Here is a 112,346-nt window from a genome sequence, read left to right as displayed (position 1 = left end):
TGACAGTGACAGTTAATCATTTGAGCACTGAAGTCCCCAATGATCATTCTGAAACGTTAATTAATACAGCTAACCCCTTATAGTCTCCCTTTCATGGAATCCACAAAGATATCCACGTTCTGCTAATTTTGTGCAGTAGATCGATAGTATATAATTCGATCGACATTTCGAATAGCCTCTGCCTTCTTTAGTTTTCATACCCTTGAGGTATCGCTTGCTTATAATAACAACAGAAAAATTAATTTTTAGCAATTTTATTGTAAAGTCATCGTATAAATATGTTAAGGTTATTAATCATCAAGAATTTCCGACGACGTGACCGCGAGATCAATTCCTCGGGGCGGCATTCTTCGAGGGTCCTTCCCTAAGAACAATGGGCGCACCTTTCCCTCGGACTTATGCTACGAAAATTGGCGAAAAGCACGATCCACCGTGGCGAAAAAATTCCTCAAGCTTATTTGTCAGAGACTCCGTCCTGTTCTTTCTTTTCCGGGAGCCGGTTCTCACCCTAAGTCCTGTTAAACCCCTGAGAGACCCAGCAGTACCTCGCCCCGGTACGATACCATCGACATCCTCGTTTTTCCTGGCAATTTACGGCCCTTTTGTCTCAAGGATCTACCCTGGACTGGCACAACCCTCCACCGACAGATACTGCAACCTACAACCTAACCTGACCTTCCAATCTTCCTAACCTGGGGAAAATAAAATCTCCACTGATTTTGGATGAAACTTTGCTGAAACGCGCATCCCCGCGAAACCGTTCTTCGCGTTTTGTTTTCGGCGATCGTTGTTCGCGCGCAAGAGTTGAAATCGAATCGCAAAGTTTAGGCTTACCTTCTTAAAACGTAATACACAAGAAATCGTAATGTTACTATGAATTGACAATAATATCGTATCTTGTTTCTCGCAGTAAGGAAAATGCGACTTACGCCGCTACGATTCTAATCTTCTCAAACAGCAACATCGTGATTCGAGACGTATTGCGTACTTTTCAACGCGCTGTTTACCCGCGCGAATGTATTTGCGAAAACGTGGATCTGCTTAAAAAAGAATGTGACCGTTGTTATAAGCGTAATATTCTAGATTCATAATCGAGTGATCTGGCGATGAAAAACAACCGATTGGAGAAGGACAAATCGTATCGACCCATAGATTGGTCGTCCAATCTGCCTTATCTTATTTGCGGGTGACTTTGTTAAATTGCGACGAGTCACCGAGCTTCTTGTCTAGATTCGTGGCTCGATAACGGCAGCCAACGGCCACGGTTGTTTAAAAAATATGCCGATGCGCGAGTTCGATTTCGTTAAAGCGCATACGAGAACGATGAAAATCGTACCGGGTAGACGCGGCGTTGTTTATAGGGCTCCGAAGGATCACGTGACGCCTCCTCACCCACCCTCGACCGCCATCTTTCCTTTTCCCATCCTCGGAGAGAGGACCATCTTTGCCCGGCCGCTTCGCAGATGGTCCGACGAAGACAAAGACCCCCATAAGGTTGCAGCTGCACCCGACGGTGCCCGAAAAAATGTCGTTTTTCCTGGAACTACCTGCCTGGCAGACGAGCATGAGACAGTCGGACCCTTTGCCAGTGATCTCCTTGCGCCAGGCACTAGCGATTTTCGAAAGTTGATCACGCCTTTTGACAGGGCGCAATCGTCGGGCACAATAGGAGCAACAAACAAGTCGGACGCGCGATAATTGATATCGCGTTACCGTTGCCATTTTATCGCGGCACGTGGGTGCAATTGTTTTCCATTCACTGGCTTTCTTCTGCCGCGGCGGATGTTGTGCAAAATTACTGCATAATGCATGTTCACGCGAGTGATTAATGCTTATTGGACCGACGCGTTGCCCAAGAGTGACTTACGTTTCCAGTTAACGCGAAACTTTCCGTGCAAATTAAACGGCCGATTTACGTTCCAAATTATACGCGTTCCCGCCCAAAGTTCGAAGCCATCGTGCAATATTTGTCGCGCGCTCGCGAGAGAGAAAGAGAGAGAGAGAGAGAGAGAGAGAGAGAGAGAGAGAGAGAGAGAGAGAGAGAGAGAGATGGCAGAGGGTGTCGGAGGAAGAAAAGCAGATGAGGCAAGGTGAAAGACGAGATTGGTTCGGCCGTCCAACGAGTAAAAAGCATGAATGGACGCCATCACGGCGCCGTACATTATCTTGCTTCCTTGTCTCTTTATTATTATTCTCTTGGCTCCCTTTATCATGGACGTTCTCCGTCCCGCAGCCGCGGCGCTCCCATAGCTCGCTCCTCGTCCGGGTCGGTTTCCCGCTCCCTCGGATCATGCTGCCAGGTTATCTCGTTGTCCTTTGCTCTCCTTCGCTCTACCTTCTCTCCCCACTACGCCGGTTTCTGTGTCCGAACCTGTTGTTCTTTCCCTCCGATACCTTGTTCGCGGCGGAGGGAGATCAGGTTCACTGGGTACTGACAAGATCATGTAACCTGCTTCCACAGGATTGGACCGAGGACCTGTTGATACTCTCTAAACGCGGCCGCTGCCATTGCCTAACCCCTTTCCCGGCAATTTTATCGCCGCGCCGTGTGCGCCGTTTCAGCGGTCTAGGGGCGGATTGTATAATTCAGTCGCTAGACCCTGGACAAGCAGGGTCTGGAAGACTCGCCGGTCTCTTGGGTTCCGCCAGCTCTTACGATACCTAACCCTCGAGGATGTACGGCAAGTTTAACGGGCCCCGTGAATAATGTAAAAATACTGTAGAACTTGTCCGACGGTTTTTCTTTTGTCGGATTCGTCCTGCGGTCGCGCCATATGCAGCGGCATCGCATGTGGATATATCAATGGGACTCCGCGCATCCTCCGCCTTTGGAATTACGAGAGCCGGATGATGACTTAACTTCAACTAGACTTCCTCAGACTAGTCTCGTACCGGTTGCCGATCCAGTCTGCTCACCAAACATGGTGATTCATTGTGCAAACTGTGCGAAGCGCATGCCGCGCAGTGTCCGCGCGAAATAATATTGCAGTGATTCCGAGCATTTTTCGTAGTTATGCAACCCGTCCTTATCGGTGCATACACGGTGTTCGAATGAAAAGGAATTTGTTCGTACGGAACGGCAGCGTTGAACTTGTTTACATAACGAAATCACAATTGCAAATCGACGACTGATTAATGCCGCAGCTCTTCCCGCAATTTTTCACCTGGCTCGATCTCGACAACGGGTCGATCAGCGATAGTTATCGTCGCGCGGAGATCCATGAGGTAATCGTTGCCTTGAAGCTGCTAACGGTTCGCCGGCGTTCACGGGTGCGTAATGCCTTGAAACGCGACGATAAATAGCTTAATTGTTAAAGAAAACTATAAAGACCGCCGGACCGGTGGCACCGCACCGCCCGCGGACGTCAACCGGAATCTTCGAGGGCCGACCCTCACCAAGATTTCCGATTCCTCGAAGGCTTTTTAATTGCGGTTCAAGCAGCTGTGCGCGCGTAAAACGAATTGCCGACGATGATTGGCTGGGCAGGTGAGGAGAAAACAATCTTGCTTTATGCCCCTAAATATAGGCGGAGCTCCGCGAGGATCCGCCGAAATCAAATCGATGTGGAAAGGGGTGGAATACGCCAATGGGAGAGCCCCCCACTCTGCCCGTACGGTTCCACATTACGTGAACATAAAAGGCAGGCGAACCACCTCTCTGACACATTGACACAGCCTCGGAGAACTGCTTTGCACCGGATCCTCTTTTTTCCTCTGTATCGTCGCCGCGTTTTCGCTCGGTCGCGATCGCACTACCTGTTATCCGAGAGCATCGCCGCGCTTTCGTCTTCGGCGATCGCGAGAAACTTTTTCAAAGAGATAGAACCCTTTCAAATAGTCCGCCTGTTTTGGAAGTAATGGTAAATGCATCCGGGGTACGTTCCCAAAACTGATCTTCTGTTTTCTTCGCACTTTTCAGACCGATGCCTCGGAATCGCTGCTCGACCGCGAAGGATTAACAAGTCCAACTGAACGATGAATCTTGCAACAATGTTGCGAAACGTCGTGGAAATGAATGAAGATTCAGCGTAACGACTGTGATAACTGAGGGGCGCAGGAGCAAAGATTTACCATGAAAAAAGGCTACGACGTAGTTTTGGGAGGAGCGAGGCTCGCTGATCGTATTGGGCCGACTGGTCCCCGAGCCGGCACCGGGGAGACCCATGACTTTCTTTTAGCATTATCAACGTTTCAAGAGGAACTGGATCGGCGCGGCAGCGGAATATCAAGGAGTTTCTTGGTAGGCAATCGAAGGATGCCAGCGGCGCAAGAACGTTTGAATGGGGAACCAGTATTCCGAGCTGCGGTCTCCTTCGGGACCGGGAGCACGGGGCACCCTGCCCCTCAGGGTTTCAAGGAAGCGGCCGGTCGTTTGGAAACCCGTGGCCGCGGCCTGTTGAATGGAGGCGAATGCGAGGCGAGCGAGATCTCGAAGCGAGGCGAAACGCGAGAGAGGAGAGATTCCCTTTGCTCTATTTCTCTCTCCTCGGCCGCCCTCTTTCTCTCGTTTCAGGTGCGGCGGACGCGTGCGATTCATGCGGCACGCATGCCTTCCCCGTTCGACGTCCTCCGTTCCTTTTTTTTCTCCGCCCGAAGAAGCCCCCGGTCTAATCAACTCCACATTTTTTCCGCCGACCTAGGCAACCGCGGCAGCAGCCGGTAAGCCGGTTCTCCGATTTTCGATCGAAGCCGTCGCGATTCGAATTTTCGTTGCGAGGCTGAAAAATGTTGGGGAAAATCGACGGGGTATACTAGAAAGCAGTTTCCCGAGTAACGTCGCCAGCGGCGTCCTCTAAAAACGTGCATCTACACCTAATATATTAAGATTCCGATCGTTTTCTACTAAAAAAGACAATCCCCGATATTCGACCGAAAGAAAGAGCGTCAAAGCACCGCCAGAAGACGGCGAAGCAGCCGTGTTCCTCCTGTGCCCTGTCCGGGGGCATTCTTTTCGCAGAATCCTCTTCGGATTGCACGATTTTGTCTCCATGAATTACCGAACGGAATTCCTGAGCAAATGGTGACGCGCGGGGAATATCTTGCTTCTTCTCCCCCAGAAAGGAGTCCGTTTTACTTTCGATTTGCTCGTCGGCGATCGCCTTTGCGCGGATTCCGTCGACCGGCCCGGGAATTCCTATAATTTCCGCGAAACGTAGAACCACCGCGCGGAGCTCCGTGTTCCACCTGGTTTCTATCCTACCGATCGATTATTATTATACCGATCGGCATCGTTTGGTAAGCGTTATGGAGGATCTGTACAAGACTGGTCGAAGCCAATCCGTCGTGGAATGTCGTTACCTACAGGTGAGAAATCGCACGAAGGTTGACGCGCTATCACTTCCTGCCTACGTGGCCTGCCACTGCCGGCTCCGTCTCTTGGTGGCGTTCACGTGTTGCAACGATCGCTATCGGCACCGTTAGCTATTCATGTATTCAATCGCAGCATCTACTACACGACGTTAGACACCATCGATTCTCTATCGAATCGAACAACGAGATTCTCCTGGTCGATGGTAAAAATATTATTCCCGGAGCAAATTAAACTGTGCCGGGCTAACTCGCGCAATCGACGACAGAGGGCCAAAGAATCGACGCTTTTCTCTGCAGTTGCTTCAATCGTTTTTGCATTGTCGCCGCGTCTAGATAAATAGATATTTATTTTTAAAACGGTGCTCGGAATTCACGGATTTCGTTCCTCTAGACCAAGTCTATGCATTGGTCTTTGTTTCTTGTGATTTATATAGCATTTATAATCTAACTTTAAATCATTATATACAGTCTAAACGCTACTGACGCACGCTTATCAATGTTATATTTATAAAATTGAAAAAATGGTAATAAAAAGGAACAAACCACGTCTGAAACAGGAGCGAGGCGATGGCACGATTTGCAAACAGGGTTGGATCAGATGAAAATCGAATAAACCGTGGAGGTGGACTCGCCGAAAATCGATAGGTCATTTGATAGCGCATCGAGAGCCGTGCGAAATTCAATGCGGCACCGTCGAGGATCGTTCAGATCGGAAAAGCAGAGCTCGGAAAAACAGCTCGCTCTGTTCGGATGCAGGGGAAAGTCCTGAGAAAAGTCTGGCGTGTATCCCGTGTGTACACACGAGCAAACATACGAGAGCGTAGAAAATAAAAATATTCCAGAGAAATGGAGGCGAACCAGGGGGAAAGGTGGCTACGAACGCGTGGGCGGACCGGTTTCCGAGAATCGCCCGGTGAATTCGGCTGAGTTGGAGCCAGAGCAACGACGGTGAAAAAAAATGGGCCACCGCTCCAAATTTGTAAGTCCTGCTTCCGGGCGGTTGAACCAGCCGCTCCCAAAATAAGGCTCGCGAGAATCAGGGAATTCCACTCCCACGCTCTTTCGGCGGCTAGCTGCCGCGAGAGTGTGTGGCACTCTGCCAGAGCCCCGGCTTCGAAATCTCTGCTTTCGTTGTCTTGCCCTTATTTCGCGTTTCGTTCACACCACTTTCCTGCAACCGCGTCTAACCTAGTCGAGAATGCCGGGGACCCGCGGCCGAGGGTCGCCGGGAATTTTCTGCAAGCGAACGCGCGCGGACCTCGCCTCGCCGACCTTGCTCGATCCTTTAAAGAACTCGCCGAAGAATCACTCGTAATAATCTTTTCCGAAAAAATCACCGGAGTATGTAGGAGTGATTCGGTGGTCGTATGCGATCGAAATTTGAACCGGAAGTGACGGTTCGGAACGACAGGAAAACGAGAGAATCCAGGCGACAGGGAATACCGCCGCGATTTCCCGAAAGTGCTTGGCCTGCGGTCAACTGACGTTAATCTTTGTTTACCTCGTATCGACCGTCCACCAAAATATTTTTCCAGATCTATTTTCGCCGGTGGTCCACGGTTATATCGGTCCGGCGTGGCCCGTGGCTACCGCGCGGAATCTGAAACAAATCACGATGAACTTTAGACGCGGAGTGACTTCATTAGGCGGCGACTGGCTCTTCCTGGAAGAGGCGCATCATGCGACGCGGGCCATAATTCTTGTAATTTCACATCTTTCACATTCTATCGCGATTGATCACGATCACCGCGCCTACGTTGCGTCAGGTTTCCGTTGTCTTTCGTTATGCGTCGAACACGCGTGTCGAAAGGAATAAAAAGAATGATCTATCCAGCTGCCACCGGATCCTCGCCGACTGCGATTCTCGTTCGAACGTCATTATTTCCCGAAGCGCCGTTTGTTACACCTCGACTTGGCACGATCGTTCACTCTGGTTTCGATTTATGCTCGTGGCGAGCACGCCAGAAACCGGGTACGTAACGTTTACCGTATTAAAAGACGTCAAATATTTGGCAGACCGACAACCGTGCAATCGTTGGTAGACCATATCAGTGCGTGCACTCCGTTTCTTCGAATCGAAGCCTTAGAACACCGCCGGATGTATTATTACGACAGCCGAGAAAAAGAAAATCTTCCGTCGCGCCGGCCACCGCCGCGCGAAACGAAACAGCGAATCGTTCCGTGGCTTCGTTCGTTAACGCGTCCTGCCGATTCCGTCCGGCTCCGGTGCCGGCAGGAGTCTTTAACGCGCGAGAAACCCCTAATTAACAGCCACATTCCTCCCCAATGATTTTCGTAGATGCACAAGGCCTTTCGTTGCCCACGCAGACCGTGACAACATTTTGGCAGGCATCCAAATCACGATTTCGCTCACGCATCACCCAGAAATCCTGTCCTCGGCGTCTATTTTAATCGACCTACAGAGATATCGATTAATCATTCTCAATTCCGAGCCGTAGGGATCGCGAAAGAGTCGAAGGAAATGAACGGCGATCATTTTATTTTATCCGTTGACAGATTGCTGTTAAATTTCAACGATTTCCCGTCGTTACCCTTGTTCTATCCTCGTCATTCTATCATTGTTCCGCTATATTCGAGCTTCATATTTTATTTACAGGCACACCTCAACTCTCCGATTGGCCGTGGCGGGGACAAACCGGCAAAGGGGCGGTGTTTAATCCTTCGAGAGGCGGGATTTATGCTTCGGCGCTCGGTATAAAAACATAGGGCGCATTTTGAGAAATGATTTTGCTGTCGTATCGTTTTTCACTGTGCGTACAAAGATTATTTACACTGATATCAACGTGCCGTTTTTTACAGGTGTTGGAAATGGCTATCAAACCCCGAAGAGTCAACGGCCAAAAATTGGAATCGATGTCAGAATGGCAGGAGCGGCGGGAACAGGGAATAAAAAATCGAGGGGAGCAACGGAGAAAAAGAGAAGCAAGAAAGGACAAGCACGGTGTTCTCGAAGAGGATGTTCCTGGAACTGCTCCGGCGTTGTGGCCCTCTTCAGACTCGACTTCACGGTTCAGTTAACTTTCTGCCAGCTCTTATTACGGGCCTGACGCTTTATCGGTCTCGTTTATGGCAGCTTTACCTCGAACCTCCTGCAACTGTTCCTCTTCCCTCGCCCTTCCGCCTTTACCTTCTTTTTACGGCCCTGCTTGGTGGTTTAGGGCAGCCCCCGTACGATCCCGTCGTTTTTCTTTTTGATTATCCACCGTTAATCTGCTCCCGCGAATTATTAATGCAGCCGTTAGATTTCGTTTTGTCACTCGAACGATATTTTATTGGAAAAATCGTGCTTTGCCGGAAAATCGTTATTATTTTAATGAAACGTCGGCGCGTGTTCGTTTTGGAAAATTGTAAAAATCGGCGAAAATATTCGCTGAAATCGACGGGATTTATGTTCGTTATGGTGTTCGGAGCACCGTACAGCTCACGTGCACCGACCAAACGCCGCGATATCAGGTTCGCCGTGAGGCCTGTAATTTCTAAATGGCAAGCGCCACGGTGCGCTACCCGCAAATTATCATTTCTGTAGTTACAATTAGGCGCAGCGCATCGCGGAAGGCATGGAAGCAGGTGTTCCGCGATTTCGAAGCAACGGTGAATTAATACGAGCCCGTGAGCTACGGGAAAAAAATGACGGCTTACAGTGTCGATCCTGATGCTGATACCACTGAACTGATTCTACACAGCGAGATCGTCGTTTTCCCGATACGCGGTCGTAGTTCCTTCACAGTTTATTTCCTGCGACAAAAATGCTCCGAAATTTATAGTCCAAAATTTCGCGGAGACTTTGAATTACGCTCCGGTGCCTCGTCCGCGAATTTTTATTCGCAAAACTTGCAGCGGCACGGGCACGGACCTTTCCCGCGGAGGAAATATGACGATTGTGTTCAGACAGCGGTTAGAAGAAAACCGTGCGAGTTATTTTCACCGTTACAACACAGATAAGGACCCATCGACTGCTTTAAATCTGTCAGGTCCGAAGGAAAACAGGTTCTTGTGTTCGCTATGTCGCCGGTAAATTGCACATTCTATTTAAATCATGCTGCGCGGACCTATCCAGTAACTACCTTGCCTGGAATGCGCTGAGGTTGTTCTATTCCCCCCCTACTACTCCGCGAAAATTATTTCATACTTTCGTCTCATTCAGTAAATATCTCTCCCGGTATAACTGTCCACAACGAGCTGACACGCTCTAATTGCGTCAGAGAAATTCCGCGAACTTTTATTAGCGGGCTCGGCTGAAATAAAATATATATATATATATATATACATATAATAACATATATCGTTTGGAAAATTCGACCGATTCGCGGGGGTGGCTCGATACGCGTACGTCGGAGCTATAATCCTCGGCACCCTGGATCATCGTTTGCCAACGGACCACTAGATTACGTTACCCGTTCGCACGTCCTGCGGGTCCCGCAACGGCTCGAATTCCGCAACAGCGGGAAATTCGAAGCTGCCTCGATTCTAATTGAACGAGAGTTTTCTGGCAGATTGATGGGATCGTATACGGCGACGTGTAGAGCGGCTAGGGCGACTCCTCGCAGCAGCTTCGGATGAATCGTCGGCGTGGTTCGAGGTCGAGCCGACTGAAACCGAGTCCCTGCAGACGGAACGTCACGGAAATAGTATAGACTGCGTCGACAGCCGTTCGTCGAGATATTACGCAAGCGATCGCTCAGACTGGGGTTCGGTTCAGGTGTACGTGGGGATTCCTTGTGGCGCCGGTCGTCTGGCGCGCTATTCACACTCACACGCTCCCCCGGCAGCGAGCTCGCCCGCGCGCCTCCACGACGAAAGACGCGGGATCTGGCACACGAGAAGCCTCCTACTGCATCCGGGGCATTCGTCGGGCATGCATAGCTTGCCACCGAGCAAATGCGTCTATTAGTGTGATACCATTCTCAAACTGCGTCGAAGAAACTCGACCAGGGAAAATATTAAAGTTCTCCTACCGCCTCGAAACTTGACTGTTTCGATTTTAAAGCAGACGAAGATTGCCAAACTTCCGATAGAATTGGGTTTGGCTTGGATTTTCGGTGCGAAGAGCCTTCAGCGAGAGTGGCTTTGTTCATTCCGATAATACAGAGTGTTTCAGTAGGCGAGCCACTCCCTCTAAACTACTACAACGGGCGTGGTTACGTTGTTTCTACCTGTAGACTGCCTTAGTGGGCGTGCTTACGTTGTCTCCCTCTCTCCGGACTGCCTCAATAGCCGTGGTCTAGCTGCTCCACTCTCGCTTAATTGTCTCAATGGGCGTGCCTACGTTGCTCTTCATTGTAGACTGTCCAAATGGGTGTGGTTACATTGCTCAGTCTCGAAGGGCGTGTAAAATGCTCGCAGTGGGCGTTCCAAAGTGAAGAGCACATATTTTCGACCGAGGGACGTTTTCAGTGTCGATTTTTCCGGGTGCTGCTTGTACACATTGTCGTTACACGGTTGCAATGAGTTTATCGCGACGCCAACTGACGCGCTGCCATAAATTACGCTCGTAAAACCGTAGTAGGTCTGCTCGGGCGAGCTTGAAGCGGCTGCTGCGGCGGCGAGCCGGGCACCCTGGAATTGGGTTTTCTGTGCGTGCGAGCCTAACCGGAAGTCGGGGGCTCGGACTTCCGACGGTCGAAGGAGCACCGTCTCCTTTTTATCCTCGGCGTTCGGCGGGGTCGTCTAATCGAGCTGCATCGATCGCGGCGTCGCGGCCCTCCCGCGCGGACTTAAAAGTCCGTTGAATAATTCCCGGTACAGCTGATGGCAGTTTCCCCGCTAGTCATTATGCCGGAAGGAGGGCCGCGCGAATCCTTGGCCGGCTGCAGCCTCTAAAAATTTTATGCAGTTCGGCGAGATTAGGCGAAGGGACGGTAAAGGACCTTTACGATCGAGCGAACCGAGCTTTGCGCTCGCATTTAATTAGCGCCTTGGCTGGCGTCGTTTCCTCGATGTATTCGGGTCTCCGTGTATTTAGCATCGTTGGTCCGTGATAGTAAACCCGTGGTAGCGGCCTGCTAATAATAATCTACGGTGATATAAACATTCTTGTACATACGACGATGCGAATAAAATGTTGCACAGCGTTTTCGGTCGACGCGCGTCTCTTTCCACCGGCCATCCACGCCGGCGGATGAACAAGGATTTTCCGAACGGCGCCTGTGCGCGGGCAATGTGCACGCAGCTCGTCGAACATTGTTGTTGTCGTTTGAGATGCTACATCGTTATCTCGCCCTAATGCAGCAACGCAAGGAGGGTCGCGGAGCTGTTGGGGCACCGGTGCGCTGAACGCAATACTCGCGCGCTGCGCGCGAATACTTCCTACTTTCGTGGAGAATTTTATTCATTCCGTCGCCCACGGAACACGCGTAAATAAATTGATTCGTTCGTATATCCAGAAGCGACACCGGAGAATTCTAAAATTTTCGACGGTACTGTATCTATCTCGGTCTTTAAACCCGCGCTGCACATATAACCGCTGTACGAGATCAATGTACCCTTACGTTTTATGAGAACCGCGTTACGTAGCCGCCTCCGTGTGTACGCGTCCGTGCAATACCGAATACGGGCGCAAACCGTACGTGAATGCCTCGCAAAAAGTACTGTAAGCTCGTTTTTATGGCTCTCTGCTTTGAAACTATTGTTTATACCGCATCAGTAAAATGCGCTTCGATGGTAATACTGATAACGCGTTGTCGAATAAATTAATATAATATAATTTCTGGAAGATTGTTGTTAAAGAGGATCGCGAGGGTAGCGATACGTTTGTCGGTAATGAATTGACATGAGAAACGAGACACAAGAACGAAGGGTCTTCCATGGGTATCATCCTCAAAGTCTCTGACGCTCCTCTAGGGTGCGTTAACCCCAAGGACACAGCCCGTTATCCCTAGGACCATCTTCACAGAGGGGCCATAGAGCGGCGGTTCAAGGAGCCGCTCTCAAAAGGTCAAAAGTTCGTCCTCTTCGCGTGGCCCCTCTAAAGCATCTTCGAGAGTGGCCTGCGCTCCTGTCGCCTGGCAACGCTCGGTTCGACCAGAGGACGAAGATAAAAAGGGAGGGGAAAAGAGAAAGATAAAGCGAAAGAAGAGAGAAACGAGGTCCGATCTTAGCTCTCGCACCCTTCGTTCGGCTTTATTTCTGCACGCTACTCGACTCATTGCCGAGCGCTAGGCGCCACCTTAATTGGACCGAGCAATCGTCGAGTTTCCCTCCTTTCTTTGAAGGGTGCCAGTCTTGTGTCCTGACAAACCACCCTCTCTCCCGCCTTTGAAAACTCTCCTGCCTCCCCCGCGGAAGGCCCTTTTTCATCCTTTGAGCCCCTGAAACTTTCAAATGCCCCTCCAGAACGCAGAACGATGAACTCTGTTATCCGAGGCCGGACTCGAAGCTGTTCCACGTCGGATACACCGAGAAATGTTGTCAAAGCCGAACACGTATCCGAAAGAGATCCAACTAGGAGCATATAGGTTTCAAATATTCCCGTGAATCGTTGTAGCGTATCCGCAGATTTCTCGAGACGCTTCGGGGCTCGGAGATCGCCGATTCAGAACAAGCGAAAGATTAGGTCCGCAACGTCTCGTTTCTATTTCAGCATTAGCCCGATGATCTCAGCGCAAGCTTTTCCAATAGAGCTCGTGACTACCCGTGTGTAACGGCCTTTAACTTCTACCGTCCCGGGCATAAAAGCCGAATATCCTTACTCGCAATACATTCTAATACCGCTATTCTACTCCAGGGAAACTTTATACGGGTACACCGATAGCCGCATACACGCCTGCCGCGCGATACTCTTCGTACCCGATGGTATTCTACCGGCGCAAGCTTTTACGATTTACGTGCTACGCTCCGCACTTTACCTGCACACACTGTACCGAACGTTATGCCCTCGTAACTTCTGCCAGGCGTGTTGATTGTACCAGCGAAAAGGGGACAGTTCGGCATTGTCGAAATCTGAGAGGACTCGCCTGTTTACGTGGAACCATTCCAGACGGTAAACTATAGAAGCGTCATTGTTAATTGCGAGCTTGACGGGAAAGCTGTGAATACATGAAATAATGTTTTATTTCATTTTTAGCATTGTTCTAGGTTGATCGTTTCGCACGAATTCCACTTCTTGTCATCTATACCGCCATGCTCACCCCTAGTACTCGTTGTCCACCCTCTATTCTGTTCTCGAGCACCGCCACCATCGTCAGCCTTTGTGGTTTATTGAAGCCTGCGCGTTGCCATTCTCGTGCGAAATTCGCATGAGCTCCTGGTAGGTTACCCGCCTGTTCCTTTTCCTCGTTCAATGGTGTCCACTGAGAAATACACAATTCAAACGTGACCTACAAATTGAATCGTCCGGAAGGAGATATATACCCTGTACATCTGACTTAATTGACAATTCTAAGAATGGAACAGCTTCGTTCGAGCCACGGACATGTTTATAAAGATAATGATTTTCTGTAGTGAATTAAAAGCTACGCCATTGGTGGTGCATGAACATTGCATAAATTGTTCCATTCAACGTTCCATCCATTATTTATTGTTTCGTATCTTCGATATCAGTTACAAAACATTTAAACCATTGTCGCCGTTTCCTAACTTAATTCTTGTATATGTACAATATAAAATAATTTAAACATTTTGAAACGTTTTCCTATCGAGTACGCTGAGAAGGGAATTCGCTACGACGATGAACCTCCATCGAGCTTACTATCCTGTGAAACAGGCGCGTATTTCAGTATTACTCTCCTCGTCGGGGGTGTTCCACAAACACAATTCCTGTAGCTTTTCGCGAACCTCGAACATGTTCCTGACCGCCTGGTACTACAATCCCGGGTTTTCGAGCAGATTGACAGTTTTTTTTCGCTGACGGTCTTGCCAATATCTCGACAGACGGATTTTCTAATATTCCCGATAACGTCTGGGTTCTAAGGCATGGAAATTACTCGAATTAATTGACAACAATGAACCCTTTGTCTGAGAACGATTTGATTAAAATATAGAGGAGGTATGAATGTACGGTATCGGCCACATATGGACGTCCATGGTTGCTCATTTAGATCGAGAATATTCCTATTGTGTTCTTTCTTGTTCATCAATCTTAGACGTCCAATGTTTTTCGTTTTTAGACGTCGATTGAACCCGATCGATGTGTCAAAAGCACTTTCATCGTCCTTCGTACGCCCACACGCAAACAGGAGTACATGCTGTGAATGGAGGACCCCTGTGCGGCTGCGCCTATGCGCTCACGCAGTTGACAACCCTACTGACACCACGGTTGACATATACATATGTAGAATGTAGCACGGGAAACAGCATTAAATATTTTTTTAAACTGTCTTCTTGGTACAGAAATAACATGAGTTTACATATAATATATATTGTATGAACAAACAATTAATAATTTTTAAATTGTTATTACGCTGTCGCAATTCTTTTCAAATTATAATCTCCCTAGATGAAGGTACATACTTTGTTTTTCCAGAAGACGCAGTGTATAATCCGGCACGATTTTTCTGCTGCTTTTCATAAAAAATTTACTATTCTTCGTTTATCTTTGTGCGTCTTAATTTTGTTGTAATTAATCTTTTTAGGCGACTCTGCGTAGAACAAAAATGGCGCCTCTTTCGGTGAAACAATGAAGCTCCTTCCGGTGCGACTGTCGGTCATTTTGTCTAACAGTTTGGGCGTTTTTAGGGTATTGTACCTACATCGAACGAAACTTCATCGTTTCTCGAAAAGAGGCAGCACTGACTTGTAATCGTGTATAAACTTCCGGCAATTGTCTACAGATGGCGTTCGAAATTCGAATATGAAACTGCGAACCTCCGGACACGCCATTTTGAAGTGCTCTGTCATCATCGCACGGTACAGGAAAAATTAACTGCCTATTGAGGTTCAATTATATTTATCAAAACGGAACACGTATAGTCAAAAAGATCAATCATGTCGGGAGCAGCGCTTTTTGGTAACAGTGTGTCCCGCAGCAGTTCAAAAAATCTGGTTGAATTCAAAGCTGGAAAAATGACTATGAAGGGGAAGATGGTTTATCCAGACACACGAAAGGGACAGCTTTACGTTTATCAATCTGATGATTCCTTGATGCATTTCTGTTGGAAGGATCGTACTACAGGTTTCGTTGAAGATGTAAGAATATTTTACAATTTATTTCCAATCTCCATCAGATTTCTTAATCATACAGAATTGTATCGTCCGTTAACTTCATATTTTTCTGTTCACATTTGTAATTATTAATGCAGCGTTTATTTTCTACTCCTACAGGATTTAATTATTTTTCCTGATGACTGTGAGTTTAAACATGTTCCCCAGTGCAAAACTGGACGAGTATATCTCTTAAAATTTAAATCAACCAACAAAAAGTTTTTCGTTTGGCTCCAGGTGAGTTTCCATCTATATAATAGATTTGTTTTTTCGAATGTAGTACAAAGTTGTTATCCTAGATGATTCTTGATACAATACCGAACAAGCTGCATATTAAACTAGGTCACATTACATATTTTTTAACGAAATTTCTTATTAGTTTGTCAGTGTGTTCAATTTTATTTGATATATACTTATTACTTATTATTTTACCTTATAGAGCTTGAAAACGGACAAAGATGAGGAACACTGTAGAAAGATCAACGAAGTCCTGAACTACCCACCAACTCCAGGCTCTCAAAGGAGTGGCAATCCAAATACAGAAGGAGATATCCAAAATTTACTAAACAACATGTCCCAGCAACAGTTAATTCAATTATTTGGAGGGGTAGGCCAAATGGGAGGAATAAACAATTTATTGGGAACAATGACCAGACCACAGGTTGTCCAGAGTGCCAGGGCTTCTACAACAACATCGACCAGCGATAGTACAAGGAATACTACTACCAGGCCTGCAACTCAAACGATTTCTTCTCCATCAACAACTAATGATACACCTAAGCCAAATAGTGAGTAAACTGGTACAAAAGTATAGGTGTGTTTATATATATAAAGTTTTCTTTAGGTGAAAGTAAACCTGCAGCTAAGACACCTGCTCCATCAACACCAGGAACTACTGCTACCACTGGTAACAACAAAATACAGCTGAGCGATCTTCAAAACTTTTTGTCCGATATTCCGCCACCTGTTGGAGCTGAAATTGTTGTTCAGGTAATATCTTGTATTCTTTGAATTATTTATGTTTAGTATATGTGATGTTACTATGTGAATTCAGTTTGCACACTTGTTTTATTGTTACTAACAACTGGTAACAGATGTAATTATTTTTTGGCTTTATTTATACCTTCAATTCTATTTGTTCTTACTAATATTAGATTAATTTATATGTTCAGAATTAAAGATAAAATAAAGCGAAGAAATGAAATTCTATGAATAATGAAGCATGAATTAGTTTATCGTCTTTGTTTTTGCTTTCTGCATTGTATGTCATTGCCTAAATGTACATATACTGAAATTTTGAAAATTTAGCATAAACTATTGTAATGAAGCACGGTTATAATAATTTGTGTGAAATCTTAAATATATTTGAGTCATGTTAACAATTTATTTATCCTGGAAACAGAACTAAGAATTTCACAATATTTGTGTTAATTTTTTTGTATAAACAAATATTTTATTTAATGATACAGTTTACTGTAATCTAGTAATTCCTTTAGTGCAATATATTGTCTTCTATAGATATCATTATCAAGATTAGAATGTGCTCTTGATAGTATACATGGAATAATACTTAATCTTGTTGATTGCTGTGATAGTCTTGTAATCTTCTTAAATAAGTGCATATGTACAGTTAGTGATCATCTTTCTGGTTAACAAGTATGGCAAAACGAAGTGTAACATAGACGAATATTTTGTACAATACTGTTTTAACATTCTCATTAACACTGGTATTTTATGCTTCTATAGTAAGTATTTAAATATGACTTCTAGTATTTGAAAACTTTGCTAATAACACTAACAAATTTGAAGTGATTGTTATAAATTTTGACGTGTTGAATACAATCTTGTAAGTTATTTACTTGTGCCATGCTCAATTCTCGCGAAATTTAAATCAATATATATATATATGTAAAATTAAATATTATATTTTTCGTCTAAACTATATTTCAATGCATCAAAATTTATAAAAATCACTGTAAATTTATTAAAATGACATATTGGATACAAGAAGACTTCAAAATTTCACCATTGTAACATTCTGTAAATTTGTTTCATGTCCCAGAGCGTATGATAAAATCTGTATTACTAAAAATTACACAGTATAGACTGTGGGAAATTATAATATCAATGTTATAAAACCAATGGACAGAGGCATGGTTTTATTCTCGTTTAATATATTTCTACGCATTAACTTTTCCTGGCTGTCGGAGACTCTAGCTCTGCTGGGCAGTTGGGGAAGTTCCTCTGGGATTGTCTGTTGTTTTCGGCCAGCTACAGCGCAGCTTATTGTCCGGCAGAGGGGCGTTGCAACCGAGTTGACCAATGCCATCCGTGCGGCGATCTCTGCTTCTGAAAGCCTGGAGCGTGAAATGAGACCGCACTTACCGCCAGGGGACCAACTGTGTACCACGCTATTGTCTCCCCAGTTCTCCCAGGCGCTATCAATGTTCTGGTCTGCTTTGCAGTCAGGCCAGGCGGGACCTGTCATCCAGCAATTCGGCTTGGGACCAGATGCAGTCAATGCGGCGGCCAGTGGCAATATCGAAGAATTCGTCACTGCTCTCGAAACCGAATCAAAGACAGGCCAAGAGCAAACACAGCAAGAACAGGAGGAGACTAGTGCTAAGCAAGCCTCGCCAACAACTAGTCCTGATAAGAAAGACGATGACGAAGGAATGGCATTAGAATAAGAAATTTATTGAGTCTGATTTCCATCTATATTTTCGTTCAGAAGGTATGGACAGTGTACTACATTATAATCCATTATGTATAATAAATATTTCTTCGAACAATAGCATATTTTATTGGTATTTATGCTTGGTTTGATATTGTCCTATAAATATGTGCAATAAAAAAAAATTAACCTTTAGTTGCGGTACACAAAAAACACTGTTGCTAGTGGTAGAGACGATGAGAAGATTCTGCAAGGGACAGATCCAAGACTACAATGGTAATTTTTTGACTTACTGTATATAAGTATGATGAAATGTAACGTTTCAAACGAGAATATAGTTAATTCGTGAAATTTATATAGTAAATATGTATATATGAAATGATCTAAAACAAATAAAATTCAAAACAATAATAGTTTAATGATCAACAAACCGATGGAAAGTATTTTTGTACCATATTATATCACAAATCATAAAAAACATAATAAGATGACGAGAAAAATATTTATAATTTCACAAGAATTACATGTATATTTATTGTAAACAGTGTGGTTAATATATAACAAAATTGTTTTTTGATTACCGTTGACTTTTCTGTACCAAATAAGAAATTTATAATATTATCAAAAAGTATATCATTGTATTCAGCAGGATCTGTAAGATCGTTGTATGGGAGAACATTTGCATAGGTTTCATGGATGGTGCAATCGCAAATTTTCAAAGTTCAAATGAAGCGTTTATATTTTCGAGAAGAATATATATTTCTTATTTTGAATCTATAAACGAATTGTGATAATTGCAGTAAAATCGACCATAAAAAATTTGATTTAATCCGATACGCTGTGTATACATGCTACGTACTGTATATGCCTTTGTTTGTAAACAAGGGCCCCATAATATTTACTAGCTACAATCCTGGCCTGCTCCGCATGCGCACTATCAAGCGAATCGAACAAGTAGGGGGGAAGGGGCACTTTTTTACGGATGCCGATCACTGGTTTAGTGAATGTTAAAGATTTCCCGGTAAATTTCGTCAAACACTTGCCGTACTCCTAATACATTAAACGTGAAAGTGTGCTGGAAAATTTTCCCAACGAAATCCATCATTTGCAACAATCGGTGTCATCATAAAATAAGCGCGGGTATCCAGACAATGATATTGTTGTAATTGCTGTTAAGAAGGGGTTTGTGTCGTCAATTTCTCTCTTTCCATCGATACATTACCGTATCATTTACAATACTGCAATATTGCTGAAACTTTTGCTGTCAAAATTTTTCCGAATGTTTTGTTCTGTATATATTCGGTACTTAGTTATTTATAATGTAATATTGAAGAAGTGACGCAGTGAAAGCAAACACAACTGGTTGTGCCAGGCTTCTTGTTGTGGCTTAATTGTTTTCATTCAGTTTCTACCATATTCGTAATAAAATATTTCTTTACTATTTGCAATTATTGAAATATTAAAAAAATATGTAGAAATATATTATATAAATATTTAGGAAGAGTTTTTTTAATCGTATAAAAAGAGAAATAATCGCTGTAACAATTTTTAACGGTTGTTTGTGAGGCCGAGTTATTGTTTTTATTATTTAATCGATTGGAAGCTACTATAAACTGTTTCGAACTAAAAAGCTGTTATATTATCAATAAAATCTTCAATTGTTATCGTATAAATGGATAAATTTATGTTTTTTGCGTCCATATGGATTGAAGGAAGAACAATTCAGTCACGTACTACATAATATAAGAAAGAAAAACATCGGACGATAAAACAGCATTTATACGCATATTTACATGTTCGCTTGGGTAGACAAAAGTGTAAACATTCGGTTTTGTTAATATTTTGACTAGCACGACAATGTTTACATATTGCAGTCAATAAAAACAAATCTAGAGAATGTTGTATTCGATTAACAAATAGCAATTTGATAGTCTGATCAATTTTATTACAATATGTCGCAGTAAATGTTTGACATAACCTATAAAACGACTCGCTTGGAATCCATTTTAGATGTCAGATGAATAAATTACAAAATAAACTTACTGTATTTTTGCATGCAGTTGTACAATGCATAAACTACTATTTTCTATATAGCTTAGAATATTCTTCTTCAATATGTTAATCGTCAAATGCAACGAATGATATGAAAATTGCAGTAGTCGACTATGATACATTAAAATTATCATTCCAGTATACACATATTTTTCGTAACAAAAGTTAGTAATTAAGCAAAAGAAATTGTTTGACTTATCTAAATTATATCATCATGCAGTATATTTATACGCATAATATAATATTTTTTCGATGCTCAAAAATGCAGAGAGTATTCCAGAAATATAGCAAAAAATTGGATAACTTTCAAAATATTTTAATAAATTTTTTCGTGTTATCTAAATAATGTTTGAACAAAAATGAAACAAATGAATATGATCTATCTGAAAAGAAACTGCATTCATTCGTTTCAAGGTCATTCACGTTTTTCTTAGTAACCAAAATTATTATATATCATATAAAATAATAGTTGTTATTATTATTAGTTATATATCCTACAATTGTAATTGTTAAATAAATTTGAAAATTAAAAGTCATCTTGAAACTTAGAAATCATTCATGTTAAAGAAAAAGTTATTAAAAATTACTGTGCTACCATCTATTGCTATTATTTACATACATAAACCCTTTCACAAGAAACACATTTATATACTAAATATTATTTTCAATGCAATTTCTTGTCTATTTTAGATCTCCAAAGAAACACAATTACAATAAATAAATAAAGATATGAGCTTTACAAACTTAGATGCTGAAATGGATAAACACAATTATTGACACTTGTAAAAATTTCCCCATAGAAAATGTACAGTCCTATTTAAAGTGGTAGATCAAAGATTACTTACGTGGAACTGTAGCTTTGTAGTGAAGTTCTTGTGCTAAAAACTTAAAAAAACTATATCAGAATAATGTTTGTGTGAAAATAAGTACAGTGCAGTTATTGTCATAATCTAACTTAGCAACTACAAAAGAAGGTGAGTTTGTTTAATAATTACTATGTTATGTTTACAGGAAGCTAGGCAAGTATGTATGGGAATTATTATTGTGTTGAATTATAATTGAATTACTTCATGAATTATACTTACACAGTAGTTTAATTATAATGCAACTGATCCTTCTTATTGATGCACAATGTCAAAATGTAGTCGAATCAGGTCAAAAGTATGAGTTACACTGTAATTTAATTACATTCTAAATCATTTTAACTCACATGATTACAATCCAATTAATTGAAACTTTCAATTATTTTATGAAATTGGATTTTTATGTAATTGAAGTAAATTTAGCTACAGTGTAATTCAATAACTAATAACTTACTATTTATAAATGCAACTAAAATTAATGAATAGTTTTAATGAAAAGTTTTAGTCTAATTTTGTAACCACAATATATCACACATCATAATATTTCTGTTTATTATTTATTCATTCTTAATTTCTTATATAATTCTGATTACATCAAAGATATAAATTCTGTAATGATTATGAAAATTGTGTAAATTTAATGAATTGTGTAAATATAATGAATAATATGGAGTCCAATTATGACTAGTCTGCAATATAAAAGCCAATTTGCATGACTTCATATTCATGGTATAAATAATTTTGGTATGTACAGTTTTATTATTAATTACTGTTGGAGACAGTACAATGAAGTGCATAAGGCACTTGAAATTATCCCTATAAGGTTTCCATATATTTTCACATATTCTATAGATATTTTTGCATTGAAGTTATTAAGATGTGCACAAACAGATCTATCATATTATCTATATAGTTATAGCAATACAACATAAATATAATTTATTAAATGTAATTAATGAGTGATCCATACAAATGAAAGATACATTTCCGAAAAAACAATTTATAGCTATTCTATAGGTGTTAACGTTATAAATCTTGAAAGAATAAATGTGACTAAAAAGGTGCCTGCTACAAAGCAGGCAACAAAAATATACCACGTTTCCTCATCAAAGACGTCTGTAAATGCTGGAACGTGATTATAGAGAGTGTCTATAAGTTTCATATTGTAGTTTTTACTGTTGGTAGTATAGCTAGCCATTTTATAGGCAGGTCTTTTGTAATAGCGGATTAAGGAACAGAAAAGTAATCGAAGAATGAAATTTTATTATAAAAAGGAAAAATGTCAGTTCTTCAGTCTCAACAAAAATAATTTTATATCCTTGTCAATTTTCTATTTTTCCTCTTTTTTATATTTAAAATGCACCTTTCAATGACAATGCACTTTCAGTGTAAATTAACAATGTCGATTTTCTGTGGTATTTTATGAGTAAAGAGGAAAGAAGAAAATTGAGCTAAAGTTTCAAATTAATGATATTTTATTCTGTTATCTATATTTTTATATCCAATCAAACTGTTAACTTGCCAATTAACTCATGAGTTATTAAGTTGCCAATTAACTTATAAAAATACTCCTCTATGTTTAGATTCTGGTATAATTCTACCTCCCTTCTTTCGCTTCTTCTCTTTCTTCTTACTTGTAGCTGTCTTTTGACTTCCAGTTTCAGGCTCACGTGGCGATAATGGTGTGATGTGTTTGTTGTAAAGTTCCAAAATATTCAGAGACGTCAAGTTTGCACTTTTGACTACCACATTATTACCTGATACTGGAAGATAGAAACGAAAAAGACACATCAATTTTTAAAAAGAAAATCCATCTGTATAAATTTTGAATGATCTTACTTAACATAAAATAATTATTTCCTTTATGTCTCTCTCTTTAATTGTTACTATACCTTGTTACTGAAGCTTTTTCAAATCAGTTTTGTGTGTAAAAATATTAAATAGATAATTATTCATAAAGAAAATTGTAATACTCACATAACTTGAATGTAACTACTGGGTCAGACAAATCTGAAACTATTTCTGGTTTCACAACACAACGTGGGTTTGTTGCAATGATCTTTGGTGTTGTAATGTGAAAGAAAAAATCTCTGCAAATATAATTCAGAACATATATGTTAATACATTTAATTTACTACATAACTTATTTATAAAAACAAATTTTTTTCATATTCAAAATTTGCTTAATGATTTCTGTATTTTCTGTTTTTATTGTTATAGATAAAATGGCGCAAATGGAGCAACTACCACTTCAGATGCCAGATTTGAGTACTCTGCGCATCAGTACAGCTGTGTCTATGCTAGGCAAAGCTTATGGAACTGGACAACCCAGTGGTAAGTATAATTTACAAAGTTGATTCTTAACACATTTGCATTGGGAAAAGAGAATTCTCGTTTTAAAAAGAAAAACGTTGGTGTCGGGAAACGAGACTTCTCGTTTACCTATATGTTGAAATATCTTTACATTGCTAAAATGTCCCAATTTATATGAAAATTTAAGGGAAAATATCTCGATGAGAATGTGTTAAAAAATTAATAATTTTTAGTACAAGCTCAGTTATTAATGTATGCTTTCAAATAAGCAGCAGCAAAGTACAATCATGTAATGATTACATTTATAATTAAATATAAAATTGACAAAAACATTTCAAAGGGTAGAGAAATTATTAATTACTCATGAACTGAGCTAATACACACAGATAAAATATAATTGAAGGGACTGTGTTATGCTCAGTTATTTAAAGTAACAATTATAAAATAAATGTAGAGCCTACAAAAATCGATTCGAAATTTTTTTGAAATTTTCTTAATATAAAAAGTGGACTGTACCTTCTCAGTTGTTTATTAATTACACGTATATCACAACGAATCAATTTATGCTGTATAACGATTTTTCCTCCTTGTTATTACGAGACTATGAACGACTACTATACTTTCCGTGAATTACTCCGTAGCTTCTCTGACTTTCGAATCTAATGGTTAATTATATGTGTCCTATGCAAATACAATGCGACACATAGGGGGAGATAAAGCCGCGTGAAGGGCTCCACCCATGAACAACGTTAGTTCAAACGATTCAAAAGCTTCTAAAAATATGAACGTGCATATCGTCTGCTGGCTAACGAAACTAATACACTGCGCATGCGCGTGGTATTGACGTCATTGAATACTAACGAAACCTCTCGGGAAGCAAATTATTATTTCAAAACATGATCCCGAAAGCAACCGATGTGTAACTTCTTGATATGCAATATATTCTGCTAACCTAACTAATACAGTGTCCAATAAATTTTCTCTAAAACGATTTAAATATGCTGAGACCGTTTTTTTAAGCATAATCAATCGTGAATTATGTAACATCGATTAAAATATCAAAATGCAAATTTAATTGTCTACATTTGAGAAAGACTCTGGGTTGAATAAAAATTAAGATGAACTAACCTCGTTTCTAAAGCCTTCGGATTGAAGGCATCGAATTTTACGTTGATTGATTTTACCGGTTTTAACGTGAGATGCCTTAAATGCTTCGCGATCGCACTTATGATTCCTTTTGAACGCGAACGCACACCAGAAAAAGGCAACGACATTTCGAAAATCTTTCACGCAATCGCGTGTTGTAGCTATAGGCGGAACATATTCATGAGGGTGTAACTACTGCATTGTATCTGCTACGCATGCGCACGCAAGTGGATCTCTGAACATCGCGAAAGAATGCTCTATTTGGGCGCGTATGCGCACAAGTTTTATTGAGTTTAATTTTCAAATCACTAGCGATGCCTAGCGTGAATATTTCTATGTATTTTGCGGTTCTAACATATAATATCGATACAAAATCGACATCAAGGTCGTAAACGTTTAACGTTTAGTTACACATATGAATACAATAAATATAATTTTTTTAGGGTGGGGGGATATTCAATTAATGAAATCGCGTGTTTTTATTGCAGAATGTATTATTACTAAATATCTCGCGGTTTGTATTTTAATGTTCTTGAGACTTGCTGTTACATTAGAGAAAAATTGCAAAAGAACACTGATTAAGATCATGGAATCTAGATTACAATCATTGTCGGTAATGTAGAAATTTATCGAAACTGCTACTAAAATATTATCGATAACGTAGAGAGTTATTTCATACGTATTTGTTTATCTTTCAATACGTAGGTTCTTTAAAAATTGAAAAGTGTAGAACATAAATTCGATAACAGCGTCAAATATCTCTAACGCCAGTTTTATTGTTCACGTGTTGATTGGTCGAGCCAGGACTAATCAGAGCCGAGATGGTAGCAGCCATTGCAGAAGATAGTCTCGTTTGCAGTGTGTCGTGTGGTCAGTGGGTTTTGTGTTAAATTTTTTACTTATTTATTAGTGGTTATCTGGTATTTTTCATCGTCAACAGTAAAAATGCATCCTGTAGGACGGCGTGAGTATTATAATTAATCAATTTTCTCTCGTGATACCTAAATGTATCGCATAATGCAATCTCGTGTACTTGTCTAAGCCAGAAAAAGTATCTGAGGTAGTTCTGGCCCGTTGTTCCTATTTCATTACTGTAGAGCAATGAAAATTCATTCGAATTATGCACCTATTAATAACTCTTACATTTAATCAATTGAAAATAAAAAATTTAAAAAGAAATATTGGGAAGGTCTCGTCCGATTCTCGATTAGTAGGCTCGTTATTTCGTCACGTTTGATCCGTCAGAACATGGATAACTTGTAATTTAAAATTAACTAGATGTTAGAAAATTAAAGCTGAGTCTAACGCTAAGACAATTTTTTATAAGCTAATTTTCATGTATTTTTAATATCATTAAGAAATTGTACTTTGCTTATTTGCTGCAGGCATAAAGCCTTAATTCCACAGTAAATTAGATTTTTTTGAAGTGTAACAAATTCGATGTATTATTTTTCCTCTTACATCGTTGCTGCTTGCCAATTGTTATATTTTCTTTCTCAATTTTCCGTATATGTTGGGATAACTTTAAATGGATTCAACTGTTTGTATATTGACAAGTAATTTTTATTTCTTTTTGCACTATTTAAATAATATTGAATTTTGTAAAAACATATACATTATCTTGTTTGATTGTATAAAGTAGCTTTTACTTTATCTGGAATTTACATTAAATTTTTATTACATTCTTTCTATATTCTCATAATCTTTTTATACAATATTGCTGAATTATTACATTCTACCTTTTGAAAGTCCTGATTAGTGTGCAGAGTGTTCAATTAATTGTGATTATTTTAAAGATGAAATTTATTGTGTTTGTAGCTCCCCCACCTGGATCTTCAACAAGTACTTCAGTTGGAGGTGGACCTGAAGCCACTGGGAACAATGTTGTGACCTCTACTTCACTGGCACTTGTTCCCATACAGCAGACACACACACCTCCGCAACCTCCCGAACTGCCAAGTAAGGTTTTGCTTTATTTGTAGTAATTTATATGAAAATTGGTACCATTAACGTTTTACATTTTCGATGCCAGTAATCTTTATTCAAGTAAAAAAAGGTGCTATACTTTGTAATGATATATCTTACCTTGTGTATAATATGAAATATTAATTTTACAGTGTTTTCATGTCCTCGGAGACCAGATATAGGACGTGAAGGCAGACCAATCAATTTAAGGGCCAATCACTTCCAAATTACCATGCCACGTGGTTTTGTACATCATTATGATATTAATATCCAACCTGATAAATGTCCTCGTAAAGTTAATAGAGAAATTATAGAAACAATGGTTCATGCAAATAGTAAACTGTTTGGGACTCTCAAGCCTGTGTTTGATGGGAGAAATAATTTATACACGAGAGATCCAATACTTATTGGTAATGACAAAATAGAATTAGAGGTAATTATAATCCTTACAGAAATTACTACACCAATGTTACTTTTGTATGTTTTCTTATTAATTTTTGTCCTTGTAGGTCACACTACCCGGTGAGGGTAAAGACAGAGTTTTCAAAGTGTTTATAAAATGGTTGGCACAAGTCTCGCTATTTGCTTTAGAAGAGGCTCTAGAAGGACGTACAAGACAAATTCCATATGATGCTATACTTGCTTTAGATGTTGTGATGAGGCATTTACCATCAATGACATATACTCCAGTAGGTAGATCATTTTTCAGTACGCCGGATGGATATTATCATCCATTGGGAGGAGGTAGAGAAGTCTGGTTTGGATTCCATCAGTCTGTTCGACCATCACAATGGAAAATGATGTTGAACATTGATGGTACGTGTTTTACCTGCTTTTAATTATTTTACGCTTCTATTCGAACAGTCTTCAATTAACTTACATATTTTTATATTACAGTATCCGCAACTGCGTTCTACAAAGCACAACCAGTCATAGAATTTATGTGTGAAGTGCTAGATATGCGGGACGTAAACGAACAAAAGAAGCCGCTTACGGACTCCCAGCGAGTTAAATTCACAAAAGAGATCAAAGGTCTTAAAATCGAGATTACACACTGCGGATCGATGAGACGGAAGTACAGAGTTTGCAATGTCACTCGCAAACCCGCCCAAATGCAGTCGTAAGTATTCATAAATCCGATGTAAGAGTACATTTTAATTTCGGAAATTTTAGATTCCCTCTACAATTGGAAAATGGGCAAACAGTAGAGTGCACTGTTGCAAAGTACTTCTTAGATAAATATAAGATAAAGTTACGCTATCCTCATCTCCCTTGCTTACAAGTTGGACAAGAACACAAGCACACGTACCTGCCACTTGAGGTGCAGTAAATGTATTTTTCTTGATATTATTTGCATAAGACGTGACGCATGTACATAATGCTTTAAAATGATTTATTGTAGGTCTGTAACATTGTCGCTGGGCAACGTTGCATCAAGAAACTGACCGACATGCAGACGTCCACTATGATTAAAGCGACAGCCCGTTCTGCCCCCGATCGCGAACGAGAAATAAATAATTTGGTGAAAAGGGCCGACTTCAATAACGATTCATATGTACAAGAATTCGGTCTGACGATATCCAACAGTATGGTGGAAGTTAGAGGACGCATTTTAGCCCCGCCCAAGCTACAGTATGGAGGGCGCGTAAGTTCCCTCAGTGGACAGGTGAGAGACTTCCAACTGAATCAGTCAGGTCTAGCCAAATCCCACATTTCCAGAGGCTCTTGTATTATTTTTGGAAGGGATATGTTTCTTTTTGTACCCCACCATACATCATCACTCATTATTTGGTTTGCATAACTTCATTCTCCTCATCTTTGTCTTGGTAGATTTAGCATTTTTGTTAAAAAAAAATTGGCTGTAGAAAAGTCAGTGATTTTGTTCGACTGATCCAGGAGAAAACCTACTTCAGAAAGACTTTGCTTGATCTTTAAAAACATGGAAAGATATTAATTTATTGATTATATTCTAGAGCTCCTATTTATTGTATCTTTTCGACAGATGTATATACTCATTTAGCGATAATTTGCATTTAATTTCACAGAGACTTTGTAGAAATTAATTGTACAAGAAATGCGTATAGTGATATGGAAATAATATAGAATATTCTTTACTAATTATTAGAAAATTTGAAGCATTCCTTTAGACGTCAAGACTAGATATCTAAATGCAAGGAATGGACGTGTAATGATTTATTCTGGAGATTGATATGTGGAGCTTTTGCAGAAGTCTGCAAGATACCATAATCGAGTGGATAAGTATACAAAAGCCATGAAATATCTTTAAGAAGAATCAAAGTATGAGTAGCGTCTTTTCCTACATTTGGTTCAATCCAATTGCAATGAAATTAGAAATTTGCATTTCTTTTCATTTTTACTGACAAAACCAGAATTTGTTGATATATGATAACATGAAAACGTTGCAATCTTTCCCAAAACAATAATACATTTGGCCTTAACTTTTTCTATTTGAAATGCATTTGAAGAAATCAGTAAAGTAAATAGTTACAGAATGAATGTATGGGTTCTAGACCTGGTTGATTTTGATATTTGGGCTGTAAATGTAATGAACTTTTAAACTTACTTTCCTCGAGTTATCAACAAATTAAATAGTATATGACTTGAGAGTAGAAATATAGAGAAAAAGTTACGACTTTCCTTAACCCTCAGACGGCATAATATAATTTTGTTTGAACATGTCCTGAATCAAAGTACATAGGTTATGCAGGATTTAAATATGTTCCCAATTTGTCCTTGAAACAAACTAAAAACTTCAATAATTAGTAACGCTATAGAAAGAAAATTTAATTTCCAATTTACTGTGATCTTTTGATAATGTATTTCAGATACTATGATTTTCCACTTATTAACCTCGTTCATCATCAAAGCTTGACTGTCAAATGTGTTATTGTTAGAAAGCCAAAAACTCGGTTTTCTTTGTGCTCTTTCAGACAGGTAATAGTGTGGTAACAATTGCCAGGACAGATCCAAATGGAGTCAGTATTTGCTAGACGAGGGTCAACAGAATTTGCATTACTTTCACAGTCCAATATCACCTGCTACTCCCTGATGATGCCAGTCCATTCCATGCAGCGATTGGATATACCCAATTATCTCAACTTCCATTCACTCTCTTGTAGTTCTCATGAAGTTGTTCCAAGTTTTTAAAAATTTGTTGTTCTGCTTCTAAATGAGAGAAAAGGAAGCAGCGACTGCATGGACTGTACAAAACACTGGTGCATCTACCTTGTTTATTTGTTCTACTCTAAACGACACTATACGCCACCCAGTGACCTGTATGCGCATACATATATATGTTTATTTCTCTTTTCTGCTAAAGACAAAACAGCAAGCTATGCCTATTCAAGGTGTGTGGGACATGCGCGGCAAGCAATTCTTCACGGGTATCGAAATCAGAGTCTGGGCAATTGCTTGTTTCGCACCGCAGAGAACCGTGCGCGAGGATGCATTGAGAATGTTCATAGCACAACTACAAAGAATAAGTAATGACGCTGGCATGCCAATCGTTGGACAGCCCTGCTTTTGTAAATATGCCACTGGACCCGACCAGGTGGAACCCATGTTCAAATACCTGAAAATGACATTCCCATCATTGCAGCTAGTGTGCGTCATACTTCCTGGAAAAACTCCAGTATATGGTAATTGACTTTAACTTGAAATTTTGATTACTTCAATTCTGTGCATATTTCAGAAATCTATTTCACTTTCAGCTGAGGTAAAGAGGGTGGGAGACACGCTGCTAGGTATGGCGACGCAGTGTGTTCAGGCGAAGAATGTGAATAAGACATCACCACAGACACTGTCCAACTTATGTTTGAAGATTAATGTCAAGCTGGGTGGTATAAACAATATTCTGGTGCCTGGAATCAGACCAAAAGTCTTTGACGAACCTGTCATATTCTTCGGAGCTGATGTAACCCATCCTCCTGCTGGAGACAACAAGAAACCCAGCATCGCTGCAGTGGTTGCCAGCATGGATGGTCATCCATCCCGATATGCAGCTACTGTAAGGGTCCAGCAACACAGGCAGGAAATTATTCAAGAGCTCAGTTCGATGGTCAGGTAAGTGAAGTGATTTAAGTCCGATTAGTAAGATCATAACCGTGGTTCTATGAATGCTTATATGTATCTTTGATTTATAGGGAGCTTCTTGTTAGGTTTTACAAGAGCACTGGAGGGTATAAACCCCATAGAATAATTCTGTATCGAGATGGTGTTTCGGAGGGACAGTTTTTGCATGTGCTGCAGCACGAGTTAACTGCCATCCGTGAGGCTTGTATGAAACTCGAGGATGATTATAAGCCTGGAGTCACGTTTATTGTAGTACAAAAGAGACACCACACCCGTCTGTTCTGTGCGGAGAAGCGGGAACAGAGCGGCAGAAGTGGAAACATACCTGCGGGGACAACAGTCGATATTTGTATCACTCATCCGACTGAGTTTGACTTTTATTTATGTAGTCATCAGGGCATTCAGGTATATTCTTAATTCCTGAATCAACAAGTGATAATATGTCTTTTAAAACGTGTGCTTCTTATTATAGGGAACCTCACGACCGTCACACTACCATGTTCTCTGGGACGATAACCATTTTGAAAGTGACGAATTACAATCTCTTACGTATCAATTATGTCATACGTATGTTAGGTGTACAAGGTCTGTCAGTATACCTGCGCCAGCATATTATGCTCATCTTGTAGCATTCCGAGCCAGATATCATTTGGTAGAAAAGGAACACGATAGGTAAGTTTAATATCTTACTGTGAAATGCTATGAATTAATTTTTATTTACATCCAATTGCTTATCTATCCCAAAAGCTGCCTTTCTATAGGGCGTCCCAACAAACTCGAACCCCTTAAATATCTCATTAATGGAAGCAAGTTATCAATATACATTTGTATATTTTAATATATTTTTTTATTACCGATAAATGAGATATTTTAGGTAATGGAAGTAGTTGGGACACTTTGTAAGTCATGCGGTTTACATTGTTTATTATTTGCTTACAGTGCGGAAGGTTCCCATCAATCAGGATGCAGTGAAGACAGAACGCCGGGTGCAATGGCAAGAGCTATCACAGTTCACGCAAACACGAAACGGGTCATGTACTTTGCATAATTTCACTTTTCTTCGTTTAATTCTTATGGACACATGCAAAGTATATCATAAAATAGTTTAATCGTCATATCTTGCATGTGCAAATATCTCCTAGACTGCTTGAACGCTAGGTAATCACAACACGTGACCAATTTTTGCGTTTAACTGAACCAACGTCTACCCGAAATCTAATTGATATAATCTTATATCAAATTTTCTTTAACACTCTTTTACTTTTATGAGTTTTAAAAGAGGTGCTCTTAGTTAACCATGTTTCCAATTAGACTAAGACGTACGCAGCTCGACTATTTCGCTGGACAGACAATTAATGCTGGTAATCCCTTTGACTGTATATTACGCTTATTTTTCTTAAAAAGTGTTTTTAAGATAACAGAAAACATAATATGAGAATCCACGATTATATAATAAAGCGCTTTTTAGAAGCGCTTTCAATATTTTTTCTTGTACAAAAAGAAATATGTTTCTAGGTTTACGGTATCATATATATTTATCGCAGCTACTGTATTTATTCCAAGACTGCGAAAATTAATCACGTGTTGTGTTAATTAGGGAGATTTTGGAATTGTTGTCGTCGTTACGCAAATGGCCAAAATAAGGTACGGATCTATTGTAATGAAATTTGAAAAATGTGGCAAATTGCAGGACATAGTGTTACATATTGTCTTAAGCGTTGAACAATGTGCCACATTGGTGAAATAAATTTGGGTCTCTTCGCATAATCATGAATCATGAAAGAAGGCGGAATAGCGTCATTATTAGTGTAGAATGTGTCACTGATTTGTCATTGCAATGATTAACCCACTGTAGACGAATTTTAACAAGTGAATAATAATTCAAAAATCTGTCTGCTCCGGGTTAATTAATTAAAAATAATTAGTACACTACGGATTTTATGGCTTTATTAAAACTGAGTGAAATATAAACATTCTAACAATTTCATGTTATAAAAAGAATAAATTTTTGACTGATTAGACTTGTTAAAATAATTACATGGAGATGAACGGAAAATATGTTATTTTGTATAAATATCTGAAGTTTATTAATTAGAGACAAAGTGGTGTACTTTTTACAATTTTAATTTCACTGACAATGTTTTCTGCTTGTAACACAGAAGTCATTGTCATTGATAATGTAGCTTGAACTGTGGTAGCACTTAATTCATATCACACATTCATTTGAAAACTTACAAAAAAAAAATTTCAGCATTATCTGCTCGTATAAGAAAAAATGTCTGAAAATCAACGTTGGGATTAATCAATGCAAGGAATAATTTGAATGATGCCTAAGATGTAAGAATGATTCAGAAGAAGTTCAGAGTATAGTGAAGAGAGACCAGTTATGTTTATTATCATATATAAATTTTAAAGACAAGATTTTTATTCGACTGGATTCTTTGATCACAATTGTGCGCGGTGAGAGGGATATATTTAAATAGAACAATAATCTTAATGAACACTATAATTATATTAAGAGCCTTAAATGCCACTTCATACTAGAGCCTAGAAATAGATAGGATAATGAAGTGTATGAACATGTACTGACTGCTGTGCTCCACAAATCGTTTATTATATGTTTGTTACGATCGTTGGTATACTGAAGCGTTAATTAATATTCGCTATTTCAAGCTTTAATTATGACTTAATTAAAATTTTATTGATTCATGAGCTAGTATTAATTAGCACTGTCTAATTGTAATTTTACGATCAAATTCGTATTCAGCACGGAACATTTGCAAAAATTATCTATTGGTAAAAAACGCAAAAGTAATAGTTTATAAGACAGTGAGACAGCTCAAGAAAAAGTTTATAAAATTACTAGTAATATAAATACCAATTAAGTATCCATAAATTACAAAATTTTAGCTTGAAACAGTCTTAGTCCGTGTACCAACGATTCTGACTCTAGATTTTTAAGTACTACAGTCTAATATTATCTTTGGAAAGTATGAGAAGGAACCACCTTGAACTACCAATAATTAATATTTATTCTAGTTGTAAATTTAACGCAGATATTTAGAATATTACATACACTTATGACTTTAATATCTAACCAGTCTACTAAGAAAATGGGGGCATAAAAGATAATACTAGTAATTAATCGGCCAATAATAATTATATAAATCTAAAATGTACCTATTGTACGTTCGCACGATGACGTCTCTGAGTCGGTTCCGTTTGCAAAAAGGAACAATTATGCGAATGCAACCTGTGAAAGTGGATATATAGCGAATATTACGATTGACAAGTGACTCTAAAATAATTTGCGTTGTTGAGAATGTGAGAAAGGCCATACAGCTACGGATTAGGTTTTAAGAGAAACACTACACAGCAAGGCGTGGTATTCATACAATTAGTGTAAGCAAACAGTAGATAATAGCATAAGTCCACATTGCTATGTATTAGGTTTTAAGCGAAACATTACACATCAAGGGGTGGTATTCACTAATCAGCGTAAGGAAATAGCAGGAATAGTAGGAGATTTCATTATCAATGAAAAATTAATGGATCAAAGAGAATTTGATATTTCCTTACACACACACAAGTGTAAAAGGAATTAGTCTCCATTTGTAAATATACCTCAGTAATTTATCGACATTTTTCGGAAACATAAATTGCTTACAAAGAGTTTTGTAACTTTTAATTTAATTAACGATTTAAGGTGGTTAGATTAATTCACCGATCTTTCCAATCCTGTGGTTGATAAAGCCGCAGTGATATAATTATGATATAACTCTAAACGCAATGATATAACTTAAAATGTGTACTAGTGATTAAAGAACGTACATAGGCACAGAGACAGAATACTACAGGGTGACCTCTTTAAATAGATCCACTCGAATAACTTTGAAGCCATTGATGATACCAAAAAATGAGTTGGACAAAAGTTGTATGATATCAGGGCGTGTACAGTTTCTTTTTTATATGGAATCATATATTTTGTTTTTAGTGCACTGGTTGATACAGCTTGTAATTATTTCCAGAAAGTACTAAGCCACTTCTAATCAAAACTCATTAATTCAAAAGATATTTCAATTTCAAAATGGCACGGTACTTGTCAATTATATTAAAAAATTTCTTTGAACCAGTGCTAGGTGCAATTTAGTATTTAGGCTCACGACTATTAGGTCATATGATACACCGTTGGAAAGCGTATGAGTAGAGGAGTATAATGTGGGTGGTCACTAGCTACTACTGCAATTATTCCATTCAGAAAATATGAGTTAAAATGTATGAATCCGGTATTAGCGTATTCTGTCCATATGTGTGTATCTGTGACAGGGTCACAAAATAGTCGGTCGCCACACGATGATTGAAATAGCCAACTTAGACTAATGTAGAATAATGAATACATGGCATGACATATAGATAAGAGGTAAAAGTTAGGTTCAAGTTAGATAGCTGCAATGCGACCGACTACTGGCGACCAATTGTTCGTGCGTTAAAAGGAATTTGATCTATTTGAGCAGATGATTATTTGTATAAGGTCTCAAATCGCAAGAAATGTATTTGTAAGTAAAATGATCTTTTTGCAACAAGAATGTATTTTTTTCACCGTATCCTAATTTGACTTAAATTTCCGAAGGAGGACATTTGCAGTAACAATGATCACCCATGGTAGACGTTCATACTCATACGCTTTTCAACTATCTACCATACCAAAGCAAATTATGTGCCTCGTAAAACTATTTCATTTTAGTCTTAAATATCTTGTTTTATGATCAACGGTTTCAAAGGAATATCAGTAGGTTGGTTTAAATAGATTACCCCGTAAGAAGCTTACAGTAAAGCAAATAATGATACAATTCAATGAATCTTTCAAATGATCGATCAGAATTAGTGTGTATTGAAATGGGTTTGTAATCGTTTACTTCTTAAAGCGATCCAATACATTTTTAAAATAAGGCAAATAATTTATATTTGTATCTCGTGTATATTATACATATGTATGTATATGCTATATGTATACATATAGTATATATGTATAATGTGTGTGCGTGTGGACAGGCAAGACGGAAAAATTCACTGCGTGCTACGTGCAAAACACGGATTATACAATAATTCCACGGGATGAAATCATTAATGAATACCTTTCAACATTACGAAGAGCTTTTAGGTTACACCTTTTTATTAATTGTATCTGTATGTTGTTGTTTAATGTAATTAGTAAGCTGTTTTAAACGAATTTATTGTTCATACCGCCGTCAGTGGTTTCACGTGGCATTTCAGTTGAACTATATCATTTTTCATCAATTGTTCTTCGCAGTATTAGTCGTGATAACATTATACAACTCTTTTGCGTATTTATATATTTTATTATACCATTAATTTTGAGGAATTTAAAATAGATGAGAAAATCATGTTTTCAGCTTTTTAGAATTTTTTTTGTGAAATAATCGCAGAGCTCTTATAATTGATACAGAAAACATCCTTAAACTCGTTTGATTTTCTTCTTTCTCCTTCTCTTTTTCTTAACACTTAATTTAGACCTTATTTAAATAGTTGAAATATGTTGATGCGTTCGGCAGAATTTGTATAATTATTCTGTACAATCGCATAGCTTTCACAGTTAAATTAGAAGTCAATCTGCAATAATCGTTCACGAATAAAAATGTTATAACTTATTGAAGATTCATGAGACGCCACGAAAACTTGACGGCGCAAATATTTTGAATCGTTAACACTCGCAATGTATGGTAGGAAAACTCATGCGCGTCTGTCGGATTGTTTAAATGTCAAAGGATAGTGGTTGATTTTTGGGGAGTGTAAATATTTTTAAACAGTAATTCACATTCGTTCAAGTTATAACGAATTAATTTTTGGAAGAATGAGTCTCTTGAAAGAATCTTTCTCCGCCCTTAAATTTTCACCATTATCCGTTGCCTTTTTGTGTGCAAATGAGAGAACTTGAATTGTGCTAGCCCAAGTGAATATTAATGTATAGATGTAAAGAAAAAAGTGAAAGAGAAACAAGGTCAGCGATGGTGTTCCCAAAAATGAATATTAATTAATCAGCAGCCACACGATATGATATCGTAGTTTTATAATTGTCTAGATATATCTCCTGTTTCTAAATGTGAATGTGACATACTAGTGAATATCGCACGAATAAGCATATTGAGTAAAGGCTAGTTAATGATATATTGGTGATTTGTCTATAAGGAAAACTCGTGTCACTTCACGGCTGAACCAACCGAATGTCTTTTCTACAAGCGCTTCTCTATCAATGATCTCATAGAAAGCTAGCTGAATCTTTTCCGTTTCTTTGCGGTATATCGAAAAAGCACGAGCTCTCTCTCTCTCTCTCTCTCTTTCTATCAATCTCTCTTTCTCTTTCTGTCTCTTAACCATTTATATTCATAGGGTAAATTGTACCCTAAAGTGAAAGAAAGAAGGTTTACGCAAGTTTATCGTTTCGAAATTTTAAACCTCTAAATATGGCCGTTTCTAGAGAATTAGTAGCATAATCTGTAACTGCAATAGCTATCCTCACTTCAAATTCTTCTGTGAAGGTGAATTGCGACTAATTCAGATCTAGAATTTGGTTCAGGGTAGCTACATCTGGTTTACGTAGTTTCAAGGATTTAAAGTCTACAACTAATGGATTTAAATGTGGTCTAGACATCCTGTGAAGCTCTAAATAGTTTGACGTACAACCGCAGTTAGTATACTAACGGTAGACGTCTTATTTTTTCAACCACCTGTGAACTTATCTAGACCCAATTAATTCTCAATTAAGTTCCAAAGATTATAAATCAAGACTTGTGTCCTTGGATCTATTTGATATAGCCAGTATCTTAGCAGAATTTGAACTTATTGCTTCTTCAGAAAGGACCTGATAGGTATAGTTTTCCTCTCTATTATAAATTGCCTGAATGAATTTGCAGAAACTGTCGCGTTCATCTTCACGATACCAAATGCCTCTCAGGTCGTTGTAACAATTTCGATTGATTCCAATGATTTCTTGTTAACTCTCGGTATTCACGGACACCTCGGCCCGACTATAACATTACCTTGATCGACAATGTGCCTCTATTCGAGACTATAATTTAAAAGAGTCGTGCAATGACTAAAGCCCTCTAAGGAATGTACATATTATATTAAAATATTAGTTGCGGGTCGCAGCGAACGATCCTGTGTCCGGGGGTTAACGCAAAAGTGATGCGAATTTCTTTGGGAAACGTTCGGAACTTCGCCCGCCAAATTTCATTCGATTTTCCACGCAATAAATGAAAAGTACGTTTGATCATGTTTCAATTGATCGGGGCATGTCTATTTCGGGAACCAGATAGGTACGTGATCAAACGAACCACAAAAAATATGGAAATAGCATTTACTTTTGTATCATCAATTGAATCCAGTGATATATTGTAACTTTCTGTGGATATATTGTAAGTGTTTTTCGACGAATATGCGGATAGTGTAAGCCCACGAGAAGAGCGTAAGCGCCCCACGAGTAGAGTGTAAGCGTAAAAGAGTGTTTTCTGAATGCATAGAAAGTATGCAGAAACAAGATGCCGGAAATTACAAATGCTGAGAAATTGAAAGACTGTTAAAACGTATGACGTTTGAGACTCGCTTAAGACGGTCTGAATCACACTTAAGGCGGTTTGAATTAGTTCAAAAGAATTTGATGTCTGAGATAGGATAATCGAATATCTGCGGTAATTGCGTAAGAGTAAGGTTTGCCCGTTCCAAATAATTGTCATTTCACGTTGCACGTATGCTGTCTTCGTTTCTAGCTTCTTTTCTCGTGAAAATAAGAACGCTATAGGGTGCTGAATACTTTCGAAATTTGTAGTAATTTTTGGGATGTTATTACAACAGCAGTTCTGTATGCTTGTGTCGCCTCTAAGTTTCACAGATTAAAACGTTCAACTTCCATATGTAGTTCTATTTTGTGGTCAATTGTACAGAACGGAAAATTATTATAATACTGTCAACTCTATTATATATGTTTAAACGGAAGCTTCGAGCTAAATCCGAATCAGTGTCAAACACGCAGAGATTTTCAATAAATTAATATTTCTTTTTTTATTTTTGCAACTTGAACGCTCAATAAATCTTTCGATGAAATGTTATACTGGCGAATCGAATTATTACAAGAATACATCTGCATGTTTATTTGTTAATAAAAGATACAAAGTACAGTCGTTACAGTATTTATTTATATCTCATTTGGATGGGTGTACGAATTTTGAACGAGACTGTAGATGTTCCTTGTTTATTATTTTATTCTAACGCTATGTGGCGTCGTTTCTCGTAGTTGAAATCGTTTAATTCGGAAATATAATGAGAGTTAGATGACTTTGTATTAACTTGTCAGGCTGTCTCCAAAAATTGTTAATATGGATATAAATTATTGAGTATTGCTTACAATGTTTATTGCTCTCATTTATGAGAGTTACATTATTTTCGGTTGAGTAGGACGTGCGGTTCTATTCGCGGGAATCAATTTGATATTTGAATATATCAAGTTTAATTCCCATTAATCATTCTAAACTAAATATATCATTTATTGTCTGTCAGTTAGCATTCAATCCTTATAAAATCATATTTTCTATTAATTTACGATTTGAATTTCGCGGCGAATAAGCTTTAGTTAGGAGATAATGTTTGTGTATAGATGTGATGTTGAAATGACATGTGACGCGAAGCACGTGTGAATGATAAATTTAAGCTGAAGATACTGTTAATAATAATAGTAATCAAGAAACGTCATTTTTTATTAGTGCATCATTGAAAATTTAATATAATCCCATAATTTTCATGGTAAACTTTTACGATATTATTTCACTGTTATTTGTGAGGTGAACCTAACCTCCAAACACACCGGTATCTATGATAGAATTTTATTTCGTTATAAATAAACTGCGAATATTACACAAACGTAATATTTCATAAGTTACAATGTAGATTCAAGAAAATTAAATTTAAATAAACTTGTATTTTCTTGATTATTATATCAAATTTTAAAACAATTCATAGTCTTTCCAATTTCTAAGAATTCAATATTTACATAAAGATTTGCAATCTAATTGTAAGCAATACCATTTGTATTTAATTAACATTTTTATTCTGATTAATTTTAACTTCAACAACGTAGTTATTATTACTAAAATACAGTACTTTCTTACATTAATTTGCAGATGCTTAACTATCATGGACATATATCAGCATTTGCTGTACAGGCAATGAAACGCAAAAACATAGAATTAACCTCAAAATCGAAGAAATTAAAAAAGAAGCATGTTTCGCAAGAGAAAACAGTGACTTTGCGAAATGACACCAAGGAAGTAACGAAACAACAAGTAAACAAAACAGCTGTGAATGCTATTCAACAGAAAACAAATAAGACCTCTACGTCTAAAAAAATTGCTCCATCTGCTCTTAAGAAAAGTAAATCACTTCAAAGCTTTTATAAACTAAGGGAAACAAATAGAAAGACAATTAATAATTCAAAAGCTCCAAAAACAAAATTGCAATTAAAGAATTCTGTAACAGTAAATGCAGGCGTTGCAAAAATCAAACACACTAATCAAAAGCAGTTAAAACAGAGGAGTAGAAGAAATGTAAAGAAAGTAAATGAATTACCTCCTCCAAAAGAAGTTAAAATGTCCGAGGATTATCAAGAGAATCCTTTCAACATCAGCCATTCAATGTTCGAATGGATGATACATCCATTGAAAGTGGAAGACTTTTTGGAGTTAGTACAATCTATATTTCAGTATAATACTTGAATCCCTGTTTAGTATTGAATTGTTTTTGGAATTGTTACAGAAAAAATTGGGAACAGACACCAGTACATATAAAGAGGAACTGTAACAATTATTATAAGTTGCTCATGTCCACTCCAATGATGGATAAAATATTACGAGAGTCTTATATTCAATTCACAAAAAATATTGATATCACTTCTTACCAGAATGGAGTGAGGGAAACACATAATCCTATTGGTAGAGCAGTTCCAAGTGTTGTTTGGGATTATTATGGGAATGGGTGCTCTGTTAGGATGCTGAACCCACAGACATATGTACCAAAATTGCATTCTTTAAATGGTAATGAAACTATTATATTTTAAAACTGTAGCAAAGCATAACATTTGTGTTCCATTTTCAGCTACACTTCAAGAATTCTTTGGTTGCTTTGTGGGAGCAAATGCTTACCTAACACCTCCTAATAGCCAAGGTTTTGCTCCTCATTATGATGACATAGAAGCTTTCATATTGCAGATAGAAGGTCAAAAAAGATGGAGATTATACAAACCACGATATGAGAAAGAATATCTGCCAAGATACTCCTCGAGAAATTTTGAGGACTCGGAAATAGGAGAACCCATATTAGACACGGTAGTGAAGGCAGGAGATTTGTTATACTTTCCACGAGGAACCATACATCAGGGCACTACCATGGATTCCCATAGTCTTCATATAACTTTAAGCGTTTATCAGAAAAATAGTTGGACTGACTTTTTAGAGAAATTACTCCCAGATGCGTTGAAAACTGCAGCAGAAAATGATAGCGAGTTTCGAAAGGGACTACCGTTTCATTACACGAGGCACATTGGCTTTGCTCATTCTGACAATCAAAATAGCAGCAAAGAAGAGTTTAGAGAGCATGTGAAGCATTTGCTTAGAAAGTTGGTGGATCATATTGATGTTGACAAAGCTGCAGATCTTATGGCTAAAAACCATGTTTACGATTTTCTGCCTCCGGTTTTATCAGAGGTTGAGCAGGAGTGCTCTGTGGTTCAAGACGGCGAACGCATGACTGCAAATGGTTGTGTGAAGAATCGAGTTGAGATTGAGCCTGATACTAGAATACGATTACTGCGATCTCATTGTATTAGGCAAGTTCTAACAATTATAGTTTTTCATACATTGAATACAATATTTATTATTTCTTTTCTCCAGATTAATCCAAGAGCACGGCACGTTCAGGATATATTACTCGACTGAAAATTCGAAAGAATACCATGAGTATGAGCCACAGTTTTTGGAAGTCGGAGAAGAGTTTGTGCCTGCAGTGAAAGAGCTAATACAGCGATACCCGGAATACATTTCTGTCGAGGACTTACCAATCTCTGGCGAAGATAACCAGGTGAGTTTAATGAATTTGTGCGTTATTGTTTTATGGTACGATGAAATGTATTTCTTTTTGTTTGATAGATACAAATAGCTAAAGACCTATGGGAAAAGTGCATTGTGGTGACAGACGATCCGTTGTGTGTAATAGACTGAATATACAATTTTGATTAGTCTTTACAAAAATGACAAAAAAATAAAAAAGAAGGTATTCTTTGGTTTTTATCACATAAGCTTTTAATAAAAGATTTATTCATCGAAACGTTTTATATGTTTGTTGTACATTTATTTCTAGAAATAAGTGTAAACAAGATTAATTTAATCCTTAAATAAGTTAACTAAGAGCTATAAAGTGTATAAACAATGGTAGTTAATTTTATTTAATAATATAGCTATAGTCACTAATCAGTGTAAATATTATATATTCGTAAAAGAATAAGAAGTGATTATCCTATAAGGATAATTAAATAAATATCCTTTGTGAATGTTTAATAGTCACAAAAAAAATGTAAATTATCGTAAAATAATTATCTTTAATACATAGGAAATTGCAATTATGGTTTCTAAGTAGACACCATAAATTATTAGCGTGCTTTAGGCCTAAATATTCATATTTTATGTATAAAACTAAATCTGAAAAATTTATGATTTTATCGAAAGTATAATTAGTAACTTTCTCATAGTCTCGATGTTCGCATGATCTTGGTATATACACAGCCGTTCATAAATTTGGGATCACTGATTTTAAAGAAAATGCTTTTTTCATTCATTCTTAGATTCACAAATATATAATTATTGTCTAATGAATTGTAGTGATTTTTGATCTCAAATTTCTGATCGGACTTACATGTGTATTTTAAATATTAATTAATTTGTACGATTAAATTAAATATTAAAATTGTCACAATAGATTTCATATATCTTTTTATCAGAGAAAAAATATTTTGAGTTAGATAGAAATTTTTGTTAGTCTATGCTGCAGGGCTTATTTATGTTGAAAATATTCTTTAACCCTGCAGTGGCCATATAAGTTGAAACTATAAAAATTGCGCAATTACTTGCGACTTGAATTTCATGGTTCTAGTTAGACTAATTAGGCGAGTGTTTAATGTACTATATAGATTCCATTGATATAAAATAGCAATTCAGCAACTCCTGAATGATCGTAGAATGTTGATTTTGATCATTGATTAGGATTTGCTTCTTTTTAATTTTATTTTCTAATTCGAAGATTGTCATCCCTCTTTGTTTGTGCGATGTGATCCCTTTGTCTTCCTAGAACGTATTCAATGTATCCAAGGTACCCATCATTATCCAAATCGTCTTCTTTGAACACTCTGTCTACTAATTCTTCATTAGAATATACAGAAAAATGTTAGTATCAATTTTTTGATACATATTATATCCATAAATATTTACTTAAAATTTACAATTACTTTTCAGTATTATTTGCAACTTAGTATCTTTTTTTTAATTTACATACCAATAATATCTGGTAGATCATCTTTCAATATTTGTCTCGTCTCTTCGCTCAAACTTCTCTGTTCAGCTTCAGATAATTTGTTTTCATGAAATGTGTGTTGAATAGCATGCAGAATTTCTAGTCCATCCAATTTTGCATTGTTGTCGACATCGTGGACTCTATAAGTAATAGGAATTAATTAAATTAATGTTAATAAAACGTTGATCCTAATACCATTTTTTGATTATGAAGTTTTTTTAGCTTTATGAAATAATAATTCTAAAAAGTAAGTTACGTTCGTCGGTGTAAGAACATACTTGAAATAATGGAATTCTATTTCCTGTTCAGTCATATTTGAAAAGTCCAATTGATCTGCCACGTCTCCCATGTCCTCCTTCAAATGACTACAATTATAAGGTTACAATAATTGTCAATCCAAAAATATAATTTCTAAAATTAATTAAAATAAAAAATGTCAAACTAACGTTGCGTCCTGCAAGAGGTTCGTATCTTGTGTAATTTTAACATCCTTTTGCGGAGCGTAATGATGATGGGAGACGGTGCTGCGGGGATGATGAGGACCGCGAAGCCCATTAGAAAACCCCGCGTACAGCACCATTAAAATTATAGTTATCATTTGTATATCTGAAACAATGAATGTCAAGCCGTTTAATATTTCTAATTTTGCAAAATGTTTAACGTTATACAATAAAATTCTAGGGTGAAACATAAGGCGGCGACGCAGAGGGTGGCAACGACTGTCGAATGACACCGCTTGATATTTCTTGCTGTGCACGGTAACAATAGGACCTGCTGGGACATGTTCATCGACTATGTTGCCGTACCAGTGCCTATTACCACTTCCACGGACTGAACACCCCCCTCAGCTAGCGACAGATGGGCGGTAAAGGGAGTCCCAGTAATTATTATGCGATTACCCACAAGCCCATTGATTTAGATTGGACCCGGGGGGCGAAGTACGGCACTGGGCCCGTCTTCGAATTTGCCACACATCGCTTACCCGACTTCGCTATACTTCCAAGAAGTATTTTCAAGAATTCCAAACAAAGCTCCTCAACAATGCATTTGCAAAAGAGTGAACAAATGTTTCGTTACATTTCTTGTCAGCAACAAAATTAACGGAACATTTTCTATCCGCGTTGATTCTTCCAGTAGAAGGGAAAGAAGAGAAGACAAATGCAGCCAGCGTATGGGTCAGTAGTAACCCGAAATCAGGAAGCCGAGGGTCGACACTATGAAGTGTGTACAGGGAGCAATCGTAGATAGGTGTTAAAAAACAAAACAGAGGACAGACAGGAATCCGAGGTACTTACGAATCAATTTTCTATAGGCTTACGGTGGTCGAGTGGGGAATGCATATGTTGAGGGTGCCCCGAGGGGCTTTCGGTGCAAGTGGACCCCCCGGGTGCTGCATGCACTCCCTAGCTTGAACAGAACACCCTCGATTCGCCCCCTTCTTCTCGTTGGTGTCGAAATCTATAAATAATTTATATCATTTGGTCCATTCAACGGGAGAGCCCATATGTACCTGTGTCGCCTTACAGGGGATCTGTGACCGCTCCAGATTTTTTGGGTATGTTGATCGACCATTCGGATTATAGTAGAGCAGATCTTATTTTTACCGATGTAGATTTTTCAGTCGCGAATACATTTTATTCTATTTTGTTTAATTGTCTAATCGAAGTTTTACTTATAAATGCAAAAATATACATAGACTTTAAATTAGCCTAGAGACTAAAAAAGACGATACTTTATTTTGTTTTGCGTTTTGCATTGAAGTTCCAACTACAAATATAAAGTGGAAAGCATAAGGTGTACAAAAATATGAGCTATATTAAGTACAACGAATGCTTCATTTTAATCTTAAGCAGCGTAGTCGATTTAAATTAGTCTGGAAACTGAAGAAAATCTTTTGTCCGCGATTCTACATTTAAAAATACTTTTAAATTACACCGTACTCTAAAGGAAACGTTTTTACTCCCCAAAGAGCGTATTCTCCAAAAGAAATTGAATATCTCGAAACCGGACACCGAGTTTGCAAATGCGCTTTTAAATAGCGCGCGTTCTTTGTCTTCGAAAGCTCACCGCCCGCGACTATCGGAGCGCGATCTGGAGATGGGGTAGGTCCCTCGCACCCTCTCCGAGTTAGGTTAGGTTAACCTAGTGTCGCAGAGCCGCCGAACTCGAGTTCCACATCGATTTCAACGAAATTTGAGCACTTGGAATGATAATGATTAATGGCGATGATTAAGCATAAATTTACCTTGATTTAGGAGTTGAATCAGCTGATGGTTGACACTCGTGGGCTAGCACCGTGGTCCAATTTTCCCCGTTGGTGATTCCGATGGTGTTTTGGACCTAACGGGGAAATCGCGTGCTTATCGACGTTTTTCGGGGAGCTTGCGTATTCGAGGAGTTGCTCAAAGCTCTGATATCTTCTTGAGCGGGTTATGCGGCGTTTGAATTTTGGACGTAGGTAAGAAAGTTCGTTAAGAACTATCCCCTCATCTTTTCCGTTTTATGAAAATATTTTATCTGGTCGTTTTTAGATAAAATGATCAGCAGGAGAAGATTTTGAGTATATGTATAGGACAGTTATTAAAATTTCGATTGGTATACTGAAACACCCCCTTGATTTTACAGAAACATTCTATTGGTTGCTTTTAGAGATATTGATGACTGAGTTTTTGAATTTTTGAATAGAAGCTTGAAATACTATTGATACAACTTTGATGAACAAATGGTAGTTCATTGTGGACCATTACTGAGAAAATTGATACTGAAAAGGAGGATGTCTTCTGCATAATAATTATGGCATAATTGCTCAGCTACTTGAGGACTACAAATACTCTTTAAACTTTCAGAAGGCACAACAAATAGGTTGTTTCTCATTCCTATTCTCCATAGTATTTGTCTCAGACTTTAGTCATAGACTTGACAGAACAGGATTATGTTTAGAAGTTTCAAAGTCCAGAACTAAATCCAGGAGTTAGCTCTCAGACTGGAATCTCGTTTCAATTTCTAAAAGGGGTAAAAATGTGTTATTTACAATTTTTAATAACAATGACACTGGCCCTAAAGTTATGCTCCAGCCTCTATAAGAGTAGATTTGATTTGAGCTAGGTGATGGAGTCAAAAATTCCAGAATTAATTCCTAGAGTTAGCTTTTATACTACTACAAATCCTCTCTCTTCTAACTTTCAGAAGATATTAAAGACTGGTTTCTTTACACTGCTAGCTCCAAGTATATTGTACTCTGCACTCCTTAACTCTGGTAACCATGATTGGTAATGCACTTCACACCGAGATCATTTCAGCAACCGTTAAATCCAACTTGCAGTGCTATATTTCTCGATTTTGGGTCAGGATTTTTCTGAATTTAGAATTGGAAAAACTTGTCGACACTTGATGCAAAGTTCCTATGGTCCGAGTCCAAGGACTCCCACAGTGACCCCGGTTTTCTGGGGCACGTGCCCACGGATATCGGCATTTCGGGGCACGTTAATACCTCGCTATTCAGACGGATAGAGAGAGAACAGAGCGAAACATTCACTCCTGTACATTGTTTGTGGCTTGGAATCAATAAAAGCATAGCTTTAGGCGACGGTAGTCGTCATGGCAACCGGAGACCCATCCGTGTACCTCGCTCCTCTCTCTCTCTCTCTCTCTTTCCCTCTCTCCCTCCCCCTATCCCTCCACGTCCCTCTCAACCCCTATTTTGCTCTCTGTTCCACCCTTAACCTGGTCTCTCCGTCGGTTTTCCCTCCGAACACACGTACCATTCTCTCTTTCGTTCTCTTTTCCTGTTCCACGAGCATCTCCGCCCCCGCACACACCCTACCCTTCGCTCCCCCCCCCCCCCTTCGCACACACCCCCGTGCACACCCTCTTTCGCTACTTTCACCCCCTTCGCTCTCCTACACCGTTTTCTGTTTTTCTCTTTGACTCTTTGGTCCTTGCACACATGCTGTCCAATTTTCTGTTTTCTTCTCTACACCCATTTTCGTACACTTTTCCCTCCTCCCCGTCGCGCACGGCCTCGTCTTGCACCTCCGTACCGTCTCCGGCACGGTTCTCTCTTTTTCCTTTGTCTATTTCCTTTTTGCATCGCGTTCTCGTTTTTTTCGGGAACGTGAACGCGGAAACGTTAATCGTGGACGGCTTTCTTGCGTGTCGCAACCTCCACGGACTCGAAAAATGGGCCCTCGGATTTTCGGGATGCTGGACACGCCTAATCATCCCCCGCAACTTCGCCTGTTTTTCTAACTTCTGTCGTCCGTTTTACAAATCCGCAGAGGAAGCAACGTTTCAGTATTTGATTTGTAAATGTTACGAAAGCGACAATATCGATAATAGATTTTTTTTATTAATTTAATTCAGTATATCAGCTGTTCGCTGTATTCGAAAGTCGAACTGACCGCGGTTGCTTCTCGCGCGGAATCCGAATTCAAGATCGAAATTACAGTAATGTAATTAATCAATTAGTAGAGTCAAGATAAAATCGTAACGTTTAACGCTGCGGAAGAATGTCGATCCTCGTTAATTGTTGTTATCTCCGAGTAGAAAATTCGGCAGTATAGGTTCAAGCCGAATTAGGGTGTATAGTCATAAGCGTCTAATTAACAGGATTTTCATTGACGCCAGAGACATTGAGGGGATTTCGCGAATTGAAAAACGATCAGCCTGCCGCGGCCAAAATGGATTCCCTGGGTGGTAAACCGTTCATCCATAGATCGCGATAGGAGGTCCCGCTCGTTGTAATCGAGTAGAAAACTCAATCGCGATCTAACTTCCGCGTCAGTAGTTCCACTCATTGTTATTGATTCGATTTTGAATAGCCCGCTGCGGATGGAGATAAAAGATTCGTCGGTTCATTCCGGTTTTTTCGGCCTACCGCCAACCGTCCGCAACGTTTTCGCAAATTTTTATTCTTAGCCGCATCTGGGACTAAATTAATCTTCTAATCGTGGCTGGGTTCGGCGTGATCCAACTGAAAGATTATTCCGGTTCGAGTCTATTTCGAAAAAAAGGTTTAGCTGAAAATTAATACATTAGTCGTCGATAAATTTATGTTATCAAGTTTTCGGAGAGTTTTTAGAGTAATCTCGCGCAAGTTACATTGACATGATTGTCACAGTTGAATCGCAAAATGATTAGCACTTCTGATCAAATTTATAATTATTCAAATGGATGTAACGTTTCGATAACGATTATGTTCGGATAGGGGAGACTCTGTAACGTAATTTCCCAGAAGAATCGTTTCCATATGCTTCGCAATTGCGTCACGAGAAAGTGGTAGCTTAAGGGATTCGATTTCTCGCCGGCAACGAATAGTGTGATCAGGTTCCTTTTTAAATGGCACGTACGATTCGCGTTAGGCTGATACAGGGAACCGCTTCGACGGAAAAAGGAGTCAGTCGGTGTATTTTCGATAATTATTCAACAGCCGATTTGGTCGGTTGGCGGGGAGGGTGGTGGGGTCGAAAGGTAGTTACCTTTGCAAAGCAAGAGCAGGGGATTCCGAGAGTCGTGTTCAACCATCCGGAAGCTATGAATATATTATTTGACGGCCAGTTTCGGTAGTCTCCGATCGGATGGAGCGTCGATCATGGCTGGCGCATCCCTTTGGGCCATTTTCATGCGTCAAATACGACACACCTCGATCGACCGGCTGCTGTCGAACGAAAACAAAAATACTGTTAATCGAGCCGGCACCGGTGCGCGGGACGCGTTTTGATTTCTGGCCGATTTCTGGCCCGATCCACCGATCCGTAATGCACCGGTAACACCGGCGACAAATGGCCGGATCAGCAATTCCGCGCTCCCGCCGACAGAACAAATATTTTCGAAAAAAAAAAAGGTTTCGAAGACTCGGGATTTTATGGTCGGCCTCGGTGCTCGTAAACCGGGAATGACAGTGTAGCTAAGCTTTCAGTCATAGCCAGCGGATTCTGAAATTGAATTCTCTTGAAAACGATACTGCTGCAAGCGAGGCCATTTTGTTCTGGGCTCCGGCAATTTGTTCTCTTTTTTTTTTTCTCTTTTTCATCTGAGGTCAGGTGTTTTGCTGTGTACTGTATCAGTGTCGCTGTAATGGCAAACGTAAATGAGAACACGCCGGTTCTGAATGCTCTTTTTACTTGCAACGATTGTACGGGGTCTCTCGTACACGGTGGCACACCTTTTCGTAACATTGTCGAGGTTCCGAACAGTTCCAAGTTGGTTCGAACAGGTTTTCGATTCGAAATCGAGATTTCGGGTTCGCCAATTTTTTGCGATTTTGATAGGAATGCTGCGAAAGTGTATTTTATGGGGTTCGATTCTACAGAGTCCCTCGAGTGTAACGATAATTACTTTGCAACATTGTTACCGTTTGAACATCTCCGAACAATTGTTGGAAAACGAGTCGAGCTTGATTTTTGAAGTCTCGAATCCGTGATGGTCAATGGATTGGTGAACATTGTTTGGTACAGAAACTATCAGACGTAGCTCGCTACAAAAATTTGCACACAACGTGGAATCGTGTCTCAACGCGCTGCAAATTGTTTTATTTTTATTTTCACATCGTCTCGATTTTCTATTATAAATTCCTGGAAACGTCTAGCTTTCGACGGAATTAATAATCGATTTTATCAAGAGCTCGAAACAAGTGAAATGTAAAAAGAGCTGCAAAACAGAGCGTGATACAAAAATTGATCTATAATACCGAATCATATCCGAGCACGCTGCAAAATGTTCTCTGACCGTCCGTCGTCTCGTTGCCCCATAATAAATTTATAAAAACGTTCAACTTTTTGCACGGTTTCGAGACTGCAATTTTCAAGAAAACAAGCTTGTTTGCTTTATAATTTGATCAAAAGGGATCAATACTCGATTACATCTATTTTTTATCGATTTCCAGGCACATACACCGCCTCTGCCGCGGAGCTAAATACACGTGGGAGGCCTTAACGGAGGTGGGTCGGTTCCATAAAGCTTTTTCCGCCGGCTCTCCTTCGACTCGGAGGCCATCTTGCCGAGCGTGTCGCGTCGAGGTAAGAACGCAATTATTTTTAAAATATTTCCTTAACCTCGTTACCCGGAGAGCTGACCCCATGCGTGCGCGAAAAAACAGGGAGAACTCGCTCGCGGCAGCAGAAAAAAAAATGGAGAGGGAAACGGGCTCGCAAAAAAAGGAATTCATAAGGAAAACGGCCGCACGGTGGTTTTGAACCGACCGCGGTTTTTACAGCCTCTCCCCACTTTTTTGCCCTTGCCAGGTGACCACCAATCTTCGGCCACCTTCGACGTGTCATTGATAATTATTTCGGCGACCCTCGGGAGTGTTTTGCCGCGTAAAAACACCCTAAAACTATTCTACGAAGTTAAGCTTTAAATAAGCGCTTGTGAAAAGTGCTCTGGTATTTAGCAATTTTAATTGCCGGTAAATTAATCGAACCGCGCGTTCATATATATCCTAGACGACGTTTAATCTGCTCCTTTCGGATCAAAGAATTTTTAATCAGCACCGCGCATCAATTAAGTTACGTTAAAATTAATTTATATAATTTGTTCTGCTGCTGCGGCAATATTAACGGAGCTCCTGTCGCTTCGAATGTTTGCGAAACGTGTTTCATAATCGTTCACAGCGTCGCAAAGAAATGTTACCGTGTTTAGGAGAGCTTGTAGAATGATTTACTATGAAAGTCATTTTCACACCTCTTGCACTTAAGGAATTCGTCATTATATTCAGGAAACAGTGTGCTATGTTTTCTAAAGAAACGTGTTCCATTACTTGTGTCGAAATCCCACAAAAAAATGATCGGAGTTAAGAATTTGTAACAAGATGAATTTTCTCGAAAACGATTTTCGGATTCGCGTGCATTCGATTGAGAACTGCACTGCCGGACTATCGTCCGATGGAATATCGAAACGACAGTAATAAATAGGCTTCGATACGCTGTTGACTATGCTGGGGTTTATATTTTACAGCAGTGACCGTATATTCTTCGCACACCTCTTCCATTCCACGTACTTTTAAACCATCCTCTCTGTCTCCCTTCTCTTTCGCTCTCTCCCTCCCTCCCTCTCTCCCTCCCTCCCTCTCTCTCTCTCTCTCTCTCTCTCTCTCTCTCTCTCTCTCTCTCTCAACTCTGCCACTTCGATGCTTTTTACGGGGGCGCTTTTTCTCTTATTTTGAACCTCTCGTTGCTTTGGCCAAGAGTTTTCAGTCAGCGTTACGTAGAAAACGTTGAACTTGTTCGTGGTTCTTTTTTCAGGGAAAAAGCACCACGGCGAAGGAGACGGGAGATATGGAAGAGAAAATGTCAAATTTATCGGGCCACAGGCCTTCGGAACGCTAAACCGGAAAAACCGCTGCCTTTTTATCGGCAACGATATAGTCGAAAACCATTTTCGCAGCTAATTTCATTGTACAATTCGATCGAACGACGGACATCTGTTTTTTTTTAAAGGACTGGGAAACGAATCTTTCTCCGACCGTGTTGCATCGAAAATCTAGAAAAATATGTTCGACATTTTTATTAAACGTCCTCAAAGTTTGGGAATTGCATCGTTTCGAATTAATCGATGCAATTTTTGTGGGGCGGAGATACCATAATTAAATCACAAAATATCGTCGAAGCCAAAATATTCGATCTTTCGTCGCCGAACATGTTTTCGATCGAATTTCAAATTTTTGAAACGATCAGAAAGTTGCAAGAATATATATATATATATGTACGTGTGAAAGAATATTATACATTCTTCCGTAATTGAATCGCAAAAGCGCATTATAAAAAAGAAATATATTTTCGTTAATTATAATCTTAATTGCACATATGAGAATGTACCTACAATGGTAGCGACAATAATTACGGTGTTCATTAATAAAGATAGAGAACAGCGAATTTTTGTCGGCCGTTTCAGTGACAGTTTGACGGAATTTCCGGCGGCCATAATCGATCATGCGAGATTTTTCGGTGGACGTGCACGTCCGATTGGCCACCGCCAATTTCCTCGCATACGGTCGATCAAAATATCTTCATCGAATACTTAATTACTTCGATATCGCTATCTTGTAGATGGCTTGCTCTAACAGCCATATACATTATATACCATGAAGACTTATGATGGGGTTCCAATTTGCCGCAGGGCGCCGTCAGGCTGCGTTTAACAACTTTTTAATGGAGGCTTGGCGACCATCACCCCGCCGCCAATGTTGAAACACTAATTCTACCGGGTGGCGTCTTAAAAATCCATCCTCGCTACCCGAACAGCTCCGCCGTGTTTAGTTCTTCGGATTAGGATAGCGGAACGCGAATAGGATGATCGTTTCGGTGTCCGGGGCTGATTTATTATTTGTAGTTTATCGGCGCGAACGGACAACAAGGAATTTCGTTTGGCATTCACATCTCTCGAATCATAGCTATCAGCACAGGCTCGGTGCGTCGAACGTACCGATTGATTTTTCGTGTACGCACGCACAGATACGTGCAGGCACACATTCGGGTCGAGCTATCGCTCCGAGCTCTCGCAAAATCAACCCCGAGCCCGACCACCCCCGCCTCTATGACAATTCTCCACCCCTGATAAGCGTTCGCCTTCTCGCTACCCCTCCCTCGACGCGATCGACCCCCCTACTCCTCTGCTGTCATCCAACGAAACCAGGTACGGACCGCGCAGTCCTCGCACCCCGGGACTTCCATCGACAACCCTTCGAAAACATTTCATCGATCAGTTTTTATTTCGGTTTAATCTACTCGACCGATTGCCTTGTCATATTTGAGGGAATTTTACGATTTTTTCACACCGACGATCCGAACGATTTTGTCACAGAACTTAAGCGTGCAGTTTTCTACATGTTTCGACTGTATTCATGAATTTTTTTGGATCACGATACCGGGAAATTTTGATCGCCATTAGCAATCGGGTATACCTTTGGAAATATTATGTATCATGCGATCTATTATTCTGGGTCGATTTTGTGATTTTTTTATGATGGCCATTCGAAAGCTTTTTTAACGCCACTTTAGCGTGCATATTTATTCATGTTTCGACTATTTCTGTGAATTTTTTGGATCACGTCAAACTAAAATACTGATCGTTGTTAGCGATTAAGTATACCCTTAAAAGATCACTTATTTTCAAATCTGCTATTTTAGGATGGAGGTCGGCGATATTATTCAGGATAACAATCTCAGTTTTGTTTTTTTTTTTTGCTACAAAAGTTCACGGGTATACTTGAAACATAAAGACAAATGCATACTAAACTCCCATAACGAACAGTCTAGAATCGCGATAACAGAAAAATCGCAAAGTGTCCATAAAATCGTAGATCGTACAATAAATGACGTTTTAAGGGTTGCATTTCACCGCTCGCAGCGATCTGAATTTCAGTTTTCCACGGTCCGGAAAATTCATGACCATAGTCAAAGCAGGAATAAAAACGCACGCCGATGTCGTATAACAATCGGTTTCGTAGTTCCTTTATAAAGAAAATGTCGAAGTTGACCTTAAGATTGTAGATCGCGGAATAAGTAGCATTTCAAGTTCGCGTTTGATCGTCCGCAGAAAAATCGGCAATCGGACGTTTCGTTGCTGAAAAAATTCACGAACAGTATCGAATTATTTCCGAAAACGCGGGATGAAATCGCACGATGGAAGGATCCGAAGTTTCGTTGGGGAAAAAGGATCGCTGGGTCGCCGTAGCCGGCCACGATTAAGCCGTTGGAGCTACGGCTAAAAAATTCCGTGGAAAAGGATCGAGAAGATCTCGAGGCTCGCCTCGATTCCTCGATCTTCCGCCGTGCGCCCCCGGCCCCTTTGTCATCGCCATTCTCCGCCTTCCAGTTCCCTTTTCCAGGGGTTTTCTTTTTTGCTCGCTCGCGTGTTTAGCCAAGAGCCCTCACGGGCGGAAGCGTCACGTACAGCTCTGAAACAAAAACGTAGCGACGTCAAATGTGATTACGAGAGCTGCGAGAGCAGCTCCAGAACGCGGATGCTGCGCTAGGTTGGGTGGAGAACAACCGGCGAGCTGGTAGAGGACGCCTAGAAAGCTTCGGTTGTGCTCGACAAAGAGGACAACGACGGAGAGTCCGTGGGAGAGGGAGAGAGAGAGACGAGAGAGAGAGAGAGAGAGAGAGAATGAGGGAGAATGAGAGAGAGAATGAGGGAGAATGAGAGAGAGAGAGAGATGAGACCGAGGCGGAGAACCAGGGAGAGAAAGAGGGTGAGAGATGTGCAAGGAAAGAGGGTTGACTCAGGGCTGAATCTACACCGAGTCACGGAAGTATTCGCACACCCCCTAACACCCACTATTCCGCCTCACCATCGGAAAGTTCGAACCATTGATATTTTCTGAGATCCGAAATTCGGCCAGAAATGCTGCTTTTGGTGCTACACTGTTTACTGTTATTTTAAACGATTTATAACGTGTCTTTCATTAACGAATCGCTTTATTAACAAGAACTTTTACGTTGCTTTAGGAAATACGATTTTTATGGACATCTAATGGAGACCGTTGCCGCACAGGAGAAACTGAAAACAATTTACAGAATGTTCTACTGGAAGCAAATTAGACACTGTGTCGCTGGAAACAATTTGAACATGGATGTTAATGGAAGCAACTTTCACATTATTGCGGTAAAAACGATTTATACATCATCTTAGGAGAAACAAATTAAACACTGTTCCATAGGGAAACAGTTGATACGTTATTCTTCTGAAAATAATTTTTCTGATGTTCTGCTGGAGGTAATTTATACATTATACTACTGGTAACAATTTATACATTCTTCCATTGAAACTAATGAAACTACTGTTTAGTTTCAGTTAGAACAATTTATATACAATTCTTTCAAAAACAATGTGCAAATATTTTACGAACATATGCAAGCATCTACATTATTAATGACTGCATTGTTTCGTCAAGAATTAGTAGAATTTGGAATGTTTGAATCTGCAATTTTCTTGTGCAACAATCGTTGTTTTCAGATCAACATTTTGATGCAATTAATTAGTATTTTAAGTTAATATTTTGTGGGAAGATATAGCGAACGATGAAGTCGTCGTACAATGCGATTATTAATAAAAAAAAGGAGACAGTACAATAGAAACGCCGACAATACAATTACCACGCCATTCTTCGATAAGCCATTCTGATCGAACAACGTCAACAGTATTCGGAGAGTAAAAAGAAAGCAGGAATAAGGATTGATTATATGTTTCGTAAATGGCGCATACTGCTGTGTTGACACTTACGGGAACGTTTAAATTGAACAAGAGTGCTTATTATATCCGGAAGTCGTCGGCGAGAGTCGGCCGGGGCAGCAGCACGTGCTTGCCAATTTGTCCACCGCACGTGTCACCGATAAAACCATGTCAAAATATTGCTCGCTATTTGAATAGGCCAATTATACCAGCAGCCTCCTCAGCACGCCCATCTCTTTTCACAAAAAAAAAACCTGCATCGCGTCCGCCATTTTTATTTGCTGTTTTATTACAAGCCAAACAAAATCGAGTCGGGCGAACAATCAAATCTAATCGATTTAATTCTAGCTTCCCAATAAAACAATCTTATTTTCATTGTACTATGTTAAATAACATTAAATGATATATGAAATTGTATGATATATAAAAATCGTCGAAATATTATAGTAAATTATATTCTTAATTTCCAAAGTAATAAAATGAAAATAGATTGGCTGTGCAATACTTTTTGAGTATGAACGCCTTAAGCAATATTTGATAATATTCTTTGTGGTTTCACATTCTAAAAATGGCAGTTTTTAATGAACTTCCATATAAATTGCCTATAGCAGATTAAAATTGTCTTTAATTAGAGAAAACATGTTTTTTTACAATTTATACGAGTTGAATGTACGATGTAATACATCCAAGGGATAATTGTAAAATTTTCGAGCAACTAGCCAGCGAGATATTCGATCGCGTTTTAGTATAATAATTGAAAATGCGTCGAAGCGCAGTCGGATATTGAGAAACTGTAAAAAATAGCAGTTCGTATAGGGTTCGTAGAGTGATTGGCGATGCAAATGGCGGCGTCTCGATAAAATGAGAGGCAGAAAGCGAAGGTTTGCCCGGCATTTGAGCGTCTTTGACAACATTCGCCTAAATGGAGGCGACACGTACGATTCCCGAAGAGGCGCAGCGCGTAGATCAAAGCCGGCGAATTTCCGATGCACTGATCGAGGGTGCACGGATATTCTGAAAAGGGGGGTGCAACACCATATCGACGGGGCGTGGTCGAAATCTGTCACACTAGCCACGAACAAACTGATGCATTGTCAGCAATGATACAGCGCTGACTCCTAAAAGCACTCACCAACACAGAGGAGAATTATAGCGAAGATCAGAATCAAAGGAGAGCGAAATCTTTCCAGCAAAAATTCATCGCGTTCGATCTGCCGTAACTCCGACGAAAAATATCATAGCCTAATCCACCTTGGATCATTTTATAGGGGGAAGTCTCCACTTTCGACCAGGGTAAGCGCAATTTTTCTTCAACATTTCTTTTCTATCTATAAAACTGATTGTCGTACACTAACAGACAAAAGATTGCGAAATCTCGGTTAGAAAATTCGATAAATTGGAATAGCCATAACTTCTTGGAAAAAAAATCGTAACATGATTTATTACAGCTAGATTTATAGTGTGAAGTGTCTGCTTTCGTACACCCTACTTGATTTTCCCATTGAAAAATGGTCTGCCCACCATAAATTCACCGGAGGCATAACGGCGCGTATATACCGAATTTTCCAAATTTTCCGAATTCGAACGTGCCTGGATAGTTAACAAAATGTAGTCTGGTGTTCCAATTAGCACGAATTTGAAGCGCGAACCCACCGCTTTCCAACGAGACCAAGAAGCCCCTGCCTACGATTTTTCGTGGCCGCGATATTGCGCTTTGAAGGGTAACGCCGGCGTCTCGCTACTTTGCGCGCAGCTAAACTTTCACATTACAATGATATTAATAATAACAATAGCGAAGGAACGGTCCCGTAAACGAACGAAATTACGTGGCAACATCCACTTAGCATAATCGCGTAGCGAAAGTTAATAATTTCCAAGCGTAGCAATCACTCTTATCGGACCCTTCGTCTCGAACGCGGGCATCTAACGGACGCGGATGAGCGTAGATTATTAATGTGGACAAGTGGAAAAATGCTTCGCGGTGTCTTCCTTTTCGCTTTTTTATTTATGTCCCTCCCCCTCCGCAGACAATGCACAACAACGTTCCGTTCAAGCTAAATAGAACTATGTATCATGCACGAGCCCCGCGCATCGCATCAGCGTAACGTAATGCTGTTACATAGTTATGTCGAATATTTTCCGAGCAACTCTTCCCGCTTTATTTGACTACCGAAAATTCCGGGACGCGGAAATTGCCGGCTCGTTCCGCAGCCAAAGACGTCCTTTTGCGTCAACCTGCATTTTTACCTCGTCGATTCCCGCGGCTTCCCTCGTACAGACAACTCGGTTCGTTATCAATTCGTTCGTTAATTTTGATTCGCGAAGTAACGGGAGTGGGGGCAACGAGAGCCGAGGATCCGATCGAATCCGGTCAACGATTTCGGTGGATCCGAATCGTTCCGTTGGTGATCTGTTGGCAATGCGAACTTGTAAAATCGGGCAACTGCCATCGGAAGACAGAAATATCAAAGTTATCTCTGGATTTCCTCGAGGCTCTCGCCTGGGAGCTGTGCTGTCTAACCTATTTATCAACGATCTCCCTGGGGGATTTTGATTCTGCAAATTCTTACTATATGCTGATCACTTGGAGATCCATTCGCTGGATCGATCACCGGCTCTCTATCAGTGCGGGGACCGTTTAACGTCCCTCTTAGCGATTCGAAGATTTCGTTCCATAACTTCCGTCGAATCGAATTCACGCAGGAAAATTATTTTCGTTTAACGTAATGCTCTGATGCGAGGTCGCGTACAGTTTGTCAGGATCGCACATGGTCTTCGAAGCTTGTAAATAGTTTACTAAAGTCATATGACCTGTTTACCCAGTCTCCTGACGCATTAGGTCGCAAGGGTTTAAGGATACGCGAATGTTTATGAGCGATTGGCGTTGAAAAAAACGTGGAAACTATAGCGATACGATTTTGAATAATTTCTTGTGCGTGCGTAGAAGCCTGTGTAGGGACTCCGTAATGTTCAGCCACTGTTACTGCACGATCTAAGAGCCTCGTGGACCTAATTTACAAGGGGTAGATTGCTTAGATTAGATCCGATCACTTGGATTGGAAAGCCAACTTTACGGTCTGCGTGGACCATATGCAGGTTGTACCTCGTAAGGGTGGTCTAATCGATAGCTTTCAAAGATTCAGATAAGCCTCGGTCGTTTGTTTTTCATGTGTAGATGCGCGAGGGGCGATATGCTTGTCAAGAAATCATGTCAGTATCAAATATGATCCGGGATATTAGCTTGCGAAACGAGTTCTTTTTGAGAGCATGCTCGATCGCTCAGAACTTGCTCAATTTTGACTATTTCTTCGCGCAAAAATTCACGCGTATAATTGAAACTTCTGCAAAAATATTCGTTAAAGTTTCATGATAATCGATTCAGTAGTTTTGTTGCAAAAAAATGTCAAATCTGCACAAGAATCCTATCTTCGGAAGGATTTGTAATAGACTCATTTTTGAGGACGCATTAAATCGTTCGCGATTTATCTGAATTTTTATTTTTATAAAATACGTGTATGTAGTTGAGATATAAACAAAAATATCCATTCAAGTTTTATAATAATCGCTTCACGTATTTTATTCAAAAAAAGTTCCGAAGTTAGACAAAAATAAAAGGGGTAGCAATAGATATAATTTTCGAGGACACGTTTAATCGACGATAATTGACGTAATTTTCATTTGATTAAATTATAAGAAAGAAGTGTGAAATTAGTTCGAAAATGGATCGCGTAGTAAGTCGATAAGCAGCCAGTTTCTGTATCGAAAAATTGCTACGCGGTTTACATAGTAAATAAAATGTAATGCACACGGCCGAAATTGAGCCGGGATCCACGAAATTCGGGGATACAGTTTTGCCATGATTCGCCGGAGAGCCCCGAACAGCCGCGAGTCGAACGCCGAGCAATAAAAATCCAGGCGAGCAGGTGTGAATGCGTTTATAAATTTCGCAAATTCCGGCTTTGATCGACCCGCTATGTAAAATGTCATTATTCGTGCGTCGCATTTCGCATTCTTAATGAGAGATTCCGAAATCTGCAACTAAAGCGAACATAATGAACACGTACCATAACTGCGGCGCTCTCTTCGGATCCGACGCAATCCGATTACTTTTCAAGGGCTCAAACGCTAAAAGATTATGTTTATACAGGGCCGTGTAAACGAACGAGGTATAATTATCGACTGATCGTTGCCCGTCAAACAACAGCGGGTGACGCGAAAGAACAACTTCCAACAAAATGCACCGAAAGAACTGAACTTCTAGGCGAGACCGAGGTTCGAAGCTCGACAAAAAAATGTCCTAAATTATTCTGCAAGAAAAAATTCTGTGTAAAAAATGAGAAACGCATATTTTTTTGTTCGAGTCTCAGTTTTCGAGAGAATTAAATTGATGGAACGCGCGCGAAGGGGAGAGATGGTACGCTCGGTCTTTGATCTCCATTTTCTCGAAACTGTGGCTCGAATAAAAAATATTGTTGCACAAATTTTGTAGCTTTTTGAACGGAGAATTGCACGATCTAGCCTTTTTTTTTTTTTGAAATTTTAAACGGCGATTCGCAGGAAAATTGTGGTTAATCGACCGATTCCTGGGATGCTTGCGAGGGGGATGGGTTTTTGAGGATTTGCGAAAGTTTCGGGAGGCGGAGGCTCTAGGAACTTGATGTTCCTCGTTCCTAGCCCTTGCTCGTACCCTTCGGCTGCATATCTGTTCGATCTCACCCTCGGGCACCCTCTCGCCACGCTCTGAAGGAGGGTCGAACGAGAAGTGGGCGTCAAGTCGACGAATCGAAGGGTTTTGTCGAAGTTCCTTGAGGAACCAGACAGGCTACGGTTATATGTGAGTCATTCAGTATGACGGGGAGACGGGGGAGTGCCGAATGAATTCCCTTGGACCAGAAATTATGACGGGCAAGATGTATTTTATTATTTTTCCGGAGGCAATTCCGTCCGCAAGATTTTCCTACCGACAGTGCAGTCGACAGCCAATTAGCTTGCACGATTTTGATCTTCTCTTTCTACACAAATTTTTAGACATGGTCTAAATATTAACGGAATGTATTTTAGAATTTAATAACGATCGCTTTTATAGTTTTATAATATCTATATGTCATCAAAAACAAGCTGGAATATTAGGGGTTGAAATCGGTCATTTTCCAAGGATGTAGCTATTCGTTGATAACACATCAAATATTGATTTTTGCTGTATCTAAATTATTGAGGATACAATGCAAGTGTAAGATAATTGATATTCCAACAACATTGCATCAAACTCCCTTAAAAAAGGACAGTTTTAAAGTCTAATAAATTCCCAAAGTCGTCCAAAAAATCGTACCAACGAACCCCTAAAAATGTCTTTAAAACCAGCCCGTATGCACTTCCCCGAACACCCACAAATATCGTTCTCCCTATAACGACCCTCTCTAGTCCTCCTCACCATCGAAACCCGTGTCTACCGTGCAGCATTCTCCTAGCTGCCAAAAACAGCGGAGCAAAAATTAAAACCCCGATCTCCGAATAAGGCGATCACCGTTGCTCCTTCGGAAAGCAAGAAAAGAAAAGAAAAACAGAAAAAGCCGTAACTAAAGACACAGAGGGCAACCTTAAGGGCCGCTACAATTCCAGCTATCTGGAAGAAGCCCTAAAGCCTCCCTCCGCGCGGCGTTCGGCCGCGTACACCCGCCCCGATCCCCCGCGCCCACCCTTCGGTGTACACGGTACGAAAAGCTAGATAGCAGGGTAGAAAGAAAATCGCTCGCAGGTTATTTTCCAGAAGAATTTTTATTGGTAAGTCCGCCATCTTGGCCGGCTGGTGGGGGAGCCGCGATCAGGCGACGGCGAGCGTCGATTGGCTTTCGTAGGGGATGCGTTGTCAGGGCGATGGCCAATCCTGTGGCCGGATTCACGCCTCGTGGTCTGCGCGCCGAAGCCCCGAGCTTCTGGAGCTTGCGAGGGGCGGCGGGGGAGTGGGGTTGGTATCGCTGGCGACCCCCCACCACCGTCGGCGACCCCTCCGAGCCGTGTCCCCCCGCGGAGTCACCGGGATAACTGCATTTCGCGGACAGAATCCCACAAGAACTCACGGCGAGCGGTCGCCCCTCTCGATTGCTCGGCTCGTTTCGGGTTTTTCCTGCTCGCAGAGCCGCGTCGCCGCGACGCCCGTTGCCCGCGAGGGCCACTCCGGCGAGTTCCGATTGCCCGCGAGGGCCCGCACCGCACCGCGACGCGAGACGCGAGACTCTCAGGCCCTCTTCTTCTCGGAATCATCGCCGAGACGCATTCGAGTATCTCTCCTCTCTCTGTCCTCTCGTGCCGCTCGCGACCCCCCTGTTTTCCCCCCTTCTTCGACAACCCGCCAGGTGCCTCCTCCACCCCCTCCGCCCACCACCCGCAGACCCCCCTGTTGACTGGGAGCCGCGTAATTGCATCGACGGGATAATAAGATTTCAATTTCGAAATCGAGGCCGCGGTAGCGATAACGTCCGCCCGCGATTAACCCGTGTTTTACAGCCCTTTCGGCTCTCTTACGGCCTCCCTGTCCACCCCCGACCCCCACCGCCGTCGCCTCCGCTGCCGTAAACATTAGCAGCGTCGTGGATCGCATTGTCGAAGAGGTCCTCGCGGTAACTCGGTCGAAATTGGGGTATCCTTGCTGCTTCGCCGATTTCCGCGTGGCGCGAGACACCGGCCTCTGGGAGCGAGGTTGGACGTCTCTCGAGGCCTTGTCCAATCGTTGGAGGCAGAAGACAGTGGACCGACAGCTATCCGGATTTCTATCGGACCTTCGGCGAAGATCCAAGACTTGCTGGAGCGTCATTGAAACAAGCGGAACGTCAACTTGGACCACCGGGACCCAGATCGAAGCACTGCGGCCAGATACAGCACCCTCGATACAACACCCTTCGTTGTCGTGAATCTGGGACTCGTCGGACCCTCTGGGAGTAGTCTATGTTAACTGCCGAAGAAGATAGAGTACTTAGGGAAGAGTACAACGAACAGTGAGCGTTGGGATTTCCAAGACCCTTGTGAACAACGTCGGAGCTTCCGTCGGGGATCATTGTGGATGACAGTGTCCAGAAAGATGACTACGCTTCGCCAGGGTTGAAATCAACGAAGGTCATCCGTAACAGACGATGCCCAGTTAATCACCAGGCCGAGATCATCCATGAAGTGCCGTAATATTGTGTTGAAGCAGTGCGTCCTGACGTGTGCATACTTATTACTTAGTTACTCTCAAGCGTCTCCTCCCGAGGGTAGTTATTCTCAGTCGACGTTCTGAAGGATTACGCTCGAGGTTAGTCGAATCCTCTGACGCCAGGGATCCAAGCGTCGCTAGGACAGACCGTTCGAAACTGCTTCCGAAACGAGAATCCGCTTTGCTGTCGCTTCTTCTCTCGGTGTATGTCCTACGAAGTCTAAGGATTAGCCGTTTCTTGCCGAGTCTTCCGAGGCTGTTGAATTTCTCATGGTATACGCGTTTGACAGTTCGAGTGATTGAGCCGAAAGTTGAACGACGTGCGAACCTAAGCAGCTCCGGTCACTGGGAGATTTCCTTAGATAATACAGTTCAAGTCGAGCTTTCGAGGAAGCCTGGATCTCGATTATTCTTCCCGAATCGCTGAAATAGGATAGATAGTACTATCCTCCGGAAACGCGAGACGCTATCATCGTTCGACTACTAGACTTACAGGATACCAAAGTCTGAACCCCTAAGACTCACTGTACCCTCAAAGTATCAGCGTTAGTCCCTTTTTAAGCAAGACTGAACAAACCCGCGATTGGAGCCTTTATTTCCAAGTGACTAAGAGACACCGCCGGAACAAGTCCAACCCCTAAGTCCAATAGGCATCAGTGCATCCTTCGAAAAGGAGGATCAGCTCCGCTGCTGTCCTGAAACCTTGAGGCCCAGGAGCGGCTCTGATCGATCTGGAGACAGTAGTTTATCAGGAACTGAGACTAGGACCTCGGGGTTGCACTGAAAGTGTAAAAATTTTGCTGACAAAGAGGTCTGGCTGTATACCAGCTCGCAGCGTACTCCCGCTTATAGAGGCTAAACTGCGGTTCCTCTAACGCAGGACCTCGCGCTCCAGAGAACCCCGCTTCGAGTTCTCGCGTCAAGAACTGGAACATTGTAAAATCGAGGAACCTGCGATAGAAGGATGAGCCACTAACTGCTGGCAGGCGCGGTGAACATTGCGAACGAGCGACCTCGACAAGGTCACCCCGGCATCACCCTGGCTAACGACCTGTCCGGAGGTACCGGGGGACCCGGTGCTGGCGGCGTCGGTTCCGTCGGCGGCAGCTCCGTCGGCGGCGGCGGCGGCGGTGGCTCCTCGCTGTCGACGACCGCCCTCAGCCTCGACCATCAGCAGTTCAACATATTCCCGGCGATCTTCAGCAGACAGCTAAACTTCTCGGCGGCGGCCGCCGCGAACTGCGGCCAGAACAAGCTGATGGACGAGCTGAGGCCGAACCTGGGCCTCCTCGGGGTCGGTCTCGTCGAGAACGACAGCTTTCATTTGAATCACAACCAGGAAAAGAGAAAGTGCAGCAGCGCCAGTTCCAATGAACAGGATTTCGGCTTGTACGGTGTGCATCAGGGACTAGAGGCTAGCCCGCCCACACCGGCTGCTACCCCCGGCAGGAGCAGCGTCGGGGCCACTTCCAGCGTTGGTAAGAACTTCTTCCGTTTGCCTTTTCTTTTACCGTTGGATATGTTCAGAGAAATTGGAAAAATGTCCGGTTGATGATTTTTAATGAATTCGGGATTCTCCGGTCGACATAAAGGTTATAAGCGGCGGGGCGATTATTAAGTCGCGTCGCAGGGCTCGGAAGAAATAGATTTTTGAAATAGTTAATAAAATATGGGGAAGCAATCCCGTCGCATAGTACTTGACTTTGTGAAAACTGATAAGGAGAGTTTGGTACCAGGCCATTTCTTTTTAAACGCTCTCCGTGCTAATTTAGTTCTCTGATAATAAGGACCCCTTTACCGACGAAGCCAGGACTAAAAGGGCCATAGTTTGCTTTGCTCCAGAGCACAGTAGTCGATTCCTAAACAGTCTCTGACCTAGACAAGCAAATTTTCAAATCAGTTCATCTAATTTTTAATTCATAGTTTATCCTAACTTGCAAAAATCACGCACCGCCAAACCGTGCAATACTCCTATCGAATTTGTATTAGGTTGGTGCATATGAAATGTCGGAGCTTTAAGTAAATATATAAAACTGTATATCTATTTTCAAAATCTGTTGATTTAATCAAAATATGCCCCGTTTGCTTTACCACACCTTTTCCAACGAAATTTCAATACAGAAATGCCTGTCTTAAACAAATTTCGATCTTTAGAATCAATAAACACTGATATGGAATATTTCAGACTGTCTTCATTTATATACTATTTAGCTCGTAAAAACTCGGGCAGATTTTGAGCAGTTTTAGGGCAGCGTTGCCACTTTCTTTCGCGAGCAACGTCCCTCAAGTATTCGCGGAACTCTTTGCTAGTAACTACACGTTGTTCGGCTGAAGAAAGTGACAGCGACCTGTCATAAATAATGTCGGGATTAAGAGAAATAGAACGAACATCAGCATGAAAACATAAACACTTGAGTTTTTCTTCTCTGACGTCAGCTCTCCGATAAGACGTTGCCAGTAGCTTCGCCCTCGGCGCGTGGCTGTTCCATTACCGACCGCGCGAAGCATAGTGAACAGTTCTGCCTTGTATGATTCCAAATTGAGACTAGTCACAACCATAATCACGCGCTTGCATTTTACCGCATTTTCGTAACTTCCCTACTAGCTCTCGGACGTTAGAGACTATTAACCCTTTGCGCTCGAAGCCATCTTTCACTGGAAATCTGAAATAAATCTTCTGGCTTATAGTATTTCCATCTTATGCGATAAAGTGCATTTTATTAGGTTGGTGCATATGAATACTATATTCTATTTAGCCTGTACGAATACTATATACTATTTAGCCCGTAAAAACTTCCCGAATGTTTAAAATAGTGAAAGTCGGTTGGCAAAAGATCTATAGTTTATAAAATTTTATATTTTACTTCATTTAATTTTGCAATTGTTTTGTACGACGTATTTGTAGTTTCTATGGACTAAACAGTATGTAAATGGAGACAGTCCGAAAAATTCCATGCTATAGTTTACTGATCCGAAAAATCAGAATTTCTTGAAGACAGACATTTATGAATTAAACCTGCGTTGGGAGAAGTGTATTGAAGCAAATGGGGCACATTTTCATTAAATCAATAGCTTTTGAAGAAAGATATGCAGTTTTATGTACTCACTTAAAAATCCGATATTTCATATGCACCAACCTAATATTTTTAAGTCTGTAATAATCAAAGCGTTTCTATCACAAAGTTAAATGAACAGTTGCGAAAACGGAAGTAGAACTTTCCGAAACGAATTTCCCGACGAAACGATACAGCTTAGCAGGGAAAATTGACATTTATTCAAAACAGAATGTCGCTCCGCAGTGCTTAGGGGTAGGCCCATTCTTTCGGCTCGCTGTAGCATGCTTGATCGGGAATAATACATACTCGATGCTCGCCTACGCCCATCATGGCAAACCCCATTAGGCCACCCTTAGCGCCTAGGCTCTCTAAATCCCCATGAACACATAATAATAGGCCGTGGAACAGGTATCACCATATGGTGCGACCCCAGCGCCCTATTGTCAACACCTTCGACCGATCCCTTTGTCAATGTACACGCGTGCCACTCGAAAATTAACAGGCAGAAAATTCACCTATATCGAGACGACGCGTTGGCCATTTTTCTTTTCGGAGTCAGTCGAAATGTAAATAGAAAATCCCCTTCGCGTTCTTGTAACACGGCAACTCGCTCGTTTCGGCTCGGGCTGTTCGAACTTCGCGCGCTAATCAATGGGAAATTATTTGCGTTGGTAACGTTGACGGTCTAGAACCGTTTCGAACGATTCGAAATTGGCGCCGTACATTGGAACAAGATTCTTATTGGTCGGCTACCAATTCTATCTTCATATCTGCAATTTGTATATTAATTGTGATATTATCTCTGTAAACAGCATGAAATTTGTCATTTTATTTTGATATTCACTAACGCGACTTGGAAATAAATTATTTGAACCAAAGTGATATCTCTAATGGCTAGTTTAATTGTGCCGGCAGTTTTTCAAATAGAAACGAAATAAATCAAATGTCAACTAATGTGAACAGATGCTGGTTTTACGGATAAAAATTGTGGTTAAAATGTAACGTGCATACGGAATGAATAGATCAGAGTAAGATTGTCGATTTGTGCGGTGGTCGATTAATAAAAATGTTTAACAAGTATTGGGTCACTGAGACAGGCTCGTCCGGGTTTTTGCAGTCTTTGTTATTCAATAATGAATTCGATGGGGCTGAATTCCTCCAAGGTCAGGCCGCTGGGAAACAAGACGAGTCTACCGCAGTGTTCATGCAAATGAAACGAGAATAAAAGAATGAGCGGGTGGGAGGGCGGCGGGACGGCGCGGGGGCGAAGGGCGCGGAAAGAGAGAAACGGGGGCGGAAAAATTAATTTCGTTAACCCTCTTGCGTTCTCCGCGGCATTAAAAGTTCTCAAGCGACGGTCTTCCGCGGGAATCCTTTACCCCTTTTAAAATGTGAACCCGCGAAATCTCTTTCTCCTTCTCTTACTCTCGTTCGCCGGTGCAAATGACGGCTTTCCTCTCCGCTTTAAAAAAGAAGATCTAATACTACTACTTGAACAAACTTGCCGAGAAAAGTTACCGTCGCCAAACGACGAAGTATCTTTTTTACGCTCGGTCGAGGACTCACCGCAGAGGCCGCAGTTAATTGCTTGTAGCAGGTTCAGTTTTCATTTTTTTTTTTCTAATGGGAAAATTTGGAAATAGGAGATGACCGAAGACCCGTAGAAATTGGTTCGGCAGTTTGGTTATGAAAAAATGGCAAAGCTGGACTAATGTGGAATCGTCCCCTTTGGTCGCTTGTATCTCGAGCGTATGCAAAATTGTTTGTAACTAGTGTAATTTTGATTTTTTTTCGGAGTGCAGAAATTTGAGAGTGTAGATAAAATGTGGAAAAATATGTACAGAAAAGTCCCATAGCAAATGGGGTTATGGTTTTGTCATAGAAAATTTCCAATTTTAGTCTGGAATGCGATCGTCGCCTTTCGTTGCTTAGCTGTCGACGGTGAATAAGATTGTTTGTAACTAGTGCAATTTTTATGTTATCTTTGTTGAAAAATTTGATGATATAGGTAAAAGACAGGCGAAAAATTCTGTTATGGTATTGCAATAGTCGGTTCCGTAAAATTGTGGTAAGAACATTCCAAAGTTAACCGAAAGTATGTCGGAATAATTGGCAGGCGCCGGGTTTAGGGCAATTATGCGCGAGAGTAACAGCTGCTATAGGCGAGAACGCATTCGAAATAATTACCAGCGATTTTAACGAGGCAAAATCCACACTGACAAATGCCAGGATCAATAGGATCATTGACGATGCAGATTTCCGGGACGGCCGCAGCTGTCCGTCGCTAGCATCTGCCATTGCGTTTCTCTTGGAATAGATCAGCACCCGCAACTCTTTCTTCCGATTTTTCTGAACAACAAAAACCTCTAAAAATCGCAAACTCAGATTGTCATTCGCCTTGTATATCAATATCTTTAATTTATTTTATATATACTCGAGGAGTAAGACAATCACTTATCATTTAGACCAACTTCAGAATTTTTTTATCACGAAATCGCGAAACGATTATTATAGGGTTTCAGCGAGTAGTTTCGTTTATATTTCCACTATGTTGTCAAATTTTTACTTAAACAAGAAATAAAAATTGAGCCTTTCACAAACACAACCGAGCGATTCTAAAATTCGGACTTCTTCGGCTTTGTAATTTTTTAATTGTGAAACCATAACTCTTATCATTATGGGACCTGAGTGTACAGTTTCTTTAACAATTCAACAACGTTCACGAGTTTTTTCATCTCGAAAGAATCAGAATCTCGTTTGTTAAAGGCGGTTCAATGAATCGTTGAAAAGAAGCATGTTACGCAAGCTCCAATTTCCGGCTGTCTTTGGTATTTTTCCCCACGAAACCGTAACCCCGTTTATTACGGGATCCCGCGACACGGTTTCGCTCGTTCTCAACTTGTCCGAAACAATTTTCGAAAGAGTAGTCTGACGAGATAATCGCGCGAGATGCCGATTTCGCTCGTCAAGAAACGGATTGTAAGAGGCTCCTCCCGTCTTCCCGCTGAACTTGACCGAGTTTCACCGTTCACCGGGAAACGGGACAAGGTATGTAAAGTGGACAGCATTCATCCTTGAACATTGAATCAGCATGTAACATGATTAGGTCATTAACGCCCTAACCAAGTTAGCATAGTGCGAGGGACTTCACTCGCCACCGTTACCCCGTCCGTACGTTCGCACGTTCATAAAGCCGATACAGTGAAACAACCAAGACGAACCGACGACTTATCGTGACGAAGGACTCCCGCGGACCTCCGGCGGGTCCTTGCACCCCCGCCAAAGCTCCTCATTAACGATCTTTCACTAATTAAAACACACCGAGCATCGCAGTCGGTGGATCGTTGAGTCTTATAGCTGGAAAAATTCGGGATGTTCAACTGGTTGCAACTTCGCGAAATATAATCGGATTACGATGTACCTGGTCTCATTATAGAGCTTGAAACTTCTACTTTTAAGCTATTTAAACTTTTTATTTTTTAAACAATTTTTTTCGTACATTAAATGGAAAGGGTGCGGGGAAATACATTTTCCTTTTTAATTTTATAATCAAGCGGTTCTCGATAGTTTGAAAAATTGCAGAGTCGTTAACAAAAATAGAACGATTCTTTAATTGGACTGATTTTGAAGGGTGAAGCTTCTATTTTAACAATACTATACTCAAATAATTAAATACTTATTCGTATAAAATAATTTTGATAAGAAAGCGCACTAAAAAGTGATTACTTTGAAATCGGGTTTTCATCATTTCAGACAGATTCGAACGACTGTGAAATCTTTGAAAAATTTCTGTCGTAATTAAAACTAAAGCGATTTCACAGCATGATGCCTCCCTTTTGCAATGATATCAAAAAATTTAATGTACGATTTTTTGTTACCGCTTTGTGGCACTTTGAGCGGGGAGCGTACAATTCATCCAGCGACGGTGGATATCTCGTTTCTCCAATTTCGAATGATTGTACAGAGTTTAAACAATTTTTTTCACGGCTCAATTTAACGTGAATTTGAAGATTGAAATCTGCTTTTTAAAATAGACTGACTTAATTTGTGGCACGATTTTCGTCGCGATCGGGATTTTCCATTTGACATAGGACTGGTCGGATATCTCGATAATTTCGAAACGGAGAAAATTACAACATTGCGACAACGTTCTAGCTCAAACATTGCAAAACTCGTGGCTAGCATTGAATCTATATTATCGTATTACTGTCAATACCGAAATGGCACAAGGACTATCGGCCGGCGACTGTCTGTCGCCTCGAATTTGGCAGAGCAACAGTGGATCATGCTTTCACTCCACTCGACAGATTGACGCGACGTTTTACATAATCAAAATTGATAATAAACAACATCAACGTCACGCAAATATTCTTAAGCGTAAATAAAATTATCCTTAAAGAATTCTTAGGGCTTAAAACACCGTGAAATAATGTTCACAATAATTTTTACAATTATTATTTTACGATAATTTTGCCAGAGACGAGTATAATATCTCTTCCACTTCAATAATTGTTGAAACAATGTTTCCGCGGTTATAATATAACATGAAAGTACGCTATCTTGTTCGGGAGAGTTTACAGAACAATCTTGCACGAGAGATATTCGCATAACTATGATTGCTAGAGCACAGTGTATTTTAAAAGTTGACAGAACGAGTGTCTCGTGGAGAATTCAATTAGTTTAACTTTCATTTGTAAAATAAATGGAATTTTTGTATTTCAAGGATCTAGAGTCTTTAACTGGGATTCGTTTTTTTATTAGGATTTGATTGTAATATGGTTGAAAGTCTGGGAAGTGTGTTTTTTGTTCAATGTTCTAATGCAATTTCATGCGATTGTAAGCAAGACATTTTTCGTTTCAGGAGCGGAAGGTGCTTTCAAAAAATTAAAACCGGATCCTTGTGCTTCGAGTCCACATATTGGTCACACTCCCACCACTGCAAGTTGTCCGACACCTGCCCGACGACGACACAGGACTACCTTCACGCAGGTTCGTTTTTGAAATATTCATTTTTATTAAAAGTTTCGAAATCTGCTGGATAATCTGCGACCGAAGGATCCCTTAACTTTCGAGCTGCCTTAACTTCGTGAAAAAAGATCAAACAACAACAAATTTCCACTCATTTTATCACGCGAAGTCTTTACTTTCATCTTCAGTATGTTATTATATTCCAAAAGTATTTCTCGGAATCGAAAAAATTGAATATTTTACACGGATGTGATTAAACAATTGCGAAATATTGGTTGAAAAATGGAATACCTTCAAGTTATCATAATTCGGTGACAAAAAATCGTATGCTGATCAACTATAGCTCATTTGATAGCGCAAAGTATCTATATTGTCCCCTATAATTTATTATTTATCACAAATTTTCTTTCGTTACAAATCAAATTAAAAAGCTAAGACGAGTTTCTCGTACGATAAAAATTGAAATGCTAGACAACTCTTGATACAAATTGCAACGAAAGACGAAGAAAAAGAATCGTGAACCGAATTTAATTAATTCTATTGAAAATTAAAACACTAATTAACAAAACGTTGGTCGGAGCACTGAACAAAATATTTCAAACCCCGTAGAGTCGTTTAATATCGCCGAACACTCTTTACTTTCAATCCTGTTTCGTGCTGCAACAATGTTTAAAAATAGAAGCAACCGTACAGTATTCGAAAATAGACACATCCTGCTTTAAAATGAGCTAACATAGATCATCTCACGAATTTTTTTTCACAAAGTTACGTTACTTTGAAAGCACGTCCAACCCTGCGTCCTTCCTCGACGAAAATCGGCGTTCGAATATCGATGCTGAAAATTCCGCGATTGCTACAATTTTCGACGTAGCGATATCGGTTGAAAATTTCGCAAATTTCCCGTCAGATAGTCTTCACTAGGACCCTCGAATTGTTTCGCAGGAGCAGCTGGCAGAATTGGAATCGGCATTCGCAAAATCTCATTACCCGGACATATACTGCAGGGAGGAACTGGCGCGATCTACTAAATTGAACGAGGCTAGGATCCAGGTAGGTTGCACCCTATCCTTCGGAGAAAAGCCCGATCGAACCCTCGTGCGATCTACGGAGCGCACGGAATCGACGTTTCCCTGTTCGGTCGCCGATCGAATCTCGGGGCACCGAGAAATGATAAAAGAGAATCTCGATTCACCGATTGCGACCGTCTCTTGGACGATCTTCAGCGGATCCTTTCCGCGAATCTTCGCCAAAAATTTTGTCGCAAACAGCGAAGCGACATTCTACCGATTGATCGTATTAATTACCGGGCTCCTATTTCCATGGTGCTCGACGTAAAAAATGTACAGTTACAAACACGCGTACGCGGAGACTCTATCTTTTTGACCCTGATTCAGCGCTATAATCGAATCAAAGACGCATGCGGGGCGGTGAAATGAAATTACGGGCGCAAATGTCGATTCAAGGCACCCCGTGCCTTTCGAGGGTTTGCAAAATCGATCAAAGTGAACTACCAGGAGCGTAGGATACAATTTTTTTTTTTTTTAAGCCGCGCCCTCTGACTCAGCCGAGACACCCTCCGTAACGGAGATGATTATTATCATAAATATCGGAGGCCGAGGACATGGTTAGAAAAATTCGAAACTATTGTTGGAAGTGTGCTCCTTCGTACAACGCATCGAGAAAGTTGCTACGATGTTCTTGGCCCTTGGAAAAAATTCGCCGAGCAGAGCCATGTCCGCGGTCATCGCGCGAATTACGATCCACCGAAGACTGCAACTTTGAAATTCTGCAACTGGGTCGAACGTGCGGACCCGGCAACGAAAAAATTGTCAAATATAGAGGGAAAAGACTGCTTTCGAACCGCGTATCGGCAAAGTTGCTACAGAGTTCGTAGATACCAGAAATAATTCATGAAGTATACATCTGCCTCAGATAAATCGGCAAAGTCTGTTCTGCATGAAAGTTCTGCAGCCGGTCGCAGCGTGAATTTTCTGCGGCCGAAGAAATTCTCGAATGCGGTTCATTGGGTGCACTCTCGAACCCCGGTAATGCAAAGCTGGCGTCGAAGTGCACGAGTCCGGGGAAAAATTGCCGAAGCCCCCTCCCGTTTCCGAAAAACGTCGGGTAAACGGCGGCGGCGCGCGACGCTCTCCTTAAAATTCCGGAGCGCGGTGAAAAATTTCCATACGTCGGCGAAAAAATGTTGAAACACGCGGCAACGCGTGCACGTTCCGACAGCCAAACACCGAGCTCGCGCGGCACCTCCGCGCGGCTCGCGCATAATTCCCGAAAAATTCCGTTTTCCACGGTTACCGCAGACCATCTCGGATCGGGCAGTGTTCCGTTGCGGCAGCGTGAGAGAAAAAAAAGATCTGCCGGACGTGAAATTTTGATGGGTGGCTGCGGAAGACCGTGAGTGACCGGTCAGCGATCGTTTGAAATCGATCGACCCGGCGGAATCGCTCTGCTCTCGCGCGCAGTCGAAACGTACGGGCGCCGCGTTCGGAAAGTCGCGAAGTTGGACGAAACGGACACTTTGTGCATGAATTACAGCAGAGCGAGTAAAAGCAAACCGCGTTTTACTTAGCATCGCAGTTTAACAGGGTTAAGTCGCCGCGGTCCCGGGCTTTTAACACAAACAACGCCGGCCTGCATTATATATCAAAAGAGCGAAACGTACCGGCAACTGTTTTAATATGTACCGCTCGGAATTCGGCTGCCATGTTGCTCCCGTGCACCAGACCAAGGGGGAACGACGTACAAAGCCGCCATGCTTTCCCTTTCCATACTTCTTTAATGTCGTCAAAAACCGCAGAGCTCTACCCAGAATCTGTTGCGTTTCGTCTCCCGTTGGATCCCGTTGACGATTCAAAAATTCCCGACTTGGTTTCGGCGCTGCTGCTCTCGGTATTATTGGGAGCGTCCAGAGACCCGGAGAATGAACTATAGCGGTGGTATTTTGCAGCTAAGTTGCACACAGACGGAATTAATTTCGTTTAATTAGCGGGTTCGACGGTGTCGATGGAAGTTTGAAGAAGTTACTGTCGATCACATTGCACTGTTTTTTGGAATTCATTTCGAATGCGGAGGCATATCTCGAATGTGTTTTATATTTTACAGAACGATAGACGCTGGGCTTCTGCGTACGCAGAAATTTGTTATCACCCACAAGTCTTGACAAAATTGCGGAACATACCGATTTCGAAAGATCTTGGCGCAAAAATAACTCGATTTAAAATTAGGGCTGCTCTCTTGAATTAATTACGAGATAATAATACGAAGCAGAAATTTCTCCTTTTACAAACTTACTACTGCTATCTTGTAGTACGTGCAGAATTTTTTTAGCAGCCGTGGGTCTTGACAAAATGGCGGAACGTAGAAATCATTGGAGATGCTTTTCACAGAATCCTCCTAAAAAATAAGTCGCGAAGGCTATTTCCCAGAATTAATTTCGGGAAATTCAACGCAAGTAAAAGTTGTTCCTTTTTTGAAGGCTTATTCCTGCTACTTTTTAGTATGCAGAGGTTGTTTTTATACCGATAGATCTTACCAAAAAGGTTACATAGGACCTATAAAATAATTAAAAAATAATTAAAAAATCCAATTTCCAATATTCGAACCACGCGAATATTAGGTTGGTGCATACGAAATGTCGGTATTTTAAGTGTACATATAACATTGCATATCGTTTTCCAAAAGCTGTGTATTTAATTAAAATATGCTCCATTTGCTTCGATATACTTTTCCCAATAAGATTTTAATGCGCAGATGGCTATCTTAACGAAATTCTGATCTTTAGAATTGATAAACTCTGATATGAAATTTTTCAGACTTCCTTTATTTTCATACTGTTTAGCCCTGTTCTAAATGTTTAAACAAGTGAAAGTCGATTGGCGAAAGATCCGACGAATAAGCTGGGTGCTGCAAAATTTAATCTCTTAATTGATTTCTTTTCGCAATTATTTTGTACGGCATATGCGACCGAGACGAAATTCAAAGTAAATAACAAAATGGAACACTTTTGACGAAATCTTCCCTGTTGAAATGTGACTCTGGCGATAGACGATACGACCATAAACAAGATTATGCCGAAAACAAAAAGCACAACGTAAACAGAGAGACAACGTTCACGTGCAAAGGAAATCCGACATTTCATATGCAACAACCTAATAGAATTAGTAGATGGAATTAGGACACGCAGATGTTAAAACAAAGAATCTTCTGCGACGCAGCTGAACGAAATCGCGGTGAAACCTTGATTCGCTGTACAAGGTTCCATCGGCCATAAGCGACGGTCTTCAGCAGTATGTTTTAATCGTTTCCGCGTCATTTTCCCATGTATGCTGTCACTTCGACATTTCAACGATGCTTTAACCATCGCGCGAAAGGTTAGAGAAGAATTTCTACAGCTTGTCAGTGTGTAGAGCTCGACACGTGCTCGCATAATTTCCCAGAAGCGTTGCGCATTCATTCCTGAACGATTTATACATCGTTCTTGGTTTTCTTTGTCTTCATTTCATTATTTTCTCTTGGCTTCGCTACAAGTTTCTTGTGTTACAGTGGCGTCGAAAATGATGTTCTTAATTCAAACTAGTCGTTCTCTAATTGTTCTTAATTCTTTTTGCCTAGGAAAATATCACTGACACTACGATATTGTTTCAATATATTTGATGCAAAGGTGTCCGTATGTAATTGCTGTATTTTAGTAATATTTTAAAATCATTCTTCAACGTTCTTGATTATTATACAAAGAGATGATGTTACATTATATGAGAGAACTGTATTATATTATATAAAAAGGTTACATTATATTAATTATAATTGATTATAATGTTACAGCGTGTAAAAATATTGTACGATATTATCGAAAAGTGTTTAAAGCGCACGGTATTACTAAAAATTATTTTCAAAAGATGAAACGAGATAAAATCGAGAGAAGCTCTACCTAAAATGATCATTTAATATGAATTTCATCTCTTTAAATTTCATTCGTACGGACCTCGTTTCTTGACATTTCATTTCGTTAAATTTCCCTCAATTTTCTCCGGTCTAGTTTCGATTCTATTAATTGCTCCTCGTTTTAGGTCCCGGCGTTAACTATAATTTATCGAGGGGCGCAACGGTTGCCGGGGTAACCGTGTCAGGGATTATTCCGAGAGGCATAACGCGTCCGTAGGAATTCTTTAAGAGCCCCTATCGCCGGTTACGGCATCTCGCATCGTGTAAGATGGCGACACGCGAGCGAACGAGCTCGCTCGCGCAGCCCGGCACGGCAGGGTGCTTTCGGATGAAAGAGAAATAGGTAGGGAACAGCGGTGGCAAAGTTGAGATGAGTTGTAGGGGGAACGTGGGAGGGTGGTGCCGTACCGGAGGCTGCCATTATATCTGAGCCGCCATTTTAAATTGAATTTTCTCTCCACCCTAGATAGATCTGAAACGTCTCGGCCTTGCCGAGGTTCTTCCTTCCCTAGGAGACGAACAGCTAAGAAGATGCTGGATGGGAGACGGTGTGGGGACGGTATGGGGGTATCGGACCCCTTTCCGGTTACGTTATTATCTTTTTCTTATCTTTGCTACCGTCCTCCCCTCTTCTTTCGACTATGCTGATAAGAAGTTTCGAGATAAAACTGTTCAACCCTTGCGCCAATAAACGAAAACAAATTACGGCATTCGCAAATTTTTGTTCGAAATTGGCCAACTTTGATAGGCGATCACTGCGTGAAAAGTTCGGCGTAGGATGATCACTTTTAAATTAAAGCTTGAAACCTCTACATTAAGACAGTGTTTCTGGATTTTAAGTTCAATGTACTATCATCTCTGTCACCCTTTGAATGCGAGACCACGTTTGTCATATCGAAAACTGCCATTTTCGTCATGTCGGAAATTGTCGGAATTTGACGAAACGCACGGACTTTGTATTAGGTTGGTGCATATGAAATATCGGATTTTTAAGCGAGTATATAAAACTGCATATCTTTTTTCAAAAGCTATTGATTTAATGAAAATGTACCCCATTTGCTTCAATACACCTTTCCCAACGCGAGTTTAATTCATAAATGTCTGTCTTCAAGAAATTCTGATTTTTCGGATCAATAAACTATAGCATAGAATTTTTCGGACTGTCTCCATTTACATACTGATTAGTCCATAGAAACTACAAATACGTCGTACAAAACAATTGCGAAATTAAATGAAGTAAAATATAAAATTTTATAAACTATAGATCTTTCGCCAACCGACTTTCACTATTTTAAACATTCAGGACAGTTTTTACGAGCTATATAGTATATAGTATTCATACAAGCTAAATAGTATATAGTATTCATACAGGCTAAATAGTATATAGTATTCATACAGGCTAAATAGTATATAGTATTCATATGCACCAACCTAATAAAATGTACTTTATCGCATAAGATAGATATACTATAAGCCAGAAGATTTATTTCAGATTTCCAGTGGAAGTGGCTTCGAGTGCAAAGGGTTAATAGTCTCTAACGTCCGAGAGGTAGTGGGGAAGTTACGAAAATGCGGTAAAATGCAAGCGCGTGATTATGGTTGTGACTAGTCTCAATTTGGAATCATACAAGGCAGAGCTGTTCAATATGCTTCGTGCGGTGGCTAATGGAACAGCCATGCGCCGAGGGCGAAGCTACTGGCAACGTCTTATCGGAAAGTTGACGTCAGAGAAGAAAAACTCAAGTGTTTATGTTTTTCATGCTAGTGTTCATTCTATTTCTCTTAATCCCGACATTATTTATGACAGGTCGCTGTCACTTTCTTCAGTCAAACAACGTGTAGTTACTAGCGAAGAGTTCCGCGAATGCTTGAGGAACGTTGCACGCGAAAGAAATTGACAACGCTGTCCTAAAACTGCTCAAAATCTGCCCGAGTTTTTACGGGCTAAATAGTATATAAATGAAGACAGTCTGAAATATTCCAATATCAGTGTTTATTGATTCTAAAGATCAAAATTTGTTTAAGACAGGCATTTCTGTATTGAAATTTCGTTGGAAAAGGTGTGGTAAAGCAGACGGGCCATATTTTGATTAAATCAACAGATTTTGAAAATATACAGTTTTATATATTTACTTACGGTTATAATAATAATATTATAATAGTAACAATTATAGAACAACGTCGATAATACACAGCTGTTTTCCAATGATCTAATCGTTTATAGCAATCTCAATTTCGACTTTCTGGTCTTCTAAAAATTTGCATACATAGCCGAGACGTAGCTACAAATATATGCTGAAATGCCATACAAATACAACGGCACAGTGGCATAAAAAAAAATTACAAAATAACCCTGAAACAACAGATTTTTTAAAACAGCTGCTTTCTCAGGGCTCTGAGTGTAATTGTTATTCGCAGTAGTCGTGATTTCGATTTCTCCTAATTGCAATAATTTGACAAGATAGCGAAAGACGAGATAGAACATAGTATGATACTGGAAGTCGTTCCTGATTGACGCGTGTTTGAAATAATTATTTTGTAACGCCGACTAAATCCGAGAGAGAGAGAGAGAGAGAACCGAGTCGCGCCGAGAAGCGACGATAACGTCCTTATTAATGATAATGATAAAAAAAGGGTAGCACTGTGGTAAGAGAATAATTCTCGAATCACCGCACAAGAAATCCCATTACGCCGTAGAAAAAGAAAGGTGAATCCGAGACCCGATATTGAGTTAGCTGAGTTTTCATTCGACCTTTTTACTTCGATTCGACTTCCGATCGAAGCCTGCCTACCTACTGGGCGTTTTACGAGAAAATCGACTTCCCCTCCGCCAGGAAACGAGTGAACCAAATAAATATGGCCGATGAACGTCTTCCATCTTCTCCACGGAAAATATTTTCCATGCAATTGCGTTTTCGTTTCCCCAAAAAAGTTGCAACTTTTACGATCATCCACCAACTCCGAACCACCCTTCCAACGAATATTTCTAAAAAAACCACAGCATCGATCGACTTCAAAATTTACAGGCCTGTTATGTGCACCGTATACTGCTATCCTGTCAAAGGATAATTATTCTGCCAATACTTAATTTATTTTAATTAAAACAAATCATGCGGTCTGGCGTTATCAGTGGTTGGAAAAGATACCCCAGTATAAATGATTATAACTTCTGTAATCGTAATCATTTTGCGGTGAACGAATTACGAGAACTGCTCCAAAGTATAAACTTTCGAACGCAGGAAGTATTTTTAAAAAAGTTCCGCCGGTTTTGTCGAAAAATATTCTCAAATCTGGTGTTTATTTCGTCTTCTTCCTTCGGTTTGTTTTCTTTCCATGTTTCCTATTGTTTAAATATATGTTTCGAGGCTGAAATGATGTTGCGCATATTATCTCGAGAGATTGCGAAGTCAGTAGATGACGAAAGATATCGCAGATGTATTTTTCTGCGAGAATGACGTTTAGGCGAACGGTATTCTCTCAGGCGTGGAGAAGCATAGTTTTCTGGGTCGCGGTGCTCAAAGTAGCAGACATTTTGAGCTATTCTCCCCCAGAGAGGGTGCCGCACTTTCGCTATCCCATCTTCCTCTCCGTAGGAGAGCCGGAGAGAGAAATAGAGAGAGAGAGAGAGAGGAAAGGGAGAGAGAGAGAGAGAGAGAGACGAGATTGGAGAGCACGGTGATTGAATTACGAACTCTTAGCTTTCCAGTTCTTACAGGGTGTGCGCCTTAAGGGACGCGCCCGCGCGCAAATATGTTCTCAAAAAGCTCCTGGGGAGTGGTTGCAAATAAAAGGATCGGTTCACTTTTCCAACGTATACTCTACCTGCTGCAAATACAATTCTTTTCACTTAACAAATATCAAAGGTCAAGGTACATACTATAACTTAAACAAAACGGAACATTTCTTAATTAAGAACTTTCTTAAGGTTTATGATATATTGCAACAAGCAATTATATTAATATTATCTATGTTAAAAAATTTGGGAACATGGTAGAATCACATCTGAAAATATCTACTGAAATTTTACAGTAGCCGGGTTTGCAATGCCATAATAAATATGTCGCAAAGACAGTCTAAGATATTAAATTGTGCAAAGTGGCATTTATATAATTGATTGCAACGAACTCAAATTTGACTTTCAGACTTCCAAAAAAAACGTCGATATAGTTGATTCTTAATTAAAAATTTCTACCAAAATCCCGTAACAATTAAACGCTTACGTTTCCCGGAAAAAAATCGCGAAGTGTCCCTAAACAGCAGGTGTTCGATAAGTTCTTTCCCACGGCTGCGCTTAATTGGGACGGACAACGATAATTACCCAGTCCAATTAGTACCGAAATTACGAAATCCTAGGAACAATTCTGAAGCAACTCGGCCAATTTTCCCCCAAACAATCTCCCCGGGTCCCCGCGAGCACATCGTCGACCGCCGAAGTAATAAAAATCGAGGAGCGAACAACAACCGATAACCAATAAAACAAAAGCGATCTCGGCTGAAAAAAAGAAGCGAAAAGGACGAAAAGAGAAAGGGCCGTAAGAGGTAGAGGCGCATAAGAAGAAAAATGGTAGAAAAAGTGTCTCTCCTCCCCCGGCCCTTTCCATCTCGCAATGGCGTGCGCGCGTGCGTGCGTGCACGGGGGTGGCGAGGGTGCCGAGAGAGATAGAGAGATCTGATGCACAGTAGAAATGTCGATAAAACGCGTCGGCCAATGAGGGAGCCGGCGGGTGACGTCACGGCGGTGGCATCGGCCAATCAAGAGGCGCCGGTGACGTTGCCAGCCCCTTTCCCGTGGCCCGTGGGGGAGGCTCGGTTGATAGGGAATGATAAGAACCGAGAAAAACAGGAGCGAAACGAATGGAAGAAGCCCCCGGCGTTCGGTGGGGGTGGATTCGACGTAGACAACGCGGACTATAGCTGGCCTGGAGAGAGGCGATCCCAATATGGGCGCGCTAATTCCCGCGAAACAATGGAAATTCTCCGGCGCAAAATGGCGATGCGTGCTCGCTCGCCTTGGGCCCCATGCAAATTCTTCCTGTCAAGGAAAATCCCTGTCACGAGGGGTGCGTCGCTTCGGCGAGCTGTAACTCCGAAACAAGTGGCGGGATCTTGATGGGAAAATTTTTGGAAATTCTTCAGACATAAAAACAAAAAGAGCCTGGAACGTTTCATGTGTATATCTCGTATAGTTTATGTTTTATTAATTAGGGAGATTGCTACATCGAGGCTCGAAGATCGCGCACGATGGAAACGTGTACGATTCGCAACGTGGCTGCGATCAGAGTTAGCCATTGTTCGAATAAAATCGAAATTTAAAATCTATAGCCTACTTTTCACATTTATTAACCTAACAATCAGGCTTTAAATCATTGCAAAACTCTCAGTATTGTTGAATGATAGTTAGAAAACAGTAGAAGCTGTCATTTCTATCGGCGAATTTCCAGATTTTTTAGACAGCTTATATAACGAGTGTCCGTTAATATCGTCTGTGTTAAGCGAATGCCATAATCACTGCCGACAGGTCTGGTTTCAAAACAGAAGAGCAAAGTACCGGAAGCAGGAGAAGCAGCTCCAGAAAGCCTTGACTCCGATTCCCGCTTGCCAAGGCGCCATGATGAGAAACATCTACCCCGGCGCTAGCAGAGGCTATCAGCCCTATCCTCATCCCCATAATAGCATAAACGGGATAAATCGCTACCCTCAGGTATGTATACTGTCGTCCGTAACAATACACAGTCTCTCGAATAATCGCCTACGAAACATCGATCACTGGACTGCAGATATTATACGTTTATGATAAAGAGTGCAAAATGCTTTCCTCTTCATTTTAACTGTAATTAAATTCATTATATGTGCATACGTATGCGCTTAAATTCTCTTGTGTGTAGTTAACGCAATTTATGCGATTTAAATTTTTATGTATGCATATTATAGCCGACACATAATTAATAACTTAAACTGTACAAGTTATAATAGATGTGTAGCTTGGATTCTAAATGATAAACACCGTGTTTTGAATGTTAATTAGTACCTTTGACTATGACAATTATATATGTAGATAATATAGCTTAAATTGCAAGTCCCATCTATATTTAAACTTACAGACCATACCAAGACTGTATTGCTTAAATTGCAAGTGATACTATGGATTAAATTAAACTCTAATCAGCAATTTTCACTGATTAAATCGCAAGTGATGCGTACAGCTGAAATTGCTGGTCACAGTGCGTATCCTACAGTTTAAATTGCAAGTCATGCCACAGCTTCAATTATAAATTCTAATACATGTGCATAGTTCCCTGGATTGAACAGTTAATATTTGCGCTGCAGTATTTCGAATTCGCGGCGCGTTTCGCTCCGAATTTTTCCGCAGGCGTCGGATCGAGTCGTAGATTTTTCGCGACTGTCCGTCCGTGATTGTTTACGGGACAATCGCGATGTATCGGTTTGAGGAGTATCGGTTAGCTGCGGACGAGTCCGCCGCGTTTCTCGTTAATGATTTTAACCGAGGTATTAAATTGAAGTGCAGAGCTGACCGTCGGGCGGCGCATCGCCTATCGGTCGATGTACCTAAATTGCATTTCGACCGATTAGTTGGGTCGGACAGATTACCGAATGCCTACTGCTTTAATTGAGTCGGTAATTCTTCGGCTATGTCGGTTTGTCGTCGGAAAAACTTCTCGGACGGCCTAACCGCGCCCCACCCCCCCCCCCCCCCCCCCCCACCGGCCCCGTCCGATTCCTGAAAGCAGCCCGATTAACCCGATCGATATCCGCTAATTGGCTAATTCCGAATTTGTTTTGCAAATGCGATTTCGGTCCGCGCGATTCATTAGATCAATTACCGTTACTGTGTACCTGTTACATAACTGCGGCGCGGGACATTTAAATGGAGTGTCTATTTGTTGTCGACCCCATGGCCGAGCGCGGAGTGCAGGTTTTACGCGACGGTTCGTTGTCGCGTCGCCTTCGACGTTTATATCTTGCAACGTTTCGTCGACCCGTTGGAATAATGGCTGGACGTCGTTCTTGCAGATGGGCACAACGTCTTATCCGAGTATGACACAACCGTTCTCCATGTCGCATTCTGCATCGAACATGTCGGCAGTCACTGGTATGAGACAAGACGCAATGGGTAAGTTCTCGTGACGATTTATATTATTCAGACTGTTCTGAAACGTAAGCCGGAGTATCGTAGATTTTAGGCACTCGTTGCAAAGAGTTGTCTTCGATCTTTGAAGAATATTGCACTGCGAGTCGACGAGAAAATTGTTTCAGCTTTGCAGAATTGTTTGAAGTCGCCTGCGTCGGACGTAGGCACAGTCTCGATTCAAACTGTTATAAAACGGAAACAAAAACTCGTGCATCAGATTTTGAGGTCGAATAATATCTGAATAGCTAATCAAATATTTTTTAAGCTCTGCATTAATCTTCAAAATTGTCTAAATAGTCGATCATCTTTCGCAACTCGCTGGCGATATGCTATCATTTATAGTGCGATAAAACAGGCAGAAAAAATCGTACTTCAAATATGACCTTATCTTAAAGTATCGACTTCGATCTTTAAAATAGCGTTAATATCAATCCCAAGAAAAACTTTTTAAGTTCGGTACAGCCTGCCAAAGTTGCCCAAAAGGTCGACTACCCCCGCCAGGTGTTTAGTTTACTTATCGTTTCCACCCATCGATAAAAAGCAATCAGATCGCCATAAGAACGTTGTAAAATGACTTGCCGGGACTTGAAGTCTTTCTACGAAGTGCTAGCAGTACATCCCGAATAAATTCGCTTCGACATCGTAAATAAACTGGAATCGATTTTTCGGTCGAGCTTCCCATTTCGCCGAGTGTCGACTCTTAGTTATTGATTGATTGCGTAAAAAGCCGTGCCGGAAATGACGCGAATCGGATACCCGAGCTGAACGTACGTCCAAGACGTCCTCTCTCCATTTCCGGATTCGCGCCGTCTTACATCATTTCCGGCGCGAGATGGAATATCGCTTTTAAATCGAATCAAGACTATTCGCGAATTGGCTCGCTGCAGCACAGCCGTCAACATGGCGGCTGCTCCTAACGATTTAACGTCTTAATGCGATAGCAAATCGATCGATTACGATCCGCGATCGGCGAACGGGAAAGCACCCGCGAATCGAATCGTCTGATCGCTTTCTAAAAAGAAATTTCGTTTCCTTCGTCTACCTTCGCCGTTGATCTGCGGAATAAACGGCCGTTTCCGGTTCGGATTCCGACAAATATTAACTCGAAAGTGATCGCCAGTTCTTCGACCGTTTCCAGTCCGATTAGGTCTGGATAGTTGAAACAATTTGATCGAGTATATAAAATTAATTGGATGGGCTTTCGGTGAAATTGTACGACTGCTGTTTGAATTAAAATGTTTTCCCGCCGCTCGGGGTGCTTTAAATGACGTTACTAACGCTCGGAAACCGGAAACGCGAATTTATTGAAGTAATCTAGTTGATTTCTCATTGTTATATTTATTTTCGCAATGAAAATTGAGATAATGATGTAAAACGTGTTTAAGCGGATTATTGCGTTCATAATTGGGTTTATTTAATTTCACGATTGCTTTTCGTGGCTCGCATAACAATGGAATTGTTTTATTTCGTTTTTCGAATGAAGATGCCGTTGTTCGAAGTTAATCGAGTTGTTTAATATTTAGTCAAATTTGTTCGACGAATTAAATATTAATGGTTTTTGTTTCGGCCAGATGAGAGCGCGCGTTGTATTGTGTTGGCGCCCGGTGCAACAGACCACACTTCGGTCGATAAATAACAAGTTTCTGAGGACCACGCACAGATAATGGGTTTAAAATTGTGTAATCGCATTTTCGAACTCGTAGAAGTTGAAAAGGTCAGATGAATTTTAGTCGAGAGTTCCAGCAAATGTTATTTCGATCTCTTTAGCTGTTAGTAATTACATGGTAACCTTGGCTCTGCTCCGTTTTGACTTGCACAAGTTTCGCGCGGTTATCTGTAATTATTCGTTAATTATACATATATTACTCAAATAATATGGTAAAAATAAACGGTGCTCGAAGCGATGACCATCTTCGAGCTATCGTAAGTTCGCGGAAAAATATCGTATAGCAATCTAATTAAACTCATTTTAAAGCGTGACGCTTCTACTTTCATCTGTGCTAAATCATTTTTTCCTGCTACGATTATTTTCCACAGAAAAACATTGATTACTGCACACTGTCGGCCCTAGAATCACGAAATATATCACGGAAAGTGGGTCATTTTCAAACTGTCGCTACTTTCTGCAACAACTACTTTCGCCTCTGCTAAATTTAATCACCTTCGCTTAATTATGATATTTCATTATGATATTTTGTACAATTTAGAGCCGATTGAAAACGGTTAACTTTTCACCGAATATATTACCGAGTAACGACCAACGATCCCTAATAAAATGAATTGATCTAATTGCAGGTATGTCAGCGGAGGACGAGTGGTACAACAAAAGTATCTCGGCTCTAAGAATGAATACCGCTCATCATCCGAATCTCGCTGCTCCGATGCTACAGTACCAAACATAATTGTAAACGCAAGCTATCCGAGAAAATTCCAAAAACTATTCGAGCACGATGCAACGTCACTAAATCGCATTGCCAAAGAACAGGAGAGAAACCACCATTAAAACCAAAGACGAACATACAGAGGATACCGTATTTCTAAGTACCATCGACGAGTAAACTTCGATGCTTCTCGCAAAACCGAAAAGAGAGAGAGATTGAGAGAGAGATTGAGAGAGAGAGAGAGAAAGAGAAAGAGAGACAGAGAGAAGCGAAATTTTGAATTTGGCATAGCGAACGTTCGAAACGGGCGCGCCAATGTTTCAAATCTGGTCTAAATAATTTGTTCATTAAACTAGAAGAAATGGATTCCGATCGGTAAGTCTTGAAACGTGTCGCTCGAACAAGAGATTCAGTCGTAATTGTTAATAATATTTTGGTACGTTAGTTTGTTAATTGTCGTCTCCCGGTACGTGATTAAAAGCATTCGGCGTTGATTAGTACATCGAGAGCTTTCTGTGCGGGCTGCAAGAGATATAAAATGTTATTGTTTAAATAATATCGGCGCAGTGTTATTTACGCAGAACATTGAATATTCATTGATTATTATGATCATATAACTATTTAACGTTGTTAACGACGATACAACTATTATTAATTATCGTTTGAATGGTAACGCTACGTACATTTAATACAAACAATTCCGTTCGTTTATTTAACGCTGTTCGACGAAACAATTCTTGCATCCTGCAGAAGGCGCAACGCAAATAATTAATTTTCCAAACGACACCTGAACAGTATTTAATGTATTGTCATTGATATCATTGATTCGTTACGTCAGTGCTGATCGATTTCGTGCAAAACTGAATAAATAAATGATAATTATATACATAGGCTTATAATTAAATTATATAGAATACAATATAATTATAGTTTAATTATAATGTAATTATATATTTAATTTTATGCATGTAATTATGATTTATTTATATATATATACGTATACGTCGCGACATAATTAATGATAATTATAATTTTAAGTATACATTATAAGAGTTACGTCTTTCATTTCTTAGTTCCACTTCATTTTCACACGTGTATTACTGTAAATGCTGATACGAAAGTGTGAAGAACGAGGTTTATTGTTTGCGAAATTTTGTACTATGAATCGACAAGCACAAAACACGACATGCGTGGGCGTGAGAACACTGTCCCACCTGGGATCCTTGATTAGTTTCTTAACAACGATCGAGAACTAACGGTTTTGTTAACGGAGGTAACTGTAAATAAGGGAGAGAAAGATAGAGAGAACGAGAGCGCGATAGAGAGAGAACGAAAGAGAGAGAAAGAGAGCGAGAGAGAGAGAGAGGTACATATATAGTGTAATCAACAGGTACTCTAGCATATGCGATTTTTCAATGTCCTTTTAAAAATGTAAGCATACCTATCCTTAGCGGAGAACAATTTAGGCATTGATTTGTGTGCTTATGTTGGCCAGAGTTTTCAATAATCGGAGTGGGAGGGGTAGCTGAGGGTAACTGACGATCCTTGCGTTCGAAATTTGAGGGACGCCAGGCCACAAATTCTCGAAACTATTTATTTTTTATTTCTTCGATTGATCAACATGGTAGTCGTCTATTTCGGGGGTAGTTTACACCCTTGTACAATTTATTTATTTAGGTAATGAATTAATACCTGCGTTCAAACAAAATGTATTCTTCTTAAGAAAGATAGTTGTTGAAAAATCAGAAAAAATATGCTGAGCGTATCATTGGCTATTGTTAATATCTGAGGTCACATTTTAAAATATTTAAGTGCAGCGAAGTTGAAGAAATAACACAGAGAATAAATTTCTGAATTATTCCAAATTTCTAGGTTTAATTTAGTAGAATTTATTTCGAAAAAAACTGACAGAATATCATATCATGTACGATTTCTTTTTCCAGTTAATCGCGGGCTAATTGATTAGGGTAATCTAGTGAGTGGAGGCTGGTCCTGGCGCCTCTCAGCGGTGATATTTGGAGTCTGTCCAATCAACAATCGTCTATATTGGTGTCATTTTTCGATAAGTGTCTAATGCATATATTGAGCGAGGTATGAAAAGCTGCAGGTGTTACGAAACTGCATTGTTTTCATGTAGTTTTAACTGCGAATCTTATTATTAAAAGAAAATAACAAAAAAAAAGATATCACTCGCGGCGTTCGACGCGAAATGTTCCTAAAAATTTGTAACATATCACACGAGAAAATATACGAGGGAAGCGGAGGCAAAAAAAAGGACACATGCACTTATTACGTACACGTGTGCGTGTGTTACGTTACAGGGGGAAGCATAAACAATGCATGCGACGTAATTACATCTATCACATGCAACGCGTATGTTGAAATCGAGAGAAAGGGAGAGAGAGAAAGAGCGAGCGAGAGCAAGAGAGAACGAAAGAGAGAGAGAGAAAGAGAGAGAAAGTAAGAGAGAAAAATGAAGTATAAAAAAATGATTAGGTGGCGTTAAAGATTAAGTGGAAAATAAAAAGAAACGCATACCGGGGCGAGCGTAACATAGTTTTAAGCAAGGGTCACGTATTGTACGTATGTGTTGTACATAGCCTAAATAAAAATTACATTTAAAATTGCTGGCTCCAGAACTTTCTGTAAATGCACCGACAATTATTCATTTTGTTTTGATAGCACATGTATCGGCGATTACTAGACTGCCGGAGTTTATGACAATTTTCTGTAGCTTAAATTTTAGACACAACTGTATAAGTATATCGATACTTGTATATAGTTCACTTGATATATGTATTTATTAGACAGAAAACATTTTTATTTTGCATAAAGGTCCGGAAGTCTAGTGATCGTATTAGGGAATAGAGAAAGATCCACGTTATTAGTTACTGTAATTAGATCACGTCTGAGATTGCTGATTTTCAAAATAAATTGCTGAATGTCCAACAAGCTTATCTCGCTCCCTTTAAACACTGCGTGGTGGGGGAAACTGGCGGTGGTGGTGGGCAGCATTGTGGAAACCGCGCCGGCGCGCGAGTCGCCGTCGCACAGTCGCTGTTAGTTGCCAGAGAGCTTGTCGCCTCAGTGCACGCATGCCGAGTCGTTACCACGGTCGGATACTCGGATGGGAAAACGCGGTTTGCGGGTCTGCGCGTGCGAAACCAGAAGAGTTTCAGGAAGAGGAAGCGGACGGCTTTCGGTCGAGCAACGTCGGACAGTGTGCCGTGCGGACACGTGTGAGTGTGCCTGTCAGTGCTCTAGAAATTGAACGCCGGGAACGTCCTCCGAAGTATATACATATATTCCAGAATCATTTCGGCCGTGGAATTATGTTCCCGACGCCAACTGGTTCCCGGGACCGCAGTGTTTGACCACGAAGACTTCTTTCGCAAGCTTCTCGTTCGCGCGACGGCCGTTGCGTCACCGGATTTCAAAATTCGTAAGTAGGCGCATGCCCCGTTGACGTTAATTTCTGTTTACTTTTCGCATGCCGCGTTACCGTAATTGCCCCGATGTCCGACACGTGGTGTTTAGGCTCGTTTCGCTGTGCAGACGGCTCGACGTCGAATTAGGGACAACGGCGACGCTTGCTTTCAAAGGAGGAACGTTTTTGTTGCAACGAATCTTCTCGGATGTTCCGTCACGTGGTGCGCACCCCTAAGAGCGGCCATCTTGGAACTATTTTCGCGGCCACTTTCCCGCCCTTTTCGCCGACGGTACAAAAACACGCCGTGTATACTTCGACGAGCACAAGTACGCGCTTCTTTGGAAGTATTAATCGTCGGAGACGTAATATACAAACGACATAAACAAATGTAGTGTAAACAAGACTTCGTCGGCGTTAGAACTTGATGTCGAGCAACATACGTTCGTCCTGATGGGGCTAAATATCGGACGACTGTCGAGGACTGTCCGGGCTCGATTCGGCGTCGCATTATGCCCACCATACGGTATTATTTCCAGCGGTTCTCATTCGATATGATATTTGGAGTAAATCGAGCGATCTTTCCTGGCATCCAATACTGAATTAGAAACGCTGCGCCAGCGTACCGTGCTTTCTGAAAGTGCAAGGAAATCCTGCGCGCGATTTTCTCTCTCAACTCCTTCGTAGTGTGTCATGCTACGAAGCATCGCTGTTATCGTTGCTCGGTAGCCCGAGACGGGACCGTCGAAACGATCATTATAGGGGGAACGCCACAATGACGATCGTTGCGTTCGTTTATATCTTCGCCGCGGTATTTTTACGAACCCAGCAAAGATAGAATCGAGCAGAAGCTGTAGGGGTTCGTTTGATTCACGGCTGTTTTATAACTCGATTGACCGCATAACTCAATTGTGCGCCGATAACAAAATTTTACTGTGTGCCACACGTCAAATTAGGGTCAGTTTATGTCATCGTTTGCCTGACTTTATGTTCGTTCATGAAATACAGTGCTCTCTTGAACGGAACTGCGTCGGCGCGTTAATTTCTTGGAGTAGCCTACCTTATTTGCCGCGGGCTAATTCGTGCACCACGCGGAGAATCATTTAAAGTTTTGAACGTGATTGAGTTGGGAACGATTGGGCCAGGCAGGTGGGGCTCGTTACGCAATACCTGAATTTTCTATAGACCACCAAAGCAATGGATTTACGTCAATAAAGAGTTACGAAACGCCCTCGGTTACGTGTCCGCTATACATATATTCCGTTTTGCAAAATACGTGACTTAGCCGAAGCGATTAAATCGTAGGTGGCTCCATTGTTGCTCGATCGAGACAAAGGAATGACGTTGCAACAAAATAATAAGAAAACTATGAAACCAAAGGCTTAACGGAGTCATTGTAACATTCTAGACTTCGAACTTCAACAGAGTTTCGAAATTCTAATTTTCTAGCACGGGTGGCTTTTTCAGACTTTGAAATCGGTTTATGGCATTGTCGCGTTACGCAAGACATTAATAACGCCTCGATAGTGCTTCGCATGGTTTAGGATACGCGGCGAAAAAATCAATATGGCGAGAGAGTTCCAATTATGCAGCGAGGAAAGTGCATCGCGCGAAACGGTGCTCGCCTCGAACGCGCCTCGACCTCTTGTTTATTGCAAACGATCGTTTCGGCAGCGGAAACATAATCGGCGAGTATTATTCCCACCGATTTTGTCGATCAACGACCGGTCGTGGTCACCGATCCACACTTCGGTTACGCGCTCCAATTATTTCAAATAATTCCGTTCGAATTAACGCGCGAACGTTCCGCAGTAAAAAAAAATTACGGCAATCGCTCGAGACTGTGCTTGTCCATGTAAAAAAATTTCATTGCATTAACTCGTCGCGTTTTTCCACAGAAAATCCACGCAGATCCTCCTCTTCTCGGTTCCGCGCGCGGATCGCGTGACCTCTAAAAACGACTGCGGCGCGCCGCCTTTGTCTCCCCTCTGTTTTCCGCGTCGCTTAGAATTTATGGCAGTGAAACTTGTCGCCGATTTTTAACGACGCCGACGGGGTTCGGTTTTTGCCGGATACACGGCGAATTCGGGGAGAAAAATGGCATGGCGTCTGAACACGTGGCGAGACAAAATGACTGCGTGAGAAAGTATCCTGGACAGTTCAGCGGCGAATGACGTCACGTGGCGAGAGAGAGCAAGAATTAAGTAGGTTAGGTGCCTTCAGACTCAGACGCAGGACGGTCGAACGATGGTCACGAAACATGGTCACGAATGATCCGTTGAATGGTCGCCGGGGAACTGGTTTACTCGGCGAATAAAAAATTACCTTGAAAAATGATAATCTTTTAAAACACTGTTTTAAGAGTGTCATCAGACACTAGAGTGTCATCAATTTGTATTCGATTTTTGGGTATTGTGATTTCGCATTTCGCGTTATTTAGTCTTTTTATTGTTACAACGTTTTGGAAGGCGGCAAGCGCCTGACCCTTTTCCTAGATGAATTCTCCCGGTGGAGTCGCGTCTTCTGATTACTTTAATTAAATTAATTAACATTTGACGGGAACTGTTGCGGTTAATTTGATGATTCGCAGAGCTCGCCTGTTGCCACGGACGTTCTTTAAAAGGTTGCGTTCTTTTATTTTGACTACTGGTCTATTTTGATGGACTCACGGGACGTTCGAGCGCCAGTGGCATCGCGGTGGCGTCGTTTTTTGCGGCCGCAGGGTATAAATTCCCGGGGAGCAGACGAAAGTAATTCCATTGTTGTCGACGCGTTAATTAAAAATTTCCTATTTCCTTCGACCCGATAGATCTCGTCTTTCTCCTCCATTTCTCTCGGCCGCGAAGACGATTTTATATCTGTGAGAGACGATCGACGCGATAACCTTCCGTCCATTTAAACGTTCAGTTACTTTTTTTAATCCGGGACGTTGTTCCTTTATTTGTACCTACATTTATTTATCTATTTCTTCGTCGGGGGTCTTTAGAAAACGTCTGGTAGAAAGTAATCAATCAAACGTGCCACCACGACCACAGTGTAAGACACAATACACACGTACGAGAAATACAGTTATGTACCGGGTGTCGAATAAAAACGTCCATACCATGCGTCGCGTATCTAGTAAACGATTATCGATATCGACGAATCTGTTCGGTAAAAGTTGTACCGTTTACAAAGTTCTGCGCAGACGCAATTTTTACATTCACCTGCGAAGGTCGCGCGAAGGTCATCGGCGTTTGTACAGATGTAATAGTGACATCTTCCTTCGGAGCAGTTTCTTATTTTCCACAAGAATTACTGTGAAATCTATGCCTCGTCTGTCGAAGTAACATAATTACATATTTTTATGTTAATTATTATATATATATTTATTTATTTATTTCAAGAAATAAATATATCTATTTTAATAAATAAATATACTTATTTTAACGGATAAATCTATAATACATTTTGATCGTGATCGATCGATCGATGCCGAAAAACCGAAAGTAAGGCAGAAAATCACTGGTGCAACAGTCTGGCCGTGCATTCCGACTGCGGCGCAGTCAAGGTCAACGGTATACTGAATGAAAACGTTTATGTAGGCGGGCGTTCCATGTGTGACAAGGTGATCCGGTTAGAGGATTCACGATTTTCGAACAAAGATGATACAGTTACTCGCTTTGTCACGAATGCAGAAGAGGATGCTCCGGATTCCTCGGGGTCTTCAAAAGGTCTTGAGCCACTATCTGGAGCCAGAAATAACTGTAGCTGGCGGTCAAAGTGCAGCGGATAACTTTCGAGATGCCCGTACATTCTCTTAGATCCTCGCAGCTTCTGTTAGATTCTCGTACCTTCTTTTAGATCGTCGTACCTTCCTTTAGATCGACGCAGCTTCTCTTAGATCCTCGCACCTTCTTTTAGATCGTCGCAGCTTCTCCTAGATCCTCAAAAATTATTCTAGATCGTGATAAATAATTTCAGCAGTTTGCCATTTCCGAAACGCAATGGTTGTTGCGAATAATTGGACAATGGCGACATTGCCGCTAGGAGGAAATTTTGTAAGACATTACGCGGGCGATTTTTTATCACGTTGATGGTTTAGTCCGATAAACTCGTTTGTTTAAAAGATAATTTTTACGGATTCGTTAGTGGCTTCCGTGTGAATTTCCTGGCGGTTCTTTCATAGAATAGGCGGCGGCGCGCATTGTTGACCAAGCATAATTGTTTCCGGACTCATTTTCCCGCTGGCTTATGTTCTTTCGAACGTTTCGTAACAGTTTATTGCAAAAAAAACATCGAATGATGCGACACGTTGAACCAGAACAAATGGTCGCAGAAATATCTATGCCAGTGTTGACCTTTTGGCACGGTTTCTTAAACAAGAAATTTGCCCGACGTTATCATCCATGATATCCTTGTCGTCCATTGCCATTGGTAATTAATTTCAACGAGTGTCGAGTTAATTAGTATAGTAATACTAGATAAAACACGAAGCAAAATAAACGTTTTACTAATAGAAGATATAAATACAATATTGGTGCTGAATGGCAATCACTGTACCTAACATATTAAGACAATTGTTAATGTTTAAAATACTTGGAAGATAGAAATTAAGACTTAATGATAGCTTTGTGAAAAATCAAAATTGCATTGTAATTAAGTACGAGTAAAAATCGAATGATCGCTGTAAAGGTCGTTCCAGACTGAGAATTCGACGTCGAAGAAAAATATACCGATCGAAAATCGTCTAGAAAGTCAGCGTGGAACAGCGAATTAGAAATCAATGAACGAAAACCGCCTAGAAACCCCGACAAGAAAAAAAAAAGGAACCTCGTTTCGAGCAATTAGCCTAATTGCGAGTGTCCGGGCAGGATTTCCACAGTCATCGATGTCAAAGCCATCCATTACTTTCGCGTGTCGATAATAGTCGGTTTGGCGCGCGCATGCCAATGACCTGTCGCCGGTGCGTTAAGGGATGATCGCGATGCGAGACTACATAAAAGCGAGAGACCGCGCTGGACCCCGTTCCTCTCGTCTTTTCACCCGCCCGTCGTTTGTCGCAGCGGACCGAGTCCCGCGAAAGAATGCCGCTCTCCCGAAAGCCCGAAAATTATATTCGCCTAAACGATATGTACCGGTCGATGGCGAGACGATATCCAGAATCGGACGACAGCAGTTAGTATCGATCGTTAATGAAATTTTTCAACGACACATGATCACGGGCTTGAAGTGTTATAGGTTCTTTGATATCAGCTCGGTGGGTCGAATAACGGTCAGCCGCTTATTCCACTTGGCTGTGTTTTAACTCGCTCCCGCCGTTCGATTCGTCAACCGAACCTTCGGAATTCCTGCGTGCTAGGAAATCCGAAATAGTTGAGAGTCACCGTTACCTCATTCGCCGGATTAGGCTATCCACCTCGACCAAATTCTACCAGGTGTCACGCCGAAAACAGGCCGGGCCGGTTGCCATTCCTAACTGTAACACTATATATCGTGTTACTAAAAATCTGGCCTGAAATCCGTTCGGTGATAGTTAAATTTTTAAGTCGAAAGTCGTATCAAGATCACCCTATTCTAATTATCTACTCACTTCTCCTAACTATGATATTGTCGGTTCCGCGTTAATTAAAAAGGTCTAGAGTCCAAGATCGCCTGAAGGTCGTCTTATCTTAAAGCTTCAATTACCTTTTCTAATTATGGTACTGTTAGAATTATCTTTGTCACCTGGAGTCTGCTGCAAAGTCGCGTCCAGGTTAATTAAAACAATCTAGAGCTGAAGGTCGACCTATTTCAAAGCTCCAATTAATTATCCCAACTATAGTACTGTTAGAATGATATCTGTCACCTAGACTCTGCTCTGAAGTTTATTCCTCCTCGACTAAAACAATCTATAGCTCAAAGGCGCATGAAGATCATCTTGTTCTAATGGTTCAGTTACCTGTAATTACTATAATTACTGCTATAGTATCACTGCACGTAGCTTTGTCACCTGAAATCTCATCTAAGACGTCATTGAAATCAGTTTTACGCCGCTCACAAAATTTGTCGAAATAATATTCGATTTTATTAATGATTGTAGAGGAATGAGAACATGACAGTGAATCATGTTCGACGGTTTTGAGTCACCATGATTTCGGACAGGCTTCTGTTAACCCACTTACACGTGTAACAGTAATCGGGAGCGTCGTCCAAAATTCCAAACGCTGTCACACTTATCGTGCCCGTATTGTAACGATTTGGCGATTAGTATGTTTGAGCTTGGGCCCACGATGTCTGCCGACTATTAAGGATGTTATCGTCCTTATGGTGAGACGATTGTACAGTCACTGTCGAAATGCTCGCGACGCAGAGTCTTGGGCGACGGAAATTGGAGCTGGCCGAAGTGGATATTCAAAACATCATAACTAGATAATAACTTCGTGGAAAATGATCGGAGTACGGTCTACCTAAGCTCGTTTTAAAGGGTAAAGCTTTCGCTTTTGAACGCCATAAGTTATATAATATGTTTGTGATGTCTTATATTATAAATTAAAGGGGAAAGAGAAAGTGATTTTGTTAGTATCATATATATTATGATGCTATTTTATCAGGGTTGATTTAAATATAAATAAATTCTTATTTATCTCGAAGATAAAAGAGCTAATTTTATATAATTTTTTAAGTTTTATTTTAATTATGAATATAAAATTGGGCGTGAAAAATAAATCGGTTTTATTGATATCTAGTTTTTTTTAGAAATGAATTTAATTCATATATTAAATTTATCAAGTAATTAATTTAATAAAATTTTGTAAATTAAACATTTTTTTTTATTTATGGGTTTAATATAAAGAATCTAGGGGATAAACTTTAGATTTAATTTATAATTAAGATTATAGTTTATAGATAATTAGTTATGAAATTTAATTTATTTTAATGAAAATTTAATAATTTAATTGAATTTTGAATTAAATGATTTAATTTATATTTTATCAGCTATCATAGATTAGAAGAACAGAGTTTTCTCTTTCCATAGACATGATAAAAATTGAGCTGCGATTTTTTTCGCACTGTTTTGCCGTGCTCTGAATGGAAAAAATGCACCGTCTGGCAATAATCGGCGAAAATAGCCACCGGTTTGGTCAGATTAAGATATAGATATTATAGACACGAAGATTAAAGTCTCCCCTTTAAAATCAGTCGTCGAACTTCAGTTATTCAGGGTTATAACAGCTCAAAGCCATCGTCGACATACCGATGTTAACTTGATATCATCTATTGTTTTCAGATCATCAGACAAGAACCTGATCTAGAATGCAAAGTCAGAAATGGATCGTCCTGCATGCATTCATCTTCCTCCTTATCGGAACGATAGAAGTTACACTCGGTAAGTAATTAAACGCTTCTGGCGTAACGAAACTCCCGGCATTCGTTGACTGCGCGGCGATATGCTAATTGCAAAAAAATTATTAATTGCATTTTACTTGACAGGAAAACGATTAATTGCTTTTAATTCGATAAATAAGTGATTGCTCGCCTGTTGTTCTTGATAAAAAGAAAAAAAAACGATTGTTTACATTTCGTTTGATAGACATACTAATCGATTGCTTTGATTATTATCGAAAATATTCGATTCTGTAAATATGACAGCGGAATCTGAATTTAACGCGTTTCAATGATTTACGTTTGCTTCGACAGTTATCGTCAACCGCTGTTGGTCGTTGAATAAGCTCAGCAAGTAGTGTAGCGTGTCATTAACGCTAATGGGTAACGCCTCGAGGCATTAATGTAAATATTTATAAAGCGATGCATGATTAGTCGTTATCTTGACGAATGCGGTAATAAACGTACGCATCTGATAAGACGGGGCACAACTTGCATTTGTCATAATTGATTGATAGAACATGATTGCCACCAATTCGACGACAAACAATACATATCGTAAAATGGCTAAATGTATAAAATTAAAAAGCTTAAATTAGATTCAAATTAAATTCAAATTTAATTCAAACTGAATTTAAATTAAATTCAAGTTCAAATTCCGTCTAATAATAAAATTAAAATTACTATGAAATATGAACGTGTCAATTAAGAATTAAGTATTCAAATGAAAGCAGAAATTAATGTTTCAATGCAGAGAATCTATTTCGCAGGTTAAAGTAAAAATGTGTGTTGCAGTTGAATATGGAAAAATGAAAAGTGATCTTGATAGCAAGGTCATGGAACAAGGTAGCAAGAAAATGGGGCAGACCACGCCCCCTTCGATACCATGTAATTTTTGTATGCAACATTTCTTCGTAGAATGTATTATTACAGTGTTGCTATTTACGGCAACTCCGTTTCACGAATGTCTTTCAAGTTTCGAGCGAATAATTTGCTCCTATTGTCGATAAGTAAATAGTAGAATTGTTAATATCGTTTTACTATAGCTGATGATTCGATGATTACGACGGGAGTAACGTCTTCGACGTAGTTGTTGAAATAATCGAAACGATTGTTCTACGAGGGTGCTCCATATTTTTAAGCGAGGTTCGAGCAGAAAACCGTGCGAGACGCTTGAAACCCCATAACCTCTTTTTCCAGAGAAAGTATAGTCGGGATTGGCACTCGGTTCGATGATTCTGATTATGATTGTGTATTATGCGATCACTCCGGGGACCGCTATTATGGCGCGTCCGGACCGTGACGGTGAAATTATGAAATTCATGGCTCGATCAAATTTGCAACCTTATTAAAAAATAGACGGTCGCATTCCGAGGACTCCATCGAGTCGTTTCGCTCCAAAGAAAATGAAATAACCGTTATCGTCGCAATGAGAGAAATTTCCAAAATTGAGATTTCGATTTTCCTTCCTGGTTATTTTTAAATTAAATTTGCGCTTGTTTAGACGTTAGCAATCGCATCGCAAAATACACGATTTTACTCGGTTGAGAATCCAGAATCATGCTACGCAAGAATTGTTTAAATAACTGTCGCGGTTAAAGAGTGACAAATTCGCAATGTTGCGGCGTTCCGATGTTCCTTCGCTTTCGTTTGGAATTTAATTTGCGCTTCGTTGAAATGCCCATTCAAAATTTATGGTTCTGTTCTGCGACTTTTTGTGTGTGTAGGAAAACCCGTTACGGACAGAACAAAGAAAGGAGAGGAGATCCCCGAAACGAACTGGACCCGGCTGGCGGATGAATGGTTCGCCGCGAGAGCCAAAACCACAGATCAGATGGATGTTACCATTCTACCGTTCACAGACACTATCAGAGACCTACCGCCGACGGTAGAGATCGTTGACATCAATGGCACCAGTCCTGAAAACCTTGCGAAAGTACTGAAATGCTCATTGTTCTCGTCGAATAATTATTTCCGACTAATTAATCCACCATTATGTACCCTTATATGATCAAAATTGCACCGGTTGGCTTTCCTAGTAACTTCTCCATTAAAGAAGTAACTTTTAACACCGATAAAAATAATTGCAACGTTTGAAATTGAATTTTAAACAATCGTATGTGTCCAATGAAATTGTTTAAAAATTGCATGGGCACCGCAAATATTATAATATACAATACAGTGTATTATAACATGTTGTACCATGTGTATAATATGTATATTATAGTATACTGTATTATGTATAGAGTATATGTATTATAATCTATTATATATATTATATACCGTATATCGTACTATAATATGCAATCCTATTTGGCCCACTGGCTCGACGAAGGTCATGCCTTAATTTTTCTTCTAATCGGCTATAATAGTTTCCTGATCAGATGAAAGCGTAATTTTCAGCCCGGTTTTTGGTCCTTCCGTGTTTCCGGATTTTTTTCACGTCGATCGCGACGATGTCGCCGACTCTCACTTTTAGTGCCAAAATACTTTCACCAACTTGATCGACAAAGATGCAATGATACCCGTGTCCTTGCTTCCTCTGTAGGCGGCGCACACACGCGAACAATGTCGGTGACTTTCCCCGCGAAAGTTCCTCTATAATCGATACGATTTTCTATCTGCATCCGATCGCCTTATTCCATAAAACGCGCTCTAAAAAAGAATCAACATCCCCCTCGAATTTCTCCATTTTCAAATATATTATTCTTAACTTCTCGATTCACTTACCGATTTATTCATTTCATCCCCTGTAATGAGAACATCTGCGCATGTCCAGGGCCAAAGGGCTCTCGCTCAAAGTACTTAAATCACCCGCAGTGTCCTTATTTTTGCAGTACAATTATTCTCGAATGCTATGGGACATGGAATCGAAGCAGCCCAGTGGTCAGCTGTCCGGATTCGTGGACAAAGCTTTAAAGCTGCTGGACTTGAAGCAGGTGATGATGGAGGTTGAAACGTCCGTGATGTCCAAGGTGTCTTGCACAGCTTGCAAGGGTGCCGCCGCTGTCCTACAGTATTATATCAAAGTTGGGAAGAGCGATGAAGACATAATGAACAGTATCTACCAATTCTGCGTGTCCCTGAACATCCAGAGTCCACGAGTTTGTCAGGGTGTCACACTGCTGTTTGGGGTAATCAGCATGTTTCGTTATAATATTTTTCAGAACGTGTTCTCTGTTCGCTTCAACGAAACTCTTGTAAAATAGAACGTACTGTACGATTATCAATTTCTCGGTTTAATAGAATTTTTTGTTTTGCAGAGCGATGTGATCTACGTTCTGAAACAAATCAACATGGGCCCGCCTCAGATATGCAGTTTCGTGATAGGAGACGCTTGCGATGACGCGTACAACCCCCTCCACGAGTGGGAGGTGGCGTTCCCACCAGTGAACAAGCCGCCTGTTAAGCAGCCGATTCCGCCGGAAGAGGGTGTGCCCACCTTCAAAGTCCTCCACATCTCGGACACTCATTACGATCCTTATTATCAGGAGGGCGCGAACGCGGAATGCGACGAGCCGCTGTGCTGTAGACTGACCAACGGTGCACCCACGACTTCTGCCGCGGGGGCGGGCCGATGGGGTGATTATAGGAAATGCGACACGCCCAAGAGAACCGTTGATCATATGCTGAAACACATCGCTGACACGCATTCCGTAAGAAAGAATTTTCGTTGGAACGATCTTGGTAGCCTACTGAGAAATTGATGCCCGGGGCAATTAAGCCACGCCTACGGATGTCGAAAGCAGTTAGACCACGCCCACCGAGGTTCCTCTGTATGAAATCAAATGTTATCGTGATCTTCGAAGCTATGTTTTTAAAGAATGTAGGGCATTGAGGCCATTTAATGGGAAATATTGTTTTAGGGCTTGCCTTAGCTCGTAGGAACTCGAGAGCAAACATACCACGCCCTCTGAAATCAATTTAAAGCTTTAACAATTCTACCGGGTTATCATTAGAAATGAAGAAATGATTTATCGAGATAAATGCTGAAAGAGGAGATATAAATTGAAACATGTATTATAAACCAAGGAAAATTCGGTGAACAATTTACAATTTGTTAATAGGATATAGATTACATTCTGTGGACCGGTGACATACCGCCCCACGACATATGGAACCAGACGAGCGAAGAGAATCTGAAAGTTTTGCACGATACTGTAACGCAGCTGACTGAAGTGTTTCCTGGAATACCAATCTTCCCGGCTCTCGGAAACCATGAAAGTGCTCCTGTCAATAGGTAAATTCCGTCCTTCGTTCCCTAACAGTCTCCACAAATTGTTGTCCACTTATCGCCGTGGCAGATTGTAACTTAAATTGGCGCTAAATCTCTGCCATGATTTCAATCGATATCCACGTTCTGATCGTTGTTTAAACCGGAAACCATTTCTTTCAGCTTTCCGCCACCGTTCGTGCCGAAAGAGAAGAGTATATCGTGGCTATACGACGCGTTGGACAAACACTGGAGACGCTGGCTGCCGGCAGGCGTTTCCCATACGGTCCGCAGAGGTGCTTTCTACTCTGTACTGGTCCGTCCAGGTTTCAGGATCCTCTCGGTTAACATGAACTACTGCAACAACAAGAATTGGTGGCTGTTAATCAACAGCACCGATCCGGTTAGCGAGCTGCAGTGGCTTGTTTACGAGCTGCAGGGAGCTGAGATGAATGGTGAAAAGGTTCACATAATCGGACACATACCGCCGGGACACTCGGACTGTTTGAAGGTGTGGTCCAGAAATTATTACCACATTATCAATCGGTTAGTGGGATTCAAGCCAACCTTATTGCGAAATCTTTCCTTATATCTGCCATCAATACTAAAGTATTATAAATAGAGAGCGAGAGAGAGAGAGAGAGAGAGAGAGAGAGTGTGTGTGTGTGTAGGAGGAGGACTCTCTGAATCTGTGAACGGCAGTGTCAGTAATTGATATTGAAAAGGATCAGCGACGGTTATCAGTAATTGAAACGACCGCCAACTGTAATCTACGCTTCAGACATGCGTGACTTACAATAACATAATATCGTGTCAATTGTCTCTACAATACCTGAATCTTTTTTTTCAATCTTGTCACTTCTACAATTTAAATATAACGCGACATTTTATTTATTATAATCGATTGTAATGTTCCTAATTAAAAATACAAATGATGTATGCTCGTAGATACGAGTCCACGATAGCAGCCCAATTCTTTGGCCACACACACTACGACGAGTTCGAACTGTTTTATGATACAGTTGATCTTGGTAGGGCCCTCAGTATAGCATATATTGGGCCATCGGTGACTCCTTACTATGACCTTAATCCAGGATACAGGATATACTACGTTGACGGGGATCATCCAAAGACTACTAGAGTGAGTTAATATCGAAACTATCTTGAGAGAACGATTGAGTTAATATATTAACGTTGTATAGCGAACAATGTGAAATTATATATTTTATATCAGTTAGTTGTAGATCACGAAACCTGGGTGATGAATCTGAAGGAAGCGAATTTGTATGATTATCCTATTTGGCATAAGTTGTACAGCGCGCGACAAGCTTATCAGATGCCATCACTGCTGCCTAAAGACTGGGACTCACTAATTGATAAAATGAGCAACGAGCCATCGCTCTTCAATCTGTATTACAAGTAAGTAAAACTAATATGTCTCCGTTCGTTGAAATGCTATAGGGGGGTTTTTAAAGAATTGCCTAAACATTTAAGGATAGTTTGATTATTAAAGAAATTTCTTAAACAATTCCTCAGGAACTACTATAAAAATTCTCCGGTGAGACCAAATTGCGACGACGAGTGTCGCAAAAGGCTACTCTGCGATCTACGAAGCGGCAGGAGTCATGATCGCAAAGCACTATGCCAGAGCTTAGAGTCTAGAATAGACAGTGACACAAGGACGGGCTGGAGAGTGTGGATTTACAACGGCTTGGCCTTATCGTACGTAACTAATCTATGGGAAAACGTATACCACAATGATACTGAGAATAATACGCTGTGATCTTAGAGATAACATTGTTTTCAAAAAGGAAAATTTGCTCAAGAATGGCTGTTACGTAGTAAACATAAACTAAATACATGCTTTATAAGTAACGAATTTTAGTAGTTAACATATTATGATATGACAAGGAGTTAATGTTGCTCCCGTTAATTATATTCTGATCGAATTTCAAATTGAAATGGTTGCTTATATCGCACGGCAATGATTTTATTTAGCTTTGTTATGCATCATTAGATACGTAAGCGATCAGATTGCGGATATTTATGCGAAGATCGATGGCATTTTATAAGAAATAAAAAAATCATAATTTATGAAGCGTAAATACAGCACATTCAAAAATGCGTATGCATAAAACTCTGCATTCTGATAACTATATTGCAAGAAATCTAAGCGATCTTCTCTTTTTAAATTAATTGTACTTTGTTTAATATCCAAAAAAAAATTAACCCGAGGAATGCGCCTTGTACATAAAAATATCCACAACATTCTCCGACATTGCTTACGAAAAATAATATGTTCTTAGAATAGTGTTGCATACTAATCGCTCTTAATTTACAGTCGATACTTATGTAAATATTTTCTCCTTATTTAATATTTATACTGTTCAACACATATATAAGAGAAGTTTTTTCGTGCTGAATCTGAACATCTATGTACTTTTTCTACAGATGAGAGTTAAAAGATTTTTTAAACTCATGCTCAGTTTTTTACATCAGTTCATTATAAATTACAATATAAAATGAAATGTATGTGTCGAACAGTGTTATGTATACTGTTATTTATATAGATTACTAATACGCCTGTGTAATTATTGCTATTAATGGTTTATTAATTTTCGATTAACTCTTTCCACTGTTTTTTCTTCATTTAACTGTTCTATTGCATTTTTAGTCTAGAAACGATTAGATTGACGATTTCGAAACGATTAAAAATTATTTTACAAATGCATACACCGTTTATGTTTCAGAAGTATCGTTCCAAAACGTTGGATATCATAATTACACAGTGCCATGTATAATATAAAGCTTTCTTTTTACTGCACATGTAAACTCTTTTTATTAAATCGTTCTAATGAAATTTGCAAAATGTATATAATAATAATAATAATAAGTGACGCCTATTGCAACATTTTCGCACATTTGATAATATTTCGCACATTTGGTAAATTTAAACAATGTTTGTGGTTTGTATAGAAACGTGAGTGGTGGTGAATCAGAGTACGAAAACGCTTACAGTGCCATCGCAAAATATTGTATTATTTTCTGTGAATATATTAAAACTTTCGCAATTTCTATAATCACGCCAAACTAACTTTACTATCCTTTAGATATTATCATTAATTAATCTGTATAAATTCAACAAGCAGGCAAAGTCTTTATTTTCATAGAAATCTGCAAAAATTCTATTCTTTTATGGTGAAGCGATTGGTGGTGGAAAACGTAACATGGTATTTCGAACTTATAGCTTTATCCTCCACATCGTAAGTACCCAGCTAATCTCATAATTAACTTGCTTAATTATGATTGAATATTTATGATGCCGTAATTGTTGTTCTATTTCGTTATTTCCAGGATGTCCATTTTCATGGCAATCCCACGGTTCGCCTACAATCTACCGAAGTACGTGTTAGGCCTCGGATAAGTATCGCCGAATGAACAAATCAATCGATGCAACTTACGATAATAATTTATTGAGAGATCCTGCGGTTTTCAAACCGCAGTAGCAGAAAACCATTTGCAACGGTATCGATGTAACATTGAGGATGCGTTGTACGTGCTTCGTATGTCGTCGTGTGTGGCTGTGCGTTTGTATGTTGTGCGCTTAAGATGTACATTTTAGTGGCATGATTATTTAATTAATTATAAGACGCTGTATAATATAATTTAATCGTGTAGAATGGACATTTTATTCTGCATAAAAATGTCTTTCCACTTTGTGATCAGTTAAATGTGGTACAAAACTTCGTTGCAAGGATTTTTTTTCTCTGTAGACTTTCAGCGAATTCGTCTCAGTGTAGAGATATCTAGTGTACACTGCCATCGAAATTGATTTGTATGTATGATTATGTGCACATGATACTCATTCTCGCCTATTTATTTAAATAATATCGCCACATGAAATAGGTATACTCTAAGTACATATGATAAATCGATAAGGAATATTATGGTGCACATATTAGAAAAATCGAAAGGCATTGAATCTTACAAGACTATGCTCAACATAATGTTTACTTTAATACTTCTCGTGTATATAATTCTGCAAAGATTTTACTGTCGCATGTTAATAAATATTACTTTAGAATATTATAGCAGACCTATTTGATGCTGTACGTAATTATTATTACATTGATTTAGCCATAGATATTTAGTAGAGTGTTCATATCAATCCTGTTATTGTTATACTTTTAGTTTTTAATTGATCTTTAGACATTAATAAATTTCGTTTTATAAACGAAGCAAATATGAAATTAATACTGTTGTGTTTTTCCTTGTTATTCACTGTATTACTCTGTTTGGATTATGCGAAGAATTTAAAACGCAGAAATAGCGCCAAAATGGCGAAAATAGCGCCTCTAGCGACAGAATTTCGAAACTTTTTTCAACGTTTGTACAAAGCCAATTCGTCTAGTGGCAAAACGCTCAAACCATTAGACAAAGTTTCCGACATAAACAACCGACAAGTTTCTATCGTTTGTCGATAGCCTTGGTTTAACTTTTCGACGAGGGAATTTTGCTCGTGGATCAAAGACTCAAAATTATTTCCAGACATAAGGGATATGAAGAATAAAGGTTATTTAATATAAAAATTATGTTTTATAATAATTAGTTAGAGCCAATCTCAGCGACACTGCTATGCCGAGCTGACTCATGACAGAGGTGGAGCAAGCCCCAACGACTCCGTCGGTTCTCAAAAATCAGGCTAATATTCTGACTACCCGATGGGTAGTGTATCAGATATTAAGCTGATAAGAACAGATACTTTATTTCTACAACTCATGTTCGCCCGGGCTTACAATAGGCGCCCGGGGGTACTACAATAATGCTGCATATATATTCGCAGGAGCTAATTATAAATGGTTAAGTAATAGTGGTATATACATAGAAAATATTCATAATATGACTAATGTTAAGTTAGATAAAGAGCATAGTTTGTGCCATGCACACCGAAAAAGAAAACAAAAGAGAAAAAAAGAATATAGATATTGGTAGGCGAGGGGGCGGCAATAAATAGGTATATATCCCAATAAAAAACATTACCAGGGTATCGTAAAATAGGCCAAGTATCTGTTCTGGTCTGGTGTTCGAAAACGAATGAATCTCGCTCGACAAAACACGAGCGGCAACGGTTGGTAGTCGGTGCTGTCAACCGCGTTACCAACTGATTGTTGGGGAGCTGCCTAGGAAATCCGAGGTAAAACCCCAGGTTCCCCACACTATTGCTCAGCTTCAATCATCTGTTACGTTATCACGTTTCATGAGCGACGCGAACATAGTCACTAGTTTATATTACGACCGCGCTATTAGACTATACGCTTTCAATTTATGGCGACAAGAGGGAAGTTCGAATGTAAATACAAATTTATATCGTATATTTATATAGAGATACAGTATCGGCCGAGACGAATAACTGAGAATATGTAAGGAGATAATGAGAGAGTTCCCACGAAATTCTTCGTTGAGCCTTTTTTTTATCTAGCGAGACTAATCGAGGAATGTAGAGAAAGTCACGTAGCCTCTCGCAAGACCCTCTCCGATTTCACGTGAACTAGACGAGTCACAATAACAAACCCGGATCTCTCAAGTACAGGACGTCGTAAATCTTTAGACAAGGACTTCTCGGAACCCTCTCTGACCTCTCTCTCTTACTCAGTCCTCGAGCCGAAATCTTCGCGCGCGGCACACCCCCACAATGTTCGTTTCGGCGGGCTTTTCACTCCTGCGCGCTCGACTCCCGCGCACTCCCACCCGCATGCGCACTGTCGAACCACCAACCATCTTCGAGCTGCAACCGGAAGACGGACCGGCCGACAAATCAACGTCCAGCAAATTCACCAGCGCCCAGCTAATTTTCCTATTGGCTAAAGAAGAAGGGAAAGAAAAGAAGCTGGAAGAAAATGCAGAACTCCACAGAAAATCTCAGATTTTATTCGACAGTCAAAGAAAGTACATCTTAGAGCTCTATAAATAAAGTACCTTTTGCTTAAAGTATTCAGAGTTTGTACATCTCTCTACAACCTTTCACGAGCAGAGCGGTTCAGCGCTCCACGGGCATCCGAACCATACCGAATTCCCTACACAGAACAATTCAGACCGTAACACAACTATAACCAAGCGTGTTATTTTTACTGCTAGATGGCAGGTGAGCGCAGTCTAATGCTCAGCTTCAATCAGCTGTAACCAAGCGTGTTACAACACAGCTGTCAGATTTCGTCAAATTGTGATTTTGAACGAATAGGTTATGAAATGTAATAATAAGTTCTGAATGAATATATAGGTTAAAAAAACTTCACGATGAAGGTACTGTTTTGTATTTGAAAAAACGGTCACAAGGGTACGTAATTAATCATTACACATATGATGCTAACATTCAACCAGAAAAATATTACTATTCCTTGTTGCTACTATTCAAATCGTGGAGAGATTTAGACGATTTGAAAGCAAATTGTGATACGTATGCGGAAGCTTTTAATATGATAAAATCGCAACTTATTGTAGGTTTGCAATACCACGAACGGATATCAGATGTTCAGAAAGCGGTGGATCATATGAATCAGCTAATAAATGATCACTTGCATAAAAGTCAATCCGACCATGAATCTTTTCAAGACAATCGTTTAGATTGTTGTCCGCTTGAAGCAGAAGAGGCGATGCGAGAATTTAGAGATGCCAAGAATAATGTTGAGAATGAGAATGTAGATATTACCGAAATGATTACCGCTTTAAATAGTGATAAAAAACGAATTTTCGAAAAGATTTCAAACACTATTGCTTCTACTAATTCTAATACGGTACTGCGTCTTTATGTAAGTGGTGAAGGTGGTACGGGTAAAAGTTTCCTTATTAAAGTCATTCGCTGCTGGATTAAGCAGACATTAAATAAGGACACTGCTGTAACTGCTCCAACCGGGATAGCAGCATTTAATATTGACGGTATGACAATACATCGGTTATTTCAATTACCTGTGGAGCATGGCCACACTCCTAAGTACAGGTCACCTTAGGTCACTATCTGATAAAGTGTTGAAAACACTACGTAATGAATTAAAAGACACTGCACTCTTTATTATAGACGAAATATCAATGGTTTCTAATGTGACACTTATGTACATCCACTTACGATTATCAGAAATATTCGATAGTGCTGACACTTGTGACGGGTGGTTCGATAAAAAAGTTTGAGTTTAAAAACGGCTGTAGTTGATGCTGGCAATACAGTTTTCAGTTGTGGTCAAATTTATGTTGCGCTTTCTAGAGTCACTTCTTTGGAAGGTCTTCATTTAATTAATTTCGATCCTTCTTCTGTAAAGGCTAACACTGCAGCAGTAGTAGAATACAACCGCTTAAGGCATATGTACAGATCGGATCTTCCATCTATTGAGAATGCCACAAGCAAGACATCTCGTGTTATCGATTCACATTGGACTATGTCAATTAATATAATGAAATCGCAAAATACAATGAACAACGATCCTCCAATCATTGTGTATGTAAAAGAATTTGTTAACAACGATCATGTTTCTTGTTACGCCAACGTATATATGCAATGTTTGTCACATTGCACGAATATGCGGAGTGCACTATCTCGTACTATCCGTTGTACAACTTGCAACCATACGATAGTTACACATGAAAAAAGTTATATTTTATCTGTGTCAATACCGACGATAAATATGACGAAAAGCATGAACCTCGAAGAAGTGGTATCGTCAACATTTTCAAAATGGCATGCTTTCGATAGTCCATGCGAGCATTGTGGAAGTAGCAGGATACATAAAGCTGAGATAACATCTGCTAATCAGCTCGTAATAATTCATTTAAAGATATTTTCTGTTCATAATCAGATGGTTTCAAAAATTAATAACGCGAACATCAAGGCTGTTCCTACTACGATATTGCACATAGCGTCGAAGTCGTACAAAGTTATTAGTGCCATTCTGCATCATGACGAATCTATTAATAAAGGGCATTACACCTGCCTCCTAAGACAAAATAATTCTAAATGGATACATGCCGATGATTGTAACATTCGTCCGACACGTTGGCCACGAGGTTCCAAAGACGCTTATATGTTTTATTAATATTAATTTATTTTTTTCATATCTATTTCAATTTAGAGGTCGAGTACTTTTTCATATCCATTTCAATGGGTTTAGACTTTTTGGTGGGTCTACTGTTTGATTTTTATAAAAACGGCCCGCCAAGTCCACCCTAGGTATAATTTTTCTGGTTTCTCTAAGTATCCGTTATATTGTGAATCCGTTTAAAGTATTGTTGCGAGTTTTGTAGGGTCCTCGCGGCATTTTATTTATAATAACGCGGTACTCAATCATATAACAACAACTCTATGATTATTCAGTAACGATGTGTTGATCGCTTGGCAGTTCGATCACTTCTATCTTGTCCGTCGGCACAACAGTTCCGTGACAACCCCTATCTTCAGCTATTTCTTTAAGGGATGTCCACAACATTGTTCGTACTTACAAAACTGCCTATGATACAATACGAAACATAGAATGTCACAAAATGTAGGGAGGAAAAGAACGAGAAACCTATATGTACATGGCGATAAGCGCGTATTGAGTCGCGCAAGTTGGACAATGAGAAGGTGAAAGCACGTGCATAGGGCAAAAGGATGGGCGTACGGACTACTCGTGGCACTTATTTGCCGAACCAAGGACAGTCGACACGTTTTCTGTATGACAAAGAATGAAACGCGACAAAGACGCACATGTAACGCGTAAAAATCGGAAAGAAAATAGCGAGGACTCGCGTTAACACTTTATTGATCGCTAGCCTATTTATCGGCTTTTCGACTGCCAACGCTTATCGACCGCTAGCCTATTTATCGGCTTTTCGATTGCCAACGCTTATCGACCGCTAGCCTATTAATCGGCTTTTAGTTACGAGAGGTACCACACTCTAGAGAATTATTAAAAAATTTAGTTACTATTACCTTGAATTTATTTTATGAATGTTAGTTCACAAGGTCCTTTATTATATAAAATAAATGCAAAATAAAGTATAAATATCAATAAAATTACACTCCTTTGAAACAAAAGGAATAAGCACAACACAATAAATAGCGAAAATTTAGCCGGAACTGGGAGTAAATGCGCACGCGAAAAAGCCAGTACTTAGTGAGTGGCAGCCTCAAAAACGTGCGGTCGATAAAGTGTTAAGAGCGAGACTCGTGTACACAAGGCGTTCAAAGCGTGGAGTCGCAACCAAAGGGAGGAAGAAGGCGGTCGCGGAACGAGTCGAGTATAGTTGGCGCTAACCAGAAAATATCACTCTGTCTTCGTCACTTCGAGAGTGATACGCCTTTTAGTAAGAGGTGTATCAATGGAACCAACGGCCACGCGACAAAATCTGCGACATGCGAAACCGTGGACAAGACCAGAGTCGCGGAACTTATGCAAAGAAGTGCATCAACTTGGGTGACTCACTCGAACTTGACAATTTGCAAAGAAGAAATATGATTCTTCAAGCCTCATTTAAAAGATGAATGGCAATTCGAGAGAATTTACTGTATTAAGTTTTTCCACAATGACTTTTGTTGCAGTGCTTGTTTCATCGTTGCACGATAGCTGTAAATTATAGTTCAACTTCTAGCGAGCATTCGATTCTTACTCATAGCTCAGATTTGAATGATTGCATGCGATGTTATGTTTCGCTGAATGCTAAGTAGATAATATGTTCCGTAGTATGCGTGCGCGGACTCAGAACATCCTGTATTCCTCACCGTTGGCTGGAAAACACGATGGATTCGTAACAGATAGATATCCGGGAATACGTATCATGCTTGATTTATGTGAAGTACCAGCTATGACGAAACTGCATCGATCGTCAGACTTACAAAACAACGTTTAACACCGTTTTGCAACTTCAACACGTTTGTAGCGGAGATCGACAGATTACAACGTCTATCGTCCGTAAGCGATTGTGTTGGGATCAACGACTTCACAAAGGATTGCTTTCGTCATTGTGTGGCACCGTGCCATTCATGCGAACCGATTATTCGAACAAGCGCGCGAATCGCCGCGTAGAATCGCCCGAAATCTCCTGGAAATAAATAAAACAGCTCTGTTTGTTTCTGCGAACGTTGATCAATGTTACCAGAACAAATGGCGGAATGACCCACGGAAAAGGAACGGCGAGCGAAAGTTATCGCTGACTTTTGTGAACCTGTTATTACTGTGTTTACAATCGAGAAAGTTCCATTGGTTTTCAGAATGGCGCTCCCGTGCCCGTTAATCTACCTTCTGGTTCCAATTTTGCTTTTCCCCTTGCGACTAATCTCGGACCAGAGTGTAATCGCAATCAAACGCATTGGTTAGATATATTCTACAGAATCGACTGAACTGATTCAACTGAGAAGTTACTGATGATCTATCGAGCTTAACATCTTCAGGGATGAATTTTTACAGTAGGGAACAATCTATTTAATTGTTTCTTTTTTATTTATCATCCATCTCATTTCATTCGATGAGGTTTTGTTAGTGCCGCCGAGGGATTCTGTAGCGAATAGTTTTTCAACTGATTCTCATTTTCTGTACAAAGTAATTATAATTTTAAGAAAACTAAACGTACACACAGCAATACTTCTACGTGTTCTATAAAGTGCGAATAAAACCATCGGGTCCTGTTTGTATAATGCATTTGTTTTTTGATAATATGAAAGAATGGCAAAGAGGAGCATTGTTTAGTTCAAAGGAGCAAATGTAATGATTAAATTATTGTTATTATTGATTAAATACAACGGTATTAATAACAATAATAATTAATAATAATAATGGGTACTAATAATGTAAGTACAATATATTATATAACAATGGTAGTAAATATTAAGAAGTAACAAGTATACAATGATGAAGATGAATACGTAATACTAAAATAACTTGCAAAGAAAGTCACTTTTGCTCGAAAAATCATTTCGCATCGGCGTGCCTGACATGTTATTATGTACTAATGTACTTCTGCTGGTTGACACGTGCCTACAAGGACTAGGCAATTAACTGACAGCTCCTCGCGCTGCTGTAGGACATCCAACAAAAATGTATTTAATCATTGACGATCGATGTCGCAATTCGAGGATGCGAGCTGCAATACGGATGCAACAAAAAAAGGAAAAACCCATTTGCAAGTGCTAGAAGTTCATCCGCTGATATTTGCGCCGCGGTAAAGTTTAAGAAAAATGGACGATGGCGCGTTTCTTAAGTTTTTCTTGCTCTCGGTGTTCACCCTACTTTATTCGAAGTACAGTGACATTTAACCGGTCGAAAACAAACGTCCACCGGAATTTCATAATCACACCCTCCCCCCTCCTCGACCTTAAACCTTTCGCCGACGCCTATTTGAACGAACTGGTGATCATGTTTACTAATTTCATAAACCTTGCCGTTCGTTTATCACCATTGGAACACGAATAAAATTGAATCCCGCGTGGCTCAAGGACCATCGAGCTGGGCATAGGGGGGTCAGTCCGTGGCAGACGGTCACAAGGTATTTTATGAACACGTATAATTCAATTTCAAGAATTATAAAATGATGTTTAATTGCTCGACACATGTTCAAACTTTTTCAATCACCACCGTTGAATTTCGATCGTCGACTTCATTTCAAGAAACAGTAGCTCGGACAATGTAATAGTAACTACCGACACGGGATACTAACAATATCTTAAACAAGAAACTTTCAAGTTCAACGTGAAGTTACTGCTCTTAACAATGTAACCGTGTAAGTGTGGAAAATAACGTTTCAATTTTGGAACTTGGCAAACGATCGCTTAAAGTATTTTTGTCGATTAAAATTATAAATATTTCGTTCAAGTATCACCTTCTTTTTTATGCAGACTTTGTAAATAAATAAATTCAAATATGTTGCAGGTGATCAAAATCAAAAGCTGTGCACCCTGGCATCGCTCAAGTGGCAGCACGTTAGCCAAGGCAAGTGCCGGCTGCAGACGAAAGTACTTTTAGTGTGGTCATGGAAGTCAATGTCCATTCACGAACTGCGACAATATTAATAATCTAAAAATGTCAACAATATTATTAATTCTTCATAAACGGCTCATCTCAATTAAATTGAAATGTTCAATTTTTCGACGGCCGGTGTTTTTCCACATAACCTTTTTCTTTATTTTGACATAACCTCGCCTTATTGGAATTTGGAGACAACGTCAGAAGAAGATCGACATCTTTCAAAGCAATTCTAACTCGAACATGGACAACAGCGAAAAATAATGAAATAATTCAAAGCTGGTAATCAGCGTCGATAAATAGA

The 112,346-nt window shown here is 40.2% G+C and overlaps 8 protein-coding genes, 1 long non-coding RNA gene and 1 pseudogene across 22 annotated transcripts; 6 read left to right on the top strand and 4 right to left on the bottom strand.

Moving 5' to 3' along the window:
* The first annotated feature begins 15,137 nt into the window (after positions 1 to 15,137).
* Positions 15,138 to 18,717, top strand: Rpn13 (regulatory particle non-ATPase 13). 2 transcript variants are annotated; one of them, XM_078186269.1, is made up of 6 exons: positions 15,138 to 15,453; positions 15,589 to 15,705; positions 15,908 to 16,256; positions 16,313 to 16,458; positions 17,766 to 18,202; positions 18,339 to 18,717. In XM_078186269.1, the coding sequence occupies exons 1-5, from the start codon at positions 15,253 to 15,255 to the stop codon at positions 18,156 to 18,158; spliced, it is 1,206 nt and encodes a 401-aa protein (XP_078042395.1). In that variant the 5' UTR covers positions 15,138 to 15,252; the 3' UTR covers positions 18,159 to 18,202; positions 18,339 to 18,717. The 2 variants fall into 2 exon arrangements, with proteins under 2 accessions (XP_078042395.1, XP_078042396.1); XM_078186270.1 differs by having other exon boundaries at positions 15,141 to 15,453; positions 17,934 to 18,202.
* Positions 18,718 to 19,102: 385 nt separating this feature from the next.
* Positions 19,103 to 38,780, top strand: Ago1 (protein argonaute-1). Of its 5 annotated transcripts, none has more exons than XM_078187084.1 (14): positions 19,103 to 19,282; positions 20,885 to 21,168; positions 23,278 to 23,391; positions 26,335 to 26,475; positions 26,634 to 26,914; positions 26,991 to 27,297; positions 27,379 to 27,601; positions 27,655 to 27,802; positions 27,884 to 28,147; positions 29,822 to 30,140; positions 30,213 to 30,564; positions 30,645 to 30,978; positions 31,046 to 31,245; positions 31,513 to 38,780. In XM_078187084.1, exons 3-14 carry the CDS (start codon positions 23,283 to 23,285, stop codon positions 31,619 to 31,621), a joined length of 2,787 nt encoding a protein of 928 aa, XP_078043210.1. In that variant the 5' UTR covers positions 19,103 to 19,282; positions 20,885 to 21,168; positions 23,278 to 23,282; the 3' UTR covers positions 31,622 to 38,780. The 5 variants fall into 5 exon arrangements, with proteins under 5 accessions (XP_078043210.1, XP_078043212.1, XP_078043209.1 ...); XM_078187086.1 differs by having other exon boundaries at positions 19,103 to 19,324; positions 27,884 to 28,126; XM_078187083.1 differs by having other exon boundaries at positions 19,103 to 19,324.
* LOC144473317 (uncharacterized) lies at positions 21,602 to 22,261 on the bottom strand. The gene has a single exon (XM_078187095.1). The coding sequence runs from the start codon at positions 22,253 to 22,255 to the stop codon at positions 22,064 to 22,066; it is 192 nt and encodes a 63-aa protein (XP_078043221.1). The 5' UTR covers positions 22,256 to 22,261; the 3' UTR covers positions 21,602 to 22,063.
* On the bottom strand, positions 22,615 to 24,717 carry Mrpl53 (mitochondrial ribosomal protein L53). The gene is made up of 3 exons (XM_078187094.1): positions 24,499 to 24,717; positions 23,035 to 23,147; positions 22,615 to 22,820 (listed from the first exon to the last, which is right to left on the bottom strand). Exons 1-3 carry the CDS (start codon positions 24,642 to 24,644, stop codon positions 22,615 to 22,617), a joined length of 465 nt encoding a protein of 154 aa, XP_078043220.1. The 5' UTR covers positions 24,645 to 24,717.
* Positions 38,781 to 38,950: 170 nt separating the features above from the next.
* No66 (Bifunctional lysine-specific demethylase and histidyl-hydroxylase NO66) lies at positions 38,951 to 44,019 on the top strand. 4 transcript variants are annotated; one of them, XR_013494544.1, is made up of 7 exons: positions 38,981 to 39,390; positions 39,768 to 40,324; positions 40,399 to 40,676; positions 40,738 to 41,467; positions 41,532 to 41,718; positions 41,787 to 41,910; positions 43,885 to 44,019. XR_013494544.1 is itself a non-coding variant. In XM_078187090.1 (6 exons), the coding sequence occupies exons 2-6, from the start codon at positions 39,768 to 39,770 to the stop codon at positions 41,856 to 41,858; spliced, it is 1,824 nt and encodes a 607-aa protein (XP_078043216.1). In that variant the 5' UTR covers positions 38,951 to 38,960; the 3' UTR covers positions 41,859 to 42,107. The 4 variants fall into 4 exon arrangements, 3 of the variants coding, with proteins under 3 accessions (XP_078043216.1, XP_078043214.1, XP_078043215.1); XM_078187090.1 differs by lacking the exons at positions 38,981 to 39,390; positions 43,885 to 44,019 and adding an exon at positions 38,951 to 38,960 and having other exon boundaries at positions 41,787 to 42,107; XM_078187088.1 differs by lacking the exon at positions 43,885 to 44,019 and having other exon boundaries at positions 41,787 to 42,106.
* Positions 42,012 to 45,562, bottom strand: LOC144473315 (multiple coagulation factor deficiency protein 2 homolog). 2 transcript variants are annotated; one of them, XM_078187093.1, is made up of 5 exons: positions 45,449 to 45,562; positions 43,650 to 43,809; positions 43,482 to 43,568; positions 43,186 to 43,343; positions 42,013 to 43,052 (listed from the first exon to the last, which is right to left on the bottom strand). In XM_078187093.1, the coding sequence occupies exons 2-5, from the start codon at positions 43,799 to 43,801 to the stop codon at positions 42,916 to 42,918; spliced, it is 534 nt and encodes a 177-aa protein (XP_078043219.1). In that variant the 5' UTR covers positions 43,802 to 43,809; positions 45,449 to 45,562; the 3' UTR covers positions 42,013 to 42,915. The 2 variants fall into 2 exon arrangements, with proteins under 2 accessions (XP_078043218.1, XP_078043219.1); XM_078187092.1 differs by lacking the exon at positions 45,449 to 45,562 and having other exon boundaries at positions 42,012 to 43,052; positions 43,650 to 43,894.
* An 18,244-nt stretch (positions 45,563 to 63,806) lies between these two features.
* Positions 63,807 to 85,570, top strand: LOC144472614 (homeobox protein unc-42). Its single transcript, XM_078185850.1, has 6 exons — positions 63,807 to 64,041; positions 70,481 to 70,608; positions 71,530 to 71,637; positions 81,065 to 81,247; positions 82,579 to 82,678; positions 84,992 to 85,570. Exons 1-6 carry the CDS (start codon positions 63,822 to 63,824, stop codon positions 85,096 to 85,098), a joined length of 846 nt encoding a protein of 281 aa, XP_078041976.1. The 5' UTR covers positions 63,807 to 63,821; the 3' UTR covers positions 85,099 to 85,570.
* A 2,558-nt stretch (positions 85,571 to 88,128) lies between these two features.
* Positions 88,129 to 104,150, top strand: LOC144472520 (sphingomyelin phosphodiesterase). 5 transcript variants are annotated; one of them, XM_078185694.1, is made up of 12 exons: positions 88,130 to 88,316; positions 88,389 to 88,519; positions 95,754 to 95,852; positions 97,576 to 97,784; positions 98,686 to 98,982; positions 99,112 to 99,504; positions 99,916 to 100,088; positions 100,245 to 100,607; positions 101,010 to 101,202; positions 101,296 to 101,480; positions 101,598 to 101,783; positions 103,416 to 104,150. In XM_078185694.1, exons 3-12 carry the CDS (start codon positions 95,780 to 95,782, stop codon positions 103,483 to 103,485), a joined length of 2,142 nt encoding a protein of 713 aa, XP_078041820.1. In that variant the 5' UTR covers positions 88,130 to 88,316; positions 88,389 to 88,519; positions 95,754 to 95,779; the 3' UTR covers positions 103,486 to 104,150. The 5 variants fall into 5 exon arrangements, 4 of the variants coding, with proteins under 4 accessions (XP_078041824.1, XP_078041820.1, XP_078041822.1 ...); XR_013494429.1 differs by having other exon boundaries at positions 88,130 to 88,519; positions 101,598 to 103,324; XM_078185696.1 differs by lacking the exon at positions 103,416 to 104,150 and adding an exon at positions 102,812 to 103,141 and having other exon boundaries at positions 88,130 to 88,519.
* A 516-nt stretch (positions 104,151 to 104,666) lies between these two features.
* Positions 104,667 to 104,841, bottom strand: LOC144473922 (U2 spliceosomal RNA; annotated as a pseudogene).
* A 5,593-nt stretch (positions 104,842 to 110,434) lies between these two features.
* LOC144472519 (uncharacterized) lies at positions 110,435 to 112,125 on the top strand. The gene is made up of 3 exons (XR_013494428.1): positions 110,435 to 111,566; positions 111,694 to 111,800; positions 111,950 to 112,125. It is a non-coding gene; the product is annotated as an uncharacterized LOC144472519 (long non-coding RNA).
* The last annotated feature ends 221 nt before the right edge of the window (positions 112,126 to 112,346 follow it).

Source organism: Augochlora pura, chromosome 7 (genome assembly GCF_028453695.1).
Source record: "Augochlora pura isolate Apur16 chromosome 7, APUR_v2.2.1, whole genome shotgun sequence".
NCBI classification, from domain to species: Eukaryota; Metazoa; Arthropoda; class Insecta; order Hymenoptera; family Halictidae; genus Augochlora; species Augochlora pura.
This window is presented reverse-complemented; position numbering and strand designations above follow the sequence as displayed.

Excerpts from the sequence above, each read along its gene's own strand:
- Rpn13 (XM_078186269.1), top strand. The coding sequence starts at position 15,253 with ATGTCGGGAGCAGCGCTTTTTGGTAACAGTGTGTCCCGCAGCAGTTCA. Across the intron at positions 16,257-16,312 it reads TGATACACCTAAGCCAAATA|GTGAAAGTAAACCTGCAGCT; the intron begins GTGAGTAAACTG and ends AGTTTTCTTTAG. Across the intron at positions 16,459-17,765 it reads GAGCTGAAATTGTTGTTCAG|AGGGGCGTTGCAACCGAGTT; the intron begins GTAATATCTTGT and ends ATTGTCCGGCAG.
- LOC144473317 (XM_078187095.1), bottom strand. The coding sequence starts at position 22,255 with ATGGCTAGCTATACTACCAACAGTAAAAACTACAATATGAAACTTATA.
- Ago1 (XM_078187084.1), top strand. The coding sequence starts at position 23,283 with ATGGCGCAAATGGAGCAACTACCACTTCAGATGCCAGATTTGAGTACT. Across the intron at positions 26,915-26,990 it reads ATGACAAAATAGAATTAGAG|GTCACACTACCCGGTGAGGG; the intron begins GTAATTATAATC and ends TTGTCCTTGTAG. Across the intron at positions 27,602-27,654 it reads AAACCCGCCCAAATGCAGTC|ATTCCCTCTACAATTGGAAA; the intron begins GTAAGTATTCAT and ends CGGAAATTTTAG.
- Mrpl53 (XM_078187094.1), bottom strand. The coding sequence starts at position 24,644 with ATGTCGTTGCCTTTTTCTGGTGTGCGTTCGCGTTCAAAAGGAATCATA. Across the intron at positions 23,148-24,498 it reads CCGAAGGCTTTAGAAACGAG|AGATTTTTTCTTTCACATTA; the intron begins GTTAGTTCATCT and ends TTATATTTGCAG. Across the intron at positions 22,821-23,034 it reads AGTAGTTACATTCAAGTTAT|TATCAGGTAATAATGTGGTA; the intron begins GTGAGTATTACA and ends TCTATCTTCCAG.
- No66 (XM_078187088.1), top strand. Across the intron at positions 40,677-40,737 it reads AAAATTGCATTCTTTAAATG|CTACACTTCAAGAATTCTTT; the intron begins GTAATGAAACTA and ends TTCCATTTTCAG. Across the intron at positions 41,468-41,531 it reads CTGCGATCTCATTGTATTAG|ATTAATCCAAGAGCACGGCA; the intron begins GCAAGTTCTAAC and ends TCTTTTCTCCAG.
- LOC144473315 (XM_078187092.1), bottom strand. The coding sequence starts at position 43,894 with ATGTTTCACCCTAGAATTTTATTGTATAACGTTAAACATTTTGCAAAA. Across the intron at positions 43,569-43,649 it reads AACCTCTTGCAGGACGCAAC|TCATTTGAAGGAGGACATGG; the intron begins GTTAGTTTGACA and ends TTATAATTGTAG. Across the intron at positions 43,344-43,481 it reads ATAGAATTCCATTATTTCAA|AGTCCACGATGTCGACAACA; the intron begins GTATGTTCTTAC and ends TATTACTTATAG.
- LOC144472614 (XM_078185850.1), top strand. The coding sequence starts at position 63,822 with ATGGACGAGCTGAGGCCGAACCTGGGCCTCCTCGGGGTCGGTCTCGTC. Across the intron at positions 64,042-70,480 it reads CGGGGCCACTTCCAGCGTTG|GAGCGGAAGGTGCTTTCAAA; the intron begins GTAAGAACTTCT and ends TTTTCGTTTCAG. Across the intron at positions 82,679-84,991 it reads TATGAGACAAGACGCAATGG|GTATGTCAGCGGAGGACGAG; the intron begins GTAAGTTCTCGT and ends ATCTAATTGCAG.
- LOC144472520 (XM_078185694.1), top strand. The coding sequence starts at position 95,780 with ATGCAAAGTCAGAAATGGATCGTCCTGCATGCATTCATCTTCCTCCTT. Across the intron at positions 98,983-99,111 it reads GTGTCACACTGCTGTTTGGG|AGCGATGTGATCTACGTTCT; the intron begins GTAATCAGCATG and ends TTTGTTTTGCAG. Across the intron at positions 101,481-101,597 it reads CTCTTCAATCTGTATTACAA|GAACTACTATAAAAATTCTC; the intron begins GTAAGTAAAACT and ends ACAATTCCTCAG.